The following is a 102,490-nucleotide window of genomic DNA, read 5'->3' on the forward strand; positions in this document are numbered from 1 at the left end:
GGACTGGACATGGACAACATTACAATTTAATGACCATACAAAGTATATGCTGTGAACAATCATTTATAGATCATTGGCTGTGCACAAGTCTATCAAACCTGACATGGACAGTGGCAGGAACTTTCTACCTATTGTGGGTCGCTCTTGCGCACACATACACTTATAAGATATACCATCATATCATGTTAAATTGTACTCATGAACAATGTTCCCTCTAATTTTTTCACGAGTCTGCGCAAACACGTTAAATCACTGCGCAGGCCCTTGGACAATAGTGCGCAACCAGCCCCCCACATAAGGTGATAGACCGAACTTATCGGGGGCGAAGTCCCCCAGACCCCCTATCGGGCTCTGCGCTTTTTGCCGATATCATCTACATCGGGGGGGGGGGGGTTAGTGGCTATCTCGCCTGAACGCGCGAAGCGCGAAAATTTTATATGATTCATGATTGAATCGGTCAATATGATCGGGAATTACATAGCATATATCTATTGCTATCCATTTTTATCATCTCTCTGCTCACATAATCAGATTTACCGGTAAAGCTGATCAAGTGAGGTGTGTTAGAAAAGGTAGGTCCTCTAAATATTAATTAAACATCTTCGCGCGCACTCGTTGGTATAATGACTTCGTTATATGATGCTATTTCGTGACCTCCTATCGGCTATGTCAAAAGACATTGAAATCGCTCAAACGTACTAAACTAAAACACGAACACGATTTAAAATTGGTATTTCTCAACTGGCAAATAATGTTCCCTCGACATGGCATTTGTCTTGTTGTGGGACTCGGATCGCCAGCCCATGAACATTCAGCGCCAGCCATTTACGCGCCTATGGGCAATTAAACTTATATGTATGAATCGAAGTTTTCGGTCAGCATATAGGGCAGTCCTTCTCGGCCAAGCTTTTCTCGCTGCTGATCGTTTTGGCGCACTTCTCGGAGTCGCATGTCACATAGCCTATAACTTCATATGTCTTGGTGCGCCGTGGCATAAGGTAATGGCCGACGCCCAAGTGCCCATTTCTCTTAATCACGCCTATTTTTTGTTGTGGGACGGGTACCCAATAATCAAGACATTTGACAAAATTAATTCTCGCGCGGCGCGATAAATATTTTTAAAAATTCTCAAAAAATACACCATGATTTATGTTAATTCACGAAATAATTTTGGGCTCCTTTCGATCTCGGCCCCCTAATTGAGGGTTTGGGTGCGGCAGATACGGTCCTGAGGAAATCTTACGCAATGTTCATGACACGCGGAGAAGACTATGCGCTAGTTTCTCGCAGATTAACTTCGAGCTCGCCCATTGTTATTTATAACTATGTTAAACCATGTTATTTCGCCATTCCCGGAAAATAATGCGTAGTATGAAGAAAAAAAATATTTTTATTTTTATTCAATTGTAGATATGAGCATTCGGATCACAAGATGAATCTCCGTAACAAAGGAATAATGACTATTATTACTTCAAAAACGTGATGCTTTTTGCGATATCCTCAAGTAGGTTTTGCCTACTTTCACAACTTCAGAAGGCCTGACTTCAGAGTCGGTTTTAGAACCTGCCTGAATTGACTTGAAAAATTTAGAAATGACTTCGTGACTTGATTAAAAATTTGCAATGACTTGAAGATAGTGACCTGATCCCAACTCCAGCTCGTACTATGAAGTATCCACCTTTATTTGATACTGCGAGACCACCTCCGATCACAATGTTCATCACGTAGGCACACTGGTACATCAGTTTCGTCTGAATATTAAGCCATGCTACTGGTATTGGCCAGAAACTGTACAGTATGCACACATTTCACGTGCAAAAGAGGTCTCGATAAAAAACTTTTCACTACGTTAACGCCAGTTCCTGAAGAAAGATTGCTGGCGAACCGTTTGTTTACATCGATTTCATACCTGTAGTGAAGCATGACTCGCGACGCGCTCAAACGCAGAGCTCACTGGAGTTTCCAATCATTCTATATATATCATTGGCACTACAAGTAATTTCGTTCGTTTCATTTTTTACACCGGCATTATTTACTTGCCAATTGGTTTTGAATTAAATTACAGCAAATGTGATTAATATGTAGTAGATAATGTGGTGTATGTGTGTTAGGGTTGTTCAGAATTGACCGACTATCAAAAGTCGTGGTTTTCAGTCCGATTCCCATGCCTTATACCATAAAAATAATATTCTAGCTACTTTTTTTCGTAATTCATCCCTTGCATCCGTGTGCACATGGAGCTGGAAGAATATCGGCTAAAAATAGGGGATTCCCCTGAAATTTTAGTGTCGATATTCAGACTAGGCTAGTAAACGTCATGTATAAGCTGGGTTTATGCAGCTATTGCGGTTTGGAGTGCTACATAACCTCACTATAGAAAGTATTGTCAGTTCACACTCCCTTAGAACTCCTCAAAACTGATAGTCATTTTGTTTGATCACATATCCTACACTCCTCAACCCTACCCGAGATTGTTCATCAATTTCCGGGACCACCATGTGCAAGAATACAACTGTAAATGTATCATTCACTCACAGCCACATTATAAACATCACATTGTTCAAAGTAAACGAAAAAATAAGGCAAAGAAATAGATCAACTTGGCAAATACTACGTAAATCAGGTGGATGAAATGGTTGTTTTAGAGAAATCGGCATATCTGTTCCAGTGATCTTCCACGGCTTGTAAGAGGCTCACACGCTGTTCTTTGTCATCTGTTTTGAAAGCATCAAAGTCGGTATTCAATTTTACCAAACGCTCTGCTGCGTCGTTAACAACTTCAACACTACTCACAAATTCTTGAGCAGTCACAAAGTGCGGATCAGTATGCCATTTCGAAACTGGAAGACTCAACCATTCAACCAATCATGTTCGACATGTATAGCATCGAAGAGAAACCATGATTCCGGCCCAATTAAAGCAACCATACTCATTGACTCAGAGACAGAGTCAGAGATTAGACTCAGAGGTATACCTCTGCGAAATTGTTCAAGGATTGGTATTTGCAGCAATTTAGCAGCCACCGCTTCCTTCACTTTGTCAGGAATCTTTGGTGTAGTCGAGAACATTGTAGATACCACCGTTTCCTCGGTGAGATGTCAATGATGTTTTCGCATCTTTTATATGCCACATCAGCAACTGTGAAATCGCATGATGAGAAGTCTGTCATGTCATGAAGGAATTTAAGATCATTACACTGTGCGTCACATGCAATACCAGTTTTCAACCACGCTGGGACATAAAACAGGGCAATGAATTTATTTATTCGTACCAACTTTCTAATGAACTCTTCAGAATAGCCCATTTGCTCACTCCACACTTTCAAGCGATCAAAAAACTATCATAGGTTTTTGTCGTTGAATAGGTTTACTGGAGTCACAAATTTAAAGGAATGACCAGATGTCGACTGCGCCACTTCGAAATCACTGCTGTGGGAAGTGTCAGCAACCTGCGAAGATATGGATGAACTCTTTGTAAATTCACCTTCATTACTTGATGCTGGTGCACTCTCTCGCACTCATGGTCCATCTCTTTTGTTGCATGGTTTTCACTGTCAATACTGTATCTGTGCCACCAATCGTTGCTAAGCATGGACCCCTTTGATCCTGATAAAATGTTATGTATTCATGTTTCTTATCGCCGGAGAGAAGTGTACTTGTTTCAATTGTCGCCATCGCGTCAGGGGCTTCAATGCCCATATCTTACTCAGCTTGGCTTCAAAGTCGCTTTGTTTTCTGATACATATTGCTGGCCTGCAGATTCCTATAGTGACAGCCATTTGTTTTCTGTTTTCATACTGTCTCTAATCTTTCAATGGCATTGACTTGTGTGATGGTCTTTGTGGCAGCCAGGAGTCAAAAACCTATTACTTCATCTCCTACGTCCTGGATGTGTACCTTTACTGGTTCATTTTTCGCATATGAATGCTCTCTTAGGTGTAACAAATACTGCATCACTTTCCTAAGAGCAGGCAGCTTCGATCCCGTAATGTTTCCTCAGATGGCCCAACTACGAAATAATGTGTCTGCGACCGTGATCTCCTAGTTTTCTTTGATACTGTTGCATTATATGACAATTGTCTTTTTTTTTTCTAAACATTTCGCACTAGAGCTAATCCTAGAAGAATGAATATACATCAACTCAGTTAAGCAACAAAGAATAGTTGGAAACAGTTCTCTTATGTCAAACACATACTGCACAACTTGCGCAAGAATAGCCGGATTAGATCCAGTTATTGATTCTGGAAGATAATTATTCCTAAATTGGAAATACTCCCACCAGTATATTGCTATCTTAGAAAATAACATAAAATTCAGAGCAGCTTTTCCACAGTCACTGGAAAAGACATATACAAGCATTGTTTTCTATCCCAGTACACATGAAAGAGTATCAGGTCCATTAGATCGAATAATGCAATGCTGCTACAATACTATGATCACTAATCCTGCGCTATACTCGCTAACAACATGAGTCAAAAAGCCACCTGATAAGTCCTGCACCTCAATCGTAAACACAGTTCTTCAACAACAAAGCAGCAAAACACCTGACTAATCAATGATCCCCATTTCACTGCCGTGCCTAGCGCGTCATCAACGCTAGAACATACGCTTCACGTCAGTGAGAACACATGCGATTCCTGTCGAGTCTCTAACAACCAAGAATCCTCTAATTCCGAAGAATTTTTTGGGTGTGTGAAAAAACGGCAAAATGCATGCGGATGCAGGGGATGAATTACAAAAAAAAGTAGCCAGAATTTGTTTTTAAGGTATAAGGCATGGGAAACGGACTGAAAACCTAGACTTTTTAAAAGTCGGTCAATTCTGAACAACCCTAATGTGTGTGTACGCAGCCGTGATCAGGTTATGTCCGGTGGTAGAAAACAGGTTATTATGTCAGGATCTTCTTCTAATGTAGGATCTAGATTCTACAGTCTTCTCACCATGTTTAAATGCTGTAGCATCTGCATAATATTTACATTATCAAAATACATGGAAGAGACATTAAATCGAGTCGACACAAAATCCCCCTTTCTACTACCTGCCGAGCTCTAATATCTACTAAATCAGCTCAGCTTTTCTACATCTTTGGTCTGTAAAGTGTTTATTGGGATTGTGCACTCACCCACCCGGCTACACAGGTACTAACATGAGATGATCATTGGGTGTTTTCGGTATGGAACTATAAATAAATCCCAACCTCGCTTACTTCGCGTAAAGATAAAGTCTTAATTGATAAGCTCGCCAGGAATTCACAATGAGCCTTCTTGATCAACTCAAACATTCTGTTTCCTCCTCTCTACTATATGACTATACGTGGAGATAACATATGTAAATATTTATATAGCTATTCGATGCGCACATAAGGATACCTCAATTCCAAGATTGACATTGGCAAGTATTAAAGAACGAAACTATAGATCAGGGGTTCTCAACTTCCCTTGTATAACGGGCCGCATTTTAACAGGAAAAGACTCTGTGGGCCGCAGAAAATTATTACCATGTATTTGTGGGCTACTATTAATTTTAGGCTATACTGTAGCCTTGCCAGTCGTATACGAACATTTTTATGCATTCCAAAGCATTAATGGACAGCGTTCGTAAGTTTGCAGTTGTTGTTTTTGTGAGAATATGTATCTTTCAGTAAATCCCTTCATGGAGCGTGCTTTACATTCGTTGCTAAGTCGGTATATGAGCCTCCAAACCCTTCCACCAGAGTGCCGGACTTCCCACGTCTTCCCTGCAAGCATTTCCTCTGCAAATATGTCTACACTGATAAAACACACCCAGATAATTAGCTGTGTAGTCGGAGTATTCGTCCAATGCTAGGCTAACCTAGTCTACTAGGTGACGTGTTTCAGAACACGCGATAAAAGATAGACTGAAATTGCTGTTACTCTTCTCGTCACGGTTGAATCAGACAACCGTAGGCTATAGCTTCGAAATTTGTCAGGTGATGATCTCCTGGCTGTTAAGTTCTGGAAACAGCGAATATTTGCACAGTAGGCCTATGTTAAAGATTTATTGAAATCACACCTTTTATAACAGATTTCATGGCTTTAGCGATATTCCAAGAAATTTGCAACGTCGTCGGCAATTTTAACAATGCCTCGAAATACGGATTGCTGGGCTTGACCCCTAGCTTGCAACGTTTATTTAATTGTATCAGGCGATATGTATAACTCCAGAAGAAACTGCCGTGGAATCGTTTTAAGCTTCAACGCTTCGTCACGACAACTGTTCTTCGACAAATATGACACATCGCTATTCGATTTATATCTGAGCAAGCAAATTCATTGTTCCATGCAGAGTTACAAAACAGGATTTCGCTGATTAATTTCCCGTTCCGTGTTCTTTTTGTATGTTCAGACCATTCGCGATGATTGAAAAACTCTGCATAGGTGTACTACGCAGCGGTATCCTCTTTAATCTAACTTGAGCATATATTACGAAACCAGGACACATCAAAGAATGAGTAATCAAACGAAACAGAGACGGTATACGATAAGATAGGAAAGTAGCTAAATTAATATATAACACTACTGTGCCAGTAGTAATTGCGTTCATAATGAAAGATGTCGCGGGTCGCAAAATAAACGTATGCGGGCCGCGGGTTGAGAACCCCTGCTATGCATTGATAAGGGGAGACCAAAGCCTTATTGTTTACATTTTAAATTTCTATTCATTAGTAAGTGTCCAGAAGAGACGCCGAAGTAGCCTACCTGCATTGTTGACTTCAGTACACATGAACGGTTAAGAGAGTCGATCTATTATTCTAGTAATTCTAGAGCTTGTGACTATTTCTCATGTACACTGCACTTGTTGGAGTATATGGATTTAAATTCTACTTGCCAATATATAGCATAGTTATGGTAAGTTTCAGATTGCTGTGACCCTTCTGACCTGCAGTGTATCACATTGGAGCGAAGGTGTATGCTCTAATACTCAATTGGAACACACAACTAGGGCGGCATTGAAACTCACAACAGTTCTATATAATACTGAATAAAGCACTACAATATTGCGTCACAATGCGAAACTCCGTTAGGCGTCTTCGGATGTCATTTTAGAATCAAACTATCCAAATCGATTAACCATGCTGGTTGGCTTAGTATCGTTGAATGTATTGCTTCATTTTGCGTTGCAGTCATCAGAGATTTTGTCATAAAGATAACCCTCGGCTCTACTACGGTAAAATAATGAATCACTGATGTTAAATTTGCTTATTAGGCTAACTGAACTCTTGATCCATCCAAGGAAGATGCACATACATTGATCAATTTCAGGGTATGTGCTAACATCTTCAATCGATAGCCAATTTAATGACATGTCCTTCAAACATAAAAATTAATCTAGTAAACTAGTTATCAATCAGGTTTGACATAACTGCAAGTCAGTTTAGACCTGCTAATTAGGGGTCGAGTCATGTAATAAATGAATCACATGAAATGTATTGCACACTGAATGTTGGCTTGTTGTACTTCGACGTAATGGTAATAATTGTATTATTGGTGTTTCGAGTACCATAGTCATTTCGAGTAGGCCGATATTTCTTATGATTCCCGATCTGCAGACTTGCAGCACGGCCCATTTTGGATTTAGCCATTTGCGAGACAGCGCTTACGCCAATCACATGATGATCGTAATATCGCTGTTAACTTTTCGATATATCAACATTGAATAAATATTTGCAAACATGGCTGGTTATGTTTTTTATGAAAACTGCAACTATCATGTTGCATGAGGAATAAACTGGTGTCAATTTTACAGCACAAGTACGGAGTTGAATGAATTATGTGAGTGAAACCGCGGAAAACGACAGGACAATCGAGTGTTGCAGACTCAGTTGAGGCGAGCTATTTGTGCTTCTTGCGACAGTAGCGTATCATCATGGAGATTGATATTATTCTGATTGTGAAGGCGCTTAGCAATCGATGATGCAAAGTTCGACTGTAGTATAGCTACATATGAGCTTGGATTAATATATGTATAGGTTTGGCAAGCTTTCAAACTGAATCGCTCAATAATTATCATCAAGTTCCCAAATCATTTGACGTATTTGGTACACTAGGTAACCTTATATGCGTTATTGAAACGTGAAGGATTGTTGTTGATTATGATTATTGAGTGAGACTACAACGCATATTATGTTTTTCGTCGTCAAAGGTTCTGACGTATGTACCTTTTTTGCTGTTCGATGAATCGCAATTAAGGAAAGACGGAATATTAAGTGGCTGTTACAGTTACAAGGGTTGGATGATTAAAACTTATTATTATTCCATTTTTAAATAATATTGATAATACTGATGAGATTTGACCCGAAATACTTTTACAATTAGAGTTGTATCCCAATTGAAATCACTCAGAATTATCCATTTTGAAGGGATTTTTCGCTATATATTTACTTAATGACAAACATACAGCCCAGTGAATAAAATTACTTAACCTTCCGATAATATCTCCCCAACGTCCATATATGATTAAAGCCATACGATTTTAACGAGCTAGGTCGACGTATAGCATGTTTGCTAATCGATTTGTTTTGTTGGGTCAGGTCGTATTCCGGATGCAAACGACATTCCTTGTCCGTTACCCATGTAATAAACCAGTCCGTCGACATATGAGCATGCGACAATGCGCCATGCTATACTCGACCATGTTGGTTACATTTCGAGATAGGGTAGGGTTCGATTTTGGGTTAAAGTAAGTATATAGAGTGGGCTAAATTTCACGATTAGGGTGAGTATTATTGCTAATTTTTGGGTTCCTAGGCAACTTGCTCAGGCTGTGGTTCTTACATATTCTAGAGCGCGACCCATAATAATGTTTTAGTGGCATTTCGCGACCCAAGCCTAACTCATCGAAAATAATGCTTTTTTAAATATTGGTTTATGCAAAGACTTCTCTATGTGGTTCACTTTTACGCCAAGTGACCAACACAGCGACCCGGAAAGGTACAAACCAGCCACGGGAAATCGCGTAAGCGCGAATAAATATTTTTGTTGCAAGAAATTTAACAAATTGTACATACATATATTAGGGCTGCGGAGTCGGTAAATTTTACCACTGACTCCAACTTCGACTCCAGACATTTCCATTATATCGAGTCCAACGCCGACTCTGACTCCCGAGTCTTTAAACGTACAAATCCGTTCCGGCTCCGACTCCGACCATTTTCTTGACAGAACTCCGACTCCGTCTCAAACAGTATTACCAATTTACTTCGAAAATTACATGCCACAGTAAGACATGACTATCATATAACCATTTAACATGTGCAAATATATGATATACAATGGTATGCAAAATTGATTTCTTGTGGCACAGCTCGGATTATTCACTATGCAATTACCGTGGAAGAAAGCCTTTCTAAATATCCTTACATGTCTAGTGAGTTGTCTTCCCACGATTAGAATAGTAAATACACATTGTTATCCCCCCAAAATAAGTTGTTTTCACGCCAATAAGCGCCACGTTCTCGTGCTCACAGAAATCTGTGACAGTCATTTTGATTGGAGCGTGAAAATGGACAGTGTGTATTAGAATTAATTCCTTCCTTCAAAGGTGTCATAATGAGCAAGTTGCCGCGACTCAAGCTTCTGAGAACCCCATTGTTTTCAATGTAAAAGATACGCGCTTTCTCCTTTGCAATCATCTGTTACGTTTATCAATCAATGTCTGCTGCACCGTATATTCCTGAATTATCGCCCAACTTGTCCCCACCCAGTTTAACTCGCACTCATGTGACGCATTGTGCGTGGCGAGAGTGCGAGTGATTCACAGCTGCAACACCAGGTTGCAGGTTCAAGTCCGACCTAGGTCGACTCCATAATCGCATTACAAGTTTTGGAGGTAGCCTATATCTATATATATCTATATATAGGCTCCTAATCGCCATCTCATCCGCGTTAGCGATTTATTGAAAAAGCCAAGAAGTAGGCCGTGCTAGAAGTCGGCAGCTATAGAATCAAAATAAGGAATATCGGTTTGGTGAAAATAACCATCGCAGCCGAAAAACATCATAAATGCCACAAACAACAACATCGATGCATGCTGCACTTAATCACGCTGTCATTCGTTTTGTCTTATTTTATGGTGGGTGACAATGAATTTTGGATTGAAGTGTGTGTCGCGAACTGAAAAAGGTTGGGAGGCACTGGCCTAAACCGTACCATCTAGTGATGAATAGTGATGTGATGATTCCGGAACACATACAGTATATACATGGGGCCTTTGCATTGATGCATAACTTCACGATTGAGATACCAGTTCACTGCTCTGGACAGCATGCGTCGCTAATTTGATGCAGTTTGTTTACAAGAACTAACAAACATGTTAGCACAGCGTGACGTGCAATAAAGCTTTCACAAAATTCTGCGGGATACCGGTACGCAGGAAATTTATGTTGCAATAAAGTATATCGTTCATTTCTACTGCCAGACGTCCCAGAGATATACTGCATGCTTTGCTTATACTCAAACAAGCAAATAGCTTTTGCGTGACATCGGTGAATTTGAAGTTTGATAAAGCGTAATGTATAAAATTAAAACAAGATATGACCATAGTTAACTTCACCCCGATTCATGTTTCTTCAGAAAAAATATGAACAACTGCAGCAGTCACTGGTTTTCTTTACTCGTATCGCCACTATTAATCCTGGGGTGTGTGTATTTGGACCATTGGAATGTCCATAATAAACAACATCTTATAAGCCAATTTTATGGAAAGGAGAATTTTAAGGGTTGGATTGAGGGGTTTTGGGTATAGAGGTATTAAGCTTGGGGAATGAAGTGAAAAAGATTGGGTAGCACTGGCATATAGTATTTTTTGTTGACACTGAACGAAATGGCGTATACACTAGGGTTGCCATACGTCCGGAATTTCCAGGACATGTCCGGAATTTCACTGTTCAAGCTAGCGTCCGGGAGGAATTTCTAAAATATGCCAAATGTCCGGAATTTTGAAGACTTCACGTAGGATCATAATTTTTCGTAAATAAGTATAAAAACAATATTTTTTGAGACTATTTATGCTAAGGCATGATATTTTTGATATCACATTTATTGATTTTAATATGGAGACTATACCATCCTTGAAAAAACTGCAATAAAATAGAAATAAAAACAACCTTCATTCACTGGAATAAGCCTAATTGTAATAGCAATTATAGGAGAACGGTATATTCCTAGAGATCGTTAAGGCCATTTAAATGCTTTATTCAAAGATAGTGGTTCCAAACGGGGGGGGGGGGGTCGTTTGCCTTTATTCTGGAGTTTGCGAATATGTTGAATGTAATCAGCTTCCGAAAGAGCCCGTGAGTAAGGCGTGGCAAGGGCGCTGACTTCTTTTAGTAATCAGCTCGTCAAATTTTAATCTGGGCCACGGACCATTTTCGAATTGGCGATGTAGTCGAAACCACTGGATATGGGGTGTTTATAAATCTCCGTGGCGCGGCATGAGGCTGATAACCAATCTTATCGATAGGACATGAATATGACTTAACGATGGGCAATTACGCTCCCTGTATTTACGAACTCATCACCCTCCACCTGCTGTACCGCTAACTCTGATCATGTGGGTGGAGAGTGGTATTTAAATAGTAATATATAGAACAACCAATTTCATTGACAGAATTCATTCAAATAATATAACGACCAGATGCATATAGAAACTTGATTCATATAGCAAGTACCCTCTCTCCCCAGAAGTTGAATCGATTACCCTATAGCGTGATCAAAATCATTGTTTATTTGGGCGGGAAGTGGCTAAAAACATGCGCTTTCGGTCCCGGTTACACAACACACAGCCACATACTCCTGAACCGGATCGTGGCCACCTCTGGTTCATGAACAAAGCTTTGCTAGTGTGACGTCAGAACTCATTTTGAAATCCACTATTGGGCGCTAAAGAGTGTTCGGAATTTGGGTTGCAGAAATATGGTAACCCTAGTATACACACTATCATGTAGGCGAATTTCATCCATCAACACTACGATAACAGGACCAGTTGGTGATTAGTATGACGCAGCACACGACGAGATAGCTTCAGAATGATGTTCTCGCCATTGCATACTCTATTCATATTATATTTCCGAAACCGCACATGTACGATAGATGGTCATAGGATGGACATAATCGTTTCACAGTTGTTTTGACCCCGTCAATTCGAATTGACGGTTGTGTTCTCTTGACATTTTAGTATACATAAAATCAGTGTTGGGATGACTCGAGTCACCTTTTTCGTATGACTTGACTTGAGTCGAGTCACTTTGCTAAAATGACTTGACTTGACTTGACTCGGCGTAGCAGAAATGTGGATTGACACGTAACTCGGAGCAAAATTCACCGAGTCAATTTCAAGTCATCAAGTAATCGGTGTAGTTAAAAATCACTGTATCTTGCATACGTTTGGATTGTTCGCGAAACGCTGGTGTAACCATTGAGTGCGACCAATAATTCAATGATAATGCGTTTTACTGAGCCACCATTGTTCTCTCACAAACAAATTGACCGCAAACGAAGTGATCGAAGCTTACAGCTTACGTTGTCGAAAACTAATATAGTAAAGTAATTTATTAGCAATGTCTCTTTCGGTTCTTTGTCCTTAGCCTCTTGTTTTATTGAAATTGAATTCGAATAAAGTTAATATATTCCTCAACCATTGGCGCAGGCTCGAATTGTGTGATAGATGGGTAATGTATTGTATCTAATCAATTTGTTTCTCTTTTCTCTATTTTGGCTGGTAACTATATAAACTGACGCTATGCAATTACTCAAGTAGTTTAACAGTTTTAGGTATATGTGAGCGATACAGCGCCTTCTTGCGTGTTTATTCAACTCCATATTCGTTCATCGGTTCGGAATCAATGACCACTCAATCAGTATTTCAGACAGCTAGCAAAATGCAATGACTTCATCATGCCACATACTTCTAAAAGGCAACTTGACTTGAATTGTGACTTGACTCGTGACTTGACTTGACTTGACTCGAATTGACTCGAGTTACCTCCAAAAATCGATTGACTTGACTTGACTCGAGTCACCTTCGAAAATCGATTGACTTGACTTGACTCGAGTCAAAATGTGCAGTGACTCGAAATGACTCGTGACTCGAAGGTAGTGACTTGATCCCAACACTGCATAAAATGTATCGTACCTTTACAGCAAATATCTATCACTTCAAGTGTTTCACTTATATTAGACTTATACGATTGATAATTTAGCAAATTCGTGTTTTGCACTTCTTGTGAAAAGTTTGAAAATGATGAAAACTATATTCTACTTTATTGCCACACTATTTCTCGCGAAGAAAGCCTTTTCAGTATGTAAGTAAAGTATATTGAACACTCCTTGAAAGACAAATGAAATTAAAGTGCACTCGTCTACATATAGGCACTTCAATTTTGATAATCATCGACGGCTATCGCTACACAAGCATTTTAGGGCGATATACATTTCTTCAAGCGTCAAAGTATTGCAATGACGTTCACCATTCCGGACATCTAGCTCATATAAAGTCGGACAATGTGTCGCAAGCTGTGGACCAAATAGTAAGGTGATACGTATTTCATTAATTGCATCGAATTGTTAGCTAATATAAATTAATAAAAGGTTTGAGAACACAAGTCTGTCGTCGGATTTCTTACGTTGCATTCTGACAAATGTGACAAAATGAAGGTTATAAACGATCCATCAAAAATAAATGAGTGAATATATGCCTCAAGATAAATAATTTTATATAAATAGATATACGGCTCTGAGTTGTCACCTTGCCGATGTGGAAATGTACATATATTTAGTAACAAATATTGGATAAAATTTGTTCGTAGAAACCTCACTTATCAATAGCCAAACTGCAGGACATTGTTTATTCGATGTCATTTCACGCTGTGTAAATACGAAAATATATCCTCCATTAAAATGAATGATGATCGTTCATGAACGAATTCATCGCGAGAGCAATCTTCTACATCTGAATACATGATGTCCTCCTTATGAAGATCCAAAGAGGGGTTTAATATGAATATTGGCGTATGACCGATGACATGAATATTCAATACCAATATAGTTCTATTGATGTAATGTAGTGGTTGCGATGAAGTCTTTCGAATTGGTTTGGAGTATGATACCGGGATCAATGGATCTGGATGGTACTGGACCGAGAACGATATCGACGGTGAAGTAGATCAACTTTTGATTGAAGAGGAATCCAGATGGTGAGAATGAAATACGAACATTTTTCTGAAGCCCAGTTAGATTCCACAATACGACACGAAAATACACGTCGTCTGTCAACAGCGATATTTTTCAGGGAAATAGGTCAAGGATTGGGCGGTCATGGCAGAAGCGCTTGTGTCCTACCCATTGATCAGACATGGATAGAAGTAGATGACAGCTCGTTGCATTTCATCATTTGCGAAACAAGTATAGGAATTTCTATGCTTGCCGCAATGTTTCAAGCTATGATGACGATAAATTTATTTGTAGACATGCTCACCTTGGAAACTGCTTCGGATAACATTGATTCGAAAGTCGGCGGAACCGCAACTCTTCAAATAACTGTCCGAAGTATAAATGGCGTAGCAGATATTACCTTGTATAAGGACCGAAACTACAGTGTTGGGATCGTTTCTGCTTCTGTGCAAAGCGGATCGTGGACTTACGAACTATATACGGGCACAACCGACGATGCGGGAATGTATGAATTTGTTGGAACGCGCGACGACTATTCGCGGACAACGAGCACCAATGTTTTTGTGCTAGGTAAAACTTGCAAATATAAGACCATTCCGAATAAAAAACGACGAATGCAAGTAGGCCTACCCTGATCATGTTGATATTAGAAATGTATTGATTATAACCAATCCCAATTTTTAATATGCGAAAAATAAATACTTTCTTCTTCTTTTGAATGGGTTGATGTGGTTGAGTGTGCTCATATACCACAATATGGATTTGTTCACAAATGCTACTCGGTCGTATGAGTTTGCTATTTACTTTACACCAAGAAGTAATATCTTTTAGAAAAATGATAAAATATTGAGGATGATATTACTTCAGCTCTTTTTTGTTATGTCCACCTTGTTCGCCAACTTTGTTAAAATCTTCGTTTAACGGACTATCATACATTATTGACAAAACTGAAATAAATATTAATTGTATCTTGAAGTGATTTTTATTTTCGACCAACATCGAAATCAAGGCTCTACAACCCTAATCGGGATGGTACACCCTTTGAATATTTTTACGGATGTTGTGCGCTCCAGTGCACGAATAATGTTGACAAGTAGCTGTGCGAGAAGAAAACTATAGTATCTTGACGACTAAAAAATATCCAAACCGAGGGTGTTCAACCTTCTTACTATTAACGGTCGCATTCGTATTGCATATGTAGCGTACCGTCATTTTACAGCGGATTGTAATAATATACCACATTGACGCCAAATGTCTATGGCTACTAGGGCACTCCGCTTCGCGGTCAGCCCTTGTAATTTTGTCTGATATCACTGTTTTCTTGCGAAATACCTTGCACATGAAACTTGCTAAGTGTAGAATCAGAACGTGGCGGCAGGCTCACTATACGATTCAAGGTCGCGAGTAGTAATGTTAAGAAATGTTATTGGAATCCATTGTTTGCGTTGTTTTCAACTTTATCATATCATTTCGTCGATGATATTGGTAGCTGTGCATGTGCATGTGCATGTGCAATGTAGGCCTACGTAAAGCAAATAAATACGTATCCTTTTCCAGCCCCTTTTCTAGCCGTATATTCAAAATATATATTCAAATTACTCGAACGTTCCGTAAAAGACTTCATCCATGAGACAAGCAAGATTTCAAACAGGCATTTCTTTATGGAGTCATCATGTATGTCTGTGGGTCCCAATTGTACGGTGTAGGTCAGTTTTAAGTGCACTACTATAGTAAAATGGTTGATCGTAATTAAAAAGCACTGATTGAAATCTATTTTTCCTTTGTTTAGCTGTTACATGCCATGAAGTTCCGGATTTCCCTAACGCCAATATTGGTCCTGGCTGCGCTGCAAATAGTTCTTTTGGTACCTCATGTATAATTACATGTAATTTCGGATATTATGTGGACGGCATTGCCCGCGCGACATGTGGTGACTCTGATCCGAGTAATCTAACCAGTTCCGACGGAAAATGGGACTACGGCAATACTGCATGTACACGTGAGTCGATGCAAATGTATAGTGGTAATTACCTTATTTTACACACGCTTAGTGCTTAATCCTGAATTACTTTATTTTAACGGTTTTCACACTGGGGTTGTATGAAAGCACATGAAGGGGGAGCGAAGTGGACGGAAAGAAATAAGGTTCATGAAATCGTAATGAGTTTAATTTTTGTACGGTGCTTAGAAAGACACAAAGCTATGGAGAAATAAGATGCTTGCTTATTGAAGTGGTCCCAAACTTTTTTCATAACTTTGACCCCTTTGGCCGAACTTTGAGCCAAAATTCTCCTCTAGGAAAAATTAGGCCGATGATTTAAAAAATTGGCTGCAACGCCAATGGGTTACGGGCTCGAGTCCGAACGAGGTCGACGTCAGAATTCATACCTAAGTGTTGGGGGTTTGTGTAGGCTCCTCCTGGCCACCTCATCCGTGTCTTACAAAAAGCGTAGAATTGGGCCGTGCTATAAGTCAGCAGTTACGGAATAAACATGAAGAATATCGGCCTGGTGTGAATTACCATAGTAGTCTACAAACACCATGAATACCACAAAAACTACCATTTTCGCAGCGCACTCTGTCCGGAATCACGCGATTCGTAGATTGTGCAGTGATTGGTAACGTTGAACGCAAAACTTTTCTATTTATGTCTGTCGGCTTACCATGCACTAATCGTTAATACAACTGCTGTGGAAATCAGTATGCATAGATCTACTGGTCGCGTGATCTTCTGTAAAGTTCACATGACTGGTTCGTGGTACGGAGTTCGAAGATAGCTTTTAATACAACTTCCATTGCAATAAATTATTTAGTGAACTCGCAGACTTTTTGGGTGTCTCCTTTCAAGAGTTAACGGCTCAGTAAAGACATTTAAACAAGATGTAAAGCAAAACCAAAAGACAAATTATGACGGACCAATCACAATTACATACGGGCTGAAACCGGAAGTTTGTAAGGACGCATTCTGATTGGCAAATGCGTCTCGGCGTTATCAACTACACTGTAAATCTAAAAGGTGGAGATTTCCTCCATTAAAAGTGGTTCACGCTTTTGACCATTTATGGTGGAGTGCAAATCCACCCCCATCATGGTGGAAATACCTTCCACCCTATATGGGGGAATACCCTCCACCCTATATGGGGGCTCTTTCCACCCTATATGGGGGACATACCCTCCACCCCAACGTATCCGTCAGCTGTCACAGATCGCTGCGCTATGCAATACCGAAGAATACAAATCCAATTGAAAACATACAAGTATGGTATTTCATGCATTTTATTAAGCGCAATCAAACAGCCATTACTATAGGGTTACCATATTACGGAATCTATAAAGTAGGACAATTTTACCAATTCAGAAAAGTTAGTTGATCAAGACTGACAGCCGATTTTGCTATTCTTTGCTGGAAAACTTTTGGTGTTGAATGAAAGTGATGACTCCAGAATTACCATCTTGTGGTGTTGACTAAAATAAAAAGTCGTCACTTACAATCGACTTCCGAATGACCCGCTCGAACCTCCGTATGGTAACCCTACATAACTATGATGACAGTTCCATTGTTTATGGCAACATATTGGTAGTCCTCACAACGGAATTTGTCAGCTTTAGCAGGTATGACGAAATGAAGGCAAGAGTGTGCTTGATATTCTTCTGAAACTTGATGTTAAATATCCAATGAGCTGCGATCAGAAGACCAAGTGCTTCATCAAAACTTTAAATCTTTTTTGAGAAGACGAGTCCATCCAAGTACAGGCTCCATTGCGAATTGTAGACCATCATTGGATATGGAGAGATAGAAACCTGAAAGATATATTACTATGAAATCTTCGGACTTCAGATCATTATTATATCGACTATCGAGATAGGTTTAGTACATAGAACAATTTATATTACCACTGCACAAGTTATAAACAGGACTTTGTGTCACAAGTTATAAACATGACTTTGTGTCACAAAGTGTTGCTCATTTGATTTATGCTTTTAAAAATAATCTTGACAGCAGTCAGTCTGCTTTAGTCGCGATGAAGTATATTTCAATCTCATGAGCTCCAATCCATTACTAAAGCTATGTGACGCCTGTACCAGGTCTACTTTGAAACTACTCAATTGAGTAATTTTGAAACTTGTCACTTTCTATTGCTAGAAGTTGTTAGGGCATATCAGAAATATGGATTGACTCGTGACTCAGTTATGAAAAACTAGTCTACCACTATGGTCATTTACACCAGGCCGGTATTCCTTATTTTTCATTCCGTATTTGCCGAATTGTAGCACAGCCCACTTCTAGGATTTTTGTAAGACACTGCTTACGCGGATGAGATGGCGAGGAAGAAACCAGACTCGTACAATTACTGAATTTTCAAAATCAGCAACTATAACTACAACTACTGAATTTTCAAAATCAAATCAAAAAAACGTTTGTTAGTTTACCATCAACTAACTAACCGTTTAGATTTAACAATGTGTATGATACATCACCTATCTATGAACAGCTTACCTTTCCAATATGAAGAAAATCGTCGTATCCTTCTCAAACATGGATGGTGCAGCACGCCAATCCACCATTCCATCACCTATAAAGCAGACGCAGTTTATTAGAGCCATCGATGATTACTTCTAGCGTTCCGAGATAATTATTTTGAACGCGTGTAATTTTCGGAAATTAATCCAACTGTAACCGGCTGGTACGAGACAATGTTATTGTGAAAGCCACGAATATTGGTGCGGCGCAAGTCACACAAGTTTCTACAATTGCCTCGCCACGGCAGAAGTTAGAGAGCCACTGCACTTGAATTCATTCGAAAAAATTATTTAGCGGAAAATTTGCAATGTCAATGAAATCATATTCTCACCTAGTAATCCTTGAATAGTCTCGGGAACTTTAGGCCACTTTATCTTGGCCTGAGCTATATTGTAGCGGCTATGTGTTGCGTGCTTCAAGATATCAAACCCAATCAAGGTTTCAGCCTCTTTCAACATCTAAATATACATCAAATATGATACACCTGTATCGATGACAATTCATACTATGGACCAGCGGTTCTCAACCGGGGGTCCGCGACGCATTTTTAGGGGGTCCGCTAAGCCTCTAAATTTACAAAATAGTTGATAAAATCATTTTTATTTTTTTAAATTAGGAAAATCACGAAGCAGTTTCGCTTCATCACTTCATCACCAACTCACATAAACAGAATGACCGTCTGAGATGAAATATCCTACTTTGCAGACCCATTTTAGTTGCTACTAATACAATATTTTGCTGTATGGAGGTGTTTTGTTGGTGATTGTGTAAAAATAAAAAGTGTAATTAGCCAATCACGGTGACTTCGAAATGTTTATATAAATCCATTCCTCGTGTGATATACATAACCATTTTCTATAATAACTTCAATATGAGCTGTCAGATAAAAATGACTAGGCTTGACGATATATGTTGAATAAAAAACAATAGTTTGTCAATATTGGTGTCGTATTTGTTGCTATCACACCCAAATGTGTCGTCGGGAGCGTTACGACTACGAGCTATCATTACATTAGCCACCACCTCTTTGTGAAAACGGATTTTCAACACTAGTTTATATCAAATCAAAGGCGCGGATTTTCAAGACACGACCACGCATTTCAAAACAATCAGCTTCAGAACTCGCTCTGAATTAATAAAAGTCTTCCAAATTTTTACATGAATAAAAGGCTATGATGTTATTCTCAAGAATGATCATTGATCAGTGATCACTTCGTTGTTGTTCAGTAGGCCTACTATCCCACAGTTGTAATTTGCACAAGACAGAAAACGGTCGCACGATAAAAGAGCTAAATTTGAAGTGAAACTTGAAGGCAGTTGCAGAATTCGCTTTGAAATAATAAAAGTCAACCCAATTCCTTCATAAATAGTATGATTTATATTGAAGAAATTCATTTTGGTACTGTTTATCACTAGCTACAGTTATCATTTGCGCAAGACAGATGACGATTGCACGATAATTAGGCTAAATTTGAACTAAAACTTCGGGGGGTCCGTGAGGGTCAGTGACGGTCGAAAAGGGGTCCGCGAAGACAAAAAGGTTGAGCAGATGAGCACCTCTGCTATAGACTACTGTACCTACCCATTGAGCATCCCATAGTGCTGGATAAATCACTAGTATCTCCGATAACTGAACCCCTTCTAAAATCTGATTTCTGCGGTGTTGGTGGGTTCTCTTCATTCGGTCTAGGAGCGTGTCTTGGCTTGACTCCCTCTTTTTGACTTCTCGTTGCATATCTTTTATGTGATTATCAATGCTGTGTTGATCTTCGACAAGATCCGGACAGAAATTATACTGAAAAATCAGAATTATCTAGCTCATCTCAAAACCAAGATGAAAATTAACCGGACTTACAGGCTCTTTTACATCTTGAGCTGCTGGTTTCTGCTTCTTCCTCAATAACATTCTTTCGTTTTGTACCATACTTCTGCTTCATCTGATTCACCAATTTAGTCCTTCAACTTCTGCCTCAAGGCAATATGCCCCGAACCCGGAAGAAATTGCAATTATTGTTAGACTCAACTCTGCAGAGGGTACTAATACTAAAAGCAAGGAAAAACCCCTAAACAACCTGCAAAGTCTGAAAATCGGCATTGTTTCAACAATGGCAGCGCCACGACACAATTAACATAACAATGGTCAATTTCGTCGAGCGATTGTTAGGAACAATGCCGATTTTCAGACTCTGAGGGCTGTTTTGAGGTGGCTCCATTGCATGGACGAGATAAGCGATTTTTTGGTGACTCGACTTGACTCGAGTCTTTTTTTTCAAATACGTTAAATGACTCGACTCGAATCAATTTTTCATTGCATCTCCGAAGAATAGTTATTTCGAGTATGAGTCCTGATACTTGGCAAAATAGGGCCAGAAACTGTTAAGACTGAGGAAAATTACTGTAATCTGGATGCGAGCCAATCACTCTAGCAGAATTGATAAAATGTGGATTGAACTGAAAACGGAACATTGAACATAACGGCTCGGACTCGGCTTATCTTGTAGGTATTCTGGAATTGTGGTTATTGCCTTCAGAACTACGTTGAAGTTGAGTACAGTGTACGGGTATAGTCATGACAAAAGATACCATAGGCGCCGACTAACGAGGTGGAGCAGGTTCGGACATTTTGATTTGCGAAAACTGTCGCCGAGGCTGCGTAATACCAGCGCGTATTTAATTGTTCATCAGACATCAGGGACTCGATAATTGTCAGCGCTTCCGGACTCTTTGGCAAGCTTATCATACGGCAAAAATCGTCAACCAGAATAGATTATATGATCGTCATTTACACATGCGCATATTTGTTCCTCTGACAAGGCTATGTCAGTGACATTAATCAGGAAATGCAGCAATACAGCTTAAACACTGATAGAATGAGAAAACAATTGTCGTGACGAAAGCTACTCAATATGGTGTTAGACTCAGAACCCATTCGTGGCGATACTCATTTGCCAACATCTATATTTCTTGTTATCTGCTTGATACATTCGTGCTCTGAAATTGTCGCACAATGTAATTTTGAGTGTTATTTTCGTTATTAACGTGCAGTATGCCATGCCATTGTCAAATATTGATGCATCACGAGATTATGGGTGGCACAAACTCTAAATTTATTCTTGATTGCTGGACGTACTCGTATCGAGGACAACAATATCGAATTTTAAACTATTGAGCATTTGGTATACAGTCGATTTCTATTGATAAGATTGCGGCATGCGCCCGGAGCTGGAAATAATTCTAGCCCAGGGGTGGTCAACCTGCGGGTTTAGAAGGAAGTTTGTGCGGCCGTCAGCACGTAAATCAATCAGTATGTGTTGGCAGCCGTCGATTTTGGTGCGTATAATACGCCGATATGAAAACATATATTAGTCCGGAATTCACCGGTAACGGGCAAGGACAGTTTACTATGGATATTTGGCGTCCACTTAGTGTATTATGACTATGCCCATTGCCCACTTGCCCAGGACTACAGTTACATGCAGCTTACCTGGCTGGAATTTTCTTCGATATTGTCTTTCAAAACTGGAGGGTTTCTTAATAATGCCAGACAGACAGACAGACATTTTTATTGCTTCGTCAAACAAAAAGTTGACTGGAGGTGACGATATGGCCTATAACAGCCTTGTTACTCGTCACCTCCATGGCAGTGAAGTAATCAAGTGCACTCATCCCAATAAATATAACAGTATACTTCTCGATATTGATGCGGAAGTGGGGTACCTGTTAGATAGATCCGCATATAGGTACCTGATATCTATCCAAACTAACAAAATGCATGCACGAGTTTCAAAACAAAATAGGATGGATGAATTGAATAGAATTATACTTACAAAGTATATCGCAAAAGATCTTGAAAGAGAATTGTCCCGATCTCTTCTCTCAGTCGTGATGGAATTACAATATTGCCAGCGCCAGGTATTGGGGGAAAGTTGGGATGTCGTAGACCACAGGCCATCGTTGTTATGAACGTGAAAGTCATGATTCAACTGAATCATTCGTCACAATAGATTCAGATGAATCCAGTAATGATTCAACTGAATCATCCATTACATTACGTTCATATGAATCCACAGTTAGGGAGTCGCTAGTGATGCTGCTGTCGCAAACGCTTTGTACATTTTCTAGGAAAATGGGGTATAGACAGGCCACTTTAAATTGTACTTTTGGGTCTCAAAAGTACAATTTAGTATAAAATAAAATTTCTGTCGAGTATAAAATAAGGATTTTTTTGTTTACCGTTTTCCGGTGTTTGTCAGTTCACCGGAGTCTCTAAGAAACGCATTGGCGGGTTTATCGCTTCCGTTCGGGCCCTGCTAGCTCCCACGGGGCAAGTCAAGTCCGTTGCGTGCAGTTTTGGCATCTTCTTTGGTCGCGAAGAAAACGTTGGCGCGAAGAGAGCCAGGACGTCGAACGTCAAGTACTGTTCTCTACCATTTCGTACAGTGAACTACAGGTCGCATTTGGAGAGCCAGCACAAGGCACGATGGAACGAGTACAGTACACTTTCAAAGGAAACTGAAGCTGACTTACTTCGACAACAAACAGGCCACTAGGAGTACTCTGAATGCTCATTGCTCATTTCGAAGGAGAAGGCAGTCTTAAGTTCAAGATTTGCAAAAAAAATAGTGGGGCAGATAATCGGGGAGCTGCTTTTCCACTCCAACGATCATGAAGGGACCACTCAAGAACGTGCTCTGAGTATTTTCAAACGATGTGATGAAGACGATTCTGTGTTTCTTGCTGAATTCAAGTCGGGGCGAATGTTCCAATTGGTGATGAAATTCATTCGTGACGGTGCGTCGTTTCAACAGGCTTGCAAATTCGTTGCTTCAGTCAAGGAAGAGACGGGTCTGGCATTCTATACGGGCTGCAGTGAAGGGTATTGTGCAAAAGTCGTTCGAATTATATCGCGGCTGTGAACTTGCAGGGTCTCAAAGATTTGTTGGAACAGTCCTGGGCATTTTCTGTTGCCGTCGATTGTTGTAACAAGCGGAGTACAAATTACTTGGATATTCGCATTCGATTGTATTCAACCAAGGATGATGAATTGGTGATATTCACAACATTCACGTGATTGCTCTTCCTGTGTTTGGAGCGAAAACTGCCAAACAAATTTGTCAACTGTTGACCTCTGTTCTTGAGATTTTGTGTTCGGATTGTAGGACCAAGTTGTTAGGGTTTACTTGCGACGGTGAACCGACAATGTCAGGCCACGTTGTTGGTGTTGGAACCCTGCTTCAAAAGGAAGCTTCACAAGAGATTTTCCACTTCTGGTGCGGAATACACCAACTCGACTTGGTTGTGCAAAAGGCATACTCGAAGCTTGCCAATGAAACTTTCATTACTCAAATGAACAGCTTGATCGGATTTCTGCGCCGACAGCAGAAGCTCCAGACTGAGATGCAAACGACATGCCCATGCTTTGTCGACACTCGGTTGGCTTCAATGAAGAGAGTGACTGGATGGTTTGTTGCGAACAAGATACGCGTGCTTCAGTATCTCGATGAAAAAAATCCTCTTGCACGCCCATCGCCAGAGTGGTGGATTTACGTTGTCGCTCTTGACGTTGTCGCCGGAGAGGTCCTGAAAGTGGTCAAGTCACTGCAAGGCAAGAAAACTCTGGTCACCGAGCAGCACGCCATAAGCTGATGAAGTTGCGTGACAACCTGAAGGACTTGTGTTCAGCAACTACAGAGCTTCGTGAGGAGGATGGCTTCCAGGGTGAATTAGAATACGTCAGAGTGGAATCAGTTTCTGTTTCCGTGACAAATGTTCAGGAGTTCATCCTCGACTTAGGACTTTTTGTGCAGGCCAAACTTGATGAAATCTCGGAGGCTACAAGGAAAACTGTTCAAAGGGGAGTCGGCATTCTGGTTTGCACCCTACTTCATGGCGTCTGTGATCTCCTGGCAAAGAACGCGGACATCAAAAACAACGAGATACCACCGACGCTCCCGAAGGAACTGGTTAAGTTGCGTCGTTCGGCTGTCTCTGACTTGGTTCGCGAACAGCCAGGACAGCTTCGAGCAGCTGGGTGGGCCGAAGAAAAACTCGAGGATGTCGAGACGGAGCACGCTCAACTGCGGGACTTTTACAGAGACCATGACAATTTCCGCATTACGTTGGAGGAGGAGGGCCCTGACAGCAGCTTCAGGGACGCTTGGGGTGTCCTCGAGGGTATGAGCATCCACCTGCCCACCCTAAAGGACTTCTGCGGAACGCTCTCGACCGCGTTTCCAACGACGGCACCAGTGGAGGCGGATTTTTCCGCCATCGGAATTGAAAATGATGATGACTACCGGGAGAGCCTGACCGATTTCTCGCTCGAAGGCTGCCTTCATGCAAAACAGTTTCAAGAGCTGCAGAAACTTGTGTGATTTTAGGTTAGATCATTAAACTTGAAACACCGGCAGGTGGAGTAACGCAAAACACGATGAGCTTGTTTTCACATAAAAGTCTCGGTATGGTACCCTCCTACGCCAGGAAAGCCATTTTTCATAAAAGTATAATTTAGTATAATTTAAAATTCTGGTTGAGTATAAAATAAGCTATTTTTGCTAAATTGTACTTAAGTACAACTTATAGACCCCTGGGTATAGAGGTGAAAAAATTGATAATTGAAGCCAAGCCTAAACTTACCCGTAACAAGAACTCTAATCCGATCATTGCCTTTTACATCAGCATCAGACAGATCAAACCAATCAGTAAACTCCTTATAATAACACTGAATATTCAAGAATTCCGGCGCCAAATCAAATTTCAGTGCAACAGATGATGGTATATCTTCTTTTGTGCACGCAGTAATGATCTTGTTGTTGGAATTGAATGTAGTTAAAAGTCTCATAATTATTTAGGACTGAAATCACAAGTTACAATTAGATATCAGAAGAGTTTCTTTCATTCAAACAAGATCTATCCTTGCAACAGTCATAATGAAAATCCAAATTATAAATATGCAGCTACTGATGGCACAGAACCAGTCTGAATACCGTTCCCAATAGCTCTATCTCTATGGTATGCATGCATATGAAAATGTACTCTTCCTAGCTAATTTCTTGCATTATAATCACCCGTTGGCTTACTTGAATTACCTTCCCACCAAACAAGGTATCAGCAAAAAAATAGTAGATCGGGTCATCAGATGCATCATGCTCATCTCTCAAGCAGGCACTGCTAACTGCTTATGGCAAGTTCATTGTATTTTCAGTCACGAGCGACACCGGTACTTCATACGAAATCGATTAAGCAGATGACATAACTTATGAACTAAAATCAACGATAATCAGAATTGTGATTAACTCAAAATCAACGAATATAGATATCTTTTTCTGTCGACTGACTGACTGACGACGCAGAGCGCGCATCCCCGTATATTGGAAATAGCACATTGCTAGAGTCCCGGATGCTGACTTACCGCCGGTCACGGTTCATTGGTGAGAATATTGGCAATAATAATTGTGATGCGCTTCATGCGAACCATCGTACAAAGAGACGCTTGGCGGCGGCTCGGAGTCGTGGGGTAGTGGAAGCGTGTAGTGGACGTGAGGGGTCTGTGTGTTGCTGTTTCAGTTGACGTGTTTTATTACTTCTTTGAATATATACATCTTCGAGTACAAGCTATCGCGGCCAAGATGACAAGTGTCAAGTTAACGGATATCGTCAAGAATTATGTGGACTATGGAACGTCAGGCGACTTTGCAGAATGGGCGGAGAAATTGGAATTGGTTGCCAAACTGCAAGATTCGACTGCGTCTCTCGTGAACACCCTACCTTTATTGCTGGACGGGCCGGCATTTGCGGTGTATAAACAATTGCCTGAGGCGACGAGGAAGGATTATAAATTGATTAAAAAGGGGTTATTGGCAGCTTTCGGAGTGGATTGCTATGTGGCATATGAACAATTCCGTAACCGTGTGCTTCAAGTCGGGGAATCGGTTGATGTATTCCTGTCTGATCTGAAGAGGTTGGCAATGTTGATAGGTCTGGAAGGGGATAAAGCTAATCCAATAATTAAGTGTGCATTCATTGCTGGTTTGCCTGCGGATGCCAAGACACAGCTTAAGTCTATGGCTGAGGTAGAGCAATTAGAGTTGGACCGTATTGCATCTCGGGCAAGTGTACTATTGCCCACAAAAGATGGTGAAAGTGTTTTTGTGCTGCTGGGGCTCAGCGTAGAGTATACGGCCCCTGCTACATATGTAAGGAAAAGGGTCACATCGCTAGAGACTGCCAAAGTAGAAATTCTACTGGTGCACAAAAATACTATGACAATGCTCCAAGGAAGTGCTTTGCTTGTGGACAATGGGGGCACATCGCCAGACAATGTAAAGGGAATCCGGCTGCGGGAAAAGGCCAGGGAGGGACGTTGGCACCGGACGCCCCCTCCGCATCGCATTAGGAGGACGAAAGGTGCTACCATTTGTGCCAGTGGAGATTTGTGGCATGGTGACAAATGGGCTGGTGGACACTGGTTGTGAGCGGTCAGTTATTCATGAGGACTTATGTAAAAAACTGGGTCTGACACCAAAAGGACCTTATATAGTTGTGGAAATGTTAAATGGGACACTCACTACTTGCCCAGGGTGGGTGCGGGCAATGGTGACGATTGATGGTATTGCTGTAGAAATCGAGTTTTTAGTGGCGTCGGATCTGGTGTACAATGCAAAGATAGTGCTGGGGATGATATTGTGAAAGTACTTGGTGGTGTTGAGGTTGATGCTGACCTAAACGCGAAGTTTGGACTTCGTGCGATTAAAGCATGTGTTGCAACGAAGGTTGCCTCGAGTATTCAGCCAGTGGAAGTAGTTGACTGCGATCTCAAAGCTGTTTTCGATGGGGAGAAGTGGACTGTGGAATGGGTGTGGGAGAACGAAGAAGAACCGGAGATAAGAAACCGCTGTGCAATGTACCCAGTTCCATCAGAGTGTCGTGAGGCCTTTACTGGCGAAGTTGATCAGTGGGTCAAAGATGGGTGGCTGCAAGAGTATTGCCCTGCAAAGCATGGACATCAAGACGGAATAATCCCGCTCATGGCTGTGAAGCAACCGAATAAGCAACGTAAAGTGCGGCCGGTGATGGACTACCGAGAACTCAACACTTATGTCACGAGTCACCCCGGTCTGGACACTGCGGTATGTCAAGAAAAGCTAAGGTCTTGGCGAACGACCGGTGAAAATGCATATGTCCTTGATCTGAGAAAAGCGTATTTGCAGATTCATGTGTCAGAGCGACTGCAGCGGTTTCAGGTTGTTGAGTACAAAGGAAAAAGATACGTCATGACGCGAATGGGATTTGGGCTGAACGTAGCTCCAACAATTATGTCAAAGATTATCGGCACGGTTCTAGGTCTGGATGAGGAAGTGGCTCAAGGAACAGATCACTATATCGATGACATATGGGTCGATGCGAGTGTTGTCGATGTTGGAAAGGTGAAGAATCACCTGGCCAAGTACGGTTTGCAGACAAAAGAGCCAGTGTCGATATGTGATGCTCGCGTACTGGGCCTTAGAGTCATGGCAGAAGAAGGCGGAGTGCGGAAATGGAAGAGAGATGGAGAACTTCCTGTGGTGGCAGAATCCCTGACAAAGAGAGCACTGTTTTCGCTGTTTGGGAAATTAATAGGACATTATCCTGTGGCGGGATGGTTAAGAGTGGCATGTAGTTATGTCAAAAGACTTGCCAACGAAGTTGAATGGGATGCAGTTGTTCCAGAGCAAGTGAAGACTCTGGCCGAAGATGTGATGGCCAAGGTGTGGAAAGAAGATCCAGTCGGTGGGATTTGGTGTGTGTCTCCTAGTGGTCAGGCGCAAGTGTGGTGTGATGCAAGCAATTTGGCTGTGGGGTGTTGCTTGAGAGTAGATGGTGCCGTTGTAGAAGACGCGGCGTGGATGCGTAAGCAGAGTGACAGTGGGCATATCAATGTTGCGGAGTTGGATGCAGTAGTGAAAGGATTAAACATGGTGCTGAAGTGGAATATAAAGAGCGTTGAAGTGATTACGGACTCAACCAGTGTGTACAATTGGGTAAGGTCTATACTGGAAGACAGTCACAGACCAAAAGTGGGTGGGATAAGCGAGATGGTCACGAAGAGACGGTTGGGAATAATCTCGCAGCTTATTGAGGAGTATGCTCTCAAGTTGACGATTCGTTTGGTTCCATCAGGTGAGAATATTGCTGATTCCTTGACAAGGGTCCTGCAGACCTGGCTGAAACGTGTGGGCGTGGCGTTTGGGGCAACAAACGCATTAAGGAATCAAGTGCGCGAGATTCATGAGAAGCATTACCTAGGAATCGCGAGAACACTTTTCCTCGCACAAAGATGTATCGCGGATGATGTGAGTCAGGAATTGGTGAAAAACGTGGTCGGAAATTGTAGAATATGCCAACAAATCGACCCTAGCCCTGTTAGATGGGAACATGGCCAGCTGTCAGTGGAGAACGTGTGGGAGCGTTTGGCATTGGATATAACTTACGTCGGTAACCAGCCATACCTGAGTATGATCGACTGCGGGCCGAGTCGATTCACAATCTGGAGAAAAGTGGCGAATGAATCAGCCGACCAGATTATCCGGAACCTTCAGCAGGTCTTCTTGGAGAGGGGACCGCCAATTCAGATCCTGACAGATCAGGGCGCTGGTTTCACATGCCAGAAGACAGTTCAGTTTCTCAAAGACTGGGGAGTTACGCATATGACGAGCTGTGGCTATAAACACTCTGGAAATGGGATCATTGAACGAAACCATAGAACGATTAAGAGAATGGCTGCTCGGTCTGTAAGAAGTGTGGAGGAAATGACGTTCTGGTACAATCACACTCCGAACGCAGAAGAAATTGTTCCGGTGGAAGCTGTCCTCCGTTATCCGGTAAGGTTGCCAGGATCTCCCGTGAACGAAATGAATAGATCAACCGATGCAAACCCATATGTGGTGGGAGAGGAGGTTTTTGTGAAACCTGGAAACGCGAGGTGTTTCACCCGTGGAGGGAGGGAACGGTGACAGGGATAGTTGCGGATGCTGTGGTGGAAGTGGACGGCAGAAACAGGCATGTTGCTGATGTTAGGCACATGGTGGGGGAGCGACGGAAAATTGCTGGCAGTAGTAAGGTTCCTTCAAGAATGTTAGAACTGGTGTTTGACGGGGATGAGGTGGGGGAGGTCAGGGAGTATGACAATCCTGAACCGCCTGATGCTGTCAGTCAAAGAGACCTGGTCTTCAACCAGGAGGAAGTGGGGCAGGAGAGAGAGCACAACAACCCTGAACCACCTGTTGAGGGTGTTCAAAGAGTATCGGAAGACCGTCAAGACACTGAACGCGCCTCTCGTGATAGGGTCCCGCCCAGATGGTGGGCCGATTACTTTGTTGACGTATGAGTGGACATTTTACCCTTGCTGGGTTTTTGTTCTTGCCTCGTTTTCTTTTTTGCTGTCGTTGGGGTTATTACTGTAACTGCAATTTTGTGATCTTTAGATCAGGGGGGGATGTGATGTGCTTCATGCGAACCATCGTACAAAGAGACGCTTGGCGGAGTCGTGGGGTAGTGGAAGCGTGTAGTGGACGTGAGGGGTCGGTGTGTTGCTGTTTCAGTTGACGTGTTTTATTACTTCTTTGAATATATACATCTTCGAGTACAATAATATACGTTAAAGGTTTTGGATATGCTACGGTCGTGCAGGATCTTGAAATAATTATCACAATCTATTAATTGTATTCAGACATTTTCAAATTTACTAATCCCCCTACTGGCTTGACCACTTGAAAAAAAAATGTTCAATATTTTATCAATATTCCAAAATGCATGCGACTATGACTTTATATTGAGTGAAAAAACAACAGTCGACTCCAAATTCATGTCTCATGACGTTATTAACTATAAGCCAGTATCGACTGTTATGTTTTAATTGGGCAATACGACAGTTTGCGAACAGTCATTTCTGATTTCCACCATGTTAATAATTGTTTTCCACCAAATATGGTAGACTATTCATTCCTCCCTCTTTCCACCCTCTAAATTCCCCCACATGTGGTGGAGATACGGTGGATAAAGGGAGGGAAAGTATCTTCCTCCATTTTCCTACCATTTTTCCACCTTTTAGATTTACAGTGTACCGATAGCAACGCAAGCGCCACGAATGTCATTATAGTTTTCGCGTATGATAGTACGAACATTTGCCATGAAACTGCAAAAGAGATGTTAGGATTGCGGAGTGTCTGGTGCTAAAGTTTCTGTATAATAATAATACATACTATTTCAGTGGCGGCTCGTCCTATAGGGCAACTGGGGCATTGCCCCACCTAAAATTCTGTTCAATAACAATTCTTTACCATTTATAGACGCACACCTATCTATATAAACCGAAATCACAGCGAAAATCGTATACTTCTTGTCTTTTCGCTTGTAAATGCCCATATATAGCGAAGTCTATGCGAAAATCGAATTCTCTTCTGTGTTTTCGCTTTGCGAATGCCTAGCCGGGGCTTGCCCCGGTAGCGCTCATAACAAGCTTTCACTGTCTATTCTCTCAAAACCGCGCACAATAAAGAAACGGTGATTTACTCTCTCCTATTCATAAAATTACCGAGCAACCGGGGCACCATAGCTCTGTGCCCTTAAGGTGTGATGTAACAATCGTATCTATAGCTGAACTCTGTTACCGTCATATGCGTTTAGTCGACCTTTGTTGGTATAGGTCGATTTTAATGGGGTTTCACACCATGAAAACTCTTGAAACTTGTTATGTCATGTCGTGATGGTGGTATTTAACACTGCCCCAAGTTTCAGGGTTTCTACTTAAAGTTTAGGGTAGTAATTCCGTTTCCGAAGTTGAGTGTGTGCTGATCCGTCATGTATCGCAAACAGATTTTACTCAAAAGCCGGTATTGGTATCCATTGGTTTTGACGGTGTTCAATACTGAGATCGGTTATGACATTTGGCACGGTAAGTCTTAATGTTAGTATCGAACGCTGTACCAAGTTTCAAGTTTGTCACTGAACTGTGTTAGTGGTAATTTCGTTTCCTAATTCGAGTGAGAGCTGACTCGTCATTTATCGCTAACAGATTATACGCAAAGCCGGTATTGGTCTCTATTGATTTTAACGATGCTCCTTACCTAGATCCGTCATAAGCTTTTGCACGGTATGTCTTGATTTTAGTATCGAACGCTGTGCCAAGTCTCAAGGTTGACACTCAATGATTAGGGCAGTAATTTCGTTATCAAGGTCGAGTATCGTAAAGATGTGCTCCGATCTGACACTTTAGCCTACAACACATTGCGGATTTAACGCAAAAGCCGGTGTATCTGCGGTAACGTTAAGTGAGATGATGATATCATTCTCAGTTTGCATTCAAATATTTACTTTGATCGTATATTCTCCAATGTCAATTTCACCGTGAAATTGTGGCCTTCAAGCCATTTGCGTACAACCCCTCGTCACTTGATCAGCCTATTCCTCAGTAAATTTTACGCAAAATTCGGTGTTGGTCTGTTCGCATTAATTTTGACAGTGTACCATACCGAAAACGGCCATGAGGCCACTTCTCGATAATGTAATGTAACAGTGTACCAAGTTTAAGGCTTTCATCCACGTATTTATTCGGTAATATATTTTTCAAAGGCGATTTCGCAGCAGACCTATAAGACAGTAATAAAAACGTATGTGTCGTGTTACAGTCTCCAGTTTCAAGGCCAAAATCTCTTATGCTGTACCGAGACCAAATTTCCGAGGCTGCTATTCTTAGTCCTTTACAATGATGTTTTGGATTCAATAGGACAGGCCCAATCTATGAGATAACAATTGCGTATCTGTCCGAATTCGTTGACCTTTCCAATTAGGCTTACGCTATCTCTCGAGTTATAGTCATTTCCATTTCTGCAGATAATTAGTCAGGTCTAATGCGAACATGAACCGTGTTGAATCTTTGTTCCGTACGCCGTTTACGCAGTTACCACACTTCAAGTCACAGCTCACCAGCGGACCTCTCGTGTCACATACGTTAAAATCACTGTTGCCGGGAAATTCATGTTACCGTACCATCATTAAGTTACTTGTTTACGTTGGAAAACGCCATTGTGACGTCATCTTGATAAAAAGTCGCTTGCAGCCCTTGCCCCACCACCCGATATTGTCACGAGCCGCCACTGTACTATTTTATCACGGTAATGTATATTTCTGCGACTTTAGTTGAATTTGAAACGATCTCTTATTCCTATAAATAGGTATACTTTTTAAGAGCGTAAAATTTGATGAAGAGAGCTTTACAGCACACTGTTGGCGTAGTCACTATGGTGTATTGTGTTGTATTTGGTTGTGCAGCTACGCAAAAAAGAAATCCGGATCGATCGTTTCACCAATTTCCAAAAGATAAAAAGCTTGAAAAGATGTGGATTGATAGGATAAATAGATAAAAATTGGTCACCCTGCCCTACTTCTCGAGTGTGCTCGTATCACTTCATAGTAGAAGATTACAGCCGTAACAGATTGTCAGATGTACCAGATGAGTTTCAAAAAAAGAGATTGAAAAAGGATGCTGTGCCAAGCTGCAATCTTCGAGATGAGGAAAGCGATACACGAATATACCAGCGTAAAACTTGTACATCTCAGCGTGCTAGTGGAACAGTGACTGCTGATGAAAAGCCAAGTTGCAGCACAGTTAGGGTGTCCAGTAACTCTAGTGATAGTTCTGTAAATGACAGTACTATCACTATCTCATCAGAAGGACAATACATACCAAAGCAAGAGGAATTGGAAAAGATTCCACAGCAAGATCATTTGGAAAAGCTTAAAGGAGAAATAGCTGTTGCCCATAGTGTGATTGCTGCCCTTGTGGATAAAACCAGAAGTCAGGCGCAGCAACTTGATTAGCTCAAGTGCGACACCGAGGCAAAACTCCTCTCTATGGCTGCACAGTCATCACGAATACTGTCAGCAGCAAATATGACCGATGCTGAAGTTCATAATTTGACTGGTCTAAGTAAAGATATTTTTGAACTTATTGTATAGCAGATTGACCGATTCCAGCCTTTGACTTACTGGGCCGGCAAAATTGTGCAATATGCAGGCCTGTTTATTTTTGGATATTGGGTTTTATTTTTGGAGATTCTCCAAAAAGAAGATTTGAAAACATCCAAAAATAAGATTTTTTGGATGATGTTTTTTCAAGTATTTTAGTGAAATAAACGAATCAGAGCAGCGTAAATACTGTTGAAACAACCGGGGAACTCACAAAAACACACAAGAAACAGCATGTGTGTGTGAGAGGGGGTCTCCGAAGCGCTAAAAGTACTTCCACTTACTGGATGGATCAGAGGCGTCGCGACAAGGGTTGAACAGGCGGCAGGGTATGAAATTGTGCGAGTGGGGTGCGAGCTGCACTGCTGGACCTTGTGGCGCAGGTCGAATACCGCCAGCTCTACAAGAATCACTTCGTCCACACGACAATGGGACTGAATGGCTACCTCAGACGGCAACAGAACTTGATCCAGGAGATGAAAAGTACCTGCCCCAAGTACGGTTTTCTGGTCAGAGGGTGCCGGGCAATCACGTTCACTGAGGCACGCAACTTCGTGGAGGATTAGGTGTGTACAGTCCTCGACCTCGAAGGCGTTCGACCAGGCGACCAGTCCTCGACGAAGAGGAGACACAGCCCACGTTCGATACAGCCGGGAGCCTTATTGCAGGGCTCATCGACGGCAAAAAGAAAATTGAAGTTCCCGACAAGGGTCCTGCCCTGTCTACCATACCAAGTGGTGCAACCTCGTGGGTCGTAGGAGAGAGGATACAACAAACACTTCTTGCTCTTTTTGATTCTAATAATATTAACAACAGTGATACATAAGCTACTTTATTTGCGGCTCCGTGAATTTATCCACAAACACCCAGGTCAGCTGTCGATCAAGTGAACATCCGAGTGAATACCGAATATCGAAGACCACTTCCAATCCATGTCTTTCCGATACAAAATGGACGTCACTTCCAAGCACATTATTGACCAGCGTTTGTCAGGAGCAAAGGCTTGGGAGATTGAAGAGTTTCAAGCCATCCGACATTTCTTTGGACCACTATAGTCTCGATGTTTCCCACAAATGCGACGGTTCAAGCCAATTTCTCGCAAAATCAAGTGGGAGAAGGGTCTCTGAAGGGCGTCTGTCACTGATTTTGGAGGGTATTCTCAAGGCCAAAGACTTTGTGATGAAAGTAGTGAGAAGTTAGATCAAGATCACTGATGATGTCGATATGTTGGAGGACATGAATACATGATAATAACATATTTTCGATCATGTTTTTCAGTGATATTAGGGATAAAGACACCTTCATTTCTTATTTTTGGAGATTCTCCAAAAATAAAATTTGAAAACATCCAAAACTAAGCTATTTTTGTTATTTTTGGAGAAATCCAAAAATGAACAGGCCTGGCAATATGTGAACACTTCTGACCAGTTGCTCATAATGCTGCTGAAAATGAAATTCGACCTGCCAAGTGTTTTTTAGAGCAAAACTGTTCAGTCTGAGCCATACCTCAATCAATAACATATTTCTGACGTACTTGCATGTCATGCATGAGCTTTTTTCAAAGAATTTTTGAACCAAGTTCCATCGGTTGCCAAGCATTTGTGCACAACTCCTCAGAAGTTTCATGGGATTTCAAATTGACGCATGATTATAGACTGCACAGAATTTTTCATAGAAACCCCAAGAAAAGATCTTGATGCAGCTTGCTTAAGTTTCAGTAATTACAAAAAACGACTGACAGATAAATATCTAATTGGAGTAGCTCCCAATGGAGCAATAACTTTCATCAGTGATTGATACCCTGGAAGTACCAGTGACAAAATAATCCCCAAGCTTTCAGGAGTATTAAAACATTTCCAGGTCTGTATCAGCATTCGAATCATAGACAGACACATATCGTCTATTTAAGATATTAAAGTTACAGGATTTCAGAATCAATCAAATGATTGTTTCATGAAATTTGAATCACCACTTGATGACAATAAGTCCAAGTCTGAAATAAGGTCAACTCCAGGCGTTCCATTGAATATTGTTTAGCTATTTAAACATTATAATCCGTAAGATTATATGATGATTCTTTATTACAGGTCGCGGGGATTTAGTTCTGGCAGACAAAGGATTTGTCATACATGAATTGATGCCAAGCGGAGTTTCGTTGAATCTACCACCATTCCTAGCAGGAAAGAAGCAATTTACAGAGAATGAGGCAAAGTTCTGCAAAAAGAAAGCTTCTTGTAGAATACACGTCGACAGAGCGATAGAAAGAATCCGCAATTACAAAATTTTATGTATGATTACTTGCACGAAGAGACCTTTCGTAGATAAGCTGGTGAAACCACGTGGAGTTCTAGTAAATTTGCAGTCTCCAACCATTGAAGGAGTGTTAGAGCGATACCTAGAATCAAATACCCCAGTTTAGATTCAATGCAGAATTTCTCGTAATGCTTTGAATCATAATAGTTGTAGTGCCTGCAGTTTCAGCTGATATTTTGGAAACCGCAGATCTCTTTCGTTGATTGTGTCTTTCCTGAATGAACAAAGAAAGTTAGCTTATGAAATTGAGTATGAGTATATTCAGTCAGAATTAATGATAGCCAGATCAAGAAATTTTTTTTGAAGATGTGACGTGTGGCAAAAACCTATCCAGATAGAAATTGGTCAATTTTGGAAAGTTTTCTTCGCCCCAATTATTGTCCTTTGTTACTGTTATGATTCGCATATCTTTTGTTGTCCACAGTAAAAAGTGACACCATAACGTCTTAGTAGCTACCATTCCCGCTTGAATTTGATGCCAATATTCGTGGTTTTTCATCAGTACACCGCACTGATCTAAGTATGTTGAAGTGTCTTTTTCTTGTTTCTCCGGCATGATTTGAATAAAAGTTTTGTTCCGGTGAGATCATGGACACCTAATTTCTAATACTCCTCTCATTCCATCAGCAGTAAATATAATGCCACCGGGTGTGCACCCAAGATATCCACAAGGGAATATAAATAACCCAGCCTTCTCAACAGTGTTGCCGATGAAGTCTTGATAAGCTTTGACCGCTGCAACCTCGTGCATCTGGCCCAACATTATCGCACTTTTGCACGATAAATTGTATTCGCCACAGAGGGTTTTAAATAAAGACTCGGGGTAAGAACCAGACAAACTATGCCCATCAAAGGCTTTGATGACCCTTCCAAAGTTACTTCCAGTCAATCTGTGACTGCACAACCGACCCCATAATTGTGATTTGGATTGCAGCTTAGTTTTTTCAGCCACAGTAGCATTTTCATCAGCATCTACCCGGCACTTATGCAAGAATTCGTTCCTGTCTGCTTGCAATAGTGGGAACAGATCGGAAATACTTTCTGTTATTCTAGCGGATGATGCTAAGTGTGATGGGGGCTCAGGGCCAGCAATCCATTTCATCGGGCACGTAGTCTCAGTTTTGAACAAATTCATTGGAAATATTTTATATCCTCCATCAGAGTAGGATCAATTACAATATTTTAATTCAATTACAATTACAATTATAATTACTTCCTTGCATGTTTCAATTACATTACAATTACAATTACTCAATGATAAAAATATCAAATTACAATTACAATTACAATTACTGTTAAAAATGTAATTATTACAATTACAATTACTTTTAAACATGTAATTGATTCAGTAAAGAGGTGTTCATTGTCAACCGTAGCGATGTAACTAGCAACAATCTCAAGCTATTCATGTCCCATTCATGATATTTAGAATGCCCTTTAATTAAAAAAAGCACGAATGTATTCGAACTATTCCTAATCATGAGTACTTAAAACTACAAGCACAGACAAATGTTTCAAGCGACTGTTAAGAACCACAGGTTTGAGCGACTAACAGCGAATAGGCTACAGGACAGTCAATGAAATGTAATCAAACGATTAGGCTACTCAGAGCTGAGTCATTTGTCGAATGTTAACTGTGCAATGAGAGATATGATATTCTGTTTTTGCCTGCACCATCGAGATGCTTTGACGACGGAGTTGCGATACGGCCGTGAGGTCATCTAGTCAGGATAATGAAATGTAATTGGTAAGTCGTCAGCGATAAGGATGATACCGATAAGTCGCGTAAAAATAAATGCAAAAGGAAAGAACCTCCTGATAACTAAGAATTACAATATTTTGATTCGCATTTACATTTTCAGTTGCTCGAAAACTGTTAGATTGCATTTGATGAACATTAGGGTGCGAAAAGTTTCTGGTCCCAGTAAATTTGGTCAAGATTAGAGGTAAGATTAGGATAACATCTCTACAAATGCGTGATCAAGTTTGATGAAGACTTGGTTGGAAACTTGAAGTTTTTTTTGCTATTGTTGCAACAAGCCTCGGTACTGGTCAGAGATTTAAAAAACTTTGACCGTGGTGTAGGAAATGGTTCAGCACAGGTTTCAGAAGAGTTTATTTGCTGTTCATCCTTTTTGAGATATTAAGATTTAGTTTAGCCCACTGGTTCTCTAACTTTTTTAGACACGCCCCCTTCATGACAGTGAATATTTCGTGCCCCCTGCTTATCGTAATAGCACACAATGAAACTAGAAAGTTAGCAATCCTTACATATAGTTTGATGGTATGGAAGGTTATCACTGTTGATGAGAGAATTCTCCAATACGAAATTTAGACTATACACCGAGCAATAACCATGAAACGGAGGTGAATCGGGCCAAAGGCGGAAAGGATTTCCGTTCACTGAACCGTCGCGCCCCGTTCAGATGCTTTCACGCCGCCCAATGGTGCACGCCCCCAGTTTGAGAACCACTGGTTTAGCCTATGTTGTAATTCACAAAGTTTTCTCTGTTGCTACTGAAGTATGGGAAACAGTTTAGCGTGACTGAATTATCTAGTTATAACGCAGCACGCATAGAACACCGATGTAAATAGGCTAATGTGGTGACTGCTTACTAAGGCCTTAAGGCCCCTCGTCGTCATCCTGGTTCGTACCGGATTTTCACTGGTGCGACGAATAAATGATTGATTAAATGATTATTTTATGTTGTGATTGTCAGGTTTCCATGAAAATGTAATTGAGCAAAATTTTGATCAAATTACAATTACAATTACAATTACACATAATAGAAATGCTACAATTACAATTACATGAAAAAATGTAATTAATTACATTCATCTCAATTACAAATTACATTTGATCCAACTCTGTCCTGCATATCTAATTTTCTTGGCAAGGCACTGTATAATGGTTTGGACGATGGAGAGAGAGAGAGAGAGAGTCTTTATTTTCATCCAACCAAAATACATAACACACGGCAGTGGTGGTGGTACAGAAAATATGCATGCACAGTATTCGGTATTAGATAAGAATGATCGATAAGACCACGAAGGTCATCTAGTCTGATCACACCGGCATCAAACAGGTACACTTGACTCTAAACAGTTTGGCTGTAAAAAATGTTACGGTAGTTAATAAAATAACTCTTTCAGTGGTTAAATATTTTCTTTATGCGCTCTTCTTGGATGTTTAATCCATGAATTTCTGAGGTCCGTTTTCGACATACCATTTTTGTTTACGTATATGGCTACTGTTGTCATGTGACTGCAGATCCATTTGCCTCGTAGGCATTCACATGCCGCACTACTAATGCCGCCTGTCCCATCTATATTGACAATAACATTGTACTCTTTGTCCTTCCACGATGCCCTGATCTTTGCATTAATTCGGAACTCGTCTATTTTCAATGAAACCACATGAGTTGATTTAATCTTCAGTTCAGCCTTTCCAATCACGCCCAGATCTTCAGAAAAGAAGGATAATGCTCCTGCTAGGATGATAATCTCCGTATCAATGAATTACTATAATATCTATCAATGTGACACTGCGACAAATCAGAAGTGATATATTGGGTAATATCACGATAAATGAACAGCAGATTTATCCTGACGGCAACTGGAACTTCATATTACTATAAAATAGCCTCAAAATGTTTTGTTTACATCCCTATTCCCTACTGTAGCATGGCATTACGCAGCCTATAGCTTACCTGACGACGCCGTAATCAGTAGTTACTAAGGACAACACTTATTGAACAATCAGAAGCTAGGTAGCGTACTTCCGGTTTCAGTCCGTATATCCTGAAGTCCCCAATGTAACAATGGCAACAATAACAAACAATAGGCCTTGCCAATTAAATAATGGTAGATTCAAACAGTTTGTAATGAAACAATGATCTGCCAGTAAACATTTCGTCATTATAGTTTTGAGCGCAAGAAGGGGTTTCACTTAAATGTTGACCGATCGACGAAGCGTATGCCTTATATTCGTTATAAGAGTCAGTCTTTGCAGCTAATTTGCTTTGGCATGCGAACTACGTCAGGTCATTTATGCAAGTTTTTGGGCGCATCAATTTGGGGATGTGTTGCGTTATCCGTTCAAACAATCTTTATGATGTACGTCCTACATACCTGCTATCACAAAGACACTTGTACCGTAAACAGTGGTGCTCTATATATTACCACTGTTTATGGTACCATATTCTACATGAGTACATTTATTTTCACGGTTATTCGAAAAAAATGTAAATTTAGTAGTACTGACCCTCATCAAATCAAATTATTCTCTTTTAATGGGTGTAGAAATTTATTGAGCGACCGCTGGTTATGGTATCATGTTCTGCCTGGGTGTATTTGGTTCAACTTTGTCAAGTTTCACATTTTATTATGTATTTGGCGAAAAGTTGCCGACGTGCGTGTATAAATGTGGGCCATACAAGCTGTAATTAGATCGATATTCCTTACTTGATTCCCAATTGATAGTAAATAAATCTGTACTTCAGTCATCTTCCCAAATCTTGTGTAGGAAAATAAGGTATAGTCATCATCATCGAATTACGTAGGTCTTATTTCACTGGATAAACTGAAGTGAAAGTGAAACTTGATCCGACGTATGAGGAACGTACATACAAAACATTCAACGCAAGTATGCTAGGTATTGATTTTGAAATTGAATTGCCTATAAAAACATGCATATATCGCATTGATTTGATCAAATCTATTGCACTAAAATTGGCAAGTTCTTCCGCATAAGTGGAATGGCTTTGCATTCACACTATACCTCACCTCTGACTATGGTCAATACACGATCGTGAAGCCAACGTAACCGATAAATGTTAACTACAAACAATCAGATTGAAGGAAGTTTGCTTCAACACCCACCAATAAATACGTTTTGACACTGTTCAGCCGTGATATGCTACGAAGTACCAGAGTTTCGGAATGGTGAAGTTGCTCCTGGATGCGTTGGCGGTAGTAACTTCAATACCTCGTGTAACATTACATGCAATGACGGATACACTATGCGCGGCATTGCAAGGGCGACGTGCGTTGACGTCAATCAAACCGACGATACCAATGTCTCTGGAGTGTGGGAATACGGTGATAGTGAATGCACACGTATGTCGATAATGTATTTGCAAATCTTAGCCTGGTAATATTTCATGTAAATGTAATCGGTTTACATTACAGCAAAGAAGATCAAATAATAGGTAAATATCTGCAAGCGGCCATTCCCAACCTGGGCAACAAACTTTGGAACCACCACATTTTCAAATCTTCTGAAATTTGGTACTCGCTTCGATGAGTAAATGCTGAACACAATAAACTTTATTTAAGGAAAATTGAACTCCGTGGTCAAAAGTTATATCATTTTGAAAAATTGACATTTTCTGCTCATTGTAGTTATTATGCCCGTAGAGATATTTCTTCCTTCCAGGTTGTTGAGCACTCCAAATCAATCCTCGACCTTCATATTTTGTGGTACTATAATATGCTGTGCCTATGACTGACCATGACCATCATATGATTCCGGTTTATTACAGTAACCTGCTCAACCCTGTTGAACTGCTATATACCGTTCACCCCACAATATTTCGTGTATTCATCAGTGAAGCGAAAATACATCACCAACTGTGTATTGTGAATCAGTAGACATACAGGCATATCATTATTGTAATTCGAGAATTCGAGGTAACAGGTCAATCTTCCTGAGATATGGTGGACTCATTATGTTAAGTATACACGATAAATAAAATCGCTCAACATCCAACTGACTGGCTGGATGGTAAGTAGGCTATATCACGATTCACGAATGCATACAATTATTGTGTTTAATATTGTCACTGCGTAATCTAATCCTTCACAAATACACGACCATTTATCGTTCTCGTAGTTTTATGGCCAAAGCAATTTAAATATGGATCAGTTGAAAATCCATGAGATCTTTTGATCAAGTATGAAATACAAATCGTTAACTCATGTATCAGATTTTATGCTTTAAAGTTGTCGCTTGGTAACTGTTGATTCCTCTGTCCCCAGAAAGCAGTATTGAGATGACTCGAGTCATGATTTGACTCGAGTCCGACGCGAGTAAACTTTTTCATATGACTTGACTTGACCCGAGTCACTTTGCAAACATGACTTGTCTTGACCCAGCGCTTCATAAATGTGGATTGACTCGTGACTCGGCGCAAACTTTACCGGTCAATTTCAAGTCCTGAAGTAAGCGGTGTCGAATAAATCACCCTATCTTATGTATGTTCGGATTGCTCGCGATGCGCCGGTGTCACTTGTGAAAGCAACCAGTCATTCACAGATTGTACGTTCCACTGATCCTCCATTTTTACAACACAAATAATTTTATCGGCAGTTACGGAGAATAATGACCATAGTAGTCGACAAAACACCATTAATACCACAGAACGAACAGCTCATTGCACAGTGCTCACATTTACCGACCCTATTGTATGTTTTAAATCGCACGAATATAGTTTATGCGTTTATATTCTCAGCGATGTGTAGATTGATAGTGAATCGTACAATATCAATTTGTGTCAACTTCTCGAGACGATAGCATCAGTCGATTATTGAAATCGCATCGGACACCTGACTAATGTATTTTAGCGATTGGTTGCGAAATTGCATTCAAGTATTTTTGTGGTATGCAGCGGACAAATTTAATGCATCGTGCTCTATACGTAATCTGTACAATTGGAAAATACTTAGATAGGAATTCTGAAGTCGACCTCCCAATAACCAATTTGTTAAAATTAGGGATTACCATCGGTTATGCCGATTCTCAGTACATGATTTTAATTTGAATCAGTAAGCAGCGATCTGTTCAATGATTCCAGTTTGAGTACGCATCAGCAAATAGCTTACTGTGTTAATGTGTAAAATTTGCCTTCTTCACATTTTTGTTGGCAAGACATCAACAGAATTTACTGTTGTTCCAATCATTTCACTAGCAGCTCAAAATTTATGATATGTAATTAAGATGCTCCGTTTTGGTGATCGTCTGTTTTCCAGAAACGCATTGATACTAACAAACTTGCTGAAGTTGCACATCTATCTACCTTCAAACTCGTGATTGGAAAGAGACATTTCAGTTTTAACTTTGTTGAATGTTTTTGGGTAAATCCGTTCAAAATGCGTGCACCTCGAGGTTGGGTGAATTATTTTTAAAGGAAGTTTAGTAGTAACGAGATTTTTACAACGCGTAAGTCAATATTTTGATAACGTTTCATGAGCATTTCGCACAGCACCATGCCAATTTATATTATGTTCAATCAATCATGTTTTCTTGCAGCATCTTCATGTGATGAAAGTTGTCATTTTGAATGCATGGACAATCGCACTTGTCTATGCATAGATCAAATATGCACTGAAGGTTTGTTTGAACCATTACTTTGAGTATGTTTGCATAACATAAAACGTACATATTTATTCATTTCGCCAGCGATGGGTGACTTACTGTTTAAAAGTAATTCCAAATGAGTGAAAGATTACATAGGATTTGAATTTGATAGACAATACTCTTTTCAAAAATGAGTAATGACTTGACTTGACACGACTCGAGTAAATTTGTGTATTGTACTGGTACACGAGTACGCGCGCATGACTCAGACCAACTCATATGACTCGATGCAGGCCCAACAAGACAGACATTTACTGGTAATGTCGAAGAATAGTAAAGTTATAACGCAAATATTATTTCTTCTATTAGTACTGTTTCTTGAAAATACTACCAAAAAACTGTTTAAAAGTGAGAAAACTTATTATAATATGAATGCAAAGCTTTCGATATCACGAAGCAGGGTGGCAATAAGTGGGTTTCACATGACATTAATTCGGAACTGAACAGTCAACTCAATGACTTGGACTCGGACTCGAGTCAAAACATTATGACTCGGAATCGAAACTCTACTCCGTGACTTGGACGTGGACGTGGGTCGGTGATCGATAGAAAACGATTCGATGTAACTCGAGACAAAACTATGAAAGGGAGATTGACTTGTTACTCGGAACCTTGTCACTTGATTACAACCATGCTTTTTGCTATCACCTGACATCTTAGGAATGCCATAGTTTGAAGTTCAATTTACGATTATAAATGAAACAATAGTCCTGTAGAATTTTCGGTCAACCTAGAAAAAATTCTTATAAAGACGTATTATATACCGTTGGGAAGATAATTTTATCGGCTTTTCAATGATGGGTTTTGTCACTTTTTTTACTTTGGGGAAAAAAAGTTATGACAAAAAACGTGCCAGGGGATAAAGCACTGTTTTGCCTAACATTAAAATACAATTATAAGCTGAAATACGATACCTTCGTACCAGAATACAACACCATAAATTGGAATATCACCCCCAGCAAAGCAAACTAACAATCGAACAGCAAAACAACGAAACATAACTTTATGTAAGAGGTATTTATCATACGCTGAAATACGATACCTTCGTACCAGAATACAACACCATAAATTGGAATATCACCCCCAGTAAAGCAAACTAACAATCGAACAGCAAAACAACGAAACATAACTTTATGTAAGAGGTATTTATCATACGTTAAGGGGGCAAAAGTTGACCGAAACGGAGATAACACTGGTTTACAAATTTCGAACAAAAATTAGGGTAAAAAATTTCAATGATTGATTTAGGCTAATTTATGGTTGCTGAATCCGATTCTGTGCTAATAATTTCTCCATCACGTCAGATTTTTTCCGTAACAATTTTTCTCATTTTCATAAATTAATCAAATTTCAGCTTTCGTTAGTGACATAACGGTTAGCATACAATATCAAAAATTCAAATATTGGTATTGAAATCATCTATCTTGAAACATGGGTTGTTGTAATGCAGAATGAGTGAGTTTTCGGTGAACTTGGCTACAGTGATTCTCTATAATCGTTCAATCAGAAACTCTTTTCGACCCATAAAATTACACTGGTAAACAAATTCAAAAACCCACACCAAATACCATATTGGAACAGAGGCAGAGATGTTTTTAAATGGTGTCGAGGCATTTTGTTTGTGTTTTGCAACATTAAACGCCAATTCTATATGCAAAAAGCTTTACATTTTTGGCGGTTTCTTATTTGCCGTAATATTTTAATATGAACTTGAGCAGTGATTTTCAACCTTTTTGTGTTCGCGGACCCCTTTTGGACCGTCACGGACCCCCCTCACGAAGTTCAAGTTCGAATTTAGCTCAGTTATCGTACAATCGTCATCTGTCATGTGCAAATGATAACTGTAGGCTAGTGATAAACAGCAACAAAATTATTTTTCTTGAAAATAAGAGCATTCAATGTATGCAGAAATTAGGTTGACTTTTATTATTTCAAAGCTAATTATTTAACTGTATTTTTTGAAATACGTGGTCGTGTCTTCAAAATCTGCGCCTTCGATTTCATATCAACGAGTGCTGAAAATCCATTTAGACAAAGAAAGGTGGTGGCGAATGTGATAATAGGGCATAAAGCTTCCGACGACACATTTGGGTATGATCGCAACAATGATGACACCAAAATTGACAAACGATTTTTTTATTGAACATATAACGTCAAGCCTGTTAATTTATATCTAGCAGCTCAGCTTGGAGTTATTAAGGAAAATGGTTATGTAGGCCTATATCACAAGCAAAAACGGATTTTTGCGAACATTACGAAGTCTTCATGATTGACTTTACTAATCCAAATATTTATTTTTTACACAATGCCCAACAAAACACGTATATACAGCCAAATATTTGTATCAATGGGCTATTGGCAATTTAGCAACTAAAATGAGTCCACACAGCAGGATATTCCATCCATCTCAGACGGCCTTCCTGTTGATGTGAGTTCTACTGTAATGAAGCAAAACTGCAGCCTCGTGATTTTCCTAATTTTAAATATATATATTAGGTTATCAACTATTTTGTAAATTTAGAGGCTTCGCAGACCCCCGGTTGAGAACCACTGAACTTGAGATTGTAAAAGTGATTGGTGTTGCTAAAGGTAGCACAAGTAACGCCCTATATTTTCTACTCAATTAACAGTATAAGCAGTAATTTCTAAGACACGTGAGAACTACTTCAAGTGGCAAAAATATCAAAGTATATTTGGTCGGGGGGAGGGTGGTTGCATACTTTCGACAGTTAGTCGGAGGTGGCTACATACGAAATCGCAACATGTATCTTCTCGGCTAACGCAAAATGTTTATAATAACACAATACCCATGCATTGGTAGAATATTCGAAAATATATTCAGTTACCGTGCTTTAGGGGCTGTTAAGGCTACTATATTTAAGAAATCATATGCAGTCAACATCGTCGCGGAGCGGAGCTTTGTTTGGAATAAATTCGTGTTAAAATGAATAACTGGGTGCAGTACCAAATTCAATATGGGCAGATATCTCCATGACATTCCCATGTTGATTTACTATAGTCACACAAAGCACTAAAACAAAACCCAATACATTTAATTTCCCGTATTGCCAATCACACATGGGAATTCGGATTGGGTACATCTGATTCGAAGCATATGGTATGAGCCCGACCGCGATGGCTGTTATAACAACCTTGATTTGACCCCGAATATACCACATGCAACCAATATATATATATGCAATTGAAGCGCAAATATTTCCAATAGTAAAATCTCAACCAGGAAACAGCGACCGAGCTTTGATCTCTTACCAGGACCGTAACTGGCGCATCCCAAATAGTCCAATTGGAGGTTCCGAGCTCGAAGGGGGCCCGAAATTATGTCGTTGAATGAACATAAATTATTTATACATCTCTTATTGACAATTTATGCAACTCTTTTCCATTTCTTTCGCGCTGGACGGGATTTCATGTTGCCAAACTTTTGATTATAGAGTACCCTTCCCCCACGAAAAAAAAACATGATTTATAGAAAATAAAAATAGGCATTTCGACGTCGACCATTACCACGCCGCGATGCACAAAAACATACGAAGTATTTGCCAATATCGTAATCTGAAAGATGTGCCAATAGATCGCCTGCGAGAAAACCTTTGGCAAAAAGGATTGCCCTTATGTTGACGGTGAACTTCGAAATAAATATAAGCCTATCTAATTGTCCGTAGCTGCCAAAATGGCTCAACAGGTCAAATAACATTTCTCAGAAAAAATTATTTGCAAGTGAAGAAATACCAATTTTTCGATAAAGCCACCACAAACGTTTCTTGGATCTCGCATTGTTTCCCAATAAATTACGGCATGATGTGTGGATGTACGTAATATGGCAATTTTCTTAATTTTTCTGAAAAGTTGCGATCAGCGTTTCACAATCCAGTTTCAATGAATGACCAATTATAGTGTCCAAAGTAGGGCTGCATTTAATGAAACACTGTTGTAAAACAATTTATTTAAAAAATATTTTAAACAAAAGCCATATTAAAAAAAAAGGTATTTTTTTAAGTTATAAAATTATGCCATAATTGTGTAAATACTCTCCAAAATCATGTTGCATGAGCACACAGGCAATTACCACCCAATTTAGCCGACGTATATCGTTATGGGATGGATGGAAGTTGGAACCCTCAAAATAGTCGGTTCAACAGTTGTAGTACAGATATTTCGTCAAATAGGTTATATTCACCCAATATTTTCAATAGTCAATTTCAATCCATGACGTCACGATTGAATATTCGTGACGTCATTGTTTAAAAACAAAAACAAAAAACATGTTTTAAATTAGGTCCTTCTTTTAAACATGTTTGTTTTTAATTGATTTTTGTTTTAAATGCAACTCTAGTCTAAAGGGTGTGTGGTACTATCACTCTCGCAGAAATAAGATCCAATGAAACACATTGAATCTCCAGTCCGATAGCCTTTTCTACACTTAACGCAAATTGCTGTTTCTTTTTGACTTAGCACTATCTAAAAAAAACAAGCAAGGTAAACGAGACGGACCATGGTAAATAAATAATAACATAATGAAGTTATAACGAACAACGACAGCTCTACTTGCGCCCCCCCCCCACTTCCCCCTGTCCTGCTCACTCTTACTCTCTGAAACATATATATAATTATATTTTTGTTTTCATTTACTCCTTTTGCATCTATATCCTGCTTTTCCGTTAATAATTCATTAGTTTCTAGCCTTTTGTTCATATTTTTATGTTAATTTCCCCCCAATTTCAATTTTTAACCCTTGGCACGTTTTTGGTCATCACTTTTTTTCCCCAAGGTAAAAAAAGTGACAAAACCTATCATTGAAAAGCGGGTAAAATTATCTTTCCAACGGTATATCATACGTCTTTATTAAAAAAATTTCCAGGTTGACCCATTTTTAGACCAATTTCTACAGTACTACAATGTTAATGTTTGAGCCGTGTCAATAAGTAAAATTCATTGTGAAAGATGAAATCGGCTACACAAGGCTCGAATTCGAAATAGGAGTTGGATAATAGCGAGACCAACTGAGATAAGAAGAAAGCTACAACGCATCGCGCAGACAAATGAAGTACCTTTCCAGCTATAACGTTTTAAGGGACAGCAACATTATCGCCGATCTACAGGAATTTATACGAGAATCGAAGCGTCACATTCAACTAATAGCTCATTTTGTGTTTCCTGAAATTGCTTGCTATCATAATGGTCAAAATGTCTCAATCGGCGTGGTGCCGAAATCATCGGATGCGAATAGCCCCACTAACTCTTTTTATACATAATTATATGTAATCGCGAGTCGTTCAAAGTAGCAAGGGATGAAGCAACGAGCGACAAAGATTTTCTGATTGACACCTGCAAATTCTTCTGATGAATATATCACTCACTAATTTGAATGGGTCGCTGATATGACTTTTGTCATATTTTTTTCGACAGTGTGCCCTCCGTGTCGGAACAATTCGGAATGTTTGGAGTTGCAATGTAGATGTAAATCAGGATATCACGGGATCAACGGCGATGAAGCCAACTGCATCGGTAAATCAACATGATTTCTACACCAGGCAATACATTTTATATGAACATCCTACGGGCGTTGTTGGAAGTAACAAATGATATGTTCCACTGGTGCATCACCTATTGGTTACGGGTTCGATTCCAACCGAGGTTAATTCCCAAATGTGCTGCTAAATTTAGGACATTTAGCTACGACTCTTGCTTCCCATCGTCATCCGATTTGGAACATGACATTTATACTTATAATAATTAGTTAAACTAACATTAGAGTTGAACGTTCAAATATTTTTGCAATTTGAAATTGAAGTCCGATTTCTCAAATATATATAAATTCATTTCCAAATAATCCATAGAAAACTGCCGGAATACAGTGTAAATTCTTAATTTAAGTCGGCAATAAAATATACAGTTCAAAACTTTTCTGCCAATTGAGTGCCAGGCACGCCATCAGCGCATTTAATTGAATGGATTAATGAAATATGGACATATGCCGGGAGCACGTTTACGGATAACACAATTTTACCATACAGCTTGATATGTGACATAAGATATTGGTGTGCGTCAGGGTGTCGTGTAATAACTTTCGCAATGCAGCATCAATAAACTGCTCTAATTTACCATTTACTATTAAAAGATATCGACGAGTGCTTGGATGAGACATCTTGTGCTGCAGTCGGACAATCCTGCCAAAACTTACCTGGAACTTACCAATGCAGCTGCACTGAAGGTTTCTTGCCGTCGGAAAGTGGAGACGATTGCATAGGTTGCTACGAGCCACTTCGTCAAAAATGATTAAGGGAATTATTGTCGATTTATGAAATTTAGAAAACCTCTGTGAACCGACTGATTGTGGAGCAAACGCGGGTTGTTATGAAAATTCAACAAACGATTGTTCCTGTTTTGTGGGATTCAAGGGCGATCCAGAACACGAATGCTCTGGTGAGAACACACAGTCCTACCAGCGCATACTATCTCCACTTTCTCCGGATGAGGTTTCCACGTTGTAACGAATCCGTGAGGCGTTACTGCTATTTACGGAAAATGTAAAATATTTAGAGTATGAGACTTGAAGGACTTTGAACTCTAATTCAGGCGTACTTCGAAATTTGCGCACGGCTCAGTATATGGTTCAAACATACTAACGTCCTTATTGTGTCACATCATGACTTGAACTTGATAAAATCGATTACATGAATGATAAGATTCTAAGTAACATATTAGGCGTCGAGGCTATAGTCAAGTATTCCAGTATCATTCATTATGGTTTCATTACCGTACGGAAATTCTGAAAAATTAAAGTCAGCATCTTTCAGGTCTCATCAAACAATAGAAGTGCCTGCTCTGCGCAAGATTAAAACAATCAGGATTCTTTTTCGACCATCTACGTTATGACAATGCTGTGGTCGATCACGAATAATTTTGATTTTTGGAAAGACTCCTCTTATACTGCTCGACACCAGTCATTAGAATTGTTGACCGATTCAGATCGGGGTAATCGAATCATTGCGCCTAGCTCCAAAACTAAATTTCAGTGTTCAGTATCTTCACTATGCCAAATACTTCAATAAATTCAAAGAAAGGCTAGTAAGAATTGAACGTTACTACAGAATACATGCCAGTCACCAAGCATATTACGGTATGAATCTAAATAAAATATTTATAAAACAATAAAAAAATATAATTCGTACCCGAAAAATATTGGTGTCGGGTTGTTATGCATCCGGATTGGCACTACCAATTCTTGAGTACCGCCTCAGGACCTACCTAATTTCGAATTAAAACATAAAATGCGTATATTGTTAGCCAGAAATCAAAGCATAATACGGTGTATTTGAAAAAAACTCAGTTCGACCGTGATATATATCTCTATGCTTGTTGGTGCATTCACACCAAACGGGATAGGACTGAATAAGAAATCTCGTAAACGACCCTACGCAATGCTGAAAATCAATACAATCAATTTTTTTGATGGTATGGACAAGCATTTCTCCATCTCGTTTGCGATGAAATGTCACGCGTGTACCAGCTTTGAGAAGTGTTCTCTCATGTGGCCTCTATGGCAATAACTCCGCTGATTGCTTAGGCAAATAAAGATCTCTCACTAATGATTATGGTTGTTCTTTTGCAAGCCTATTTTTTTATTCCAAGGCATGAAATTTTAAAAGAGACAACCCAAATTTGTGTAAATATAATACAGAATACTTGTTTGCTCATTGAAGCTAGATTATTGCAGGTAAAACATGTTCCTTGCATCAGAATTCCTTGTTTTAACAGCAGAGGGGGATTGATTTTTTAAATTTGAGATATTTCATATATCAACTAGGCGATCTGACAGAAAAAAACCAACTTGACTACCAGTAAAAAAAAACATTGAAAAAAATTGAAATTTGTAGGCCAGTGCAAGTTTATTAATGATTCAACACTCACAAACTGTTTAGACATGTTAGACTTGTTACCAGATATGTTTAAACTAAATTCTGGATTATATGGGCTTATTATGATACCCATAGTCATGGAAAAGCATATTATACTGTTTCATGTTATCATCCAAAGCTATACGCTCATTGCGACCATATTCGCGGTAGAATAAATGAATTTTCGGACTATCGAAATTTCGGCGCAATATGGAAAGGGTAGGCAGTAGTTTATTTTTGTACTTGGTTGTTTTTCTGACATAAACACCAGCTCATGATATTTTCCGAACGTCGAAATATTCATTGGTATCGCACATTTGTCGACGTTTTCTCTTCAAATGTCCATTTTATGGAATTGCATATGCTTGCTTTACTGAAATGCAATCCACACGCACACGGGATTTCCCACTAATTGTCGCTGCATCGATGATTTCAATTGTATATGTATTGGTTTGGTATTTGACTACCTGGATTTGAGGTTTTATCAACTAATTTGGAATAGTAATTAATAATTGAGACTTCTATAGACATTGATGAATGCGCATCATATGTGGCCGCGTGCTTCGATACTGAAATCTGTCGGAATACGATCGGCTCCTATTACTGCGAATGTATTGTTGGGTACACAAGGAATGAAAATGGAGTTTGCATTCCAAGTGAGTAGCGTACTCATACTATACCGCCGTTTATTACCCTTGTGTTTACCTACTATGCTGCAAAAGATGTTGGAGTAATGAGCATGAGTAATTTGAAAGACCGACGTCTAACGACATACTTATACTAAAAAGTATCGTTGGTGCTGTTGTCAATTATATACAAAGCAATAATCACACGCGCAGTTTTTACACTTGCTGTATGAAATGCATTGCTATTAAAAAACTTGCTATATGAATCTCTCATCATTATGAAACTCGTTGTTCTGACTTCCCCATTTTCTCCCAGTTTTATATTATGGAAATAAATTTTGGTTGTACCAAAATATTTGGATTTTTAGAATCGCTCAATATCGTCGTGGCATTTCGAATGCTCAATAAGATGCGTGATTTCGTTGAGAAAATATAACAATATATGCACATAATTATAATATATTGGTTGCCTGCCTGGCTAGACGATTATATAGCGACAATGGCGTGTAGCACCTTTACATCATCTCTTCGGTGCCGGGTTATAAAATAGAAAATACCGGTATGAATGCCCCTAAACTTAATTTCGTATTGTTTTCATGAAGTAGACTCCCCTGGATATACCGCGGTCGCCACTTACAGTTGCAGTGGAGTGAATTTAACAATGTAGTCACTTGTCATGTTGATACACTGATCTCTATACTATAGTTGCTGACGATTACCCCTGACGAGTGTTGAACGAAAATATTCGGGTTATTTCAATATTAATATACTATTCAATTGTATATTGAAGTTCTGTACCTCCAAGAAGCTGATCGGAAGACATAAGAACGTTTTATATTCAACGTATAGGGGGAGTTTTATTTTTGACGGAATCCGCTCTTCGTACTCGCGAACTTGTAACCCTTGATTAGCAAAAGTAAATTAATTAAATATATAAAACCTTTTACAGATCTGTGTCCGCCAGATGTCATCCTATGCAGCAGTCTGGATTTCCTGATTGATCTTTGCGACAGTGCGAAGGATGACGTCACAAATATTACGTTTCCTTCATCTTTAGCTGGATATTCCACGACTTCGGATACGACTTGTGGGGAAGATACCACAAACGGTTAGCTAAACAAGCATTCAATTCTATTTACTATATAACAATATTGCATGCAAATAAATTGACAGTGTTTACATTCACCATACCGTACCGCAGTTATTGCCAAATTACCGTGGCTCCCTGAGATTTCAATTGAAATGTTGGAGAATGCCGCCAGAAAATGTAGGTAGTATGATATTAAATAGCATTTGTTGAACCTTTCAGGTGTGGAGTTCAGAAGAAGTGTTAACTTTTACATAGTGCTTTACATAGTCACCGACTCCATAGTGTTATTATAGAATTTGAATCTTTTGAAAAGTGGCCTATTTTTGGAGTTCAAAATATCGTGACAAAAGTATAAGTACTCTAATAAGTCGTATACTTGCTCATGATGCTCATAGATTCTTAGAAAGTACATTGATAGTACCATCCACAGGTAACATATATGCGTCAGCATTATCTAGTGGATAATTGAAAATGAGACTTTTATACCCTTCAACAGTGCCTCAACACCTATTTAATGAGGCTGAATAACAGGCTGTTATCACCATTACATATTAGTGCGAAACATGGACTGGAGCCGGATTGGATAACCAGCTGGATTTTCTCAATTTTGGCTGGAGCCGGATCGTAGCCAGATCAGTACTTTTCTGATTTGATACGGCCGGAGCCAGTTCGGTACTTTGTTGATACGGCCCGAATCATTATTGATTAGCATGACTTCTGTAACAAAATAACTACCAACCACACGCAAGTAACCGCCACGCGAAGTTAGTGCGAAAATAAACGAGCCATCTTTAAATATTCACGGAATCCCCGTACCGTGTAGGGCGGAGCATGGACCGGAGTCGAATTGGATGTTCGGCCGGACATTTTCATTTTTAGCCGGAGTCGGATCAGAGTCGGATAACTACTCTTCCCGATAGGGCCGTAGCAGGATCGCAGCCGGACCAGAGAATTAAAAAAACAGGATGGCAATCGAAATCTGTCGATCCGCCCCGCACTATTACATTTCACCATTAAATTTTTCCCGTAATGTGCAAAGCTACTATATTTTCCGTCTATCTCTGTTCAAAGCTTGCGTGGAATTGTGAAATTTACTCGTGACTTCGTTTCAGCCAACACACCACTTGGATCACGGTTGTGTGAACTAGATGGAACCTGGTCGACAGTGACTTGGCTGACGTCTTGTGGAACTGGACTATCGGTGAGAACAACGCCAAAGATAACATAAGTAATACCTTAATGCGGATAAGTATCCAACAAAAAGTGAGAATTTGACAAGAATTTAAAAAAGAACAAAGTCTGACATATGCTAGCATACCTACATGGTTACTTTTTCTGTTACAATAGTGCTTTCAAACGCATGGTTGTCAGCACGATTGGTGTAACTGCTCGCGCAAGCAAAATTCTTTGTGTAGAAAAACGTTTGTTCCATAGACTGGTATAACGTATCGCAATTAGAAAATCAGAGAAAATCTGATGATATCATATTGTCAATGGAACCTGAGCGAACTACTCCAGAAAATCGAGTTATATTTCATGTGATTTGATGTGGAATTGCACAAGTTTGTAATTATTAGAGCTGGCTAAGTAGTCAAAGTAGCAACCTAAGTAGAAACAAAAGTGGGGAAGCAAAATTCTTCGAAAGTATACGTGTACAAATAGTGCTTTTTTAGCATAAAACGACTTGAAGATATATAAGAATTGGCCGGCCTCATATCTACCTAAGTAATGTGGAAATCCGTCATGAACGGACCGTCTAATATTCGAAACAGACCTAAGCGATAGTTGCACAGTGCTAGGCCGGCAAGCCATGTAATGCTATATTACGATATGAAGGTTAGTTGCTAGATTATCATACAGCATCTCGAAACGTTTTGCTGGGCCATACTCTGACGGAACACGCGATATGGACAACTAACGTGAAAACAATTCGTCACTCCAAATCTATTTTGCGCGAAGAACTACGTTCTTTCGGGACTTCATTAAACTTTTTTAAAAATCAAATTTATGTTCATTTTCTATTTAAATGTTTAATTTCAAAGCTTTTATTATTAGCGAGGTCACATATTTCTAAATATTTTTCAAGAGATGCCACGTTGTAAATAAGTTTTGGAACGCCATCGTTAAGGCAATATATTGCAAAAATACGGTATTCGTCCTATATCTGATCGTTGAATTGATTCGTAGGAAGTTGCAAGTCAGTCGACTGAAAGCGAGGAACAACGACAACAAGTTTCAGCCAGTCTACAAATCCTAACGTCCAATCCGGAAACAATCAATAGCGATGATGTGACTCTGACCTCGGGCGCTATACAAAATCTTACCAAGTCAGCGGAGGATATCACAAAAACCGTGGGTATTTATTACTGTTCGACATATGGCTTACGAAAGCGAATAACTAAATAAATGTAACTTAATCGAGATACTCGTAGTCGAATACTAATCTGTTTCCGTTTTATCAAAATGTTATTGAAGGATATTATATTTCGAGATGAGCCAAGTTGTTGGACAATTATTTTTCATGCTATTGCTTCTGAGTGGGGCTATTTATTTTTGACATTGCAAAATAAAATCTAAATTTTGTCAAAATTGTAGCCTTAGAAGAAATTTCAAGCGACGTGGTGATATGCTCGACGTACTGCAGTTTCCTAACTGAAGCACGGTGTTGGTACTTGTTCTTATATGAAGAAGCGTATGATTAAAAATTGCGATTTAGACAATATTGTTAGAATGACGAAACACGGGGAGTCACAATCAGTGTATGGACTACTTCAGTGTTTCTAGCCAACTACTGTTACTCTTGTACGCTCTTTCTCCATTCTTGACAAGCTACTGATTAATGACGAAGAATTACTACCCGACAATGTTGTTGTGTTGTGCTACAACAAATTTTAATTATTTCTATTGTAATGCGTGATGTAACTACTGTAATTTTTCATATGTCCAGATTTAGTTTTTTTCCTGCAAAAGCCAGAAATGAAGATACGTATTACATTACTAACAGTAAGGGCGAAAACGCCCAATCTTCATACATGAAGGTAAAATAATGTCAAAATTTAATTTTTAAACATTTTTTAGATACAAAAATTCGTATATTTATGAGAATAAACTTTGATTAGGTATGCTGCCATTCTTTTGATTGTGAGTTTAAATCAGTTTACAAATTATTGCGAATTAGATATTTTTAACCCTAATCGAATTTTGGCCGAATTTTGCAATTGGAGGTGACACCAGCAGTTTTTGTTTTTCATTAAAAAAATTCCAACAATAAATGGTTTTCTGCTATCGAGATCAATCCTTATATACGACGAATACACCTATATTTACGCTCTTTTGTTACAGCTTCACTGGCTGCAGGTAACACTGATAAACGAATTTTAAAAATGGCAGAACCTCTGAGAATCGTTTCTGGAGTTTGCAAGGTTGCTGATTACGAATATCTCATTGGTTTTGTCAGATTGACTCATGTTAAGAATATACTCATACCCATAAAAATGCCCTAAATTACTGTATTCACTGTGGAATAGTTCACTTGCCAGGAAGTAAATCGTAGTTTTGTCTTATTTTATACTGCGAAAATATAGATAATTGATTATGAAGAACCCTCATGTCGTTACAGTTATTCTATCAATATTACCATGACCGGATGCGAAATATTGGTTTGTCGAAAAAGCAGTTTGTCTAGTCTAGACTTGTACTTTTGCACAACGGAATTATATATTCTCCTGTACCAATTGGTCATTCTACTAAGACTAAAGAGAAGTACGAAGCTATCAAAGTTATCCTCGAAAAGCTTAACTTAACTACAATACTCCTTTGCTCTAATCTCTTTGTCTCGTAACTGGTAACTTTTCCACCAAGTCAACAAAGTGGATATACCTATTATACCTATCAAACGAGAAGCAAAATCTGGTATCTTTGCTAAATTTCAGATGTGAATACGAATGAAAGATTCCAATGTCATATTAGGAAGGAGTTCAATGCATGAAATTTATCATAAAATATCGTAAATAAAACTTTTTAGAAGATCGCAAAGCATCCAACTACAATCAGTTGGTCCGAAAATTTGTATCTTGATATGGAAACCCTCGAACAAACATGACCATAAAATTCCACTTCCTGTCCAGTCATCTTGATATATTTCCTGGTCATCTTGTTGATTAGCAAGGGGAGAGGTTTCACCAAGACATCAAAACAACAAAAGAAAGATCTCGGCGCAGATGAGATGAAAATACAATGGCACACCATTGCTGGAACCTTTCGAGAAACTGCACTAAATTGCTTACATGCGAAACTCGTACAAGAAACAATTTTGCTTTAAAACAATTTAATAATATTATATCACAACTGATTATTGTAAATTTACAGTAGGTGGTTGACGTAAAACTTATTGAATTGAGGTCATGTTATTTGAGTATCTCGCTAAATGCTTATACACATGCGTGGAGTTTATTTATGCACATTATAATCGTGAAAGTCTCCAATTATGACAAATCTAACACCCCTCAATATAGTGCTGTCGCAGTATTTTGATTTAAGAGCCTTCAGTGGGTGAAAATAACTACTATATAGAATGTCTGAACTTCACAGTACGACTGGGCCAATTTTCTATCTAGTCATCAAATCGAAAATCGGTTATCTCCAAAACAAGAGACAATTTGAAATAAAACTAAGGACATATTCAGAATCAGTGCCATTCAGAACCGCTAAAATCACTCTTGTCTTTTCTGTCTATAAATATGTGTTGACTAGTGCAATCACTGAAACATATTCCCCCGGTGTTATGAACTTATCGAAATGCTAATCCCCGATATCAACCCTCTATGACCGGCACCTTGTCAAGAACATATGTGTTATCGTCATGATGTATCGTCATGATTTGTTTTGATCTATTTATTTATTTTTGGTAAGATCGTCGTCACCTTCATTAATTTGCAGACTGCAACTTCTGTTATCACCACTATTAGCAATTTGATGGAGTCACCAGGCTTGTACGAGAGCGGTCAGTCAGCAGAGTAAGAAATGGGAAAGGAGATACATGCTTGAACGACCTCTATTTTATTCATGTTTTTAGACTGCTTACGCAGCTGGATTTTATTGCATCCCTCGTTCTATTGAACAATACCGATGTATATAAAGCTGTGAGCCGAAATATATCAGTGGTGGTGACGTCAAGTGAGTTGTGTGATATTATTGGAATGTTGAGTGTGTTTTTGAATGTTGTACTAGAACTCTAAAACCAACCATTTGATGCAATATCGGTTATTCGGATTAGCGCATTTAGCGTTGCTTTAGAGTAGGGGTGTCAAACTCAAATTACGTCACGGGCCGGATTCAAACCTTCAAATCGCTCGCGGGCCGCACCAATCAACTGTTCAAATGCACTTTGCATACCTCTGCTTTTCCACCTAATACTTTATTATCCAGCATATATAAACAAGCATCGTATCACAATAGGTTTTATTAGCGAGCTATAAAATTGGTTAAAATACGATGATTGACTGGTTGAATATATAATAATGAACCGTTAAAACAGTGATGACGATATAAGTCGAATTTGATTCAGCCGTAATCTGGCCTTAGCCATGTGTGTGCGTTGTGAAGAATACATGTGTGCGTTGTGAAGAATATGTGTGTGCGTTGTGAAGAATGCAATATGTGCAACTGCAAACGCGGTCGTTGGAATTTCGTTCAATAATATTAAATAGCGATTCCGGTTTCTCTGGATTCCGGGACCCGTTGACTTGTAACGGACACAGCAGTGCGAGCACAGATATTTAGATATTTTTGTGTACCTAATATATTCCTCATGTTAACTGCATATAGCGGTTCCGCGTTGGCGTTTTTGCGTCTGAATAACTACCGTACATGTTGTGCCATTCGTGCATAAAATGATGAAATCTATGTGCGCTTTTTGTCCTCTCGAATTGAGTGTCAATGTGACCTACTTGGTATAATCCTAGTGGTAACTAGAGTTATAATCATAGTGGTAACTAGAACTAGAGTGAAACCACAACACCACAGTCGGGTGGTGATGATGTGGCCTGTGAACATACTCAACATTTGCTATCTTGAGGGAATATTTTCTTCCTTCAAAACATCTCAACATTTGTTACAAATGTGCTGGATATGACAAGCCTTTTTCAATCTACTCAGAATTGCTTCGCGGGCCGGATGAAATCGTCTGGCGGGCCGTATGTTTGACACCCCTGGTTTAGAGTAAGCAATGCATATCCATCTATTTACATTTAGTGTGAACCGCTATAAATGACTAGTGATGGGTGACCTTATTTGCACTTCCCTATATCTGCAACATTAACGTTGATTGCCAGTTCGAGTCCGACCGATGTCGACTCAAGAATTCCGACTTAGTAGTTGGTGATGTTACACCACTGGTGTATCTTTGCTCCTAGTTATTACCGGCTGGGAGTATGCGATATAATATTTTATCCAATACCTGTAGTTTCCAATCTTTTTAGACTCATCGCCCCTTATAGATCTTTTCGCCCCCACCCCATCCCTAAGAAAAGACTAAAATACTTGAAGTAATAAACAACCTTACCACTTTACATTTCCGTGGTATTCAACTAGACCAGTGGTTCCCAGCCATTTTCGACCCATCGACCCCTTTTCAAGCTGAAAACCGATCATCGCCCCCCAAATTTTGCGTACCGAAAATTGGGCATACAAACTGTAATCATCGTCGGGTTGACAAAAAAAAAGGTCAACTTTACGGCTCACAGCCTAATTTGGTACTTTTGTTACTAAATTTCCGTGGGTTGACTAAAAAAAAGGTCAGCTGTTTTGACGCGTCATCGCCCTCTATCGCCCCTTCGCTATTTTCGCCCCCGTCGCCCCTTTGTCAATTTTCGCCCCCTATCGCGCCTTTCGTCATTTTCGCCCCCTGGGGGGCGATATTGCCCAAGTTGGGAACCACTGAACTAGACTATATTCACGTAACTAAAGTTTTGCATGTATACTACTAAGATTTCCACAACTTTTGTCTTATCTTGAAATTGCCAACCGGTATCGATATTGCCAGCCTTGGAAAACGCAGGCCTAGACAACGGTGGGCTGAGCATGAAGAAAAAATCAACAGCGGAGCGACCGACACAATTTGAATACTGAAACATAAGCAATGTGATTCTATCGGTTAAAAAAATTTGGAATCATTTTATTCTTTTATTCTCAGAGAGACCACGGTCTATAAAGGTTTGGGAGCCCCTGCTCCACAACATTAGTCTCGGGATAGGGTCTGAATGCTGATGTTACGAAGTTGTAGTCTATCCAATAATACACTAGGGATTACACACATATCCAATGTCGTGTCGCTAAGAGAATTTGCGAAACATCGATCTGGTCTTGTCTGACATATGTGTCAAGACACTTCCAGTGTGTTATCGTTTAGGGACGAAACAGTAGTTACCGCCTATTAGTTGGATTTATGTAGTGAAAAATGGTACAAGTGACTTTTTATGTAAATAGTCTCTTATGTCAGCAGGAAGTTAGATGACGAATAATGGGTCATAATGCGTGAATACCTTCTACCCTTACCGATTCGACCACTGCAATCGCGAAATCCACGGATACTATTGTGCAATTTCGTGCTGCCGATATTCCTGTCGTCTAAGCTTTGTCCGAACTCTATACATAAACAAAAACACTACATAATAAATTTCATCAAAATCCCAAATGAATAATAAGCTAATCTCTTCGCCAGCAGCAAATCATAAAGGAGGATAGGCAAATGCAAGAAGATATGTAGGCTAAATATACCATCTATGTAATGATGATCATCCATGATGCTGTAGAAACGATCGGCATAATAATTGATACGAACTATACCTGACCCAGAACATATTTTTATAGGTACCTCCAATGAAGGCGGTGTTGGAGTAACAATGCTCGTGAGGCCAAACTCAACTACAATCGGCTTCAGAAGTGATCAATTCAATCTCACTACATCATCAGCAGTAGCTGGAAACGTCATCGATGGACAACGGATACAGGCATCCATTCACATACCCAAAATTGCATCACGAAATTGTAATGAGATATTAGATATGGGCATTCGTTGCGCTAAGTTAATGCGGGATAAATATAACATTTGGATAACATGCGCATTTACGAAGTTTGAAAAAGTGTAAAGAGCAAATCAAGTTAGCATTGATTTCGAATGCATATTCCTTTAATAACAGCCATATGGATATGCAAGACACGCGTGATTTGTTATGTTGTTTGCAAGAAGAAACGTGGGTTCCATTTCCGTATACCACAATTTTGTGAATTTCTTTGAGTGGTACATAGAAATAGAATAGATCTTGAACAATTCATAAGTCATCGGAAAATATTTGTAGAATTGGCTCATTCATCGTAGTGGTTTTGAACAATAGATCTGTTGCCGTCTCTGTATACATAAAATCAATATGCATTCATTGCAGATCTCCAATTGTTCATTATAAATTCAATTTAATCTTAGGACTTTCCGACTTCACGCTAAAGTCATAGTTTATCCAACTCGAAATTCCACGAGAGAAGGATATGTAGAGGTTGGATATTGGTAATTTTACCTCCTTGTTTTTCAACGCTAGTACTAAATGTAACCGACCGTTGGTTACGTTGAATTGCAGGGTTCAACTTAGTAGATTGTTTGCTTTTTTTATTCACAACAATTGCTCTTATCGATTTTAACGTCATATGCGCCCAGCACGGTAATTTCATTAACATCAGTGTCTTTTGGGGGTCTTTTTGTCATATCAGGAACCACTTCCATCCTTGCGTTGTGTGACGAGATAGCATAATGGTATAATCCAGAACTACAACACCAATTGATTGCGGGTTCGGGTCTTGCAAAAAGCCTATAGAAGTGAGCCGTGTAACAAGTCAGCAGTTACGGAATCAAAAATTACGAATATCGGCCTGGTGTAAATTACCACTGCAGTAGACAAACACCATGAATACCACAAATAATAACATGCTCGCGCTCCGCCACCAACGGTCACTCTCGTTTGCCGTATCTTAACTCTTTGATGCCGAATTTTGCCTTCACTCACCTTCATTCTGGGCTTTTTCATACACTGCAATTGCAGGTAAGTTAGCGACGAAGAGCCCAGTTAAACCTTTGCCCCATAGAGGTTGGGCTGAACCGGGACTTACCAAATGTTTCGGACGCGTCCACGGGTGCGTGATTATCTGCGTTGTGTTAAACGGGTTATTCACTCAGTTTTTGGCTATTGCGACCGTGATGAGAAGTTCGAGAGATTATTTTGTAGGAGCAATACTGCATGAGACTGACTATTTATGATAATTGCAAACGTGAGGTCCAGTTGCAGATTCATTTTCCTGTAAGTCTGACTTATATTGTTCTCGAAGGCGCCCCGAAACCAGTCGTATTGTTTGTCGTGCTTGGAACAGGGTCCAGCTAAATTGAAACTGATCGTTCGATATGCCCGCATTTCATTACCAGAACCCAGGCAAATATCTATGCATTTTTCAAACATTAGTTGATATGACTGTATGATTTTTTTTCGTAAATCTCCGGAGTGTTCAACGAACCGCAAGTAACACCCAATTAGACTGCATATCGCTAGGAACTGTCTTTATTGTGTTGGATATATGTGATATAATTGTATATTGCATCCCCGGCACCGTTCATTGGTGTTAAACATCATTTCTAATTTTCAAGCGAACGGTCATACCATCGCGTCCTTGTAATATGAGGTGAAAAACAAGTAGCCACTGCAGCTGATATTTCAACTCCACACATATTGTTTCAAATTGCCATGGTACTTCATGCACGAATGCAATATCTGTACGGATATATAGACCTTGAGTTCTTGATTTTGATGTTTGATTGCCAGGCTTGAGTTTCAAATATATTATAAATATGTTTCTAATAAATATTATGATGAGATTACGCTCGGTGAAACTCCAAAATTCGACATCATGGTGACTTCACGATAATCAAAATTTCCAACTTAGCGTTAGTGTAAAGTGTTACTGAGCATTTTTGTTCGATGATATGAGAGTGCTTTATTTTCAGCTTCGAAATTGTCCTTCAACATTATCGGGAACACAAATCTATTTTCAACAAACAGTACTGCAGCATCGCTAGAGAGTGCTGAAGTGGACGAAAATATCAATGTATCAATGCTGGTGCTTTCAGCCATCGTTGAAAACAAAAATATAACTAATCTTCCACCAGATGGACGTCTGACATACTCGGTATGATTGAATTATTTCGCGAAGGAAATTTTGGTAGAGCACTAAGGTATAATAAGGACAATATGAAATAAGATTCGCCTCTTAAACATCGATGAAAGAAAATATCGCGAATTGACAAAAGTAACGTACTACTAAAACTACATATAACCATGGAACTGCAGTAGGCTACATATACTGAGAGTTGAATCCAATTTTTAGATCAATGTTGATTACGATTTTAAAGATCGACTTTATCCTAATTTTATGCGTTTGACAGAGTGTGTACAAACGCATGTTCAGCTATAGTTTCCATGTGAAGTCCTTTGAAAAGTAATTCACTTATGTAATGTTGTCAGAAACGTCCTTACGTATACTAGTGTATTAACGTGTTATTGGTCTATCAGTTGCTGTTCTTCATCATGTGCAATTATTTCACCAGTTACCAGTGCCGTATGACAATGAAACGCAGGATCGATCATGTGTTTATTGGTTGAAATCTGCAAGGAATTGGGATGACCGAGGCTGCTCCGTGACAGGAAGCACCCTGGACACACTGACTTGCTCGTGCGATCATTTAACAAACTTTGCTGCTTTATTGGTAAGCAATTACAAATAATAGATACATTCATTATATAAATGTATGTAAAAACAGCATGAACCGCATATCAAGCAACATAGGTACTAATACAAATGTTTCATTATGATGGTTCCCTATATTTATACTCCTAAATTGCAAATATTGATCGAATTGACTTCCTAGCGTAAAAGGCTATAACTGTTGTAGAATTGTATAGATGACTCGCATTGCAACAAAAAGAGGTTTAACTACGGCATGTTCAGTATTTAGTTTCTACTAGTCTGCTGCCGTCGCTAGATATCTGGGGGATCTTGTGAGCCTGTGACAGTTAAATATGTGATTCTCACACCTAGACTTGGAAATGACTGTAGCCAAGTCGACTTATATATCATTAAGCTTATATAGCTTAGTATAGGTCAATGGTTCTTGATGGGGGGGGGGTCACTGAGCAAGTCGCGGACACATCGGTATCACTAGTTTGCGGCAGATATGCATTATATACTTTTGAATTTGTTTGAAAATCATGCTTTATTAGTTTAGTTTTAACACTGTTGTGGATGCAGATGATGCACACATGTTGATGTTCAACTTGGACACTATATAGTATTCTATACTAATACATTAGATGTGTAAAATGGTGGACGTTTTGTGACTGAATGACCTAGGACGGCCTTGGTAGTTTATTTTTGCTGTCGATGTTTTTGTGGCATATACACCGACGCATGATACACCATGGTCTGTGCATATGCATACCATGAGTAGGGGACATGTGGTACCGATGGATCACTGGGACCGAAAATACTTTGAAAATTCTCTTATGATAATTCCATGATTACACTCCGTGAACTTGTCTACAATTGCTTGCTGGCAAAATCTTTCCTCACATACAAAAAAATTCGACGTACGCGAGCTATGGGGTCTCTCACAGATGTTTTTTGTTTTGGGGGTCTAAAGTAAATTTATATCGACATATACATTTTTCTTTGTAACCTTCAGCACGAACAAACCAGCAATCATTTTTATTGTGAAGTGTAGGGCTTGTATCAGGCTATATAATGGCACCTATTATTTTTTCAGTACTCTCCTTGAGTAGAATTTTTTTCGATTCATGTATAAAATTCGTAGGGTGGGGACCGATGATACAATAGCCAAATCACGCAAAATAATCAAGCATACTAATCATAAAATAAATAAAAATGCCTACGTACAGAAAATCTTTATGTAATAATTGCATATGATGTTTTATCGCTATAACGAGGTAATTGGAAGTCACACTGTCGATTTTCGGGCAATATGTATGTACTCTCAAATTTATAAGTCCGGCCCTAAATCGAAACGTGATTTTATGACAACACTTGAGTTAATATTTATTCTATTTTTTGACGGATGCGATCAAACATTCTTCTTTGGCTTACTGTAGCTTAGATTATAATACTGAGCAAGAACAATTGTCACATCTGAGGTATTTAGGGTATATGTGTCACAGGTCCCCGGGTCGTGTGCCATTGAACCCACCGGGTGGGGACCGATGACACGTTCGAGCAACAAATTTTGAACGTCCATAAATATTTTTTGAAAAGACGGATGTTCATGTATATGTGCGCGATAGGTAGAGCTTGTATCAAAGTGCTCAGCCAGCAAATGACCTGCTGTTTTTGGCTGAACATTTTGGGGCCAGCGATCATTTTCCAATTTTTGATCCATCGGTACCACATCTCCCCTACATGATGTGCGTATGCCTCTGGACAATAAAGGTGCAGATATAGCATTTTATGGCTTTCTAAGTCTTGTACCACCCTCCATGCTATTCCAGTAATGCATGAGCGCCAAGCAGGGAAGTCTTGAATCACAATGTTACTAATCAGGTCTTTAGTTTGTCCGAGCCGGGAATCGAACCCACAACCTACCGATGAAGATGCCGGACTCTTCGCAATTACGCTATATTGTGGGCGAAAATAATAGGTTTGCTGCACGCATGCAGAGTGGCATAAGAGCTCCTAGATGATTAGGTTAAAGAACAACTGTCGTTCTCAAACTATCAGGAATAATAATAGTTTATGACTGTTTGTAGCCTAGGACTGTGACATATCGTGAATTCCATTCAGGGGGATTTTTCGGGATCGACAAGTCTTCGTGTCATAACAATCGTAGGATGCTCGATATCAGCATTTGCCCTACTGATTCTGGTGCTGTTATTCTTTTGCATTCCGTGAGTATCGTGTTATTTCGAATCGTTTAGTCAATCAGATTTTCTCAAGGAAATGCGACATATCCGCAATATAATCACGACACTGCTAAATGCGTAATGTCACGATATAAAATATTTACTTAGTAGCAGGGCTTTGAAACAGTCGCTAATTATTAACTGCTCCAGCTCCTGAGCTCATTGATATTAGTGCTTGGGCCTCAGTTCAGTCTCCGAAAACGACCGAACAGTTCGGGCAGCAGTCAGTAACAACGATTCTAGCTGGTTGTGTGGTTACCCGAAGTCCGGTGACATTATCATCAGCCAATGACGTCTGTTGATGAAGTCATAGTCGCACGAGAACGCACTTTAATCCATGCCACTGACAATCTGGCAAAGTGTGCTGCTAGTTCACCCGACGGCGCGGTCATCTCTATTCCTATGTCGCAGAAGGAAGCCAAAGTTCGGGTCTCCAAACACTGTCGGGAAAAATGGATTGGTAAGCTCAGTGAGCATATAGAAGATTCCTTATTCGGCTTATATTCTCGCAGCACAACGGAATGCCTGTCTTTTCACCATCGCCACAAATACAATCGTCAATCCTTGTGCGTCTACAGACCAGTGTAGGGATCATGTCACTACTTTCGAGTCATAAGTAATCTCGAGTCATTGCACATTTTGAGTCTAATCAATTCAAGTCAATCGATTTTCGAAGGTGACTACCGTCAACTCAAATCCCTCGATTCTTTGCAGGTGACTAGTGTCGAGTCGAGTCGAGTCAAGTCAAGTCAAGTCAAGTCAAGTCACGAGAAGGGCTGTGAAGTCTTAATTGGTGGAGTCGGACTCGTGGTGGAAATATTGACTGGAGTTGGAGTCGGAGTTTTTGAAAATGACCCTGACTCCGACTTCCAGTTCTTTATTAGGAAAACAATTGCTTTTAATTGTATCTTTAAATTACCAATAATACCAAAAACAGAATTTTTATGTACCACTAATCACCGTAATTAGTACAGATACAAACCATGGGCGGCCCACCAGTGGCTCGCGAGGTAGTTTTCGAAATTAGTTATAACATCAGGTAAAATTACAAGGCCAGCAAAAATTTGTAAATTTGAAATATTTCTTAGCACTTTGCATTTTTTATTTTTACTTCATTTCTTGCATTTGATATTGACGCCGCCTCCGGAAAATTTTAAATACGAATAATGTACAGAATCGAGTCTAAAGATATTCTTAATTGGGAGATAACGTGTCGTCGAATATGTGACTTCGTTGTGTGCTCGCAGCGAGATCGTCGGCGATTAAACATTTGCCCAAAGCAGGGTTGTAATGACTCGAGTCATGACTCGACTCGAGTCACGATTTTTTTGTAACTCGACTTGACTCGAGTCATTTTCTTGAAAAGGGAAAATGACTCGACTCGAGTCAATATTTGGATTGACTCGACTTGTACTCGAGTCATTACGCATGACTCGATCCAAGTCATTGACTCGGCTTATTTTATATGACTTGAAGATGAAGAAATTTGCGAATCGTAATGGCTAGATCAACGCAGCTGACGAATTCTGGCGACATCGCTATTTGTCACCACTGCTTGCGCCGCCGTAAAAACAACAGACAATGGTACATAGTAGCAATGCATTGTACAAAATCATCCAGTGATGAAGAGGTAATATATCCTCCGCAATCAGATACTTTTCAATTATACAAGCAAACAATCGAAGCAAAGTTCAATTAGAGCCAATGAAATGACTCAGATGGTCAAGAGACTGATAAGCTCATGTGTAGATTTGAAGGCGATGATTCTTTGCATTTTTTGGCGACTAGAAAAAATGAGTGTTCAATGCTCTTCAGTGTGGTTCAAAAATGCTTGTCAATTCCTGCATCTAGTACCCTAGTGGAACGTGTATTGAGTAGATGTGGATTTATTCTAAGGCCATGCCGCTTTATCATATCTGAGGATCTCCTTTCCCCATTAGTATTTTTGAAGTGTAACTCATTGATTTGATCTGCTGTCTGTGAAAACACACAATACCCACCGTCCATTTGACGTTTTGTTAGGTATGTGCATTGTGCACGTGAGTAATAATGAATGGCTAATATTGTGTGATGTTTGTACAATATGGCTGTTCTAAAATAACTTCTTTTTTTATTTTAATGGGTGGCTACTTGGTAAAATTGTTATGTTGCATAAAAAGAAAACTGAATCTGGGTTAATTTGAAAAAGTAGAATCAATGATGTCATCGATTGGCTGATAATCCGAGGATTATTAACGAAAAACTCCAATAACTCCGCTTCTAATAGTTGGAATTGAGTCAAATTTGTTTTGAATCGTCTATGAAGACAGCCCAACAATTTCATTCATTTTTTATTTTCCTGTTTATATTAAAAATTTTAATTGGATCTGCGGCGCCCCATACTTGTTAGAATTGAACCAAATTTGGTGTGCAGCGTTTTTTAGGATAACCTGACAACTTAATGACTGAATTGCTGGAATCCAGAAAAAAAAGGTATTTTTGAACAGCCCTAATGTGCATTCATTGCCGACAAGATAGTGTAATGGTGAAGCGTCCCCCTTCTTGATCGACAGGTCGTGGGTTCGATCCCCGGCCGGGTCAGACCAAAGACCTGATCAGTAACACTGGTATCCATGACTTCCCTGCTTAGCGCTCATGCATTACTGGGATAGCATGGAGGGTTGGTGCATGACTTAGAAAGACGTAATTGCTAAGTCTGCACTGCCTTGTCCAGCCGCATATGCACACCATGCGCTCATGGTATGCATATGCACAGATCGTGTGTCTGTGTATCATGAGTCGGTGTACATGCCGCAAAAAAACATCGAGGACAAAAATAAACTACGTCCTCTCCTTTTCCTTTCCTCCCTTTCTTTCAAACTTGCGGGACTGCGGTTTTTGCCGTGCATTGTCGTGGCATAGGACGTGGAAGGAGATTGCGAATCTTCTCATGCAACGTTGGCAAATCCCGCATTGTTACGCCCATAATCCGTCCTCTTTTTTCGACCCATGCGATACAAATTTTGTTCTAATCCAGTGGTTCCCAACCTTTTTCGACCCATCGCCCCCTTTTCAAGGTCAACACCGATCATCGCTCCCCAAATTTTGTGTGCCGAACATTGGGCATACAAACTGTAATCACCGGCGGGTTGACTAAAAAAAAGGTCAAATTTTCTGCTCGATGTCTAATTCGACACACTTTTGTAACTAACTAAATTTCCGTGAGTTGACTAAAAAAAAGGTCAGCCGTTTTAGCGCGTCATCGCCCTCCTATATCCCCCTTCGTTATTTTCACCCCGCGTCGCCCCCTTTGTCCATTTTCGCCCCCTTAGACCGCCAAATCGCCCACGTTGGGAACCACTGTTCTAATCGAAGGATATGCGAGAGTCCGTGTACAACTTCAAGAACTTTCCTTCGCCAAGAGCGAGGGACTTCTGGTAGGCTTACCATATTTTGGAAATCTAAAAAGAGGACACTTTTTCAGAAATTTCAGACATGCAAAACCGCAGAAATTTCAGACATGCAAAACCGGTAAATTTTTCCCACTTTGTGATCGGTTGACTAAAAATAATAAAAAAAAGGTCATCTTTTCCGCTCAGAGCTCAAAATACCGTTTTTCTCTCCACATTGCCATGTGGACGACTGAAAAAAAGGTCATCTTTTCGCTCAGAGCTAAAATCACCGTTTTTCACTCCGAAATACCCGCTGGAGCTTCACTTCTGTGCTAATTTGTGGCATATCACTCGCGATTTGCTCTAAATCTGACCTAAATTTTCAAAAAAGAGGACAAAAGGGCGTTCTCCGAGGACACTTTCACAAAAGTCAAAAATGAGGACAAATCCTCTTAAAAGAGGACTTATGGTAAGCCTAACTTCTGGACGTGGCGTACCTCCAGAAGCGTCGCAGAGTAAGGTAAGGCCAGCCGTTCCAAGCGGAACGTTTTCGATGGGTAGATTTGATATTGCCGTGCAATATGCTTGCACTTCCGGGTCAAGCTGGGCTTTCGCCATTGCCTAATAATCTAAGTCGAGTAATGGGTTAATGGGTTCAGTATATTAGAAATTGCAATCTGCGAAAGAGCGTCAGCTACACGATTGTTTTTCCCATAAATGTGCTGAATATCTGTAGTATACTAAGAGATTGCCGATAGGTGACGTTGCTGACGCGCCGACCAGGGCTCTGATATCTTCGCAAATGCGAATGTCAGTGGCTTGTGGTGGGTAAAGGCTGTAAAGTCCTGGCAGTCAAAAAAATATCAGAAATGTCGAATGGCAAGGTGCAGAGCCAATAATTCCCGATCAAAAGCACTGCACCTTAGCTCCGGTGGTCGGGGAGGTGTTTACTGAAGAACGCTAATGGCCTCCAGCGTTGGTCTATGAGTTGTTCCAAGACTGCCTCAACCGCGTATTGCGAGGCATTACCGTCAAAGCAGTCTTTGCTTCTGGTAAAGGATGTTGGAGAAGTGTGGAGTTGGCTAGAGCTTCTTTTGCTTTTGACCTTGCAGTTTCCATCTCAGTTTCCAAGTAGCGTTTTCGGATTTCCAGAAAGAGCACCATAGAGAGGCATCATGATTTTCGTTGCCTCGGGTATGAACCGATGATAAAAATTGATCATCCCCGTAAATTCTTGAAGGTGGGTTTTCCGAACTAGCATTTATCGATGTTTATTACAAGTTCGTGCTTGGATAGCCTTCCAAAAAATTCGTAAAGATGTCGTTTGTGTTGTGAAAGTGATTCACTCGCTACCCAGACATCGTCGAGGTAGACAAAGACAAAATCAAGTGACTGGCAAACCATGTCCATCATTCGTTGAAATGTCTGCGTTGCGTTTTTAAGTCCGAATGGCATGCGTAGGAATTCGCACAATCCGAATGGTGTAGTGATAGCCATTTTCGGAATGTCATCAAGTGCCACGAGAACCTGATGGTAGCATCGCACCAAGTCGATTTTAGAAAAGACATTTAATCCCGCGAGGCGCGCGGTGAAGTCTTGAAAATGTGGGATTCGGGAAACGGTCTGGTGGCGTGACGGTATCAAGGCGCCTGTAATCTCCACAAGAACGCCAACCTCCGGAACCCTTTGGGCCCATGTGCGAAGGCGAAGACCATAGGCTCCAGAACGAAGGATGATTCCCAACTCTAGCATTTTATTGAACTCAATTTGTGCGATGGCGAGTTTATCAGGTGCCAATCGTCTTGCACGAAAATGAATAGGCTGTCCTGTTGTTGAGATGATATGCTCCACCTTGTACCTGAGTTGTACAAATGTACATGCGTAAAATGCGCGGTAATATTCTCGGAAAATTCAGCCAAGATTTGCGCGTAGCAAGACCTTCCCGTGCTGACAGAATTAAGACCAAGCGAAACGTGTTCACTAATACCGAGAGGAACGCTGGTTAGGGAATGCAAATGAATATGGCGTTTGACATCAACCAGCAAGTCTTGCGCCCTAAGGCAATCTGCTCCCAGCAACGGCTGGGACTCGTCAGCCATGGTGAATTCCCAACCATATTTGCCTGACGGGAAAACCAAGGAAAGACGCCTGGTCCCGTAAGTACGTATCATGCTTCCGTTAGCGGCCGTATGAAAAGGACTAGAGGTTTTGTGTCTCCGTTCAAGCCTGGTGGGTGGACATACGCTCACATCCGCCCCGGTATCGACAAGAAAAAGGAAGTTAGACCTCAGATCTTGCAGTTAAAATAATTGTTTGCCGGTTGCCCCGTTTACTTCGGACAACCGGCTTTGTCGTTTTCCTGGTGTCAAGCACAGGGCGGGCAAAATTGTCGTGCTTTCTTGCCAAATCGTCGATGGTAGAAGCACAAGTTTGAAACCGTTTCAATCGTATTCGGAACGGTCGGTTTGGCATTACTCAATTTACTTATACTGTAATCGCCGGATCTCGATAGCCACGTTTGATGAGCGCGCTGAGCCAAATCTCGAGAGTTATCGAGATCCTCTTTTGCCAGCACTACCCGTATGTTTTCTGGCATTTGCTGTAAGAATAAGTATTTGAAAAGGAAGCAGGGGTGATGATCCCGAAGCCGTGCGAGCATTTCGTTCATCATCTCTGTCGGTTTTCTGTCGCCAAGAGGTGACATATTCCACAGACGTGCAGCTCGCTCTTGTGGAGACAAGGCAAAGGACTGTAATAACCTGCTTTTGATTGTGTTGTAGGCTACTTCTCTGTCTGCGGTGGATTGTCCAAGACTTCTATCAGCTGTTTTGCTGTGGTCTGATCCAAAGCTGAAACTGCGTAATAGAATTTGGTTTCATCTGCAGTTACTCCTTTCAAGGCGAACTGTGCTTCTGCCTGTCGAAACCAAACTCGTGGTTCCTCTGCCCAAAAGGTTAGAAGCTTTACACGTACAGCTACCGCATTCTGCTTGCCTGCTTGCTGATCAATCAATGCTCGTAGTGCAGGAATACGTTCCTGCCTGTTGGGGTCACCAATGATGCGAGATCTCCGTTTATTGCGAGCGAAGTTAGTAACTGACGAGTAAACGCATCAACATGGCATACATTGAGAAGGGACGCGGAAGCATTAAAAAAATGGTAATCAAATAATCAACACGACCGACGAGCGCGCCTTGTAGAGCCGCTACAAGTTTACCGAAATTGAGAATAGATGATTTTGTTATGTTTACGGCGAATCTGGTTGTGTGGAATTACCGAAATACCTACTTTTTACGACACTTCTGTGGTGTCAACCAAGAAAGTCCGTACTCCAGCGTAACCCGTCGTTCATCTTTTATGCGACTTCAACGTCGTTCGTGTTATTTTGGGTAATTTTATGCTAAAAAGGAGTACATATGGGGAAAAAGGCGGACATTTGGGCGAAAGGAGGACATTTCCTCTACAAGAGGATTGTATTGTATTGATAAGGTACGGCATTGGTGCTTATTGCCTCATGAGGCTATGTGCTCCACGACAATGTCACGATGGCAATTTCAATAGCACAGTTCTAATTTCAACAGTTCAGGGCATTTTTTCATGACGACTTTTCTTGCAGTCTCTCTTCCACGAATCAGTCTCTCCCTCTTCCATGCGCCTCTCCTTCATTGGATCGTTGCTGCCGACTTTCAAGCTCGGCTCACTGTACTTTCTGGGCTTTTTAAGTCACTGCAATCGTAGTGAGGTCGGCGATGAGGAGCCCAGACAAACCTCTTAAAAATCACGTAGATACTTGGTTGAGCCGAGAATCGAATTAACAACCATTGGTGTCGCTTTGCACACTGCGCGACTCGTTTCCCCCTCAAAAAGAGGACAAATCCTCCTAAAAGAGAACGTACGATAACCCTAGCAGTAAGGTCATGTTATATACTCTGGCGTCGCTTCTATATACTATATCTGTTGGATTACCAGTATGTGATGTTTTGCGATGTTTTTAGTAATTTTATAGTGCATTTTGTTTTACATTTTTTATACAACTGTTCACTGCATCTTTTATCAAGCATGGTGCAAAGTCAGAATAGTGATATGAAAACAAGGCATGAAACTATTTCCAGTATGGTTCTATTCTCTTCGATTTGCATAACAAAGACTATTTGATGTCAAGGTCATCTATGACGCAACAGTTGGCTTGCAAGCTGACAGTTCAAAAACCCAAGTCAAACACGACGGCGCTCAAACTATTCAAAGTGGGAGTATGACTTGGGCATTTGTCCAAGCCCGCACAAACGGAAAAGGGTTGTGTCTAATCTTTCGAGATCAAGTTTCGCCGAGATACGTGTTTATAAAAGTGCATTCGTTATTTTACAAGTAAGAAACGTGAAATGAGTAGGTGTCCTGCTGATGACGAAATTGTGGGTATGACGGAGTAGTAACGGGATGATGTGCCATATCTAGCCTACACATGTTTAGCGCCTATGTATGATCATGGTTGGTAAGAAAAGTTGGTTCGACGAGGCAGCAATTTCTAATTTTGTGAACGACCAAAGTAAAATTATGTGAATTCAGCCAATAGTAATAGCATATCATGTTATGTAGCTTCGTTTTAAAGAAGAGGCTCCAAGCCAATGGTAGAAATCCCCAATCTTTACATTCACTGTGACGTAAAATCGAAATTCAATATCATTCGAGCCATGCCTTGGCTGTAATGCGAGGATTTATTCGAGTTCCGTGAGCAGGCATAATGGGAAACTTTTTTACATCTACTTACACGGGGTTTTGCACCAATTTGAGCTGTTGATTGATTCTATAACAAGCTCCCGAAATAATTCGAAACTGCGATAACAGATCAAAGAATCTAAACAGATAAAGTCAATAGAAATTCCACTACCAAACAGTTGTTTTCCGGCATTTGACTAGCTGCTAGGTGATTTTTTTCAAATTAGACTGGATTTTGTCGAGGCCTCACCCATTCATTTTGTCAAAGTACAATATGTATGATATTTATTTCAGGAAAACTCGCACAGGCAAAAAATTCAAAAGTTCATTTTTGTTACTGAATCTTTCCCTCGCTCTTCTGGGACTCAATATCACTCTACTCGTCAGCGAGATTCCGTCCATTGTATCTGAGGAAGATGACGTGATTTCATCTTCATGTCGGTCGGTAGCAGCCTTTCTGCATGCCTTCTTACTTGCCTCGTGCGCGTGGATGAATTGCGAGGCAGTGATGCTAATTCTAGCGGTGGTCAAGGTAAATGATATCATTGTTTTACCGTGACTCGGGTTAAGTCAATTCAGTCAATTTTTGTAGGTGAATCGAAAAGGATTTATTTAAAAATAATTCGTACGTTACTTGATGAATATCCATTAAGAAGCAATGAAACAAATCATGTCATATATTCATAAACTTTGATGTTTGAACCGTGTAGAGATGACCTACGGCTCCATCTGACTACATCCCTGTAAGAGTTACCCAATGTCCTAGTTGAAGTAAATTTAAAATTTCACAAGCTTGTCCTAATCACTACTATTTCTAGCTCGTTATTGATACGTGCTTCGGAGCAAGACTCCGGGTCAATTGGGATTGTCTTCAGCAAGAGCTCCCAATCTCTCCCCCTCTTTGCGCCTAATATATGTCCCCTTCTACTTTTTCAACCTTTAGATTTCTTGGTTTCATTGACTCATTAATCAGAAGTTTAAAGTAAATACATATTGGCAAGTACATTCCTTCTTGAAGCTCCCATCATATTAGAGGTTATATCGCCATTGCATAAATTGTGAAATAATAATATTGCTAAATTCAAAAGTAAAACAATGGAAGTAAACTGAACAACAAGAATTATGTCATTACCTCACAATTTTTAATATTTTCTAATCTATTTCCTTTGTTATAATGAAGTAGACGTAGCCTAGAGTTGATGGAGTTTTCTGCGGCCCAATGAAACATCACATTGCACCCTGATAGGCTCGTGGCCCAGGTTTGGAACCCTGGTGTAGAGTGAAGGGTATTGTATATTTCAGCCTATCTACACAGCGCACCACCTGGAAGATGTGAGGGTAGTTGTGGCGTCGATAACTTGGGGCTGGTTGATGCCGGCGATATTCGTCTGCATCGTTGCTTTCCGCGATATCAGTGTGTATGAATATCCCCAGGAAGATGAATCCCTTATGGTAACGTGAGTTGGGAATGCGATGATTAACTTTAACATTGAAGTTCATGGATATTGATTCGCAATATTCAGATGTTGGATTCATCCTGACCACATCCTCTACCTGGCCGTTATCCCGACTATCATAATGATCAGTGCCAATCTCATTGCGTATGCCATCCTGACGTATCAATTATGCCTAAAGCAGAAAGCCAAGCTGGTAAGACCACCACTATACATAGTACTGCAGATGATGTGTTGCTGTTGTTGTTGTTGTTGTTGTTGTTGTTGTTGTTGTTGTTGTTGTTGTTGTTGTTGTTGTTGTAATTCTCCATAATATTTACAACATGTCGAACCGCACGTAATAGGCCTGGGCACAATGATACGAGTCTCATAGTAAAATAAGAGTTTTTCAAGCACCGAAATTACATGCCCCTTGCAAGTAAGAATAAATTTTTCAAACTGAATTATTGTTTCGGTTCCATTTCAACTGCGTAAAGTGGTAGACCTTGATCGCAATAATGGCAACATACGAAACATATAGTTCAAAGCTACACAATGGCACATCTGTCAGGATCAAACCACACCATTACACCATTATTTGAAAGTGCAATGCATTACTTATGGTCGCAGAAAAATCAAATAATCTTAAATCGCGTCGCGTAATTGGAACAAAATTGAAATTACAACATGATTGACACTGGTGTGACGTCATAACCAATGATACTCAAATAGTCGACTAGACTCAAACCCGAATCCTCGATTCATAATCGAATAACTGAAGTACTCCATTTTGCCCAGGCGTATATATCAGTGCAAACATCTGGTCGATTTGACACTAATTCGAAGTTTTAAAGTAAATAAAATATTAAAACGTAAATTTGAATGGGGTCTGAGACAGATCACTTGATAATGGCCGTTGCCTGATATCACATACCGAAGGCAACAACGTCGGTATCCAAACTGTCCCGAAACATTTGCATACAAGCCATACGCATGTGCAGTAGGAATGTCAAACCTGCGTCGCCGGCCGGATTCAAACCTTCAAATCGCTCGCGGGCCAGACCAAACTGTTACATCAAAATCAACGCCCTTGTTTTTCGTTGATTACTTCATTATCAAGCCTATAATCGTATATTACATTACAGTGCGGCTCGTAGAGGTTCAATTCTACCAACACCTTTAGTCGCAAGGAACCATTGATCACTTGATCAGCTATTTGGATACCGCAATGTATTAATAAATTGCGTTTCGGGTTTCTCTGGAGGCCGGGGACCTTTTTAGGCAGAATTGATAAACAAGTGCGACCACATATAGTTTATGTGTTCACTGTTCAGCTCTGCAACTATTATATTCCCAATATATGCGGCATAAAACGGTTTCGCATTGTGGTTTTAGCTTCTGGGGATAACTAAATTTAGGTCCATTTGTCCATAACACTATGAACCCATTTTTTAAAAATTTTTGTCTTCTGGGAATCGGGTGCCAACTGCCAACATCAGCAAATAGTTACTAGTTGCGACTAGAGTGAAACCACATAACCTATGAGCAATGAAAATAGTCGACATTTGCTGTCTTATGGGATTGTGTATTGATCATCGGTTTCATGAAATTAATATGGGTAACCCTCTCCCAGAAAAAACGCTAAATAGATATAGGTAAACACTTCAGTTTCGGCCATTATTATGACACGCCAAAACGTTGACAATGACGTCAGTAGTATAGTAGATCGGTCGTGAGCGGCTATTGGCTCTTATGGGTGCGGCGGTGAGGTGCCTGAAAACTCGTGGTGGTGATGGCACCCTTTTAGACCCCCTCTCGGTGGTGAGGTGCCATGTGTTCTTATGGATGCGGTGATGAGGTGCCCACGGATTCTTGTGTCGTAGTGAACTAACGTTGTGGATATAGACCGCGGTGATGATGTGCCTGTCATGTATTCTCACGGGATCTGTGGTGACTCGCCATGTGTTCTTATGGGCGCGGCGGCGAGCGGCTATTGCGTCTTATGGCGGGGTGGCGAGCGGCTATTGATGCTAACACGAAACCCGGGGTGGCGAGCGGCACTTATTTCTTATGGCGGGGGTCGCAAGCGGCTCTTATTTCTTATGGCGGGGATCGCAAGCGGCTCTTATGTCTTATGGCGGGGCGGCATGCGGCTATTGCGTCTTATGGATGCGGCGATGATTCGTACTTTCGGGTATAGACGGCGTGCTAACGTGAAAACCGGGAGGTGGCATGCTAATGTTTTTAGGTACACGCGCGGCGACATGCTAACGATGATAATGTGTCTGTCATGTATTCTTACGGGATCTCTGGTGATGTGCCATTGTTTCTTATGGGCGCGACGGCATATCGTACTTTCGGATATAGGAATCTCTCACACGGTGTTGAATATGTATCAAGTAAATAGTCACGAGTATCGCTAAACAGGAAATTCACTAAACCGCAGTGCAATGTGCGACTTTGGAAAACAGATGTTCGCGACCGCGTTTTGATATTTGTGACCCACTAAATACATCCGTTTTGGAAACGCGTCCTGTTGTGAGGATTTCGAGCGCGCACTATCGTATCGATTATCACACTAATCCAGTCAGTACTATTACATGCAGGACTATTCAGTATTCAGCAGCGACACGAAAATCGACCAACAAATAACCGCACTCGTAAATTAACACCTCAAAAAGTGTAAAATAGATTGCAAATCCCGCGATCGCTAACAAGATAATGGCTCTGGCATAACCATTTTTAGTGACTTGGTGTTAAAGACATACCGATCGCTCACAAGGTAATATTTCGGTAATTAGTTTGTCACAGAACCGTCGCAGTCGGTGATTCGAAAACCAACAATTTGACACTTTCTGGTGGTCGCTATATGTTTTGACACTTCGGAACGCGGTTGACTTTAGTTGCGTGATACAAATCATGAGAATATTCAATCAATGTGTCAATTTGTCAACTTGAAATGTAACTCACTACACAAATCAAGTTGAATCGTATTTGAATGTATTGATTCGACCCGACTCAAATCCTTTGACAAATCCTATTAACGCGATCTGTTGAATCGAACGTAACCTGAATATTACTGACGCCAACATTCACCCGCATCGGATCATTCACACATTCCACGCCGCTGTTTTAACACTTATAGAATCAATACCAACTATCTCTAACCCGATAATATTCAATCATTTTGGTAATTTGCCAACTTTAAATCCATTCGCGGGATGTACTAAAGGTAAATCCAAATAATCCAGAATGAAATATTTGGACTTTGACATTGCGTGAATTGAAATAGGTTTGACAAACATGACTACCAACTTTCACCCAGTCACATTTCAAGATTATACTTTGAAACAATCCTTGAAACTGACAACTCTATTCACGACTCCGTTTCCGTTTGTAAAATAGAGTTTCAGAAATACTATCACTATGACAACTCAACATTTTAACATCTCGCCATGCACAAACGAGTAAAATACAAAAACCTTGGTTAGTCAATCCGTTTGTAGTAACTCACCAAACCAAAACAAAAAGTGTCCGTATGAAAAGTAGACAAGACTACGCGAGTAATCACTACAACCCACAAACATACCAACTCAGTTGTATCCATGTCCCATATTTTTTTATTCAACTGCAAGATGAAGTAATTACTACTTGGCGCGCGGTTTGAGATTAACACATTACATTTGAGTATACGAGATTTGAATGTCTGACCAACGTAGTTGAGAATTCTTACAATCGAACGCAGGTGTTATATTGAAAATTTTCACGAATTGACACATTGATTTTGACATATGAGATTTTGTAATAGTCGATCATGACTTGATTATTAAATTATGACATTATTAGACCAGGTTGTGTTGAAGGTTATTACGATACCAACAAACTTTTCAGAAACATTGTTATTAACATATCGATTTGTAATACTAGATTAACATGTCTGAAATGTTTTGATTGGGAAGATTAAGCCGTGTTCGTAAAAACCACGCAGCGTATTGTGGAAATCAGGAAATAATTTACAAATGTAATTGTCTCCAGTTCTTTGTTGAACAATAACCGGTACAATACTTTATCGTCGTAATCTGCGGTGGGAATTGAAACACTTTCGCACATTTCCCGGTGTCAAGATATCACACTAGGTGAATTGACATATCGCCGCTTGATTAATGCTTAATCCGTTCGCGCCATTTCACACACTGTGATCATTACAAAAAACAAATTGGAATATGTTTGCTAGATGCATTCAATTCAGTTAGAAATGTCTGGTACACAACAATCGTAATATCAATGAAGTACTTGCCACACTGTAATTCACTTAACGTGTTTTGCATTGTTGTTCATTTGTAGTATTGATTGTTTTTGAACCCCCAAATAATAATTCCCCGACATGAAACCAAACCGCTGAAAGTCGTTACCATCACAACGAAACAATTTGTACGATGTTTGCCAAATGTATCCTATAGTTAGGTGTACTAGAATTATTTGTCTAACACATACACCGACAATGCAATCGAAAATTTTTCCGTTGTCATTCGCTAGAGTAAATGTCATCACAATACTCTGTCACTAAAAGACGTTACTTGTATGTGATTGAATCCCTAACAATTATCTCACTAAACCGAACTCCAAAGAAATTTTACTCACTCGACGGATATGAAACAGCGTCGTTTAATCGGTCTATATCGTTTTTCTAAAGGTAAATCATTTCCATCCAATAGAAAACAATTTTCACTAGCTTGGTAATGAAACCGAAGTCTTCATTCGATATTTTGTTTGTGTCAAATACTTTGTAATAAACACATTTGAGTGGTTGAGCTTTACATCATCAAGCTGTTATTTGTAAATCAAGATTTCGGTAAACTTGTAAATGTATCGTTTAACTAACCGACATTTAGTGATTGGTGAACATACCAAACGATACACATCCATCTCCGAAATACTGCATTGATCTTAATTTCCATCATCGTGATAATCGAAGTATACATTTCTTTCGAATTCGTAACAACCGGTGTTTCTACGACACGATAAATTTTTGACAAGTTTGCTTAGAAGATTGGTTGCATATCGCGAAAAATAATATACCACTCATATTGACACTGTTACTCCATTGATCGATATTTTCAAACGAGTAAAATTTATTACCTGAGTTTCTCCGCTTAACGTAAATGAAAATTCAGCCGTCTTTTAACATCACAAAGACATTGATAAAAAGTAGGCAATCAAACACAACACTTTGTACGACACTAATTATTGTTCCACACATCTCATTTCATACTAAGTGTATACGAAAGATATTCACGACACATGAAAATATTCGCTCATGCTACGAACATACGCAATGATTGGTGGTGCTTTCAAACTGTTTCGATATCACAAGAAGTTTATTGTCTGAATGGGTGTTCATGTATCTTAATAATCAAATAGTTCAACACAGAACTAGTACTAACAGAAACATCAGAGAGTTGTTTACACAAAAGTTTGTATGTGTACAGTATGCGAATACCATGTGTAAGTCCAGCACAATTGCAGTATCCATCCGAGTTTAGTCAACACAAATTTATTACAACGGAGCCACGTAAACTTTCGTGAAAGATAAGCATACTCACTTCCAGAGGGTTATGTCAACACCATAGCAGTAAATCAGCTACTCCAACAACAAAGTACATATGTTTCTAGCCACGATCCTTACATCTTTCACATAGATCAATCTACTTTGCTAACGAAAAGTGCTGAGTCATCACATGATCGCCCTCGCAACAAAACAGCTAGTAGATATTATCATTCAAAATATTCCTAACCCTTTACACACCAGTGACAAATCATACAACGAATATGTTTTGTGGGTCGAATTGTTGTTCAGTGTCAAGTCTACCTGTTGAAACGTACATTAAAACAACACAGTCACAATTCAATTAAAACCACGAATCTATTTTCATTTCCTCACAAACTGTCACATACAGAAAAATAAATTTTATTCCGCCAAAACATACTTGTAACCAATCGCTTTCATTAAACACACAACACCATAAAAGTATTTACTTTCGACAACATAGACATTCCGATGTAGTCAAGAAATATTTTTATTAATCAAAATCATCGACTTCTGTTTACGGCGTTAGTGTGTGCATGTCATACATGTGGGATCCGTATTAAAATGGACACGACACGACTGAATGTAAGGAGATAGAAGTCTATCGCATAGATTTACATGTGGTCTTCGCTACGGTTTCAAAAAACTAATCATCTCTTTTGCATTGATCGAGACCGAGCAAGTTAGTTAATGGCCATAATTGTGTTTGTCATATGCGAATGATAGGGTTACTGTCAAATCTACATACAACAACCTTCTGGCACTCATAATAGCAATTTTATTCTCTCCCTTCGTAATTGTAGACTCACGACAAGTATATTGTACAACTCGACAGCTACGTTTAACAACACCAACGACACTAAACATACGCTACCTACCAAAGTAAAATTACCATTTTCACCTGGAGGTCAGTCGTTACCTGAGTAAAAATACCATTATTCTTTGGAGATTTATCGTTTAATCAGAGTAACAAAACATTTTCACTTGGGGGTCCATCGTTTCCAAGAGTAACAAGCCCCCTTTCCTTTGGAAATCTATTTTTCCATGGGTAACAAACCTTTTTCACTTGGAAATATATTTTTTCTCTGGGTAACAAACCTTTTTCACTTGGGAATATATTTTTTCCCTCAGCAACAAACCATTTTCACTTGGAAATATATTTTTTTCCCTGAGCAACAAACCATTTTCACTGAGCAAAAAACCATTTTCACTTGGCGGGTCGTCGTTTACCTGAGTAAAAATATCATTTTCATTTTGGAGATCTGGCGTTTACCCAGTGTAACAATACATTTTCTCTTGGTCATCTAGCTTTTCCTAGAGCAACAAAACCATTTTCATTTTGAAATCTGACAAACACACCTGACAATTTGGTATTTGTTGTATTGACGATAGATTACAACGAACAGTGACGGAAATATACACGGACTACCGGTTTCAGAGTATACCCCCATCAGTCGTATCACATCAATATTATCGGTTAACCACATACAATATGCTCTTGTATACCGAAATGCATGTTTTGGAAAATTGGACAATAGACTTCGATAGTTCTGTGATGTCCGGGTTCGTGCTTTGGATTTTCCAGAGTCAAAATGTCTGAATAAAACACCTCCTCGACGCTGGTTGGTACGTGGATAACGGTGTTCGGAAAACGGTTGGATTTATGTCACCCATCGCGATAACAATTCCGGGTCGAGTTTTCCCCGCATGTTTACTATATTGTGTCTTTATTGGTCAATGTATGTCTCGAAATTCAGTTTGAAATCGGAAACCCTGATAAAGTATGTAACCGGATCCGGATATCAACTCTGAATCGATAAACCAATGAACAATATTCAAAGTAAACATGTTACACCCTGTGTTTCCACGAAAAAATACCATCCAGACATACGTCGCGCTTGTTTGCCCACACCAGTATACGCGTAAATGGAGGTGTGTGACATTGCAAGCAATGTATTGGTATACAAACATCGGGGAGTAAGCCTTCGATCCACAGACATTATCATAGCCGGTAATTTTGATGCAGATCGAATGTCATCACACCCGATAACAATACTAATAAACCACATTGCAATGACTCTGAGTCTGCGCTATTACATCGATATTTCGACACCATTCACTGATTTATTCGATGGTGTTATCGTGTTGTAACATTACAAGATAGTCATGACCCTATCTGCAGACGGACCACCCAGACCAATTGGATACATCGGTCAATATCCGTCGTGTTGTCCGAAGTTTTCCGCTGTACAGCATTTGACCAATGTGAACTATCGAAGTATGGGTGCTCGAAATGATTGCGATCAGTCTTTCAGTCACGATGCATCGATGTCGCTACTCCCACATAACGACTCCAGATAAATATCGCGAACAGTGATTCTGAAAATCTCGGGCTGATACTGTGATCCAATAAGGTGTGTTTCTGTGGAATGAAGACTGCAATCGTACACCACAATAGAACACTACCTCGTGATTTCACACGCAATCATAAAACACACCATCGTAAGGGTCCATTTCGTCCGGTAACATTACAAAAAACGGTCGTCACCACGCGAGATCGGTTTTGGTCTCGTCATATCGAGGAACATTTTGAAACGGTATCGTCACAAGGCTATTGACGTTGGTTTCTGTTGGTCATGTCAATCCGTTTCACAATCCACCGCTTTTCATCTCCCCACACCATAGTGTTACGACACAGACAAGATGCGATGGTGGAAATAATAAAACACGGAAGGCACACTTTGGTGTTATTTGACATGGATTTTACACCCGACGAACCTCACATTCGAGCGATGCATTGGAACGCCACTTGTATTATTGACATCGAAGGGAAAGAAATGTATCGATTTATTGGTTTCGTACATATCCAACAAAAACCAGGGTATATGATTGTGCATGGTTCGCATATTCGACTGTGAACGCTCTATTGGTATATGTTGTACAGTTCACTTTCGGCGTCGTGCGAATAATCCATGTTACGGCTCCATGTTTTTGTGTCTGTATGTCATGCTTCAGATTGACCCAGAGTCATTGCAATGTGGTTTATTGGTATTGTTATCGGGTGTGATGACATTCGATCTGCATCAAAATTACCGGCTATGATAATGTCTGTGGATCGAAGGCTTACTCCCCGATGTTTGTATACCAATACATTGCTTGCAATGTCACACACCTCCATTTACGCGTATACTGGTGTGGGCAAACAAGCGCGACGTATGTCTGGATGGTATTTTTTCGTGGAAACACAGGGTGTAACATGTTTACTTTGAATATTGTTCATTGGTTTATCGATTCAGAGTTGATATCCGGATCCGGTTACATACTTTATCAGGGTTTCCGATTTCAAACTGAATGTCGAGACATACATTGACCAATAAAGACACAATATAGTAAACATGCGGGGAAAACTCGACCCGGAATTGTTATCGCGATGGGTGACATAAATCCAACCGTTTTCCGAACACCGTTATCCACGTACCAACCAGCGTCGAGGAGGTGTTTTATTCAGACATTTTGACTCTGGAAAATCCAAAGCACGAACCCGGACATCACAGAACTATCGAAGTCTATTGTCCAATTTTCCAAAACATGCATTTCGGTATACAAGAGCATATTGTATGTGGTTAACCGATAATATTGATGTGATACGACTGATGGGGGTATACTCTGAAACCGGTAGTCCGTGTATATTTCCGTCACTGTTCGTTGTAATCTATCGTCAATACAACAAATACCAAATTGTCAGGTGTGTTTGTCAGATTTCAAAATGAAAATGGTTTTGTTGCTCTAGGAAAAGCTAGATGACCAAGAGAAAATGTATTGTTACACTGGGTAAACGCCAGATCTCCAAAATGAAAATGATATTTTTACTCAGGTAAACGACGACCCGCCAAGTGAAAATGGTTTTTTGCTCAGTGAAAATGGTTTGTTGCTCAGGGAAAAAAATATATTTCCAAGTGAAAATGGTTTGTTGCTGAGGGAAAAAATATATTCCCAAGTGAAAAAGGTTTGTTACCCAGAGAAAAAATATATTTCCAAGTGAAAAAGGTTTGTTACCCATGGAAAAATAGATTTCCAAAGGAAAGGGGGCTTGTTACTCTTGGAAACGATGGACCCCCAAGTGAAAATGTTTTGTTACTCTGATTAAACGATAAATCTCCAAAGAATAATGGTATTTTTACTCAGGTAACGACTGACCTCCAGGTGAAAATGGTAATTTTACTTTGGTAGGTAGCGTATGTTTAGTGTCGTTGGTGTTGTTAAACGTAGCTGTCGAGTTGTACAATATACTTGTCGTGAGTCTACAATTACGAAGGGAGAGAATAAAATTGCTATTATGAGTGCCAGAAGGTTGTTGTATGTAGATTTGACAGTAACCCTATCATTCGCATATGACAAACACAATTATGGCCATTAACTAACTTGCTCGGTCTCGATCAATGCAAAAGAGATGATTAGTTTTTTGAAACCGTAGCGAAGACCACATGTAAATCTATGCGATAGACTTCTATCTCCTTACATTCAGTCGTGTCGTGTCCATTTTAATACGGATCCCACATGTATGACATGCACACACTAACGCCGTAAACAGAAGTCGATGATTTTGATTAATAAAAATATTTCTTGACTACATCGGAATGTCTATGTTGTCGAAAGTAAATACTTTTATGGTGTTGTGTGTTTAATGAAAGCGATTGGTTACAAGTATGTTTTGGCGGAATAAAATTTATTTTTCTGTATGTGACAGTTTGTGAGGAAATGAAAATAGATTCGTGGTTTTAATTGAATTGTGACTGTGTTGTTTTAATGTACGTTTCAACAGGTAGACTTGACACTGAACAACAATTCGACCCACAAAACATATTCGTTGTATGATTTGTCACTGGTGTGTAAAGGGTTAGGAATATTTTGAATGATAATATCTACTAGCTGTTTTGTTGCGAGGGCGATCATGTGATGACTCAGCACTTTTCGTTAGCAAAGTAGATTGATCTATGTGAAAGATGTAAGGATCGTGGCTAGAAACATATGTACTTTGTTGTTGGAGTAGCTGATTTACTGCTATGGTGTTGACATAACCCTCTGGAAGTGAGTATGCTTATCTTTCACGAAAGTTTACGTGGCTCCGTTGTAATAAATTTGTGTTGACTAAACTCGGATGGATACTGCAATTGTGCTGGACTTACACATGGTATTCGCATACTGTACACATACAAACTTTTGTGTAAACAACTCTCTGATGTTTCTGTTAGTACTAGTTCTGTGTTGAACTATTTGATTATTAAGATACATGAACACCCATTCAGACAATAAACTTCTTGTGATATCGAAACAGTTTGAAAGCACCACCAATCATTGCGTATGTTCGTAGCATGAGCGAATATTTTCATGTGTCGTGAATATCTTTCGTATACACTTAGTATGAAATGAGATGTGTGGAACAATAATTAGTGTCGTACAAAGTGTTGTGTTTGATTGCCTACTTTTTATCAATGTCTTTGTGATGTTAAAAGACGGCTGAATTTTCATTTACGTTAAGCGGAGAAACTCAGGTAATAAATTTTACTCGTTTGAAAATATCGATCAATGGAGTAACAGTGTCAATATGAGTGGTATATTATTTTTCGCGATATGCAACCAATCTTCTAAGCAAACTTGTCAAAAATTTATCGTGTCGTAGAAACACCGGTTGTTACGAATTCGAAAGAAATGTATACTTCGATTATCACGATGATGGAAATTAAGATCAATGCAGTATTTCGGAGATGGATGTGTATCGTTTGGTATGTTCACCAATCACTAAATGTCGGTTAGTTAAACGATACATTTACAAGTTTACCGAAATCTTGATTTACAAATAACAGCTTGATGATGTAAAGCTCAACCACTCAAATGTGTTTATTACAAAGTATTTGACACAAACAAAATATCGAATGAAGACTTCGGTTTCATTACCAAGCTAGTGAAAATTGTTTTCTATTGGATGGAAATGATTTACCTTTAGAAAAACGATATAGACCGATTAAACGACGCTGTTTCATATCCGTCGAGTGAGTAAAATTTCTTTGGAGTTCGGTTTAGTGAGATAATTGTTAGGGATTCAATCACATACAAGTAACGTCTTTTAGTGACAGAGTATTGTGATGACATTTACTCTAGCGAATGACAACGGAAAAATTTTCGATTGCATTGTCGGTGTATGTGTTAGACAAATAATTCTAGTACACCTAACTATAGGATACATTTGGCAAACATCGTACAAATTGTTTCGTTGTGATGGTAACGACTTTCAGCGGTTTGGTTTCATGTCGGGGAATTATTATTTGGGGGTTCAAAAACAATCAATACTACAAATGAACAACAATGCAAAACACGTTAAGTGAATTACAGTGTGGCAAGTACTTCATTGATATTACGATTGTTGTGTACCAGACATTTCTAACTGAATTGAATGCATCTAGCAAACATATTCCAATTTGTTTTTTGTAATGATCACAGTGTGTGAAATGGCGCGAACGGATTAAGCATTAATCAAGCGGCGATATGTCAATTCACCTAGTGTGATATCTTGACACCGGGAAATGTGCGAAAGTGTTTCAATTCCCACCGCAGATTACGACGATAAAGTATTGTACCGGTTATTGTTCAACAAAGAACTGGAGACAATTACATTTGTAAATTATTTCCTGATTTCCACAATACGCTGCGTGGTTTTTACGAACACGGCTTAATCTTCCCAATCAAAACATTTCAGACATGTTAATCTAGTATTACAAATCGATATGTTAATAACAATGTTTCTGAAAAGTTTGTTGGTATCGTAATAACCTTCAACACAACCTGGTCTAATAATGTCATAATTTAATAATCAAGTCATGATCGACTATTACAAAATCTCATATGTCAAAATCAATGTGTCAATTCGTGAAAATTTTCAATATAACACCTGCGTTCGATTGTAAGAATTCTCAACTACGTTGGTCAGACATTCAAATCTCGTATACTCAAATGTAATGTGTTAATCTCAAACCGCGCGCCAAGTAGTAATTACTTCATCTTGCAGTTGAATAAAAAAATATGGGACATGGATACAACTGAGTTGGTATGTTTGTGGGTTGTAGTGATTACTCGCGTAGTCTTGTCTACTTTTCATACGGACACTTTTTGTTTTGGTTTGGTGAGTTACTACAAACGGATTGACTAACCAAGGTTTTTGTATTTTACTCGTTTGTGCATGGCGAGATGTTAAAATGTTGAGTTGTCATAGTGATAGTATTTCTGAAACTCTATTTTACAAACGGAAACGGAGTCGTGAATAGAGTTGTCAGTTTCAAGGATTGTTTCAAAGTATAATCTTGAAATGTGACTGGGTGAAAGTTGGTAGTCATGTTTGTCAAACCTATTTCAATTCACGCAATGTCAAAGTCCAAATATTTCATTCTGGATTATTTGGATTTACCTTTAGTACATCCCGCGAATGGATTTAAAGTTGGCAAATTACCAAAATGATTGAATATTATCGGGTTAGAGATAGTTGGTATTGATTCTATAAGTGTTAAAACAGCGGCGTGGAATGTGTGAATGATCCGATGCGGGTGAATGTTGGCGTCAGTAATATTCAGGTTACGTTCGATTCAACAGATCGCGTTAATAGGATTTGTCAAAGGATTTGAGTCGGGTCGAATCAATACATTCAAATACGATTCAACTTGATTTGTGTAGTGAGTTACATTTCAAGTTGACAAATTGACACATTGATTGAATATTCTCATGATTTGTATCACGCAACTAAAGTCAACCGCGTTCCGAAGTGTCAAAACATATAGCGACCACCAGAAAGTGTCAAATTGTTGGTTTTCGAATCACCGACTGCGACGGTTCTGTGACAAACTAATTACCGAAATATTACCTTGTGAGCGATCGGTATGTCTTTAACACCAAGTCACTAAAAATGGTTATGCCAGAGCCATTATCTTGTTAGCGATCGCGGGATTTGCAATCTATTTTACACTTTTTGAGGTGTTAATTTACGAGTGCGGTTATTTGTTGGTCGATTTTCGTGTCGCTGCTGAATACTGAATAGTCCTGCATGTAATAGTACTGACTGGATTAGTGTGATAATCGATACGATAGTGCGCGCTCGAAATCCTCACAACAGGACGCGTTTCCAAAACGGATGTATTTAGTGGGTCACAAATATCAAAACGCGGTCGCGAACATCTGTTTTCCAAAGTCGCACATTGCACTGCGGTTTAGTGAATTTCCTGTTTAGCGATACTCGTGACTATTTACTTGATACATATTCAACACCGTGTGAGAGATTCCTATATCCGAAAGTACGATATGCCGTCGCGCCCATAAGAAACAATGGCACATCACCAGAGATCCCGTAAGAATACATGACAGACACATTATCATCGTTAGCATGTCGCCGCGCGTGTACCTAAAAACATTAGCATGCCACCTCCCGGTTTTCACGTTAGCACGCCGTCTATACCCGAAAGTACGAATCATCGCCGCATCCATAAGACGCAATAGCCGCATGCCGCCCCGCCATAAGACATAAGAGCCGCTTGCGATCCCCGCCATAAGAAATAAGAGCCGCTTGCGACCCCCGCCATAAGAAATAAGTGCCGCTCGCCACCCCGGGTTTCGTGTTAGCATCAATAGCCGCTCGCCACCCCGCCATAAGACGCAATAGCCGCTCGCCGCCGCGCCCATAAGAACACATGGCGAGTCACCACAGATCCCGTGAGAATACATGACAGGCACATCATCACCGCGGTCTATATCCACAACGTTAGTTCACTACGACACAAGAATCCGTGGGCACCTCATCACCGCATCCATAAGAACACATGGCACCTCACCACCGAGAGGGGGTCTAAAAGGGTGCCATCACCACCACGAGTTTTCAGGCACCTCACCGCCGCACCCATAAGAGCCAATAGCCGCTCACGACCGATCTACTATACTACTGACGTCTCGGTTAACACGGCCGTAACTTTCCAAAGGCACCAATTCTGAACATAGTAGCACTAAATCAGAGCACATGGGCTAGTAGTTAAAAATGGGTTAATATATGCAGTATATGCAACTCCAATTTCATTGAGCTTATTCAGTAATTATTGTGATTTCATTGGCTGGCGCTGCGCGCGACTCGATACCAACAGTATTCTAACTACCGACAAGAAGACTTCCGTAGTGACAATTTAAGACGCAACAAGGAGGGGAGTCTGAGGACGAAGCCCCCATGACTTGGGTTTAGCACTCAACGGGGGTCCAGGATTATGCGTTGTGGGAGCCTGACGAAGTGCTGTTACGGTCTTGACTGTACTATACGGCTGCTGTTCCCCAACTCTTTACCAAATCACGCGCACCGCTTATTTCAGAATAACTCATTCAATAGCAATTTATTATACGCAGAAGATAGATATTGGCTTACTGAAATAACACAAAACTGCCACGACTAAATTTATTTATATTTCGATTTTTTTCAATGCCTCGTGTAGTATATCTGACAGCGCACCGCAAGTCTTTTATCTGCGCAGAACCAGTCGGTTTCGATTTTTTGGATTTGATGTTCGTCATGACCTCTGGAGGTCTGCGTGTCCGCTCTCACTTCGTCTGTTCCAGCCGAACGTAGAAATAAGATCAGGTTGATGTTTTTGTAAATAAAGCCTTAAAAAAAATCATAAAGTTGCGAATCCACGTTTTGATGAAAAATGACAGGCTAGACTGGATACCCCCTGAAAAACCTTCTAGTACAGTAGTTCTCAACCGGGGGTCCGCGAAGCATTTTCAGGAGGTCCGTGAAACCTTTAAATTTGTTACGTGATTGATAACCTATTTTTTGTAATTAGGAAAAGCATGAGAAAATTTCGCTTCATAATTGGTGAAACTTTAGGATGCACTTCAATCAAATGGTCATCTGATATGAAATATCCGACAGTGCAAACTCATTTTAATTGCCAAATTACCAATAGCCTGCCGATACAAACATAATATTCCTGTTCAAAGCTATTTTGTTGGGGTTTGTAGAAAAATGATTTGCTGGGGATAGCATTTTTGATTTGGAGTTATCAATCGCCATTCATATATATTTCTTGAAATGGATTTTCGGCACTCGTTCATATCGCATCGAAGACACGGGTTTTCAAGACAATGAATACAGCTGCAATATTCGTTTCGAAGTAATAACAGTCTACCCAATTTCTACATATAGTGTGATCTGTGATGTTATTTTCAAGATAAGTCATTTTGTGGCTGTTTGTCACTGGCCTACAATCAATATACACGAGACAGAAGACGGATGCACGATAATTGGTCTAATTTTGAACGAAAACTTGGGGGTCCGTAGCGGTCCAAAATGGGTCCACCAAGACAAAAACGTTGAGAGCCACTGTTCTAGTATCACTAGTGCCACAGTTTTGGAACCCCTGCGATATGGTGCTTGGGTGCTCGGCTATACTTTGTCCTTTTGCACCAAAATAAAACGTTTGATCAGAAAAAGTCATTTAAAATTAGTCTATTGCAGAGAAGAGCATATTTTACAGCAGGCGTAATAGTTAATCAGTGAGTGTGGAAGTAAAATATCACAATAATAACAACGTCATGATTTCTGGCGACTTCGGTAAATATATTTATATTAGTGGAGTATCTCGGGCATAATAGCACGAGATTTTCCAGTGATATATCATGGATGTTGCTTATAGATAAAGTGGCAATAAACAGATATTCTGATTCAACGATCACAATTAAAGCACCATCGGAGTAAATGTAAAGGGAATGAAATATTACGTGTTATATGTATCTATAAATCTTTATGCTTGCCTTCTACGTCCACTATGACATATATTCCTGATGCAAAACCAGGACCGGATTGTCAATTGCGAGTGAAATTACATCCATAAACTATGTAATATTTTATAATATAGTTCGCACAAATTTATTCAATATTGAGATTGGGACTGCGTCAGTGTCATTAGAAGTATATGTCGTCTTACAATAATACATATATTTCTATGTGTCTAATTGAATTTGAAATATTCAAAATGCATAGCATATTTATGAATTGAAGAATAAACAGATCCGAATTGGTTGGATGAAAGGTAGCGTCGTATTTAAAAGAAATGGTTGTTTAAAACATATTCTAAACAGTATTTTAAATGGGGGCCTTTAAAGAATGTGTTTTTAAGTTGTATGATTACGCCATAATTGTGTGAATACTTTCCGATATCCATGTAGTATTAGCCTACTGTCGATTTACATCCGACATAGCCGACGTATACGAAGTTGAATAGTTAGAACCCTCGAAATAGTCGGTTCAATAGCTATAGTACATAGATGTAGATCACTGGAACGGAGTGAATGTTCTTATGATGATGAATGCAAACCGTAAAAATGCTGTATGACGATGTATAGTCCTGGTTGAGAATATTTCAGCCTATATATTGCAGGGGGTGGAAGCCCCATTTTCAAAGGAGCTATAGTATAGCTATATTTACCGTATATTTTCAATTGACAATAAAATCGGCCATGACGTAACAATTGAATATTCGTGACGTCATCAATAAAACATGGTTTAAACATGTTGGTTTCAAATAGATTTTGTGATTGAAAGGTTATTAAATGGACGAAATATTCAAAATGAATGTGAGCATTTCTAACAGATTAAATATACAATTGTAACCTAATTGCGGGTATTCACAGATTACTAATATAACATATTTTGCTACATTATTTTGCAGAGGAAAGTCCAGAATAGCTCAAAAGAGACTTATCAACGAAAACTTGGAATAAATTTCAGTATTCTCATGCTGTTGGGATTGACGTGGATATTCGGCCTTTTCTTGCCTATAGACGATGCAACTACAGCGCTCGCATTTGCATATATATTCACCATTTTAAATTCTCTACAAGGTATAAAATATCTGCAGTTTCATTGTTAAACAATCCACCAAATATTAACTCATAATATATCTTGTCTTTCTCGAAGGAAACAATACCAGCACTAATCCTATGATAGGGTTGCCATACGTCCGGAATTTCCCGGACATGTCCGGAATTTCACTGTTCAAACTAGCGTCCGGGAGGAATTTCTAAAATATGCCAAATGTCCGGAATTTTGAAGACTTGACGTAGGCTCATAATTTTTTCGTAAATTAACTTGAAAACATTGTTTTTGGCAATATTTATGCTAATGCATGATATTTTTCTTCGCGTTAGGCGCGATTTACTATCACATTTATTGTTATTAATATGGGGACTACCACCCTCGCAAAAAGTGCAATAACATATGAATAAAAACAACCAATTCATTTACTGGAATAAGCCTAATTGTAATCGCAATTATAGGAGAACCGTATATTCCTAGAGATCGTTAAGGCCGTTTAAATACTTTATTCAATGATATATAGTGGCTCCAAACTTGGCGGTCGTTTGCCTTTATTCTGCGGTTCGCGAATATGTTGAACGTAATCAGCTTCCAAAATAGCCCGTGAGTAAGTCTGGGCAAAGGTGCTGACTTCTTTTAGTAATCAGCTCGTCTAATTTTGATCCGGGCCACGGAACATTTTCAAATTGGAGATGGAGTCATGACCATAAAAGGTTGGAAACCACTGGATGTGGGGTGTTTATAGCGCTCCGTGGTGCGCACCGGCATAAGATTGATTAACAATCTTGTCGGTGGGACATGAACATGACTTAACGATGTACAATTACGCTCCCTGTATTTTCGAACTCATCATCCTAGACCAGCTCTATCGCTAACGCTGATGATGTGGGCGGAGAGTAGTAACTATAACTATATAGTAATATATGGAACAACCATTATTATTGACAGAATTCATTCCAAAAATTTACGATAAGATGCATATAGAAACCAGGTTTATATAGCAAGACCTCCCCGCCCTAGACGTTGCATCGATTACCCTATGGTGGGCTCAAGTTCATTGTTTTTTTGGTGGGAAGGGGCTGAAAAATGTGGTTTCGATCCCGGTTTCACAACACACAGCCACATACTCCTGAACCGGATCGTGACCACCTCTGGTTTCTGAGCAAACCTTTGCTAGTGTGACGTCATAACTCATTTTGAAATCCTCTAGTGGGCGCGAAAGAGTGTCCGGAATTTGTGTCACAGAAATATGGTAACCCTATCCTATGACTAATCCCAAACGCATATCAACATGAAATCGATGGATTGCTACAAGCATGATTTAGAATACCAAAGTATATGTTGCTTTTATTACGTGCAGTATAGTATATTCAGGATATATGAATGTATTCCAAAATTGTACATTGCATATATTTTCGCTTAGTTTTTACAGAACATTGGATTTTATTCGACAGACTGCATGCATAGGAGTAAGGTTGGAAGTGTATTTACTGCCCCTTTTCTTATCCATTCAAATCAGGGGTTCCGGTTCTAATCACTTACAGATATATTTAACGTTTCCCATAATGTGGGTAGTGGCGGGTCACAGCACAACCACAATTTAGCGAATGTCACAAACAACGCTTGTGATGTTCTGGACTATATCAAAAATTTTGTTGTGAAGCGGACAGGGAGTCAGTTAGGAATTACTTCCTTCTTTTTGAAGTACTCAAGAAGTTTTCCGCAACTTGGGTACTTGCTCCAGTAAAGCAAATTTCCCGCTATTTTTAATTCGTAATATTTTGTTATCTACTTACTTACTTTTGCTATTTTCAGTTCGTCAAGTAGAAGTAGTTTAACCCTCCATTCAGGAAGATTGCCTAAGGCTCTTTTCACGGAGTATCAACATTTAATTTCCTAAAATTTGAGTAAGCCCGGAATTTTCGTCGCGCTTTGCACATAATGGATATGGAGTGACCAGCATGATTTCACCAAAGTATCGGTGAATATAATTTAGGTAGCTAGTTTCGTGGTTCCGTTCACACCTCATTGTCACCCATATGAAACATTTCATCACAGTATATTTGGGTCATCATAGCGTTTCAAGCTGATGTTTCGCAATCTAGCATTTACTTATATCGAATTCTAGTAGTTCATTGCGTGTCCTAATCCGTAAAAAGTGGACTTTGATCTTTTTTAGCTTTAGACCCGTTTTAGCCTATACCACCTTCGAAATTTTTCTGGACTAAAGACATGAAATACACTTTCCGCTTTTAGAAGTAGCAATTATATTTCTCTTTCAATTCCCAGTATCACACTTTGAGCTGTAACTAGTTTGACTTCTTCTGTCTGGAGAATATACAAGTATTGCCGGAAATAAAGCTATACACAATATGGAATTTTTACGATCCACAATATTTTTATCAACGTTTACTCATCGTGAAAAGAGTTCGTTAGGTATCCTTAAGACTTCTAGGTATTGCTCCTCGACTAAACTACGGACTTGTAATATGGGGGACAGCGTCATAACATGACATTTTTTAAAATGGGCTTTGTATTGCATTTCCATATCAATACTAGTATTTTTAGCGCATGATGTTGGCGAAAGCTTATGCTATCCGAAATTGGTAACCTGCTCGTATGGATCAATATGATTCCAAGTTCTGCTCCTTTCGCATAGCTAAATTTCCAGCTTTTGACAATCCATGCGAGCGAAATACGATCGCTTTAACAACTATATACTTACTTAGCTTTGAAGCCAGTCAATTCTACTTCTACTTCAAGTATTTTTAGGTGGGTTATGGAAGAAGTACTTCCACTCGTATTTCTGTAAATTTTTCGTCGCTACTTAACCTTCTAATTGAGTAGCTTCCTTGACTATTTTGACCACCTCTGACTGCCACATCTATTGGTAGGGGATCGAATGGGAGGGAGCCCGTTCATTCTTACTATACGTAATCGATGTGTGCCCGTCGTAATATAAAGAAAGACCAATTGCAGATTCATGATATGAATCACCTAGCTAGAATTATTCGTAAATAATAGGGCACTTAAGATACAAGATAGCATCAAATCTTATAGAGTAAAATGACCATATATTGATATGACGTAATTCAATGATGTCACAGCGTAAGATTTGACGGAAACTTTTTTCAATAGGATTTTTCTTACTACTGATCTATGCCTCGAGAAATGAAGATATCCGACAATCGGTACGAACCAAGCTCTCAACGTTTTCCGATAAATTCGCTTTCAGCAATTCCACCTTGATAATATCGGATCGAAGCGGGTGAGAGTTTTATTAGATATAACTTTAACTATATGCTATAAAGCCAAACATACACCTGTATTTAAATTTAAAACAAACATATTCAAAACAAGGCCCTAATTTGAAACATATTTTTTGTCATGACGTCACGAATATTAAATTGAATTGAGATGTCATACAAAAATTGTTTCTTGAAACGTGAGGTTCACGTTCGCGTTTTGTATGCGAACTTCGGAAATTTAGAAGGTTCAAGTTCACAAGCGAACTTTTGTAGGTTTTCTATTGTGAATATTTTCATATATCACAATTTTGACTTCATTATAACATCTTTGGTTGAACTTTATTGCGTTTCAACTGCGAGCCTCTCCATCCATGGCACCTTCAGCATAAAAAAATCAGCATGCGAACGAGCATGCACCTGGATAATTCCAAATATTTTACTTGGTTTGTTACAAAATTTTGCTTGAAATATCCAGCATTCAGTTTGTGAATATTTAGTGACTCTCTGCTGTAGGATTGACCCGCAATAACACAAAATCAAGAGCGATATACACTACATGTAGTCAGCGAATGATGCTTATTTAACCAATCAATAGAATTGATTGATCGTCTGAAGTCAGAAATTCAGCAGGTGTACGGGGTCAATCTAGACTTCATTAGTTTATTGTATCATAAAAACAAAATCCTTGGGAATAGAGTGCTGGCTACTACTGTATAACTTGTTAATGGGGTAATATCAGTAGCAGGAATAGAAACCCGTTTTACACTCTGCTCAGTATCCACGTCGCAATACCCAGACGCCGAATACGTTGTTTTGTCTGGCCGAGACCGCAAAGGCGTGAGCATACATTCCCTTGCAAGTCCTCGTCGCAATTGCTGGCGAAGCGGCGGATGATATTGATTTTATGAGATACATATATCATGTGATTACCCACTTGATACATTTGGCCACGTATAAAACGGCAATATGTACTTCAGCATTGTGATATTATGTGGCCCGGGTCGTCGGTAGGTATGGTGTACATCAATTTAGGCTATCACAGGGGTGGGCAAACTACGGCACGCGGGCTGCATGCGGCCCTTCACACCGTTATCTGCGGCCCGCGAGAGTGTAAAAAACTTATTAAAAATATTGATAAAATGCGTACTAAAAATCGAATGAATGCAGGGACTTCATTTAAACTTTTTCTTTGTACATTTCACCACGATAAGTATATGGAAGTGGTTCTCAAAATTGGTTGGTGCATCCCCCTAGGTAGCGTGAAAGCATCTGAAGGGAGGCGCGACGCTAAGCTCAACTGAAAAATTCCCTGCCATCCTTCCATGCCAGCAAACTATCTGTTAGGTTTGCTAACATCCTAGTTGCATTTTGTGATATGACGATAAGGGGGCACGAAATTTATCGCCGTCATAAGGGGAGGGGGCGTGTCTTAAAAAGTTTGAGAACCATCCTGTTCTAAGGTAAATACCTCCTATATCATTATTTATGTTTAATTTATTGCGCGACAATCCGATCACAAGGTCCGCGCAGTCTGCAAGGTTTCAACTGCTAAGAATCACAGAAATCCAAAACGAGATTGACATAACTCGGATCACGAGTGTGATTTCAGATTGGCCACACCAATTATTTCAGTGATGTGCTTATACCAAGGATTCGCGCGTTTCTTAGGTTAATTCGCTCCCTGTATACGTAGAACTAGGCTATTTATATTTTATCTACACATAGTAGAAGCGTGTTTGAAGTTAACGTGGTTATGATGCTGTCAGCATTGTGAGTCGTGGAACTGAACCAAGAGTGGAATTAGTAAATCTATGAACAGATCGCTACTCACAGATTTAAATTTAAATTCTATTCTAAGAATCGGGACAACCGACTTTCATCTGTATGGTTTTGATAAATTGGTTATTGAGGTCGACCAGCCTATGAAATCTCGCCACTGTTTCTGACGTATGTATGATATCATCCAAGCAATGTTTGGATTGTTTTAAATAAGCATATATATATATATATTATTTCCATGTCTACACTAATCAAATACCAATGCGTTTTAGTTTATAATACCATGTAATTTTATATCGTGCGGCCCCCGAATGGATTCAGATGTTGAATGCGGCCCGCCAGCTCAAAGGTTTGCCCACCCCTGGGCGATCACTTCACTGAAATGTAGGGTTGGTATTAGCAATGTGACGTCACGCCACGTCATGAGATTCACGTTCGCGTTCACACAGAGCCTTTCAAAATAGTTCGCGAACCTGAATCTTTCAGAGGTTCACGCTATCCCTAGACTGTTATTATAGGCTTCTCTCCGCCACCTGGTCCACATAATCGTTGTCCTAAAAAATCCTTGAAATAACCATCCGTGCTACAAGCCGACAGACAGCAAATCATAATAAAGAATATTGGCCTGGTGTAAATGACCAATGTACTCAAAAAACATCATGGATATCACAAAAAAGCGTGTAAGTAGTCGACAGGGTTTGTAATATAGTTACAAGGCTCCGATTCACAAGTCATTGTCACTCTTATAGTTTTGACTCGAGCCATTTTCAATTCGCGACCTAGTCAAGTCCGAGTCGAAGTCAGCGAGCAGAAGTCCGAGTCATGGTAATATGACTCCAGCCCAAGTCCAAGTAATTGTAATGACTGTTCAGTATTCAGTAAAGTCTTGTTATTCGCTTTCAAGTCGTCGTCGAAATTGTTGCGAAACCGACTCAAGTTATAGATTTTTATTGAATTAACATAGAACGTGATTGTTTTGCACTATAATTTATATCACGGTTGTAACAATCGTCGCTAAACCATCTGGTAAAATATCACGATAACGCAGTGGAATCCTTAGCTAAATGCATTATTCTGAACGACATGTGTGACAAAATGAACGATATATAGCCAGTCTTGTATGTGGACTTGGTAATGATCTGAATGTTAGAACGTAATTTTCAAAGGTTAAATAGTCTTCTCGAGCATTAAAATTGTTTTCAATTCTTTGGGTTACATACCGATGACCTTGCGACACACAACACTAAACACTGCCCCCTACTGCTAAAACGATAAACAATTGAAAATGTGACTTTAGGGAAATGGAGGGTTGGAATTAATAATATGGCGTCACATGAAGTGATAGGTTCGTGTTGACGTTCCCGTTCACGTAGATCCTTTTAACGGTTCGCGTTCACACCAGCGAGAAAATTTCAGATTTTGGAAAAGTGCTAAGTAGTGCATTTTAAAATGCTGGAATTGATTTTAGTTACCAAATATATTATTTTCCTGTGCCCCACACCAGTATTCCTCACTAGCTGAAACGGCTTCGGCGATGGCAACAGACCTACATCAATGTAGAATCCGCCAAAATGAATTTGCATATTACCTTGACTTGCAATGGCTCATCCCCTCCAAGACGAAACGCTAAAAACGGCTATGGGATTCCGCACAAAATCACGTTTTTCGAGAGATAGTTTTTCAGCTAGAAACATGTCTTGCTAGAGCAAAGATCTATTCCCCACTCGCTGAAAAGAGTTCTCAGGTATCGTGCGCAGCTCATAGTTAAAAATAAAATAAAATTGATGATCATGCTATTCCTGTTGCATTTGTATTTATTTGACAAAATATTTCTTTTTTGTGGTAACTACATGTCCGTCGCTCTCGTTAGAAAGCGTATCGTTGTACTGACGTACTGATTTAAAACCGTGGTTGCTAGTTGGTAGCATAGCAGGTAGCATAGCATTTTATGAATTTTAACTGAATATTGTTTTCAGAAAGTTGAATCTGTCTGCTACAAAAGAAGAATCTTCTTCAAATACGGATAAATGGAAAAGCCCGTATGGTCAATACGTTCTGAGTGAAGTGGCTGACACGCGGACGACAGGAAGTTACAATGATTAGTTTACAGTGGTCCCTAATACAATTTTACATGATCGAGATTATGCAAAGCAACGACAAATGATTTCTTGTTATAAATGCATTTACTAATCTGAGAATTGATTAGACTGAAACAATTTGAATCACAATAGCATTCGAGAGTTGAACTGCGTGATTGTAGACAGCGGATTTTTTTGCACTTATGTTTGTTCGATCGTATTTCATATAACTCCTAGCATATTATATCGATTAAATATTTGTCCATATTATAGACCAGAGGTCTCAAACTCAAATGTGCTCGCGGGTCAATTTCCTAATTTTGATGACGCCGCGGGCCGCAGCATTAATAATAGGGATATTCAATGTATAATTTTAAGTAGGCCTTATTTCACAGGACCTTACAGACTGGCATTCCACAAACATTGTGGAAACGTAATTTCCCATTGTATTATTCACGCTTGACACAGAAAAAAATCACATTTTCAAATGTTTGAATGAAATTGCTTTTGTGCCGGGAATAATTTTTCAATTAATGAGTTATAGACATCATGCAAGAAGATGCATCATGACATCGTAAAAATGTCAGGTTATAATATTGCAGCTAGTGAACCTTTGACATGACACAATTTCATGTAGAATATTTTAACATCTACTGAAGATTCATCTAACATCAGAGCATTTCAACGTTGTGGCCTAATCCTGGCTTTGATATAGTCGTGAAAAGTATTGGCTATTGTTACTGCCATTGTCAAAGTGAAATTAAATCACCGTTAGATTTTGCGTCCGAAAATATTTGGAACATAGCAACTTAAATATAATAATTATTGAGTCATGGTGTAGCATTGCCTTTTTAGCGATCGTGCCACGTGTGCTTCCAATAAGATTTCTCGTAGCCCCTGTCCATTTTCAACACAATTTCTGGTGGTACCTATATTAAAAATCAGAAATCCCAATAACATGGCGCGAAGACTATATTCCAGTTCAATAAATTGGCCACGAAAATATTCCACAGCATATAGGCCTAATTCCACAATGAATCTTGTACACCGTGATGTGGTGCTTCGTACCCCGAAAGAATATACGGACCCTGGTTAAGAACCCCTGGAATAGAAATGTCCAATCGGCGAAGAATTCATTGGTGTTACAGCTGTAGAGCGTACAACTACTTTACTCGCCACCGATTATAATATGGATGTAGAGAACGAACAACAAGTTTGTTGAGATTTCAGTGATTTTTATTGTAGTTTGAGCGTGAACTTTAAACTCTTATATCTGAAAAAGATATATGGCACTTGAATATATTGATGAATGCTTAAAATTCCAAAATGCCGTCGCGGGCCGCACAACATGCTCTCGCGGGCCGCATGCGGCCCGCGCGCCGCGTGTTTCAGACCTCTGTTATTGACAATGAATATATTATTAGGAAATGTCATATCTAAGCGTAGCCATTGATTTAAAAATCCCTACGGATGTCATATTTTCTATCCCATTTATCTAGGTTCGTCAATGCGATGTGTTGTTTCAATAAAGCAACATACAGTAAATCAGTGGTTCTTAACCTTGCCCCCAGCGCCCCCCGGGGGGCGCTGGCGATGTTGAAGGGGGGCGGAAACGCTCAGGGGGCGATATGGGGGGCGCTGGAGAAAAATGGCTTCGCAGTAGATGATGTGGTGATAGGACATATCCTTAATGAGTATTCAGAGCAAATTAACACCGAAAACTTCGTTACATATAACCTTCAAAATACATATAGGTTTAATTGTCCATGGGCGCCTAAATGGCTGTCACCGAATGTTCCTGTCTTGGAAATCTGAACCGCAGAAGACGAATTCCATCTGGCAGAGAAAAATTATATGTCAGTGAAGAAATACCAATCTGAAATCGTGTGCGTCTTTTAGTTTAGTACGATTGGGCGACAGGGATATTCCTGTTGGGCGATATCCCCGTTGAGCGATTCTATATTTTTTGATATTGCAGACAGGGGGTCACGAAATAACATCATGCAACGAGGTCATACCAACGGGATCGCCTGCCCGAATATGTTTAATTATTGGTAACGGGCCCTACAGTTTCCAAGAAACCTCACAATGTTCGCTTTAAATTTTGATGAGTCTGCGCACACTCAACAACTCACTGCGCTGACCCTTGGACAGCAGTGCGCAACGATTAAAAAAAGGTAATAACTCCGGATTTGTGGTGCACAACGTAGATTTTCTGTGCGCAGAGACCGTGTCAGCACTGCGCACGTGCGCAGCTTAGAGGGAACATTGCACCTAACTCAGCTCTACCGGTAAATGTGTTTA

General features: G+C 39.7%; 2 protein-coding genes across 3 annotated transcripts; one reads left to right on the forward strand and one right to left on the reverse strand.

The window, feature by feature from the left end:
* Positions 1-17,360: 17,360 nt before the first annotated feature.
* Positions 17,361-20,664, reverse strand: LOC145436841 (uncharacterized). The gene is made up of 5 exons (XM_080314055.1): positions 20,566-20,664; positions 20,293-20,505; positions 19,042-19,168; positions 18,687-18,762; positions 17,361-17,989 (listed from the first exon to the last, which is right to left on the reverse strand). The coding sequence occupies exons 1-5, from the start codon at positions 20,632-20,634 to the stop codon at positions 17,965-17,967; spliced, it is 510 nt and encodes a 169-aa protein (XP_080170181.1). The 5' UTR covers positions 20,635-20,664; the 3' UTR covers positions 17,361-17,964.
* Positions 20,665-43,338: 22,674 nt separating this feature from the next.
* LOC145436842 (adhesion G-protein coupled receptor G7-like) lies at positions 43,339-101,516 on the forward strand. Of its 2 annotated transcripts, XM_080314056.1 has the most exons (20): positions 43,339-43,416; positions 48,871-48,969; positions 49,583-49,711; positions 49,774-49,887; positions 51,890-52,018; positions 52,938-53,096; positions 54,191-54,279; positions 55,266-55,430; positions 58,017-58,093; positions 58,153-58,253; positions 60,948-61,124; positions 63,121-63,302; positions 63,721-63,879; positions 65,964-66,067; positions 74,460-74,697; positions 75,468-75,622; positions 75,689-75,815; positions 92,936-93,107; positions 96,220-96,349; positions 100,085-101,516. In XM_080314056.1, the coding sequence occupies exons 1-20, from the start codon at positions 43,371-43,373 to the stop codon at positions 100,209-100,211; spliced, it is 2,679 nt and encodes an 892-aa protein (XP_080170182.1). In that variant the 5' UTR covers positions 43,339-43,370; the 3' UTR covers positions 100,212-101,516. The 2 variants fall into 2 exon arrangements, 1 of the variants encoding a protein (XP_080170182.1); XR_013914435.1 differs by lacking the exons at positions 96,220-96,349; positions 100,085-101,516 and having other exon boundaries at positions 75,468-75,617; positions 92,936-93,075.
* Positions 101,517-102,490: the final 974 nt, after the last annotated feature.

The sequence above is a fragment of the Botryllus schlosseri genome, chromosome 4, assembly GCF_051294905.1.
Source record: "Botryllus schlosseri isolate E-star chromosome 4, Bs_hap1, whole genome shotgun sequence".
NCBI lineage: Eukaryota > Metazoa > Chordata > Ascidiacea > Stolidobranchia > Styelidae > Botryllus > Botryllus schlosseri.

What these genes read in the sequence shown, in the direction of transcription:
- LOC145436841 (XM_080314055.1), bottom strand. Translation starts at nt 20,634, where the DNA reads ATGGTACAAAACGAAAGAATGTTATTGAGGAAGAAGCAGAAACCAGCA. An exon ending in CACTATGGGATGCTCAATGG is followed by an intron (nt 19,169 to 20,292) that starts GTAGGTACAGTA and finishes ATGTATATTTAG; the next exon opens with ATGTTGAAAGAGGCTGAAAC. An exon ending in GACTATTCAAGGATTACTAG is followed by an intron (nt 18,763 to 19,041) that starts GTGAGAATATGA and finishes TCTGCTTTATAG; the next exon opens with GTGATGGAATGGTGGATTGG.
- LOC145436842 (XM_080314056.1), top strand. Translation starts at nt 43,371, where the DNA reads ATGGACAATCGCACTTGTCTATGCATAGATCAAATATGCACTGAAG. An exon ending in TAAAGCAGAAAGCCAAGCTG is followed by an intron (nt 75,816 to 92,935) that starts GTAAGACCACCA and finishes ATTATTTTGCAG; the next exon opens with AGGAAAGTCCAGAATAGCTC. An exon ending in ATAATATCGGATCGAAGCGG is followed by an intron (nt 96,350 to 100,084) that starts GTGAGAGTTTTA and finishes TATTGTTTTCAG; the next exon opens with AAAGTTGAATCTGTCTGCTA.